The sequence below is a fragment of the Lissotriton helveticus genome, chromosome 2_1, assembly GCF_964261635.1.
Source record: "Lissotriton helveticus chromosome 2_1, aLisHel1.1, whole genome shotgun sequence".
NCBI classification, from domain to species: domain Eukaryota; kingdom Metazoa; phylum Chordata; class Amphibia; order Caudata; family Salamandridae; genus Lissotriton; species Lissotriton helveticus.
In genome coordinates, this window is record NC_136059.1 from 1,985,943,184 (window position 1) to 1,986,087,362 (window position 144,179).

Sequence of the window (144,179 nt, forward strand, 5' to 3'; positions counted from 1 at the left end):
ATACGTAGAGGATTCTAGGGAGGATCGACATTTTAACCGCGTTAAGGCGTCCCAGCCAGGATATCATCAGGGGTTTCCAGTTCCGAAGGTCCTCCAGCACCGCTTTGCGACACTCCGTCCAGTTCACCGAGGACCAGGAGTCTAAGTGGGGGGTAAGGGCAAGGCCCAAGTATCTGATGTGGTTCTCCGCCCATTGGTAGGGCACAACCTTCTTCAGAGAGAGAACGTCCTCCACAGGCACAGTGAGGTTGAGCGCCCAAGATTTAGTATGGTTTCTTTTGAGACCCGACGCCCGTTCGTATAGACAGAGTACCTCGTGGACCGCTGGCAGGGATTCGCGAGGGTGCGTGAGGGTGAGGATCAGGTCGTCCGCGAAGAGCGCCACCTTATTGTCCCTCCCCCCATGGGCTATTCCACGTATTCTGGGGTCGCGCCTTATCAGCGCCGCAAGGGGCTCCACTGCCACGGCGAACAGGAGTGGCGAAAGTGGACACCCCTGCCTCGTGCCTCGATGTATCGCCAGCGGTGGTGTTAACTGGCCATTTACCCTGATCCTGGCCCGCGGTCCTATGTATGGGGCCATGATACTCGCTATCATTCTGGGGCCCAGGCCTAGCTTCTGGAGGACCTCCTTCAGGAAGGCCCAGTCCACCCGGTCGAAGGCCTTCTCCGCGTCAAGTGAGAGAAGGCAAGCCGGGATGTCCCAATGTCGCACTTTGCCCACCAGGTGAGCCAGTCTGCGCACGTTATCAGCCCCTTGCCGGTCTCGGATGAACCCCACTTGATCTGGATTCACCAGCCCTGGCATGTATGGATCTAGCCGCTTAGCCAGAATCTTGGTATAAATCTTCAGGTCGGTGTTCAGGAGGGCGATGGGGCGGTAGGAGGCACATAGCGCAGGATCCTTCCCTGGTTTCGGTATCAATGCGATCTCCGCCATCCCCATGTCAGGGGACGGGCCCGCCGTGCCCGAGAAGGAGTGAAACAGCCTCAGCAACTGAGGGCGAAGCTGGGTCTGAAAGACTCGGTAGAAGGACAACGGTAAGCCATCAGGCCCCGGGGTTTTCCTCGTGGGGAGATCTTTAAGAGCCGCAGAGATCTCGTCTTCTAGTATGGGCTCTTCCAGCTCCGCTGCACAGGTCGGTGACAGTGGAGTCCCTTCAAAGTCAGCGAGGACAGCTGCCCGCGCCTCCTCTGTTGTAGGTTCCTCCGCATATAGGGAAGTATAATAGGCCACAAAGGCATCCTGTTTGGCTCGCTCGGTGACAGCACGAGTACCATCCTGATGCTGTAGATTAGCGATATGGGCTCTAGCTGCCCTTGCCCGCAGCCGTCCTGCCAACTGTCTTCCCACCTTGTCCCCCCCTTCGTAGTATTTTTGTTTCAGTGCTAAAAGGGATTCCTCTGCCTTGTTGGTGCGTAGGAGGCGAAGTTGTCCCCTGAGGTTCGCCAACTTCCTCCTGGACGCCAGTGAGGGCCGGTCTCTGTCCTTCGCCTCCGCCTGTTTGATCTCGCTTGCTAGGTCAGCCTCCAGTTTATAGGCCGCCCTTCTTCTCGCTATCGCCAGGGAAGTGATGTGACCCCGTATGGTGGCCTTGAAGGCATCCCACACCACCGGGAATGGCGTTTCCGAGATATCATTGATAACGAAGTACGAGTCTATGGCTTCCCGGATGCTGACAACGTCCTCCGGGTCTCGGAGGACGCTCGGTGGGAGAGTCCATCGTCGCTCCCGGGGGGCGTGCGCTAGTGGGTCTTGCAGCAGCAGTTCCACATGCGCGTGGTCCGATAGCGAGATGTCCGATATGGCGACTTTCAGCGTGTCCCGCGCCAGGTCTAGAGAAGTGAAGAGGTGGTCAATGCGCGAGTACGTTCGGTGAGAGTGCGAGTAGAAGGTAAAGTCACGGACCCCTGGATTATGGTAGCGCCACGCATCGACGAGCCCTAGGTCCGTAATCTGCTCCTTTAGCGTGGCCGACATTGCGCCCGTGCCGCTAAACGCATTGTCCCCGCGATCTATGTCTGGGTCCCACACTAGGTTGAAGTCCCCGCCTAGGATTGTGTGCGATTCGCCGGTCTGAAACTGTTCCCGTAGGAGTGACTGGAGATATTTATCTTGCGACTGGTTAGGTGCATATACATTGCCTAGAGTGAACTGCGTCCCTCCCATCTGTACCGTGACCCGAAGGAAGCGTCCGTCTCCACTCTTGTAGGGTTTTGTGGATCCCCGCCTAAAGCCAGCTCTGCATAAAATGGCCACCCCCGCCGTTTTAGTGTCAGCCGACGCCCAGAATTGTGTGGGGTACCTGGGATGCGCCATGCGTCTAGTGTCCCCCCGCAAGAGGTGTGTCTCCTGAAGGAAGACAATGTCAGGGGAGTGATGAAGGAGGTAGCGCCATACCTGATTCCGCTTGTTGGGGGAGTTGAGCCCTTTGACATTAAGGGTCAGGATTTTGAGGGGTTTAGGAATATTCACCGCCATGACATTAAGGGGGTTGGAGCCGCCTTATCACCCAGCATCCCCACCCCGTGAAGCAAAGGGGACTAGCCGCCCCCGCCCACCGCGGTCGCGCAGGCACTACCAATAGTCTCCGGGCCACCACACTACACAAAGGTAAAGAGAACAAGGTAAAGGGAAAGCTCAAGTGGGAAGTAGGAGCAATAGAACAGGCAGGAAGAGAGAAAGCACATAGAAAGTACATAACCACAACAGGCCAACGTGGCCGTAGTACAATGTCCCAGGTTCCGGGCATCCTCTACCCGAGGGTTTGGATGAGCTCAGGAATGTCGCTTCCTAGGGGACAAAGAGTGGGGTGTCTTGTCAAAAAGATGAGCCTCAGTTGCCCCGAGGCCCGTCCGCCCCTCTGCCCAGGGTGGATTCGGGGGTAATTAACACAAATTCAGCGCAAAGAGAGGCGCGTCTTAGCGGCCGGCTCAGCAGCGTCAGGTCCCAACGGTGAAGAGGCCATCCCTGAACTGACTGGCCGCTGGATTCGACCCTCATGAGCATCCGCCAGAGAGTAGCTGTACCCCATTGCGTTCCAGAGCAGTCCCTCTCTCATTGTTGCCTCGTCAGGGCCATCTCCAGCGTCAGGCTGATCCCACTCGTTGACGCGGCGGGATCCGATTTTAGGGGTGCACTCAGCCTACGATGTCTGGGTACGTAGTCTCAGAGGGGCCGCAGATGTGTAGGGGTCGTCTAGTCGCCCTGTAGGGGCCTCAAAGTCTCGAGAGTTGTCTAGTGTATCAGTAGGGAACGTGGCAACGATCTCCTCGTTGGTCTTGGAGCGCCGAGGGTCCGGTGTCGGTTTGTTGCAGTTCACGGAGTGCGGGGCTTCAAGGGCTGCCCCTCGCGGTCGTCTTCAAGGGAGCGGATGTGTTCTATGATGTCCTGTTTGGCCTGAGACATGGAGCCTACATCCTTCGGGGGAGATCGGCGGTGTCGGGTCACCGTGGTCCAGTCAGGTCGGGCCGGGAGTCTTTCCGGGCGTTTGGAGCGGGTGGGGCTGTGCCTTGGGGATTCCGAGAGTCTAAGCAACTGTGCCGCCTCATTGTAGGAGCGAATGACTCTGCGCTTGTCTTCCCAACTGAAGATGAGGGCAAAGGGGTGTCCCCACTGGTAGGGTATTTCGAGGGCCCGCAGCTTCTCCGTCACCGGGCGGAAGACTTTCCTTCTGTGCAACGTGTTGGGGGCCAAGTCTTGGAATATTTGGATCTTGTGACCTCTGTAACATAGGTCCTGCTTGTCCCTCGCCGCCTTCAAAATGGCCTCCTTCTCCGTGAAGTAGTGCACTCGGGTTATAATGTCTGGGAGGAGACCCGTCTTGCCTCCCGCACCGAAGATTCGATGAGCACGGTCCAAGAGCGGTGGGGGGGTTTCCTCCTTGCCCCACACCTCGTGTAGGAGCTGCGCCACATAGGCCATGGCGTCCGTCCCTTCCTCCCCGAGCGGCACACCCCGTATGCGGAGGTTGTTGCGGCGCCCCCTATTTTCAAGGTCCTCCTGTTTGATCTGGAGCTTGATATTTTGCTCTTCCAGGGTCGCCACCCTCTGCCACAGCTGCTCCATATCCTCAGTGCTTGTGTCCACCAGTTTCTCGAGTCCGTCAACCCTATCCCCCAGCTCCGTCACATCCTTACGCAGTTCTTTGACGCACGATTGCACCTCCGATCTCAAGGATCCTATCTCAGACTTCAGGTCTGCCATGAAAGAGGACATGAAGGCTTGAGTCACCGGGGGGGAGTCGGCAACCGGTGGCGGCACTTCTTCAGGTGGCGCTGACACTCCTGCTTTGCCCCACATGGCAACCACCGAAGTGCCCTTGGAAGCCGCCGCCTGGTCCGCCCTGCCCCCTCTTCCACGGGTCATAGTCCGTCCGGAACGCAGCGCCCAGGTACCCGATGCGTCGCCCGTCACTGTAGGTGCAAGTCCCCTCTAGCGCTGTAGCAGTGCGGTGACAGGTCAGGACACCACCAGTGGTCTTCCCCCTTCTCGAGCGCCTCCTCCCGCGCAATCTTGTGACGCCCAGAGTGTGGTGGTTAGGCCCGTATCTTCAGGGAGTCTTAGGATGGCACCAGGATTTGGAAGAGCCGCTATGGGGATCAGCCCTCACCCCGAGTCAGGGACGCTGTGCCGTTCGCCCCCGCAGCATGTGACGGCGCCTCTCAGGGGTGGCTGGGGCGCAACCCGCTGCCCCACCTCTGTCGCTTCTCCTGGGGGCCAGCTGGGCAGCGCGCAGGACCCCCCAGGTCCCCTGAATAAATGGAGGGGTACTCACGCTTCTGCAGGGTCCTCTCTCCCCCGCCTCAGGCTGGTCCACTAGGCCGCGAGGGTATAGGCACCAACAGGCGGAGCGGATCGCCCAGCCAGCCTCTCGCAAAGTCTTCTCCAGCTAGGGGAACCGGGCCACACACCTCCCGCAGCACTGGTCCGGTGATCGGGCCCCGACCAGCCCGCCAGCGAGGGGAGAAGCGCTCGAGCCGCCCCCTCAGCCTCCCAGGCAGCGGTGAGCGCTCCAAAACGCGGGGAGCGGGGATGCAGGTCCAGCGTGGGTGCTCTTGTAGGATCCGCGGGGCTGGACACTCACCAGGGGTCCCCACTGACAGCAAGGTCGGGCGCTCTGGATGCAGGTGCCGCTAGAAGAAGCCAAGATGGCGGATGAGGCCCCGTCCGGGAGCACAAAATGGCGGGCAATACCTCCAGTGCGCCCAGTCCTGGCGCAGTAACTCAGGGCGCTGCCGAGACACCAGTCGGCAGGTCGGAGGGGGGTCCGCTGAGGACAGTTCACCGGGACAGCCCCTCGGCAGTCAGCAGTCCCGCAGCAGGGCAGCCAGCAGCTGCCTCGCGGCTAGCGCGGCCTCGCGGCTACATCAAAGCCGGGTCCTTGCGTAAGGCCAGCAGCCAGGCGACCCCTATACCCCTGCCCGGGGGTCTCCCCGACGTCGGCAGGTCCGTCGCCGCCGTCCGCTGGTCCCGCAGTGCGCTGTCCACAGCCGGGGTCCGCCGCAGGGGATCCGGCAGCGCTTCCGATCCTCCCCCAGTGCTGTGCGCCGCCCGCCGAGGAAGCGAGGGCAAGGCGCGGTGGGAAGATGGCGGCGGTGCACCGACAGCCGGGCGTCCAAGTCTTTGTGTGCCCCCGGCAGAGACTCCTGCACCGGAGCGGTCGCTGCGAGGATCACCTCTCTTTCAGGGGCCTGACAGGAGGTAGGGTCCCTCAAGAAGCCCCCCGAACAATGCTTAGGAATGCTTAATCAGGCAACGGGGCGACGGAGCTCACTCGAGGTGCGCCCGCTTACATTGCCGCCTGTTAGAACCCGGGGTCTCTGATTGGCAGAGGTAAGTACCTTAGACCAAGTAGGGACCCTAGCTTCCAGTCAGGGTGACGGAATAACCCTCTGAGATAACCCCTGCTCACCCTCTAGGTAGCATGGCGCGAGCAGTCTAGGCTAAACAGAGGCAATGTGGATAACATTTGCACTTAACACAACAATAATCCCCAATCCACCACAAACTGAGACCACACAGGTAAGTATATTTTATAAAAATATATAACTTTATCTAGTTTCAGCAAGTAATTAAAGCAGTTGCATGATAAACACTTCTTTAGAAAGGTGTTGCATTTTATCTTCACGGGTTGCACTCAATCTTAATAATGTTGCTTGTAAATAGAAAGTTCTTATGCAAAAACATGTATAGTCTCAAGTCCCTTAAATCAGTAGGGAAAAATATGGCCACTGATTCCTAATCAAGCGCCCTCCAAACGAGCAAGGAACCCTCTGCCCGCGCGTGCTCTTATGCGTGGGCTTCATGCGCTGCAAATGCGCTCCTTGCGCAAGGCCCGGGGACTCTTTCTTTCCCCCGGGACAGGCTCACGCTCTTCTATGTGCCCCCAGGCGCCCTGCGCCGACCAGAACTCACTCGTCCACGGCCCCGGCCGGTCCCTCCTGCTCCCCCCGCCTGCTCTCGACAATCCAACGAGCGGAGGGGAGCGGGCCAGGCGCTTAAAGGCTGGGACGGCAGGCCGGGGCGGAAGACACTCGGGGGAATCCCTCGGAGAGGGCAGGTCGCTTCTTCCCGGGCCCGGCGGTGATCACGCAGCACTTCCCTGGGTCCTGAGGACGGGGACCAATCCGGTCGCGGCGTCTGGACGAGCCTCTGGTGCACCCGGGAGTCAGCCAATGGCAGAGCGGCTCCCGGGACAGTCAAGCCGTGACGCTCTGCGACTTCGGCCAATCACGGCCCACCACCACTGATGACGCTGCGCCGCACGGGCCAATCCAGTCGCGGCGTTAGTGAGGGGGCTCGGCTCCCTCCACCAATGAGAGCGCGGCGCCTTCGTTCTTTGGCGCTTCAGCTCCCCAACGATCGGCGATCTTGGGGGGGGGGGGTATTCCTGGCCCCCGGGCCGCGGTGGTGACACAGCTCACAGTCGTTTTCAGTGCGCCTAGCACTGGGAAGGCCCACAAGTCTCCGGGCTGCCACACACACACGCGTGTCGATGAACACGCCGATCTTGGCCCCTCAGCAGGCTGGGTCAGCGCGGCGCTCTCAAGCAGATGAGAGAGCAGCCCACGCACTGATCGGGCAACCTACAGGATTTCACGATCTCCTCGCCACACAGCAGCTTCAGGGGGCACAGCAGGGTCTTGTGGTCCTTGGGCAACCTTTATGTTCCTGGGTTGCAGACAGGGGGCCAGCTCTTCTCAGGCCCTTGAAGATTCAAGATTGTAGACACAGCACACAGCAAAGTCTTGGCAGTTGCAAGCAGGCAGGGTCACAGCACACAGCAAAGTCCCTTTCTCCTCCTCAGCTTCCAGGTAGGCAGTAGAACAGGTCAGCCCTTAGAGCACACAGCAAGGCAAACTTCCTTTGGTTCTCTAGCCGTCCTCCTTCCAGCCGAGGTTCCTTCATGCTTGTAGAATTTCAGAATCGAAACTTCTGTAGTCAGGGGTCCTGTCCTTATACCCCTCAATGTCTTTGAAGTCCTTTGAAGTCTTTGTGCATGGAGGCCCTGGGTCCAGTCTAAACCAGTTCTTGGGGTTGCGGAGCACTGAGGTGTCTCTGGTTTTCTTCTCCCTGTCAGCTTCAGGGCCAGAGGTGTCAGTTGACCATCAGGAGGGAGCTAGCATGGGGGAGGTGGCCGGCACAGCCCAGTACTTATCAGGCATTCCTTCCTCCCACCTCCCAGGCAGGCAGATGTGCCCTTTCATCCCCGGGCTGGCTCCGACCCTCTCCTCCGGGGGCTCTGCAGCCCCCCTGTCACACCCAAGCATTCCACAAACCCAGGCACACAGAAAGGTTTAGACAAGAGAACAGCCACTTTCTAAAAGTGCTATTCTCCAACACAGGATTTAAAATCACCCTTCACTAAAAGATGTGTCATTAAATTCGGAGTTCAGGGATATCTTTCACTTATGTCCCATCTTGTTCCTATGGGAAGATAGGCTGGCATCACATGGGCCCAGCCTCCTCCATGTTACTCTATGGAGCAAGATAGCCTTACAGCAGTGAGCACATAAAATGGCTGCCGCCCACTACCAGAGCATGTGACCTGCACTAGTACATGCTCTACCTTAGCAATACACTGCACCCTGCCCAGGGGGGTACCTTAAGCTTTCCATAGGGGTGGCTGATGTGCACAGACAGGGAAGGGTTAGGCCCAGCCAGTGGAGACACTGGCCAGGGGGACAGGGCAGTCCACTGACTGCACACAGGCCCTGCGCTGGCAGGCCTGAGTCACTATTTTAAAGCTACTCATGTGGGTGGCGCAATCTGCGCTGCAGGCCCACTAGTAGCATCTGTCATCACCAGCCCTGGCACACACAGTGCACTTTACTAGGGACTTCGTGGTGATACAAATATGCCAATCAGGTATATTCAATCAATATCACAATTCACAGAGGGAGCACTTACACTCTGGCACTGATCAGCAGTGGCAGAGTGTCCAAAGCATCTAAATCAGCAAAAACGAAATCCAGCACAGCATCAAAACACATGAGTCAGAGGCAAAAAGATGGGGGAAGAACCACGCCAAAAGGTGTCAGGTCTAACACGTGTCCCCTCCAGCTGAAAGTGGGGAGAACTACCCAACCTTTAGGGAGTCCTCATCACTAAGGCGGAAGAATCTGGACAGACCGTCAGCATTGGCGTGTTCTGTACCAGGGCGGTGCTCCACCGTAAAGTCCATCCCCTGTAGGGAAATGGACCACCTCAACAATTTTGGATTCTCACCCCTCATCTGCATTAACCATCGGAGGGACCTGTGGTCGGTCTGAACACGGAAGTGAGTCCCAAACAGGTAGGGCCTCAGCTTCTTCAGAGCCCAGACCACGGCGAAAGCTTCTCTTTCAATGGCACTCCATTTCTGTTCTCTGGGGATTAGCCTCCGGCTAATGAAAGCCACTGGTTGATCTCCTCCCTCCTCATTGATCTGTGAGAGCACTGCTCCCACGCCTTGCTCTGAAGCGTCAGTTTGCACAATGAACTCACTGGAAAAGTCAGGTGCCTTAAGCACCGGTGCTGTGCACATGGCAGTTTTGAGGGTGTCAAAAGCAGTTTGACAGGCCTCCGTCCAATTCACTTTCCTGGGCTGATTTCTAGATGTCAGCTCAGTCAAAGGGGCCACGATGGTGCCATAGCCTTTGACAAACCGTCTGTAATACCCTGTGAGACCTAAAAAGGCTCTCACCTCAGTCTGGGTCTTGGGGGGTTCCCAAGACAGAATGGTATCAATTTTTGCCTGTAGGGGCGCCACCTTGCCGCTCCCCACCTGGTGTCCCAAGTACACCACCGATCCCTGCCCTATCTGGCATTTACTGGCCATGATAGTGAGGCCTGCCTTCTGCAGAGCCTTCAACACTTCAGTGAGGTGTTGCAGGTGTTCCTCCCAAGTGGAGCTGAACACAGCAATGTCATCCAGGTAGGCTGCGCTGAATTGCTCCAGCCCTGCCAGTACCTGGTTGACCAATCTCTGAAATGTGGCGGGGGCATTTTTCAACCCGAAGGGCATGACATGGAACTGGAAGTGCCCCTCGGGTGTTGAAAATGCTGACCTCTCCTTTGCCCCGTCAGTTAAGGCAATCTGCCAGTACCCTGAAGTCAAATCAAAAGTACTCAGGTACTGGGCCGCTCCTAACCGATCCACCAGCTCATCAGCTCTGGGGATGGGGTGCGCGTCAGTCTTCGTGACCGCATTGAGCCCACGGTAGTCCACGCAGAACCGAAGTTCTGGGGTGCCACCGGGGGTAGCAGCTTTCTTAGGCACTAAGACCACTGGGCTAGCCCAGGGGCTGCTGGAGGGCTCAATAACCCCTAGCGTCAACATCTTGGAAACCTCTTCCTTGATGCTGGCTCTGACCTTGTCAGCCACTCTGTAAAACTTCTGTTTCACAGGCAGACTGTCTCCAGTGTCCACGTCGTGGACGCACCACTTGGTGACACCTGGGGTCAGGGAGAACCGGGAGGCGAACTGACCCAAGACTTGGCGACAGTCCTCCTGCTGCTCTGGAGTCAGGGTGGGGGAGAGGACCACACCATCCACTGACCCATCTTGCTCCTTGACTGCCAGGAGGTCAGGGAGAGGATCACTATCCTCCTCCCCTCCAGCATCTGTAGCCATGAGCATAGTCACTTCCGTCCTCTCAAAGTGGGGTTTGAGGCGGTTCACATGCAGCACTCTCAGGGGCTGCCTGGGAGTCTTCAGGTTAACCAAATAGGTAACCTCGCTTTTGCGCTCCACCACCTCATATGGCCCAGACCACTTGTCACGGAGCGCACAAGGCTCCACTGGCGCCATCACCCACACTTTCTGACCAGGTTGGAACTCAACCAGAGAAGTGTTCTGGTCATACCACCTCTTCATTTCCTCCTGGCTAGCCTCCAGGTTCTCTTGAGCGAGCTTCCTGAAGCGCTTGGTCTGGTTGCGAATGGCCAGCACATAGCTGAACACATCCTGAGGGGTTTTCCCACGGGATTTCTCCCACCCCTCTTTCACCAGAGTCAGAGGCCCTCTGACAGGGTGGCCATACAGCAACTCAAAGGGACTGAACCCTAAGGATTTCTGAGGCACCTCCCTGTAGGCAAACAACAGGCATGGCAACAAGACATCCCATTTCTGCCTCATGGGCTCTTCCAGGCCCATAATCATGCCCTTCAATGTGCGGTTTAATCTCTCAACCAAACCATTTCCTTGAGGGTGGTAAGGAGTGGTGAATTTGTATGTCACCCCACACTCACTCCACAGGGACTTCATATACTTAGAAATGAAGTTTGTCCCGCGGTCTGAGACGACCTCCCTGGGAAATCCCACCCGGGAAAAGATCCCCATCAGGGCACGGCCCACCACTGGGGCGGTGACTGTCCTGAGCGGGAGGGCTTCCGGGTACCGAGTGGCATGGTCCACCAAGACCAGGATAAACCTGTTGCCTAGGGCTGTCTTGGGATCCAGGGGCCCCACGATGTCAATGCCCACCCGCTCGAAAGGGGTGCTCACCACGGGAAAGGGTTGGAGGGGGGCCACGCGCTTCCCTCCACTCTTGCCACTGGCCTGACAAGTCTGGCAAGATTTACAAAAGGCAGAGACGTGTGTCTTCATCTGGGGCCAGTAGAAATGGGTGACAAGCCTGTGATAGGTCTTGTCTTGCCCCAGATGTCCTGCGAGAGGCACGTCATGAGCCAGACCCAGTAGGAAGTTCCTGAAGCGCTCCGGTACCACCAGCACACGGGCTGCACCGGGCTCAGCGAACTTAGGCTTACTATAAAGTAAGTCATCCTCCCAGTAGATCAAATGCTCCTTGGACCCCAGGCCTGCGGCCTGGTCTGCAGCCTGCTGCCGCACACCAATGAGAGAAGGGCACTCCTTCTGAGCCTGGCAGAATTCCTCCCTGGAGGGACCACCCTCTTGCTGCCACTGGGACAGCTCAGGCAATTCCCCTAGTTCGGCCACCTGCTCCCCTGTAGGTTCCAGGGCATCCCCTTCCGGGTCTGCCTCCTCCTGGACCGTGGGAACAGTGGGGGCCGGTTTCCCGCGCCCTCTACCCCTTCCTCTCTTGGCAGGTTCCTGGGCCACTGTTCCAGGCTCCAGCTCTGCTAGACCGCCCTCTCTGGCTGTCATTGCACGGGTGGACACACAGATCCACGCAGGCAAACCCAACATCTCCAAGTGAGTCCTGTGCTCCACCTCTTTCCATGGGGAGCTCTCCAGGTCATTACCTAATAGACAATCTACAGGCAAGGCATCACTTACAACAATCTCCAGAATACCGGAGACTCCTCCCCATTCTAATGGAACTTTCGCCAACTTGCAGTAGCGCACTGAACTGTCAGCTGCCACCACAGGCCGGAGTACCTCGGGAACAATTTGCTCTTCAGACACCCACCGACACCTAACAGATGTCACGCTGGCCCCTGTGTCTCTCAGAGCCTCCACCACCTGTCCATTGATGGTCACCTTCTGCCCGTATTTCTTAGTATTTTGGGGCAGCAAGGTTTCCTGGGCCATCTCTTGATCTCCTAGAGAGACAAGGGTCATCAATGCTAACCCCTCCTCCCCACTAGAAATCAAATCCCCTCCCAAAGCTACACTGGCCAACGCCGGAGCTGGAGCTGGAGCACCAGTGGGTGCTGATTTCTTCTTTGGACAGTTTGGAGCAATATGCCCCACCTCCCTGCATGAATAGCAAGTAAGGGTCTTTTTGTCCTGCGGGCCCTTATGGGGCCAGGACTTCTTAGGCTTGGGGGGTTGAGACACCTTCTCCTGGGAACTCCTTTGGGGCCCTTTAGAAGACTCCTTTTGATTACCCGTGTCCCCCCCACTCTTCTGCTGGGGACCCTGTCCACCTTTGGCTGGGGTACTTACCACCCCCTTGTGGACCCTGGTGCTCGTCCACTGGTCCGCCTCTTTAGCAAGCTCACTGGGATCAGTTAACTTGCTATCCAAAAGATGCTGGCGCAGCTCTGGGACACATAAACTACTTAAGTGCTCCCTACTAATCAAGTGACACAACCCCACATAATCAGTAACTTTGCTGCCCTTCATCCAACCTTCCAGTGCACGCGTGTACATACTCACACACTCCACCCAAGTACTTGAATCAAGCTTCTTGAAGTTCCTAAACTTCTGGCGGTACTGTTCAGCAGTGAGCCCATACCTGAGGCACAAAGCCTCCTTCATGGCGGAGTAGGACAAAGCATCCTTTGCTTCTAAGGGTGCCAAAACATCCCTCCCAGAGGCCTCAAAATGCTTCCACAATCCTGCTCCCCAATTCTTCTCAGGCACCTCATTCATCTTTAAGGCAAGTTCATACGCTCTGAACCACGCATAAATATCCTCACCCCTCTGATAATTCTGTACCAGATCCTTTGGTATGTATACCTTACCCGCCTGTACTGGTTGTGCGCTGCCACAATTAGAACTGGACACCCTCTCTTTATATTTGAAGTCCAACTCCTTCATGCTCCTCTCATGAGCCAATTGGAGCTTCTTTTCCTCCAAAGCGAGAGTATGTCTTCTCTCCTCCGCCTCTTTCTCAACTTCCAGGCGCAGTCTCTTCTCATCGGCTTCCGCTCTGAGCTTCAAAAGCTCAATCTCATGGGCCCTAACTCGCTGATTCTCCTCTATTTCCTCTGGAGACATAACCCTACTGGAGTGGTCGCTGCCGGTCCTAGACCCTGGCTTCCTCACTGGCAATTCACTGGGCAAAAACCTATTCTCCTGTGTGTCTCCCTCTCCAGTAGTAACCTCTGGGTCACCATGTTTGGCCTCCCACCAGGCCCTCAGAGCTGTCCGTAGCTCTTCCTTATTTGCGCCGCCCCTTACTGGGCATTCAAGCTGTCTGCAGACTTTTCTCAGTTGCTCCTTGTTATAGGTTAACAACTCCTGGATTTCAAATTCCACTTCCACGTCTCCATTCACGCTTGGCGCTTTCCGAGACATGATGCTTCCTAACCTTTTCAACTAAAAAGGTTTCACCAAAAAGAAAAAAAAAAATCTTGTGCAACCTGTGCCGCTAAACTAGACTAGTGATGTACAAGAGATCACTGCCGGTCAAGTGCAATTATTAGTTCAAAAATCCGCACCGCGAGCCACCAATGTTAGAACCCGGGGTCTCTGATTGGCAGAGGTAAGTACCTTAGACCAAGTAGGGACCCTAGCTTCCAGTCAGGGTGACGGAATAACCCTCTGAGATAACCCCTGCTCACCCTCTAGGTAGCATGGCGCGAGCAGTCTAGGCTAAACAGAGGCAATGTGGATAACATTTGCACTTAACACAACAATAATCCCCAATCCACCACAAACTGAGACCACACAGGTAAGTATATTTTATAAAAATATATAACTTTATCTAGTTTCAGCAAGTAATTAAAGCAGTTGCATGATAAACACTTCTTTAGAAAGCTGTTGCATTTTATCTTTACGGGTTGCACTCAATCTTAATAATGTTGCTTGTAAATAGGAAGTTCTTATGCAAAAACATGTATAGTCTCAAGTCCCTTAAATCAGTAGGGAAAAATATGGCCACTGATTCCTAATCAAGCGCTCTCCAAACGAGCAAGGAACCCTCTGCCCACGCGTGCTCTTATGCGTGGGCTTCATGCGCTGCAAATGCGCTCCTTGCGCGAGGCGCGAGGCCCGGGGACTCTTTCTTTCCCCCGGGACAGGCTCACGCTCTTCTGTGTGCCCCCAGGCGCCCTGCGCCGACCAGAACTCACTCGTCCACGGCCCCGGCCGGTCCCTCCTGCTCCCCCCGCCTGCTCTCGACAATCCAACGAGCGGCGGGGAGCGGGCCAGGCGCTTAAAGGCTGGGACGGCAGGCCGGGGCGGAAGACACTCGGGGGAATCCCTCGGAGAGGGCAGGTCGCTTCTTCCCGGGCCCGGCGGTGATCACGCAGCACTTCCCTGGGTCCTGAGGACGGGGACCAATCCGGTCGCGGTCGTCTGGACGAGCCTCTGGTGCACCCGGGAGTCAGCCAATGGCAGAGCGGCTCCCGGGACAGTCAAGCCGTGACGCTCCGCGACTTCGGCCAATCACGGCCCACCACCACTGATGACGCTGCGCCGCACGGGCCAATCCCGTCGCGGCGTTAGTGAGGGGGCTCGGCTCCCTCCACCAATGGGAGCCCGGCGCCTTTGTTCTTTGGTGCTTCAGCTCCCCAACGATCGGCGATCTTGGGGGGGGGTATTCCTGGCCCCCGGGCCGCGGTGGTGACACAGCTCACAGTTGTTTTCAGTGCGCCTAGCACTGGGAAGGCCCACAAGTCTCCGGGCTGCCACACACACACACGTGTCGATGAACACGCCGATCTTGGCCCCTCAGCAGGCTGGGTCAGCGCGGCGCTCTCAAGCAGATGAGAGAGCAGCCCACGCACTGATCGGGCAACCTACAGGATTTCACGATCTCCTCGCCACACAGCAGCTTCAGGGGGCACAGCAGGGTCTTGTGGTCCTTGGGCAACCTTTATGTTCCTGGGTTGCAGACAGGGGGCCAGCTCTTCTCAGGCCCTTGGAGATTCAAGATTGTAGACACAGCACACAGCAAAGTCTTGGCAGTTGCAAGCAGGCAGGGTCACAGCACACAGCAAAGTCCCTTTCTCCTCCTCAGCTTCCAGGTAGGCAGTAGAACAGGTCAGCCCTTAGAGCACACAGCAAGGCAATCTTCCTTTGGTTCTCTAGCCGTCCTCCTTCCAGGCGAGGTTCCTTCTTGCTTGTAGAATTTCAGAATCTAAACTTCTGTAGTCAGGGGTCCTTTCCTTATACCCTTCAATGTCTTTGAAGTCCTTTGAAGTCTTTGTGCATGGAGGCCCTGGGTCCAGTCTAAACCAGTTCTGGGGGTTGCGGAGCACTGAGGTGTCTCTGGTTTTCCTCTCCCTGTCAGCTTCAGGGCCAGAGGTGTCAGTTGACCATCAGGAGGGAGCTAGCATGGGGGAGGTGGCTGGCACAGCCCAGTACTTATCAGGCATTCCTTCCTCCCACCTCCCAGGCAGGCAGATGTGCCCTTTCATCCCCGGGCTGGCTCCGACCCTCTCCTCCGGGGGCTCTGCAGCCCCCCTGTCACACCCAAGCATTCCACAAACCCAGGCACACAGAAAGGTTTAGACAAGAGAACAGCCACTTTCTAAAAGTGCTATTCTCCAACACAGGATTTAAAAACACCCTTCACTAAAAGATGTGTCATTAAATTCTGAGTTCAGGGATATCTTTCACTTATGTCCCATCTTGTTCCTATGGGAAGATAGGCTGGCATCACATGGGCCCAGCCTCCTCCATGTTACTCTATGGAGCAAGATAGCCTTACAGCAGTGAGCACATAAAATGGCTGCCGCCCACTACCAGAGCATGTGACCTGCACTAGTACATGCTCTACCTTAGCTATACACTGCACCCTGCCCAGGGGGGTACCTTAAGCTTTCCATAGGGGTGGCTGATGTGCACAGACAGGGAAGGGTTAGGCCCAGCCAGTGGAGACACTGGCCAGGGGGACAGGGCAGTCCACTGACTGCACACAGGCCCTGCGCTGGCAGGCCTGAGTCACTATTTTAAAGCTACTCATGTGGGTGGCGCAATCTGCGCTGCAGGCCCACTAGTAGCATCTGTCATCACCAGCCCTGGCACACACAGTGCACTTTACTAGGGACTTCGTGGTGATACAAATATGCCAATCAGGTATATTCAATCAATATCACAATTCACAGAGGGAGCACTTACACTCTGGCACTGATCAGCAGTGGCAGAGTGTCCAAAGCATCTAAATCAGCAAAAACGAAATCCAGCACAGCATCAAAACACATGAGTCAGAGGCAAAAAGATGGGGGAAGAACACGCCAAAAGGTGTCAGGTCTAACACCGCCTTAGCCACGCCCCTTCAACTAATGTCATTTTAAGCTATAGTTGACCATTTACTCCTCTGGTCTGCCGACGCGTTTCGAAGCCAGGAAACCAGTTCCTGGATTCTCATCAGGGCATTTTTCTTTTGTCTATATAGTATGAAAAACAATAAAGTTTTAATTACAGAATGTGATGCTTTTTCCCTTTATAATTACACCTAGATGTTTGTAAACTCATTTAGCTATGACTACTTCTACCTACCAAGTTTTTATGAGGCAAGAAGCTTTGTACAGTGCTTTCCTTAATCTCAAAGACTTCTGTTATTAGGTTCAACTTGGCGTGCAATTGCTTCTTACTGTGTGCTTCACACACAACTCTACCAAAGAGAATGGCAAATGTTAGTCATTTCCATCTTCGTGCTATCCAAAGCATGGGGAGGGGGGAGGCCAGTATCAAGACATACCTTTCTTGTGGTCTTTATCTCTTAATGTTGTAGGAGTCTTATTTTCAATTTATGCAGCAGTCAAAAATCGGTTCGCCCGACATGTTTTTTGAAAGCGGCCTCCTTTCTTTGTAATTAACTCACGGACGTGCGCAAACCCTACAGGGACAATAACGAGTATTTTAGGTGTTTATTTTCAGGCGAATATATATCTACACAGTCAAAAACAGATCATTATACAAGGCACGTTTTATTACCTTACAAACAAGTGTTTTCGCTAACACCAGTGTTGGCGTTTTTCTCTAATTCTGTGCGTAGCCGCGTGTGTTCTAAGATGAGCGCAAGCCCTGAAAAAACAGTAGCCAATATTTAGATGTTTCAACACCCAAACATTTACATAATGCCAGATGGATTATCTACTTAGAGCGTGCTCTGTTATCTGTTGCCACAGTGTATCCGCCGAGAAGATCTCGAAACGAATCAAAATGGCGGCCCGCTATTTTTCGCTTGTTTTATTCCCGATGTCTAAACAAGGATTGTGGGACATGTAGTCACACATCCTGTGTGCACAACCTAATTAGCTGTATCAGTACGTCTACGCTTTCAACTTGAAGTGGGCAATTTCGTGAGTTAACATTCTAAAAGCATGATCGGACCCTCTGACCTCTTGGCTTACAAAAATCTTGACTATGCAAAGGAGATTTAATGAAACGAAGATGGAAAGAAATTCAAAGGTGGAAAAAATCCCTGTCTTTCTAGTGAAAACAGTTCTACACATAAATAAGTGTCTATGTACCGACTGCCAAGTCATCCCAATCAAAAACAGCTCAATCATCTGACAAGTCGCGGAATTCGAAAGCAAGGTTTCTGATTCAAGTAGCGGACATTGCATTAAAAAATAATTATTTCACCTTTAATGGTGAATTCTTTATGCAAGTGAAGGGGACTGCCATGGGGTGTCCTTATGCCCCAGAAATGGCAGTCCTCTTCATGGCGCAGTATGAAGAAATTTTTTTGGAGACCAATAACCCGTACAAAAAACACATCTCCCAGTGGTATCGCTATATAGATGACGTCTGGCTTCTGTGGCAGGGGAGCCAGACTGATTTGTTGGCCTTCCACGAATGGCTTAATGCCAGGTATGGAGATATAAAGTTCTCCATTGAACATAGTAACATCAAAATGAAATTCCTAGATGTACAGCTGACATGCACTAAAGGACAATTAAAGACATCACTATTCAAAAAGGCCACTGATAGAAACACGATCTTGCACCATAAAAGTGCTCACCCAAGAAATTTAAAAGCAAATCTCCCATATGGTCAGCTATTACGAATAAGAAGAAATTGCTCAGATGTAAGGGATTATGAAGATCACGCCCAGAGATTCTGCAAAGATATGCAACAGAGAGGTTACCCCAAAAAACTCCTGAGACATTCTTTTAAAAGAGCACGCTTTACGCCTCGAGAATGCCTCCTCCAAGTAAAAAAGAGACCAGCACTGGAGAGATTGGTGTGTGTTACGACCTTTTGTCCTGACACACACAAATTGAGACAAGCTGTTCTGAAGAATTGGCATTTGTTAGAAGGACCAGAATGTCCCTTTCCAAAACCAATTTTTGCGTACAAAAAGAATCAGAGCATAGGGCAACAAATAATTAGAGCAGATGTTGCATTACCAAAAACAAAGAGCGACCTGCTATCACAGTGGAATATGAAACCCATTGAGGGCCACCACAAGTGTGGAAACTACGTGGCTTGCCCAAGTACCATTGATGGAAAAGAATTTTGTCATCTGGGCACTAAATGGAAACACTCAGAATTTTCAAACTGTAGAACTAAAAATGTGGTTTACGTGATACTGTGCCCTTGCAAAAGGATCTATATTGGTAAGACTAGTCAGCAGGCCAATTTGCGTATCAGCCAACATAAATCTCGGATAAAAAAGAAAGAGATGGCTGCCCCCATGGTGGAACATTTTGTCGAAAAAGGACATGATGAGAACTCCTTCAAATGGTCCATCTTATATACAATGAACCAGATGCATCGTCCTCTGGATGGAGAAAGAATGCTACTACAGAAAGAGGCTTATTTAATTTTGAAATTTAACAGCACTCAGACGGGGCTGAATAATCTGTCTGAAGTAGGAAGGCTGTAAACCTTTTTGAATCAGAAACCTTGCTTTCGAATTCCGTGACTTGTCAGATGATTGAGCTGTTTACGATTGGGATGACTTGGCAGTCGGTACATAGACACTTACTTATGTGTAGAACTGTTTTCAGTAGAATTTAAAGACAGGGATTTTTTACACCGTTGAATTTCTTTCCATCTTCGTTTCTTTAAATCTCCTTTGCATAGTCCAGATTTTTGTAAGCCAAGAGGTCAGAGGGTCCGATCATGCTTTTAGAATGTTAACTCACGAAATTGCCCACTCAAGTTGAAAGCGTAGACGTACTGATACAGCTAATTAGGTTGTGCACACACATGTGTGACTACATGTCCCACAATCCTTGTTTAGGCATCGGGAATAAAACTAGCGAAAAATAGCGGGCCGCCATCTTGATTCGTTTCGAGATCTCCTCGGCGGATACACTGTGGCAACAGGTAACAGAGCACGCTCTAAGTAGATAATCCATCTGGCATTATGTAAATGTTTGGGTGTTGAAACATCTAAATATTGGCTACTGTTTTTTCAGGGCTCGCGCTCATCTTAGAACACACGCGACTACGCACAGAATTAGAGAAAAACGCCCACGCTGGTGTTAGCGAAAACACTCGTTTGTAAGGTAATAAAACATGCCTTGTATAATGAGCTGGTTTTGACTGTGTAGAGATATATACGCCTGAAAATAAACACTTAAAATACTGGTTATTGTCCCTGTAGGGTTTGCGCACATCCGTGAGTTAATTACAAACAAAGGAGGCTGCTTTCAAAAAACATGTCGGGCGAACCGATTTTTGACTGCTGCATAAATTGAAAATAAGACTCCTACAACATTAAGAGATAAAGACCACAAGAAAGGTATGTCTTGATACTGGCGTCCTCCCTCCCCATGCTTTGGATAGCACGAAGATGGAAATGACTAACATTTGCCATTCTCTTTGGTAGAGTTGTGTGTGAAGCGCACAGTAAGAAGCCATTGCACGCCGAGTTGAACCTAATAACAGAAGTCTTTGAGATTAAGGAAAGCACTGTACAAAGCTTCTTGCCTCATAAAAACTTGGTAGGTAGAAGTAGTCAGAGCTAAATGAGTTTACAAACATGTAGGTGTAATTATAATGGGAAAAAGCATCACATTCTGTAATTATAACTTTATTGTTTTTCATACTATATAGACAAAAGAAAAAGGCCCTGATGAGAATCCAGGAACTGGTTTCCTGGCCTCGAAACGCGTCGGCAGACCAGAGGAGTAAATGGTAAACTATAGCTTAAAATAACATTAGTTTGTGTACAAATATCTACCAAGCTTCATCTACTGGTTATACTCCTCGTCCTTGTGATTTTGTCTTTCATTTATTGAAGTCAATTGTATATGAACTCATTATGTGTTGTCTTTGTTGAAAACATTTTCTTTGGGATGTATGATGTTATAAATCAACTTTAATGTATATATGTATTGTTCTATTAATGTGTATAAGTTGCAATATACAGTAATGTAAATATATAAATGTACACTTATTCCTTTTTTGTCATTTAAAGAAAAAAGTTTTTGAAAGAAAAAGAAAAATTTAATGGTATAAAATAAATAATTTAGATAAACAACGAGGACTGGCCCACTGTGATGGAGTGATGGAATCTGGTTAGTATTCCATGTCACCTGTAAACGTAGCTGTGTCAGCTGGGCACAAGCAGTCTTTGTTTTAAAACCCCTCACACACCAACCTGGTTGGTGTCATGCTTCATCATCGGGGTCCAACCTGGCAGCCGAGTGCCGCCTGGTTGTGCTTCAACGCCTGACTACAGCGGAGCGGGTGTCGTGCGATAGTGTGAAGTGGATGAAGGTGGATGTTAAAATGCACCTCTGGGAATCCTTGCCTAGTAATTTATTCGTGGCGGCCCAGGGTGTAAAGATAATAAAAACTATGTGTTGCAACTAGCAGTAAAAAAAATTATGATTACTAAGTTGACTTAATGACGGTCTACATGTTTCAGTCCCTAAAGGGTCTAGGCGGGACTTTCTTCAGGACCAGGGTGAGTGAGTGGCAAAAGGAAAGGCCACGTGTTTAGGTCCTACACATGCGCTAAGGTGTGTGGAAAAAAGCGGTGGAAGGCGCGCCTGTGAGTTGCAGGCACCTTCAAGCAAGCGAAAAAATCCTGTTGGAGGAAAGAACAGACAATGCACACCAATGCGTTAGAAGGGCTGCTGTAAGCGAGCGTTCGCTTCATTACAATAGGTGTTTCATGGCGTGCATGGTGGTTACTGCTATCAAGAAGGCAGGTGACAGTGAGTAGAGCACAGTATGCCGTGAGTGCTATCATGCCTGTGCTGTGGGTTTATTAGGTGGCGCTGTGGAGCCTGGTGAGTGTGACTATGACCTAAGTGCCACCAGTGTCTTAGCCATGGTGATGCCGTTGCCTATGGCGGCCGGCCTTGCGTCACCAAAGGAGTAGAGTACATGCCGCGTTGGCTCATGTGTTCAAATGCGCAACCAGTACGCTAGTAAGTTTACTGTTACAGTGAGACTCACATACATTTAAAAATTACGTAGTGACAAACATACATATAAAGGTTATATGGTGAAACACACATACAATTAAAAGATACATGTTGATAAAGCGCCAATATTTACATCGCTACTTGGGAAGGTCCAGAGAATCGGGGCCCAGGGGGGGAGTCACTCCAGTCACTATCTGGAGATAGAGGAGGGAAATAGTGATGAGTACCCCTAAAGTAAGGAGAAAATAAAGCTGTCGCCGTGATGGCGAGAATTGAGGAAATCGCTGTGGTCGTGGCGAATACTGCGAGGGAGGCAAGGCCTTACTTGTGAAAGTAGAATGCTCCACTGGCAACCTACGCAGTAGTCCTCCGTGGCCCGGCTGGTAAGAGGCAGCGGGCAGTGTCCGGTTAAGAAGCGGCCATCACCGGAGGCTCGGGGGAGGCGCAAGTGTCGCGCATGCGCAATGGCGCCCGGAGTTAGTGGGCATGCGTGCCAGGAGACGCTTATCCTTGGATTGTGCTCAATGCTCATGCTGGCGTCCCTGACTAGTGTGGCAGGGCGCCGGTTCTCGTCTGCAGAGTGCCGAGAATAATGAGGGCAGAAAAAGGAAATTGGACCTTAAAAGAATAAAATTAAAATTGAAATAGATAAATGCAAGGACGAGATCAAAGTGAGATCTTATCTGTTAGAACAGTTTGGGAAAGTATGTCACGTCTGAAAAGGAATACCAAATATAAGCACCATAATGCTAGCCCCTCAGCAGGGAGGGAAGCAGTGAAAAGTACTTGTGCATCTACTGCATCTACTACATGGACATGAGGGTTCTGAGAGGGGCAGTACTGGTAGGCACCACTGGTCTAGTAATCTGTGAGTGGGACGATGGTTAATTGTGACTCAGACTGTTCCATGGTATATTGTCAATCAACCCAACTTGATGGGTGGATAGGCGATAGACCCAATGTTGCTCTTTATTTAGCAGTTTCTCTTGGACGTTGGGGATGTTAGGGTCAACGCTCTCAATCACAACCCATCGTATGTCATTTGTAGTGTGGCCCATTTCCAGGAAGTGGTTGGTGAGTTTGGTAGTGTTTTTCTTACACCGGATGGTGCTGCGATGCTCACAGATTCGGGTTTTAGTTTTCCTGCTGGTCATGCCTATATACCACAAGTTGCACGGACAGGTGATGCGATAGATCACATGGGTGCTGTTGCAGTTGGTGTGACTGCGCAGCTCCCACTGTTTCCCTGGTTCAAGAGATAGGGTTTTTGTGGTGTGGGTGAGGTGGCAGACACTACAGTCCCCACATGCATAGTGGCCTGTGACACTGGGGAGACCCCATATGTTAGTGATGGTGGATTTGGGTGGCGGTAAGCGTCTAGGTCTTGTTGACACGATTGTGTCCTTTATAGACCTTGCTTTTTTGTGTGAGATCAGAGGGGGGTCCCATTGTAATTTGCCGGTGTTTATGATGTCCCAGTGTTTCCGTATGATTTTGGATACATGGGTGGACACTGTATTAAATGTGGTCACGCAGGGGAGAGGTAGTGGTGTAGTTTCCTTGGTACAGGTTTCGATCAGCCTCTCACGATTTTGGTTCTTAGCACGCTTATGAGCCTTCTCCGTGATTCTTTTAGGGTACCCTCGTTGTCCAAGCTTTGTGCTAAGGTCCTTGGCCTGTTCTTTGAAATCTGCGGTTTCGCTACAGTTACGTCTTAGTCGTAGAAATTGGCCATAGGGAAGATTTTCCCTCAGTGGCCGGGGATGGAAGCTGGAAAAATGTAGTAATGAGTTACGAGCTGTTGGCTTGAAATGTGTTTTGCTTTTGAGTAGGCCTCTGGATGCTTCTATGTCTAGGTCCAGGAAAGTGGTTTTTTCTGCATTGAAACTATAGGTAAATTATAAATTGCGGTCACAAGTGTTGAGCCATTGGCAGAAGTTGGATAGTGATTCTGTATTCCCTTCCCAGATCATGAGGATATCGTCTATATACCTCTTGTAGAACAGGATCTCCGGAAATTTTGGCTCGTTGTTATTAAACAGGTGTACAGATTCAAAATGGTGTACATATAATCCTGCTATGCTTGGGGCAAAAACACTCCCCATGGAGGTACCATAGGTTTGTAAGTACAGCCTGTTTTCGAATTCAAAGACATTTTCTTTGAGGGCTAGTTTGGCGCAGTCCCATATGAATTTGGGAGAAGTGCGATATGGCCAAACGATGTTAGCTAGGGCAGTTTCCAGTACTGTAAGGGTGTCATCCTGTGGTAAGCTGGTGTAGAGGCTTTCCACGTCTAGGCTGACCAGCAAAGATGTGGTGGGGTTGTAACTCAGTCCATCCAAAAGCTTAAGGAGATCCTTGGTGTCTTGTAGGTAGGTGTTGGTGGATTTCACTATCGGCTGAAGGAAAAAGTCACAGTAGCGTGAAAGTGGTTCTAAGAGTGAACCAGTTCCGGAGACGATGGGTCTGCCGGGTGGGGGGGGGTCTGGTTTTTGTGTGTTTTCGAAACAATGTAGAAATAAGGAATTTTCCCTTCTGTGGTTGTGAGGAATTTTGCTTCACTAGGTGTTATGAGGTCCGCAGCTTCGGCTTCCTCGACTAGGCTGGCAATCGTTTCCCTGAGCTTGGTGCTCAGATCCTCTGTTAGTCTTTTGTAGTTCTTGGTATCATTCAGTAACCTGTTGCATTCTTTTCTATAGTCTTCTTTATTCAGTATTACCGTGCCTCCGCCTTTATCGGCAGGCTTGATGACGATGGCTTCATTATCCCTTAGGGAATTGAGGGAACTCCGCTCTTTGTTGCTAATGTTGTGGAAAGGGTGACCCTCTTCTAGTTCCTCAATATCCTTGAACACAGTTTGTTCGTAAACAGAGATTTCTGCTGGGATAGCGCTCGGAGGTGGTATGAAAGTCGATTTTGTTCTGAAGGTGGTGTCTCCTTCGGCATCATTGGGTGTCTCAAAAGTAGTGTTTTCGAAGAAGGCCTTGAGCTTCAATTTCTAAAAAATGCGGCCAGTTCACAATGTAGCTGGAATTTGTCCAGTGGTGTTGTTGGGACAAAGCCCAGGCCTTTTTCTAACACTGCTTGTTCATCAGGAGTGATCACGTGGTCTGATAGGTTGGTGACCAAGCTTACTTCGTGCTGGGGCCTGGTTGTTGGTCTTTCGCTTTGCTACTGGTTACTGCCCCGTCGTTCTGGTCTTCCCAGTGTACCTGGTTGCCTCGGCGTCTCTTGCCTTTGTTGCGTTGGCCTCCTCCTAAAAAAGGAAATCTTTGGTTGTGGTTTCCAAAAGTCTGAGGCGGTGGTGGTCCATAGGGCATGCCCCATCCATACGCATAGGACGGGTGCATTGGTGGGTATTGTCCTGGAAAGTGGCCCTGAGGGCCCGGTGGGACAGGATTCCATGGTGATTGCCAGTTGGGGTTTCTTCCTCTGCCGTACTGCTTTTTCTTGTAGCTATTGGTGCTGGAGGTACTGCTTCCTGATGAGTCCTCCTCGAATGTTGCTCCAGACGCGTCGTTCTTCTGAGACGGTTTATAGTCAGGCTCCGAGTATGGATATGTCTTGGCATAGGAGAATTTTTTGAGGTCCTTTTGAAATTTGTTGATCTTGCTCTGTGTTAGTGTCTCTTTGTATTCGTTGATCTCTTTATTGGTCTCATCTATTCGCTTTTTGAAGGATGTGAGGGTCGCCTTGAAATGTGCCTCAGTGGTTTGGATCTCCACTTTGACCACATTTAATACAGTGTCCACCCATGTATCCAAAATCATACGGAAACACTGGAACATCATAAACACCGGCAAATTACAATGGGACCCCCCTCTGATCTCACACAAAAAAGCAAGGTCTATAAAGGACACAATCGTGTCAACAAGACCTAGACGCTTACCGCCACCCAAATCCACCATCACCAACATATGGGGTCTCCCCAGTGTCACAGGCCACTATGCATGTGGGGACTGTAGTGTCTGCCACCTCACCCACACCACAAAAACCCTATCTCTTGAACCAGGGAAACAGTGGGAGCTACGCAGTCACACCAACTGCAACAGCACACATGTGATCTATCGCATCACCTGTCCGTGCAACTTGTGGTATATAGGCATGACCAGCAGGAAAATTAAAACCCGAATCTGTGAGCATCGCAGCACCATCCGGTGTAAGAAAAACACTACCAAACTCACCAACCACTTCCTGGAAATGGGCCACACTACAAATGACATACGATGGGTTGTGATTGAGAGCGTTGACCCTAACATCCCCAACGTCCAAGAGAAACTGCTAAATAAAGAGCAACGTTGGGTCTATCGCCTATCCACCCATCAAGTTGGGTTGAATGACAATATACCATGGAACAGTCTGAGTCACAATTAACCATCGTCCCACTCACAGATTACTAGACCAGTGGTGCCTACCAGTACTGCCCCTCTCAAAACCCTCATGTCCATGTAGTAGATGCAGTAGATGCACAAGTACTTTTCACTGCTTCCCTCCCTGCTGAGGGGCTAGCATTATGGTGCTTATATTTGGTATTCCTTTTCAGACGTGACATACTTTCCCAAACTGTTCTAACAGATAAGATCTCACTTTGATCTCGTCCTTGCATTTATCTATTTCAATTTTAATTTTATTCTTTTAAGGTCCAATTTCCTTTTTCTGCCCTCATTATTCTCGGCACTCTGCAGACGAGAACCGGCGCCCTGCCACACTAGTCAGGGACGCCAGCATGAGCATTGAGCACAATCCAAGGATAAACGTCTCCTGGCGCGCATGCCCACTAACTCCGGGCGCCATTGCGCATGCGCGACACTCGCGCCTCCCCCGAGCCTCCGGCGATGGCCGCTTCTTAACTGGACACTGCCCGCTGCCTTTTACCAGCCGGGCCACGGAGGACTACCGCATAGGTTGCCAGTGGAGCATTCTACTTTCACAAGTAAGGCCTTGCCTCCATCGCAGTATTCGCCGCGACCACGGCGATTTCCTCAATTCTCGCCAGCTTTATTTTCTCCTTACTTTAGGGGTACTCATCACTATTTCCCTCCTCTATCTCCAGATAGTGACTGGAGTGACTCCCCCCTGTGCCCTGATTCTCTGGACCTTCCCAAGTAGCGATGTAAATATTGGCGCTTTATCAACATGTATCTTTTAATTGTATGTGTGTTTCACCATATAACCTTTATATGTATGTTTGTCACTACGTAATTTTTAAATGTATGTGAGTCTCACTGTAACAGTAAACTTACTAGCGTACTTGTTGCGCATTTGAACACATGAGCCAATGCGGCTTGTACTCTACTCCTTTGGTGACGCAAGGCCGGCCGCCATAGGCAACGGCACCACCATGGCTAAGACACTGGTGGCACTTAGGTCATAGTCACACTCACCAGGCTCCACAGCGCCACCTAATAAACCCACAGCACAGGCATGATAGCACTCACGGCATACTGTGCTCTACTCACTGTCACCTGCCTTCTTGATGGCAGTAACCACCATGCACGCCATGAAACACCTATTGTAATGAAGCGAACGCTCGCTTACAGCAGCCCTTCTAACGCATTGGTGTCCATTGTCTGTTCTTTCCTCCAACAGGATTTTTTCGTTTGCTTGAAGGTGCCTGCAACTCACAGGCGCGCCTTCCACCGCTTTTTTCCACGCACCTTAGCGCGTGTGTAGGACCTAAACACGTGGCCTTTCCTTTTGCCACTCACTCACCCTGGTCCTGAAGAAAGTCCCGCCTAGACCTTTCAGGAACTGAAACATGTAGACCGTCATTAAGTCAACTTAGTAATCATTATTTTTTTTACTACTAGTTGCACCACATAGTTTTTATTATCTTTACACCCTGGGCCGCCACGAATAAATTACTAGGCAAGGATTCCCAGAGGTGCATTTTAACATCCACCTTCATCCACTTCACACTATCGCACGACACCCGCTCCGCTGTAGTCAGGCGTTGAAGCACAACCAGGCGGCACTCGGCTGCCTGGTTGGACCCCGATGATGAAGCATGACACCAACCAGGTTGGTGTGTGAGGGGTTTTAAAACAAAGACTGCTTGTGCCCAGCTGACACAGCTACGGTTTACAGGTGACATGGAATACTAACCAGATTCCATCACTCCATCACAGTGGGCCAGTCCTCGTTGTTTATCTAAATTTACCACAGGGGTAGGGACTCGCCCCTCACAACCCTTGCTCTCCATTTTGGTTACTCTACTCATAAAATAAAAAATACCTGGTCAAACTATAAAAGTGATTGTTTGGCCTCTATAAGTGGATGTATGACGGTACAACGCGTACCGTTTCAACGCGTGCCTTTACAACGCGTCTTTAACTAAGCAAGTCGTTACAATGACTTGCGTTGTTGGGCGCGGATAGTGAATAGTATAATTTACTATTCTAACACCAGTCCCCGTGGATAGTAGGGAAGGTGTTGGATTAGTAAATGTACTATTCTTTATCCTTTAGCGCCCTCCAGCGCAAGTCGTGGTTACGACTTGCGTTGTAAAGGACGCGTCGTAAAAGCACTGCGGGGTAACATCCGCGTTGAAAAGGATGTTCCCCTCTATAAGTAGGATTGTATAAAAGTAAGGGTGGTGTAAGCACATTTCTGTGGTTTAGGGCTAGCAGAAGTGACATCACATGCCCTTTGACCTTCTGTTTCACTCACACACACATGCTTATACATACAAATATTGACATCAACTCCCCATCAGGGGTAACAAGCTATAAATACAACCTGTTTTCCTCTTCTTTCATTCTGCTATCCTTCCGAATCCAAATAACTGACTAACCTATCCACCACTTAAAATTTGCTTGCATGTTTCACTATACTAATTCCACACTAATCCTCTACAGGTCCCGGAGTAGCGTGTTACTCGCTGAAAAAAGTGCTTTGATGCCTAGTCAGGGGTAGTAAGCGCTAAACAAATGCAATTACAATATTACTATACAATACATATACACAAAGAGGCTTTTTTATGAGCATTACTTTTTTGATGTTCTCGTAGCGCAAGCCTCTCAATCATATCTATGATGCCATGCAAAGCTGAGTACTCTGCACCAGGGAGTCATTCCATAGGTATTGCAGTGGGTGTTTCCACGGAACACCCATTTATTTTGATGCAGCCCCAGATTTACTTAATCACATACACCTGGGGCAGTGCCAAAACCTTACACCTCCCCATATGCTGTCCCATATGTGCTGCATGCTGCAGCACATACAGGAAGAGGTAAACACCTCTTGGATTATTTCTGTGCAAGAAGGTGCCCCTTCCTGCACAAAAATAATCCTGCATGCAACACAGACACCCCTGCACCATTGTGCAAGGGTGCCTCTGTTGACGCTAGACAGCAAATTGTGCACCAGCGCGGGGGAAAAGACAGGGATGCACTGTGTTTCACAAATACGATGGATTCCTGCCCTCTCTCATTTGCATAGGGCAGCACAGCAAGAAGACTTGCCGCTGTGCCCAACGTCTATTTCACGTAAACGAGGGCCATGCTCTCTCTGACATAAAGCACACACAGCATACATTTAAAAGTTTTTTTTACTTACTTCAGCTGCCAGGGAGGGTCATATTCAGATAATTGTACTCCATTTTTAACTGCACTAATAGTGAATAATATAGTATTTTTTAAGTGTAATGAATAACTGACAAAATACAAGGAAATACAAAAAACGTTTATAAGGACGAGCTGCCACTGTGATCTTGTCATTTGCTTTGGGAACCCTAAGGCCAGGGGTCGCAAAGGCAGTGTTAGAAGTCGCAAAGGGCAAGTCAGGGGTCACAGCTGCGACCCCTAAAAGAGTTCATCTGCCTCACAGTGCTTAGAAGAAACGGGCAAGTCGGTATCAACAGAGAGGTGCTATCGCTAATTTTGTGCCTCATTATAGTTTCCAACTTCCCGCACTGCAATGCTCAAATGAAACTATGACTAAAGATATCTAGCGACGGGCCCCAGAACTCACAACACACCGATTATATTTGTTTATAATTGTAGGTAGCGGCCATTTTTTCTGGTCACTACGAAAGAAGTAGAGCATATGGAATGTTCCCGGATTCATTTCTGCCCTATTTTAGGAATGAAACAACAGGACTTTGTTGCACTACTATTTTTCAAGTAGTAAAACTGTTCTGAAATTGTGCCTATTATAACATATGCCTACATTATTTATATCTAATGTTATGAGGTTAACTTTAGCTTACACACTGAAACCCACCGGATTACAGTTCCTATCAGTTGAAATGGACATCTCCTTTAAGAAGCAACACATTCAAGAAGCGCTTATTGGAATACCACCCTGTTATCTCAAATTTCTTGCTCCGTCTTGTTTTCTACCTGAAGTTGTTTATTTGCTTTTTGTTAAGCTGAGCAACGCTTGCATTTTCAAGCAGGCAAATATGGAAAGGCTTTGGACTGCCTTGTTTACCTCACTGACAGTGAGACAGGATTAGTTCATATTTTCTCAATCTTTACATCTAGGGTTGCGACATGAATGCATCTTGAAAGAAAACGTAACACAATATTATAACCTCCCCTGACAACGCAATGCATTGAGGTAAAGGTTTGGTGCTGGTGTTTTCGAATCCCGGCAGGGCTGGGCACTCTTCTCACCCTTAAGAAGAATAGATTGAGTTACATGAATATGTTTATATTCACAGGAGCTTTTCTTTTAAATGGCAAAACTGCCGTGCATATTAATATAATCCATTTTTTCGCTTAGGAATAGCTTGAATCTATGTGAACACGTAGAGGGGTGGGGAGGACTAAACCCAACAAAGACGAAAGAAAAGGCTATGACAAAATTATAAGTTTTGAAAAACTGCCCTCACTCACACACAAATGTGTGTGACATGCTTCATCATCGGGTCTGCTTACAAAACGGCCCTGCGTAGCCACGCAGGGGGCAGAGCATAGGGAGGGGGAAACACAAAACACAAAAAAAGAACAAGGACAAACACAAATGTGACTGACAGTGATCACAATAAAGTGTGTTACCCTTCAAGACTGGGTAAGTGATAGACGAAAAGTGCAGTTAGGTAGTGCTCATTAAAACTGGCTCGTGGATACCTGTTAGCCCTTTATTCATAGGTTCCACGGTCAGGGTTAAAATGTGTGAAGGATGGAAAGTGTTTCGGCAGGAAATCAAGATCGTGAAACACTCCTCCTTAGACTGCGGTGGTCAACATGTTTCGACCGTGTTAAGGTGCCCTCTTTATAATGGGTCACGTCGGTCTTCTTCAGGACAGTCTATCTGTCCCAGTCATTGATTTCCTCTTACCTCAGTTTGGCAAATTAGAGGAAACCCACGTGGAGGGAACTTCCACCAACATGGAGTATCATTACGAGTCTATTATCTCATAAGGCTCATACTGGCGTCAGGTGGGAGGAGTTCAGAAGAACACAACTGTTCCGATGGTAACTCCAGCAACACTGGTGCCCGCTATCTGATCCGCTGTGAAGACGCTTATAAGAAGTATTTTGATTTCATAATAATTTGTATTAGGTTTTCCAGAGCTATGGTTATAAGAAGTATTGATGTCGACATCAACTGGGTGAGTTCAGTCTTCATTGCCCGGAAGCAGTTCTGTGGGCCTTTGGCAGTATTAAACCAGTTGCCAGTGGAGAAACTGATGTGCACGCTTATGCTGTGCATACCAGCGGGAAAGGTCTGCACCATACGTTTACATGATCTTTGGGACATATTTACAGGGGTATTGCGCCACTGGAACTTCACTCTTTGCGACCCTCCAGCGGCTCTGTGCCCTGCTCCATATTTACACGGCAGCGCTAGGCCACTTTGCATGGCTTAACGCCGCTTTGTAAATATGGTAGTCCTCGATGCAGTTTTCTGCGGCAAGGGGCATTCAATGTGTGTTGCGGTGGCCGTTCCCACACAACGCCGATTGCTTTTTGACACTGCTCCAGGTTTTCAAGGATCTGTAAATCTGAGGTAGGCCCACAGAGAGAAATACTTTTATTTCTCTTAGTTTTTGCTCTTTCTTTGTATGCAGGAACATAGAAGGAACAAAATACCATTCATGATTGTTTTTGTGCAAGAAGGTGTCCCTTCCTGCACAACAACAATCCTCACTGCAACACAGGCATCTTTGCACAAGGTTGCAAGGGTGCCTGCGTTGGCACAAGGCTACTGTTTTAGTGCCAATGCTGGGTAGAGCACGAGGGTGCATCCCTGCATTTTTTAAATGATGCAGCTCAGCGCAGCATAATTGCTTGTGGTGCTGTGCTGCACCATTTCATTGTAAATATGCCCCTTAATCTTCTGGTATACTCCTAACCAAGCCTTGAGGTGATCATGCATTAGAAAAGGGAGCAAATTGGAGGAGGAACTCTAAATATTATTTGTTCATAATCATGGGAGTCAGCGGAAGCATTTGAGAAGAACTGCCTCTCTCCTGTTTTCAAAAATTGATAAAGAGACGTTAGTTATATTAACGGAATAACAACTTTATTATCTTTGCTTACCCTTAATTACTTATACCTTTATAACACTTCATTTGCATTTTTTTAATTTATTTTTATTAGTAATACATTAACTTACAGGCTACTCTATGATAATGAAGAAGCAGACAGCATAGCAGTGTCTGTGCACTATGGTTTTCTTACATTTACGGTGAACCAACACATTTGAGATCTTTCCAGGTCAAAGATGTCCTGTAGACTGAGTCCAACTTGAAACACAACCTGCAGTACTCACAATGAAGTAAAACAATTAAAAAAAATTCTACAACCCTTCACAGTATCCCATGGCCCATCAAAATTCTGAACGGCATTCATTTGTTTCCCCATTTTAAAGAACAATATCAAGAGGATTTGTTCTAATTGTCAAGTAATAAAATGTGTTTCTTATTCGTAAGTGTAAAATATTTGAGTTCAACATTCATGACTCTCCCCTCAACCAACATCCATCAACTTCAGACATATGAAGACATAGGATTCCAGGTGGTGTGGCTAACAGGGCCAAGATGGTGGATACACTCAAAGAAGGCTCCACGCTACTACTCCATTATCCTGCAATTATCCTTCATACCGATTGACATTGCTGACTGTACAATTTTGCCCACTCAGCCATTTTACCTCAACTGTCGCCTTTATTGAGTTGGCTGGTGGCTGGCAGGGGAAGTTATGGTAAGGGCCTCGTCGTGGCCCACACAGGCGTGAGGATGGGCTGGGGTGGCTGCTGTGATTGCACAGGCACAGCAGCCTATGAGCCCCAACAATTTCCTGGCCTGACTAGGGGGGCAGCTCCACTAGCTTGTGCCAGATGTTGTGTAGAGGCGGTGTCAGTGTGGGGTGCTCAGCGGTGCCCCTGGCATGAGGAGGCTCCTGTTTCCAAGACCTGTATTGCCCAACACTCATGGTGGGTGCACAAGAGATGCTGCTCATCCCTGCTCTTGCCTGTCGGGTCACCGGACAGCGATTGAGTGAGAGCAGCTGCGGTGCCGCCATACCATTGGCCCCACCTACTGAAGAGGAGTGGCTGAGAGGAGCCTGGTGGCCTTCTCAGGTCTAGAACAGGCGACAGAAGGTGGCACCACCTGGCGTCACACTGCTCTGCAGGTGAGTGGGGATGGCCGTGGTGCCACCGTGCGGCCGCCTCCCCCTTGGACTGCAGTGGCTGGAGGGTGATCGGAGGCCTCTTTGGCACTGGATGGAGGATGGGCCCGGGAGTGGGAGCCGTCACGAAACGAGTGTTGCAACTCTGGATACTTGTGGCCTTGCTGGATCCCCCGATGGGGTCTGATACATTTGCCATGCATGTAAAGACTGCGCTGCAGCCACGGTCTTAATCACAACTGGTGCTGCAACTCTAAGCAAGGCTTGGTGACTGCACAGTGTCTGGGCCCTGCTGAGGATGCCCACAGTACTATCTGGGTGGGGACCCTGGCTGGGGACAAGGGCACTGGCTCTGCCCGGCTGTTTTTGCCTGGACTTGCCCCTCCTGCTTGCTGGTACTGTGCCTTGTCGGAGTGTGTGAGGCATGGGGGTCAGATCGGGCCTAGGCCCCCACCGCTATTACTGGTGGCATTGGTGTGCTCTCCTGGAAGAAGTGGCTGCCCACAGATAAGCAATAGATGCATCCTTCTGTGCACTGTGATCTACCTCTTGAACACATGGGAAGCAGACTGCACCCTGGTCTGAATAACACAACCACCCGCTGAGTGCTGATACACGCCCATCTCGTATCAGGGCACCGCACAGTCCTTTCACTCATGCCTGCACTTCTTTGTTGGCACAGGCTTGATTGGTTGTTCAACCCATTGCCTTATTGCCCATTCTTGCATTGTGCTTTGTGGAGCCGGCCCCTCTCTTTCCCTCCAGGCACTTGTTGATGGCACTGCAGCCTAACTGGAAGCTTTCCCCCCTTCTTCTTCCTCACATTGCTCTGGAGATCGCCTTTACACTTCAAGACTTGGCCTTGTAGCGGGGTAGACACATGTATCACATCGGCTGCATGCCACCTTGCCTCTGAGGTCGGGGACTGGAGATATAGGGCTGCAGGCACTGCAGGGCTGCTCGTGATGGGACACACTGATGCATGCAAAGGTGTCTGAAAGCGGGCCCATGTGGAGGTCAACAATAACAGTATACAGTCGCTGAGCCCCACATCAATCAATGAGATACTGCATGACCAGTGCAGTCAACCAGATGCTGGGGGCTGTTCATGCTGCAGCACCACAACATTGCCCCTAGTGCACGCAAGCGGACCCCACTTTGCACTGCTCTTCCTGCAGTCATTGACTGGCATGCCAGCCTAGTGCCTCCCTGGGCTGCTCATGCTGCGGCGCCCCATCACACGCTAAGGCGCATACAAATGGACCTTTCTTGATGGCACTTCTACATGGGTTCTGACAACCTTGGTGGGCACTATTTCTTTGTGCTGATCTCGTTCCCGGGTGGGCCTTACACCTCGTATTGCTGACGCACCCGCTGCCCATTGGGTAATACAGCTGGTCTGAGTGCCAGGAACACTAAGCACATCCCACCAAGCTATGATCCCCAATGGTTAACCCACACTATGTGGTAAATAAATAAATAATACCCTATTTTTGAATGTATAAATGAATAACAGATAGCTCAATAAATAAGAGTCAAAATTCGAGGTAGTAGGAGTTTCGCAGGTTTATTACAGCATAAAGGACAGGAACAGGACAACCTGCATAGGAATAGGATGGCAGGGCCCAGCAGCGCTGCTGGTGTCAGGATCGGGACAAGGGGAACGGATGACTTTTTTTAATAACAGTGCATGAGCATATATACATAACGCAAACACATAGCATTACATTGCAGTAGGCGTAGCAGTGGGTGGAGCAGAAGGTGTGACGCGTAGCAGTCGCGAAAGATAAGGGTGAAAAGAGGTGTAACGGGGCGTATACATAGACATGTGATGCAAACGTAACAGAATATGTCATGAATGGGGCGGAAACCATGGAGGGGGCTACCTAAGGAGTCGGGACCTCTAACCTGATGGTGCGCGCAAACTAGCAATGACGTATCACTAGGAGAAGCTGGGGGCTATGAACTCTGTGCTAGGAGCAGAGACTGAAGTCTGGAGAGTCAGGGCGACATGTACCTAAACAGTATCTAGTATCTGATGTTTAGAGAACATGTTGATATAAACTAGAAGTTAGGAGGGGAAAGGCTGACTTGATTCTAAGACTGGACCATGCATTATTCTACATGTAGTACGTGATGAAGAATATTAAATGACCATTAAATGCAGTATTTCTCTAACGTGGAGACGTGAAGGCTAGACAATGACGGAAACTATTGATGCAGTTCAGTAGCTTAGGAATGCAGAGAAGGAGGACTGAACTGATAACTGGAATCATAACATATTCTTGGCAGACTCAGAGGCTGAGCCGGGCACTGCGAGGCAGGAAGTAAGTGAAGGGTCGAGGATACAGGTGGGGGCTGGATGGCTCCTCAGCGAGGCTTCAGGAGACAGGAGCTGAATCTGGTGTCCAGGCCCTTTTGAGGCCTAGAAACGGGGACTTTATAATGGAATAACGTGCACACTGAGAAACGTGGCAACGTAGCTTTACATAGGCCTGATATTCGTAGTATTCACGAGAACTGGAAACTGGCATACTAGAGGTGGACACAACTATAATTGCGTCATTAATCGAACATGGGGAATGCATATGCATATTTAATCATGCACACATAACATATGATGGATGACACGTAGGGACACAGAACATGGCAAAATTTACTTTTCCACATTCCCTCCTTGTCACTACGTTTCCATCAGGAAACATCAATATTCATGATACCATCTATCATTTCATACAGTATCATTTGCTCGTCTCGAATTATCCTGGAACGGGATTTAGAACGGGGCTTGGGACTAGGAATACAAGAGGTAGCACAAATGCCGCAAATCGCAGGGCCACATTGTATACAGAGGCAGCAGCTGAATATGATCGCTACTGCAATACCTAGGAAGGACAATATTTTCCATCCCCATGCGGAAATTATATTCCAGAACCAACCGGACCATGTCCAGGTGCCTGGATCTTGGTGTAACAGATGGGCAATTTTATGGAGTCTGGTTATAGCTGAATAAACAGACGGCGCGTTATTTGGAATGAAAATGCAGCAACTAGATCCGATGACTCTACAGGCCCCGCCCCTATCGGCCAGTATGACGTCAAGGACGAGACGATTCTGTAAAACGACAAATCTCATAGCAGATTGCTCTTCTGTTAAGTTACCTAGAGCAGAGGCAGTCTCATTTACTACAGCTTCGAGGGTTCTGGTTAACCTACGGATTAGCTTACTATTCTGGATAGGTCCTATAAAGAAGAAGAAACCTCTGTTGAAATCTGTATACTGTTCTAGAGCAGTTTCAGTATAATCGACAATTGGGGACTCCCTTCTATGTCTAATGTGTACTAGATGTGTATTTCTATGATAATCAGGTGGGGCTAGGAAAACTGGTGGCAGTAGGAAGGCAATGTAACAGGTTCCCTCCCAATCGAGGGGCAGACGAACATATGCAGTTTGACCACAAATAAAATAAGAATGACGTGAAGCTTTGAAGATAGATTTCCCACTGTCACTATACTTGACAATAGTAGTACAATCACTATGTCCTACATGTACGGAACCATAATTTCGGACACATAATTCGCCTTTGACTGGTAGCACTGAAATAGCAGGTAAGTCTGGAGTAGTATCAGACTGAACATTCAAGACCATGAAATTCGACGAGTAATTACCTAAATTATACACTTCATTTTCTAGATCTAACCCTGTTCTGTGGGGGAGACCTTGCTTGTCTGGAAAACATGTACTGTTAAGAAAAGACATATCTATTGAGGATGACGTTAACGTGGACCATGCTCCACACGAACCATTATGTGAGAATGGATAAGGAAAAAGTGGCAGAGCTCCCTTCGGTATCTGGAAAGGGGGGAGTCGACCACACACCCAACAATTAGTAGCATTGCTGGTCTGATGTGAGTAATGTAACATGCGGATGAATGAGTTATTTCGCATAGCGAGGCGGTAAGAGAGTTCATGAGGAGGCAGATCACTAAACGTGTGTTCTACTGTAGCATTAGCAGACTTCTTTACATGAAGAACTGGGAAATACAAGAAAAATGCATAACTGGTGCAGGAAATCATAATGCTGAGAAATAATATGAAACATAGAAAAACGATACATCGGATTGAGTTTTGACTAACTCTCTCACTATGGGGGTCTATTTTATACATGTCAGAAACAGTCTAACCGTTTCACCTAGGGGAGGACTTAGACAATCAAACTGACTGACTTATTTTACTAGACCGGAGTTTTAGTTTATACTCCTGTTGCGGAGTTTTCTCTAACAGGGGAGGGTTTGTAGCAATGTCTTTTGCGGGACAGTCCTTGAGAACAATATTTTGGCAATCCTTCAAATCCTGGGAAATGTTCTTTAAGACGGGTTTCAGTCCATTAAATTGTTTTACATGAGAAAGGTGCACCCAGCCTTTGCGACCTTCCAACTTCACGGCTGTACGGGTGGTGAGGAGGACCTGTCGGGGCTCTTTCCAGCGAGGCTCCAGCGGACTTGATCTGTCAAAATTCCTCACCATCACCATGGATCCTGGAACGATTTCATGCGGTGCCACCTCGGTATTGTCTGGAAATGCGGCGGCAACCTGTGAACGACATGAGTTGAGGGCAGACATCAAGGAAGCTAGGTAATCTGTCAGCATATTACTTGAAACATCGGTAATACTTCGGGGTCTAGGAGTACCCCACATATTTGGGGGGCGGCCGAAAACGACCTCATACGGGGACAGACCTGATCTGGAATGTGCGACCATGCGCATATAAAATAAAGCGACTGGCAGAGCTACTAGCCAGTCCACACCTTTCTCTTTGCATACTTTGGCGATACGGATTTTCAGAGTCTGATTATGTCTCTCTACGAGACCGGCTGCTTCAGGATGGCGTACACAATGAAACTTCCACTGGTACCCTAACAAAAGGGAAACATGCTTCATGAGTTCAGATGAGAATGGCTGGCCGTTATCAGAATATACGACTCTAGGGAGTCCATAACGAGGGAAAAACTCACGAACCAACTGCTTGGCAGTGGTCGCGGCTGTGTAATCTGGGACTGGATATGCTTCTGTCCACCTGGACAAAGCGCATACAACTACAAGGACATACTTGAAACCTCAACATCGCTCCATCTGAATATAATCCATCTGGAGGACTTCAAAAGGGTGGTCAGGGGGCTGGAATCCACCTTGTTCCACCGGAACACTTTTACCTGGATTAAACTGACAACATATCATACAGGTACGGACTTTCTGCTTGGCTGCAGCTCGTAAATGCTTGTTGAACCAAATATTCTGGATACTGTCTAACATAGCTTTTTCTCCTAAATGTGCTGGACTATGTGCGGTATTAATAATGACTTGAACCATAGAGTCGGGGAGAAACCATGTGGCTCTACCCTTCGTTAACCATCCTTGATCTGTCTGGACCCCTCCTTGTTCGGACCATTTCTTGATTTCTTCGGGAGTAGCATGTAACTGGATATCTATGACATCTTGTGTAGGGTCCTTAACTGTCATACATGTAGTCGGATCTGGAGTATGTGTCTGTGTCGGATTAACTTGAATGTCTGGAGTCTGTGCTGTAAGCTTGGCTGTGCGATCTGCTAGATCATTACCTTGGGAAATAATGTCAGTAACTTTCGTATGTGCTTTGCATTTCATGATAGCAATGGATGTCGGTAAATGTATTGCGTCTAACAGAGCTTGAATAAGGAGACCATGCTGAATCTTGGTTCCATGAGAAGTCATGAAACCTCTCTCCTGCCAGAGCACTCCGAAGTCGTGTACAACTCCAAATGCGTAGCGTGAATCTGTGTAAACATTAACTTTCAAGTTCTTGGCGTGTATGCAGGCTTGTGTCAGAGCAACTAGCTCTGCTGCTTGAGCGGACAGGGTGTCAATACGATGTGTTTCAATAACTTCGGTGTCAGTAGTCACTGCATACGCGGCGACTAGTTCTCCTGTACTTGTTCTCATACATGAACCGTCCACATAAAGTGTCAGGTCGGGGTCTGGTAACGGAGTGTCCGTCAGATCTTGTCTTGGCTTTGTCGTAATGTTAACTACTTCCACACAGTCATGTGTGGCAGAATTCGAAGTAACTGATGGTAATAATGTAGCAGGATTCAGGATGTTGCAGCGTCTGATTTCTATGTGTGGCTGGAACAGTGTCAATTCATAACCTGTTAAACGTGCAATTGTCAAGTGCTGAGTTTGTGTTCGGTTTAAAAGAACTTCCACAGAGTGTGGAACTTGTACTGTCAAGGTATGTCCTAAGACTATGGAATCACTTTGTCTGATAGCTAGTGCTGTGGCTGCAACTGACTTGAGGCACGCAGGCAGAGCCTGGGCTACAGGATCTAATGTGCTCGAAAAATAAGCACAGGGCTTGTATTGTCCTGCTTGATCTTGTGTGAGAACAGATAATGCTGTACCTTCACGTTCAGTGGCGAAAAGTGTAAAAGGCTTACTGTAGTTCGGTGTCGCTAGAACTGGAGCTTGGCATAGGGCTTTCTTTAACTCATTGAAACTAAGTGTATGTTCAGATGTCCAAGGGAGGACAGTCGATACGGCTGCCTCCTGTGTCGTTAACTGTATCAGTGGCTTGGCTAGAAATGCATACTGAGGAATCCATTGTCTGCAGTAAGAAGTGAGGCCGATAAAGGCACGTACCTCCTTCTGGGTCTTGGGCTGAGGAAGACTCGCTATTAACTGGATACGGTCTGGTGTCAACTGCCTACCCCTCTTGGACAGCAAGTGTCCTAAGTAGACCACTTGCTGGACACAGAATTGAAGCTTAGAAGGGGACACCTTGTGCCCCATCTCGGCTAGGAAATACAAGACTGTAAGGGATGCTTGCTCGCAAGCACGTTCAGAACGGGCTGTGATCAGTAGATCATCGACATACTGGAGCAGGGCAGTGTCAGTTGGCATGTGAATGTTGTCTAGTTGTCTTTTGAGTGCTTGACTGTAAATACTAGGACTTTCTGTGAAACCTTGAGGAGCGCGTGTGAACATATAGCTCCTTCCATTTAAACAAAATCCGAAAAGGAACTGGCTGTCTGGATGAATAGGAACACTGAAAAATGCGTTCTTGAGGTCTATGACAGTGAAGAACGTGGCTTCGGAATCAATGGCCGTCAATAGGGAAGAGATATCTGGGACAACTGGGTACTGCGGAATAATACACTTATTAAGCTCTCGTAGGTCAATCACTAATCGATATACTGGGGGTGCATTTGGATCAGTACGTTTCATGACTGGAATGATCGGAGAATTACATACATTGGAGTCAGTTTCTACAACCACTCCTTGAGCAATAAGCTCGTCAATAATTTTGGATAAGGCTGCTACAGCCTCAGGTGGCAATCTGTACTGTCTGATTCGTGGTAACACTACACCTGGCTTGAGAGTCACACGATAGGGTGTGATTTGCATGTAACCTACATCAGTTGGACCTTGCGCCCATAAGTGCTGCGGAACATTAGACAGTCTTGAATCAAAATCTCGTAATACATAGTGACCCTTGAAGTCACGTAGGAACAATCGTATTCCCTCTGGGGAACAGCATATAACTGCACCCAACTCTTTCAGTGTTTTAATGCCTAATAGATTTTCTGGACATGACTTAGTAAGTAACAGATCAGTAGTGCGGGACAATGGACCTACTTCTAGAGTAACTGGCTTTGATATTTCATTTACAATAGGTTTTCCTGAAAATCCAAGGGAAACATTTCTTGAGCCTGAGAGCGGAGCCCCTGGAACTTCGGCGTGACTAATTGTGGTCCTACTTGCCCCTGTATCGATCAAAAACTTTCTGTCTTTCCCTAATACTTGACTATGAACATAGGGACCTTCCTGATCTACAGGTATCTCGATGAGAGGCAAGCCTACCTCCCTCTCTAGGCTGTTTCATGAATACTGCTGGTACTCTGGATACTCAGACTGTGCATACTGGTACATCTGCTGTGTGACGTGCTGTGTTGCAGCGATAGGCTGCGGTGCGGTAACTGTCTGTGGTGCATTCTGTGGCTGAGGAATCTGTGAAACTTGTTCTTATCTAGGCGGACGTGGTCTTTCTTTAGTCTTACCAGTAGCTATGTTGTGTTTCAGAACTGCACACTCATTTATGAAATGACCTGGCTGTTTACAATAATTGCAATTCCCTTTAACGGGAGCTGCAGGATGACTGGCTTGATTCGGACCCCTCTTCTGACTGTCTTGAGGAACAGATTGTGCAACTAGTACTTTCATCTTCGTGTCTTTCATACGTTTTCTTTCGTGTTCTTGTTCTTCTCTGATTCTATTCTGGTGGTATTGAAGCATCTGCAACATCTGGGACGGGGTATTAGCTTGCCAGGTACTTTCGACTTTCAGAACTCGATTTTTAATTTGTGGGCTTGAATTCTCGACTAATTTAGTAACAAAAAGGTGAGGGTATGATTCACTACTGGTCTTGAGGCCACTGTTGATGCTGAAACATTTTTCAAATCTAGAATAAAAATCACTAATATCCTCATCTTGCTTCTGTTTACAGGCTGAGATTGCATCCCAGTCTTCTTTTCTAGTTGTCAATAATCTGGGTAAAACTTGTATTAATAATTCTGGTAATTCTTTACATTTATCTCCAAGACCGGTACCTGGTACTCGTGCCTTGTCTTCAGCTTCTAGAACTGCCCAATCGATCTTTTTCTCTCCCACCTCCCATTCTTTTTCCTTGAGCTTTTCATACACCCCTGCGGGCAGCAGAACCTTTAACATTTTAATTATATCTGGATACGTGTATTCTCCCATACGGAGTATATCTTTTAATTCTCTATGGAACCCTGCTGGATCTTTGTCATGACAGGGAATTAATTTCTTCATCTCGAGGAGTTCCATCTTTGTAATCGGAGTGTAAACAAACACTCGTTCTAGTTCGCCACCCGTTCCTCTGACTGGGTGGACTTCTCGTAACGGATTCTGTCTCTCCATGTAAAATGGTTTACTTTCTGGGGGTGAGACATGAACAAAATGCGGGTTCAGAAACGTTCTATATTTGTGACGCTGTTCTAGAATGACACTAATTAAGTCGGTACCTAAACCTTTCCATCTATACTGGAGTAACTCGTTCAGGACATCGTGTAACGGACCTGGATCAGAGTGTTGACCCTCATACAAAGTAATGAGGTGCTGAATCAAATACATACCCACCAGTCGTTGTTCGGCTGGGGGCATTTTCAGAAACATCTGTGCCACTATTTCGTCTGGAAAAGTGGTAGAATCAGTAATCCATCGGACTGCTGATCGGGCTAGTTCTTGTTCATGCATGGTACTTAACTCACTGTAACCGATTCGTGATTTCAGAATGTGATCGGTAGCTTGGAATACTTGTTCTAGAGAACCTTGTTCTGGTGCTGGAGAATGAAAAATAGACTTGTGTTCTAGGCGTAAATGGCGATCTGGAAATCTAGATTTTCCTACATACGCTATTCTGGCGGGATTCTCGTCCTCTACCTCTTCAGTATCAGAGTTACTTTCTTTCTCGCTTACTTGTGCTGCTTTACGTTGTTCGTGTATCTTTATTATTTCTCTACGGATTTTCTTGTACATACTCTCCATAGCACCGACGGTCTTGTGCTTACCCTCGGCTATATTATCACTCCACCTTGTCAGGATCTTCATTTCGGCCGGATCTTTAGACGGGTAATCTTGTTCTCTTATTAGACAATTGATCAGAAACTTTAATATCATGAGCTGGATCTCGGCTTTCCTTTGAGACATGGCCTCGCTAATACTTTCTGGATCATCCCCTGTACGGATGAAACGATATATTCTGTCTAGATCTTCTTTCATATTCGGTAAGGTGACTAGATACTCGGCCACCTTTCTTACGCGGAATGAATATAAAACCATATTATCCTCGCCTGGGACTGGATCATAGCCGCATTCGGCAAGGGATTTTCTTATTTCTGCTACAGTCTGATGTCTGGGCGTACGCTGTGACGCTTGTGCATGTAATTCGGCTGTCGTTAAACGCTTGTGTGGCGGCGGGGTTTGAGGAGTACCTCCCCCTGCGGCCCCTAAACTAGAGTCGTCTACTGAGGCTCTTCGTCCTGGCAGAGTGGGAAATGGAAATGCAGGCTGGACTTGTATGGCGGGCTGGACCGGGGGTACCGTAACAGGTACTCTGGTGTCTGGAGGAGCGGGAAGTGCCTGATTTACAGGGGCTGGCGGAGCGCGAACAGGATTTGCATATTCTGGGACTGTGTCATCCAAATAGGACGAAATAAAAATATCAGCTGCGGTCTGTTTGTGACGTAGCTTGGTCGGAACTAATGGTGGCGGGAAATTACTGGATGCCTCTGGGGTCGCTTTTGGCAAGCCCTCGGCAAGAAGAGGATACATACCCCTAATAAGGGCATGCCTCTGTCTGTCTGACTGTTCGGCTTTGACTTGTTCACCTATCTCGATTAGTTCTTTTTCTTGTGCTCGTTCTAAGGATTCTCTACTTAATTCTGACTTTCTGATTTCCTTTTCAGTTCTTTTATGAGCTTCTTTGCGCCATAACTCGATGGCATCTTTCTGTGACTGTCTGGCTTTCTTTTTCCATAATGCCTCTTCTACTCGCATGATGCATTCGGCATCCCATGTACCCGATACGGGCCATCTATACTTTTCTTCTAACCGTTTGGTATACTCTACCCATAAATCTAGATACAATATGGCGCTTATGCCATGCTTCTGATACATAAAATGACCTGGACTGTCCCTAGGCGGAACTGGAACTGCTGCTTCCAGCAGACCCTTTCTAGTTTTTAACTGACGTAATTTCGAAAAGAGCGGCATGACTGAACTATAATCTAGACACAATACAATACACAATAAACACGATACTTATTCCCCATTCATACCACGACATTAAAATACATGAAGAACATTTAAAAATAACAGTTCGAACAGAATACTACCTGGAGTACGGAACACAGAATACATGAATTTTCTCGAGAACAGAACTGACTAGAACAGGAACTAGATGCACTGCTGAAACAGTACGAAACTTACCGGTCTCATACAGAGACACGTCAGGACCCGCATCCACCGAAGTGGACACTTCGTTTGTGGGTCTGTGTACCACCAACCCACGGACCAGAGTCAATTAGATTGACCCTGTCTAGATACCACCCCAGTAACGGTACTCACCGGGCAGCAAGAACGGAAGGCCTCGAACCGGACTGGACTGCTACGACGACGGACGACGAACTTCGGACTTCAGTTACGGGTGGGCCTCCGGATACCTCGGACCTTGCACTCTCGGCTTGGGCTCTGGTCGGGACTCGCCGCGTTCCTCCACCGTCTCGTTTGGATGCTGGACCGCCTCCTCCGTCTCCTCCGTGGGCCTGAGGGATACTTGGAGCAGAAATATCTGCCGGTGCGCAGAAGAGTTCCGTCACGACTGCAGAGGGTCAGGGGGTCGGCGTGGCTTCACCGACGCGTGGGGAAAGGGCAAGTCCCTGTTCGGGCGCCATTATGTGGTAAATAAATAAATAATACCCTATTTTTGAATGTATAAATGAATAACAGATAGCTCAATAAATAAGAGTCAAAATTCGAGGTAGTAGGAGTTTCGCAGGTTTATTACAGCATAAAGGACAGGAACAGGACAACCTGCATAGGAATAGGATGGCAGGGCCCAGCAGCGCTGCTGGTGTCAGGATCGGGACAAGGGGAACGGATGACTTTTTTTAATAACAGTGCATGAGCATATATACATAACGCAAACACATAGCATTACATTGCAGTAGGCGTAGCAGTGGGTGGAGCAGAAGGTGTGACGCGTAGCAGTCGCGAAAGATAAGGGTGAAAAGAGGTGTAACGGGGCGTATACATAGACATGTGATGCAAACGTAACAGAATATGTCATGAATGGGGCGGAAACCATGGAGGGGGCTACCTAAGGAGTCGGGACCTCTAACCTGATGGTGCGCGCAAACTAGCAATGACGTATCACTAGGAGAAGCTGGGGGCTATGAACTCTGTGCTAGGAGCAGAGACTGAAGTCTGGAGAGTCAGGGCAACATGTACCTAAACAGTATCTAGTATCTGATGTTTAGAGAACATGTTGATATAAACTAGAAGTTAGGAGGGGAAAGGCTGACTTGATTCTAAGACTGGACCATGCATTATTCTACATGTAGTACGTGATGAAGAATATTAAATGACCATTAAATGCAGTATTTCTCTAACGTGGAGACGTGAAGGCTAGACAATGACGGAAACTATTGATGCAGTTCAGTAGCTTAGGAATGCAGAGAAGGAGGACTGAACTGATAACTGGAATCATAACATATTCTTGGCAGACTCAGAGGCTGAGCCGGGCACTGCGAGGCAGGAAGTAAGTGAAGGGTCGAGGATACAGGTGGGGGCTGGATGGCTCCTCAGCGAGGCTTCAGGAGACAGGAGCTGAATCTGGTGTCCAGGCCCTTTTGAGGCCTAGAAACGGGGACTTTATAATGGAATAACGTGCACACTGAGAAACGTGGCAACGTAGCTTTACATAGGCCTGATATTCGTAGTATTCACGAGAACTGGAAACTGGCATACTAGAGGTGGACACAACTATAATTGGGTCATTAATCGAACATGGGGAATGCATATGCATATTTAATCATGCACACATAACATATGATGGATGACACGTAGGGACACAGAACATGGCAAAATTTACTTTTCCACAACTAGCTGGCCATGGGATGCCTCCACTCGGGAGCCCAACCTGGAAGGCCATGCCAGGCATCAACTCTGGAGAAGCCAGGCAGAGACATTGAAGCTGCAGAGTCATCAAACACATCACTGTCCCTGGGAACCAAACTGGACAAGGTGCTGTGGGCTGTGGAAAAGATCGGGGCAGCACTTGAGCAAACACACGCATCACTTGAAAATAGAATTAATAAAGTAAGGTGGGGACGCACCCGCTGCCCATTGGGTAATACAGCTGGTCTGAGTGCCAGGAACACTAAGCACATCCCACCAAGCTATGATCCCCAATGGTTAACCCACACTAGCTGGCCATGGGATGCCTCCACTCGGGAGCCCAACCTGGAAGGCCATGCCAGGCATCAACTCTGGAGAAGCCAGGCAGAGACATTGAAGCTGCAGAGTCATCAAACACATCACTGTCCCTGGGAACCAAACTGGACAAGGTGCTGTGGGCTGTGGAAAAGATCGGGGCAGCACTTGAGCAAACACACGCATCACTTGAAAATAGAATTAATAAAGTAAGGTGGGGACTTCACACTGCCACATGCCGACCACCGCAAATTGGCAGACAAAGTGCATAATGTTGAGCAGACATTGGCCGAAGTTTACACGGCAACTCGTGAATTGGACTCCTTACTGCAGGCCCTGGTTGACCGTGTACACACTCTGGAGTGGAGGGCGGAGGACACAGAGGGCCACTTCAAGAGGAACAATATTCATGTTGTTGGCCTTCTGGAAGGTGTTGAGGGCCAGGACGCGGTGACTTATGCCAAAAACTGAATCTGCACTCTGCTACCTGATGTGCCATTGCCTCCCTTCTCTGTTGAATTTACCCACCATGTGCCAGCCCACAGGCCCCCTCCAGGTAGCAATCCCAGGCCATTTTTGTTCCATCTACTGTCGCAGGGATTCCGTTCTCATACAGAACTGTGCATAGAGACTTGGAACCTCAGTGAATTAGGGTGTGCCAAAACTCACCTTAGTACCCAAAATTCCCTACCAGACTAGCTACAGTGTCTCATTGGTTATTAAAACTCCCAATGTTTAGACAAACCAGACCATGGACTTAGAACACCTCAGGTAACGTGGAACACATGAACACTCTTTCGTTATACAATCATTTCAATCCAGAACAAGGAGTAAATGAGGACGCGTGCACATTTGAAATGTTTATTTTCTAATGCAGTGTTCTCAATCGCAGCATCTTAGCTAATACAAGCAAACATATTATAAGAAACAAAGTAATCAGCATAGTTACTAGTCCATAGAATACAAAGGGCGAAAGCATGTTAAAATGCTAGAGGGAAGAAGGCTAAAAGATACCTAATTCTCACCCTCCCTTGCTAGTATATTTATATTATATCTAAGAAGGTCTCTTTGGGTTTTAACAGGGCGGCCCCATACCTCAGATCCTAGTGGTAAGGGATCACATCATCTTCCACCAGCTCTCTGCATGCGAAGCACCATCAAGTGTGTGTGTGTGTGCTCTGTGTAATGCAATATAAAACGCGCCTAAAGCCAGAATTTGGCCGCAGCTGCATGTATGTTATGTCTAGGAACGTGCGAAGATCAGACCTCATAACAACCACTGTGCAGAGATATTCTTGAAGGCTTCAGCACTCACTGTACAGACACAGCTCACCAAGCAAAGCTGATATGAGAGCAATAACATATTATTCTCGTGTGAAGCAAAGCATTCTACAAGGCTCAAAGCTAAAGTAACAATTATGTGTCATGTGCAGAAGCAGCAGAAAGGTAAAATGGCGTTTAAACTCCTAATAAGCTCATGCTAACTTAACACAGTGTGTAGGCAAAACATATCTATATGACACCCTCCCTTGATCCGAGCATGGATAAGATAAGATAAGATAAGATAAGATAAGATAAGATAAGATAAGATAAGATAAGAGGCACAATTTTGAAATGCAGAGTTCAAGAACGATAGTCAGTTCAAATTTGAGTAAGTGAGAAAAAACATTTTTGTCACCCAAAAAAACAATATCTCATAATCATGACAGTTTAGTGTTCGCCGGAATCTAAGTCAATAGGTCTGAGGCTCAAAAAGTTTTCCATAGCTCCAAAAAAAAATAATGAAAAATGTTCAAAGTCAATAAAGGCATCAACAGACCTCAGCCTAGCACTGAATATGCAAAATAAGCAGCAACAGCTTCCAAGAGGAAGTCACTGTTCTCATCCAAAAATAATTCAGCCATCCAATTCAATAGTGGGAAAGAACGTACATGCTCTTCAATTACCGGATCCTCTAGCACCATCAGAGGACAACTCGGTGGGTTCTCGATGAAGCTGTGTGCCAAGAAATCTTGCGCCGCTGCGAATATATTCCAACGACCCAGCATTCCATGCATCGCTGCAAAGGCCATAATCCCTCCGTCAGAACAAAGCAATTCATGAGCAACTAAGGGGCTCATGAGCTGGTTATAATCCACCTCGGGAGACACCGTATTACAGAGACACAAATCCAGGGCCCAGTCGAAATCGAAATTCAGGCAATGAAAGACAGGCTGGACACATGTAAAATAGGAAAATCGAAACGATAATCCATAAGATGCACTTAAGGTGGCGAGTGGCAGCGCACCATAGTATTCAAGCATCCTGTTGCGAAACAATGCCAGCCGCGACAGCTCGTCTTGGTACACAGGATGTGCATCCATTTTGAATAAAACAAAACAGCAAAAGAACGCCTGCAGCCAGTGCCAGTAAAACGGGAAATCCACCAAATAAGCTAGAAAAGATCGAATGAAAGAAAGCAGGAATGACCCCAAATATATGTTGTAATGAAGTCACAAGACCGCTGCTAACTACTTTAAAAAAGTGCACCAGCCCCGTTGTGGAGGATGCATTAAAGATTGTGTGAATTAGTTCACCGAAAAGCAGTGGTAGGTCAGTATTTAATAAAGCATGCACCTCTGTGCGGGTGTTAGCTACGTGAAGGACAAATGTTTCACGAGCAGATGTGAGGGCAACTTCTTTTTGGGACAATAGAGTTCTTATGCGACTCATCTTATTGAACTCTGCTTTCAAGGTCGGAATCCTCGGCCAGATGAAAACATCCAGTTTCCCATGCGTGGGTGGATACATCACAGTTTTACAGCAAACCACACGCTCACTGACGGTAACGACATAAGCAATGCCTTTTATTAACCCACAGCAATCCTCATTGTTTAATAGTAAATAACTCCCAATTGCCAGTAATGTGAATGTGGGAACAGTAGCGGGCACGGGGGTACCTTTCAAAACACAGGCTAAATTAGGCTTGTTTTGATTACAAGAGCCGTGTAATTGGATATGTCTACACATTAATGAGTGATCCGGTGTTTCAGTGCATTCTTCACCTTTCAGATAAACTTCCTTGCCCTCCCTAAGGCATCTGTATGTAAAAGGAAGCGACCAGGCTTCATGGAGATAGGAGCTACCAAGAGGCTCGTATCTACCAATGGCAAAATACTTCACACAATTTTTAAATTCAAAAAGAGCAATCGGTAGAGTTATTAATCCGTGGATAAGCCACGTTGCAGTAGTGGCCTCTGCCACAGAAAATGGTAAAGATTCCAAACGTTCAATATGTAACATGGAAAAAGAAGCATCCTTCATTGAAAGTTAAAGTTCTTATCAGTCAAATTAAACAGGGCAAATAGAGAAGAGGTATTCATGTAATGCCATGGAACTTTCCCGGCCTTGAGTGTCTGCAGGGTCCAAGCAAACTGCATAACAGAACGCAATTTATTTTGACCATGGTATAACACAGACACTTCATCTTGCACAATATCAACAACAGATGACACAATATTGTCCAACGTGTAAATGCGGGAAGAAAGCGTGTTAATGCTATTATCTACCACTGCAAGCACTTTTTCCAAATTAGCTTGATCTATAGCCCTAAGGCGGGTAGCTGCCTCAATCTGGGATGTTTTCCAGAGTTCGTTATAAACAGCATATATCCATCTTTTAGATCTACCTTTAGCCGTACTTTTATGAAATCATTCAGATCAACATTGTCAGTCAGTTTAGACAAATGCAGTTTAACTGACGCCAAGGTAGAATGTTTGAGCCAATTCTGACATAATTTGCCTACTGAATAGGTAGTCACAGAATGGTCATTCTCAAAATGGGGATCGACTCTGACCTGTGTAAAGCCTTCTCCTAAACCCAGAAAACTATGTTGGCACGAGTCAGCACTTCTGTGCCAGAGCAACCAACCATTGTGATCCAAACTGGATATGTTAAAGGACGAATTTAGCAGCAGAGTTTGCAACTCTCTGATCGAAAATTTTGTATTATTACCCCAACCCGAATATTCTTCCAAATCAGGGAAGGAAGGGGTATTTAATTTTTTAGAAGTAGCCAATCCAAAGCATGTTGTCTGTGAAATGGTAGAATTAAAAAACAACATATGATTTGGGATGAGACATGCACGGTGCAAAGCCTCAGTGCCTTGTACCTGCCAACTTTTAGAACCCCAAACAGATTTAAGGTCAACTGTTTCCTTCCACAACTCGTAGCCTCCAACAGCTAGCTGGTCTAGAAAGGACTTCGAGTACAATAATTTAATATCGGTAAGTCTAACCTTGGACATGGACTTTTCTGTCATTTTAAAATAAAATCATGTGGGATTAGACTGATTAAAATCAGTAAAATAAGTGTACTTTTTCTAAAAGGTACTCGATCTGCCTTGTATAGGAGCCGGACAATGTTCCCATTGTGTATAATTCACAGTGCTCCTCCTGGAATTAGTTTTATGTAGGTAGTGGTTACCAAAATGTTGGTAACAAAATAAATCACTATAATTAGCAGATTCTAAATACAAATCTTCAGCATCAAAGGCAGCATAATATTTCAAATCAGAAAACAACACTTCTACGGCCTGAACATCCCAATCACCAGAAAGTATGTTTTGTTTAACTACATCCCCCATGTTAACTCTAAGCACATTAGGGACATTAATAACCTCAGTGGGGCCATGTATTTGAAATTTAACAGCATCCCATAAAATCCCATCCAGGACAGGCTAAGCAGTGATGTTCACAAAATCCAAGTCTCTCTTCAGTCTGTGTGCAGTGTGCGAGGAGGAATGGGGTGCCAATATTCCATTGAGATGTCGAATGCATGTTTTCTCTTCGACATAGTGTCCATTGACGATTCGGAAAAAACAAAACACAAACCAATTGACATAAAAAGGTAAATCGAAAAAAGCACCAGCCAAATATATGTCCAAGGGGGAATCAACATTTTTTTAAAAAATAAACTTGCATAGACTGTAATCCGTGAAGGCTGTCCTGATGTGTGCGACACAGTGTCAAATAAAAATCTGGATTCTGTGGCCAAACGAGTTTGTAAATCAGGCATCGATAAGTCAGTTGGGTAAGTGTAGTCAGTTTCATCAAGTTGAGTACCAGGCAATCTACTCAATAAAGGACTAGAAATTGAAGGCATCTCGAGGGCAACCTCAGGTTAAGGATTCGAAGTCGAGGCCAACACAGAATTTCTCACTATCGAAGGACATGAGACTGCCGGTGTCATACTAAGAAGAATCGGCCACTCTGTGTATCTTGACATTGTCAATGGAGATATACCTGTTTTCCTTACGACCTGGAAGTGGTGGTAAAATGACTGTTCTTGTTCACACCAAGCACTGGAACTGGAGCTCGATAAAAGGGACCAAACTTTTTCTTGTTTTCGATCTTCTCTCGAACCAATTCTCCAACTTGGGGTAGCCAGCCAACTACCGGGATCTGCAATGCATTATCCGAGGTGGAGGGCAAATGTTACTTTGCAAGACTGTCTCTCGTCTCTTGTAGATTCTGTAAAACATTGCAACGTTCATCTACGTCAAAGGAGGCAACTAAAGCCACCGAGTCTAGACCGTCAAGGTCCGGTACATACATCTTGATACCAAAGAGCATTTTGTATGGGGTCCGCCCACCCAGAGACCTTCTAGGGAGATGATTAAGTGCACGCTGCACGCCATTGAGGTGGCCCAGCCAGTTCCTGCCACTGCCTATAACTCGAGCTGTCAATGATTGCTTTAGGTCACAGTTCATGCGTTCCACAACACTATTACCCTCAGGTCTGTATGGAGACGAAAACTTGACTTGGACCCCCAATGAAGCCATGGCATCCTTATACGCCTTAGAGGCGAAAGCAGGACCCTGATCCGAATGGAAGGTACCACAGGCAAAAATCCCTACAAAGACACGCAAATCTCTTATGACAGTCCGTGAATCAGCGCTGCGGTAATTCCATAACCACCCAAAGCGTGTGCATGAATCAACTGCTACTAAGATGTACTTATACGCAGTATCTGAAGAAAAAGGACCGCAGTGATCTAGATAAACACACCCAAGTGGTTTATTAGAAATGAACAACTGTGTTTGGGGCGGACGCGCAGCAGTTGAAGGCTTAATCTGCTGGAAAATGTCACATTGAAGGACATATTCACGCGTCTGTTTGTACAGTCCCCGCCACCAAAAACGCTGTTGTAACTGAGCCACTGTGGCTGAAATGCCTGCATGCGCAGACGCAACCCCTTCATGGGCCGCTGTGATCAATGTATTTCTGTGATCCGAGTTGGGAACCAATCTCTCTCCAACGTCAGGTATTTTCACATAAGGAAACTTATCAGGACTTAAGTGGTATGAATACTTCGAAGGGAACCCCTTAGGATATTTACTTCCCTTCTCAGTCGCAGCCACAGCTGCCAAGATATCATCATAAATCTTACTTTTGTACCGTGTAACTACTGCAACTAAATATGTCGATACTGCTGATTTTGCTGCCTCATCGGCAAGCGAATTGCCAACAGCGTGGACTCCCACACGCTGATGACCAAGAGTATGAATTACAAACATGAGTGGCAACTGCTCTTTGAGCTCAGCCACTCAGACCAAGATCATTTTATGTTTTATTGTACTACCCTTGGAATCACGAAAATCATTCTGAATCCAAAAGAACAAGTTTTCATTGTAAGACTGGACACAGTAGTAAGAATCACTCACAATAAGAGTCGTCACAGTAGGATCAGCATACTCCAATGCAAGCATCAGAGCACGAAGCTCTGCCAATTGTGCGGTGCAGTCCCCTAGAGTCTGCGTGTGCACGACCCTGGACTTGAACTCACCGTTCACCATGGCACATACCACAATGGCGCAAGCGGAAGCATATGCGTGTTTAGACCCATGCTCAACCTGCGCCGAACCATCAGTGTATATGATGCAATGGAAATCCTCCAAAGGCCGCATAGCCAATAGGTGCAGGATGAACGAATTCATATTGCAAAAACTCCTGCGACTGTAAGGAGGCATCAAAAATAAACGTGTTATCCGGAGATGTCAATGATGCTGCCCATTGTATCCACCGTGGGTGCAAAGCTTTAGAATTTGGTACTCTGGCTTTCATCACTGCCTCTAATTCAGGAAACGGTGTAACAACCAACATGTGTTTTCCCTGTGACAGAGCACGTTCCTTAAGAATCGCCATCTGTACGGCTGTTAAAACCTTTTCCACAGTGGAAAATCTCATTTCAGCCGAAGTGTACAAGTGTGACTTGTAGGCAATAGGTACTGTGTCTCCTTCGTTAAAAGTAAGGTAAGTGAAACCCACCGCCCCAGGGATGATTCTTATCACCAGGTTGGTGTGGTTATCACGAGTCGGTAGGTATTTAGATTCGAGCAGATCAGCCTGCAAAGATTGCAGAATGGCTGAGTGTTCTGGCAGCCAGCATTATTTGGTAAAAGTAGGTTGTATCAAAGCATACAAAGGCTTGATACGCTGGGCATATTCAAGAATGTATGTCCTCCAGAAATTAAAAAATCCCTGCAAAGACTGTAATTTTTTCAGAGTTGTTGGAGCGTGCAGTTGTGCGCATTTCTCCAAGAAGTGAGGAGCCAATCCTCGGCCTTCATTGTTGAGCTCGTAGCCCAGGAACAACACTGTGTACTCTGCAATGTGTGACTTTGCAAAGTTGAATTTGTAACCAAAGTCCGCAAAGCTACAAATGATGCGGTCAACACGACACAGATGCTCCCAAAGTTCGTCGCCCGTGAGATAAATATCATCCACATACGAACAAGCATCTGGGTCCACTCTCTCCAAGAGAGAGACAATGCGAGCAGCAAATACCCCAGGACTATTCTTATAGCCCATCGGTAAACGTTTGAACTGTTTTTGTTCGCTGCCGCATGTAAAACTGGTCCATTGGGAACTTAGACCATCCAAATGGTTGGCATAAAAACCGTTGGATATGTCAAGCGTTGTTTTAAACCGCTTACGGACAAGACCATCCACTAAGGCAGAGCCGTGAGTATTCTGTATTGCACAGGTACGGCAATGCGAGTTCAAATGCCGGTAATCCAATACCAAACTATATGATCCGTCAGGCTTGGTCACAGTAAAAAGAGGGTCATTCATCGGTGACACACATGTTTCAATCACTCCTTGATATTCCAATTGTTCAAGGATTTCTGCAACGGAAGCCTTATCTCCGCGTCTAATGGGATATTGAGGTTGAGGTTGTGGCCTAGACCGCAAAGGAATCTCGTGGTGTGGGGAAAATGTATCCCAACCACAGTGCGTACGGTACAAAGCCGGCGCAAGGGCTTCAGACCACTCTTCTGCAAAATTCAGTGCATGCTCCTTCGAGACAGTGTGCGCGAAACTAGGGAGGATTACCTCCTCCCCTCTTGGAGCCGCGAGCACAAAAGGTGGGGCCAGTCAGCCTCCGCTAACAAAATGTCATAGGTAGTTGTAAGATTTTCCCAAAATACCCCTTTCATGGTACGTTGTATGTCACCTTCAATGAACAGGACTATTTCATAAAGTCTATCAGGGGGAGCTACTCTAGTGTCAGCTGTCTCCACAACAACATAACGGTCAGTCGCTGTCACCTTCAGTAGTGGACGCAGGACTTCTCGCACTATGGTAATCTCCGCCGCGCTGTCCAGCAAGGTCAGAGCCCATGTCTGATTCCGTAGCTGCGTTCTCACTATCTGTGGCATATCTCGCTGTTAATGCAGCGACTGTCTTTTTCTGAAACTAGGGTCTTTTCGGTGTAGATTCGTCCTGCTTGCCTTTACCGTCTTTCGGGCGGGGCTGGTCGCGTCCCTGCTGTCCACCCCGACCCCTGCCGCTACCTCCACCACCGGTCGATGAGGCCGATGAGGCCGATGAGTCCTGAAAAGAACGAGGAGAGCGTTGATCAGAAACCTGAAAATGATCAGGAGATTTTATCGTCGCGCGATCGCGCAAGTCATAAATATGTTCTGGGGGCGCAGGCAGTGGAGATGCAGAACGAGACTCCTGTCTCTGCTGTTGTTGTTTACCCTGTTTTTGTTTTTTCAGCCAATTTTGTTTTTTGGTCTTGGGCTGTTCGTCAGTTTCTGACTTCTGCCCTGGGGGTTGTGTTTTCCCTTTAGTTGAAAATGGTTTGAGACCCACGCTATTGCGACTCACGGTCTTATAAGCCGCCACAATAATCCTTGCTAGCTGTCGGGGTTTCTCGACATTGGGAATCGCCTCCAAAGCATTGGATACCTGAAAGTTCACCGCATCTCCCTTGACATTTGCAAGAATGAGATCGGAAACTACATCAAAGGAGCCCCATAGGCGCATACCCAATTCAACCGCAGCCTCAGGTCCATGCTCATCCTGAACATGTTTAAGGACCGTCGGCAGGACAGTCATAGACGGAGTGCCGTAGCACCTCGCATATACTGCCGCAAAGGTCTTACCCCATGTCTCACAGTCACCAATTTCTGGGGTCAAGTCTTTTGGCATGCATATTGTCAGAATCCTGTGTTTTTCACCAGGAGTCGTGTTAGGAAATACTGCTTCCAGCTGGTCAAACTTCTCGGCAAGCCAGAAAGAAAAGTCATCCTTATCCTGGGGCCGCCTGCCCATCACAGCATTGACCATTACAGGACTAAGCTTCATTCCGCCTTGTCCGACAGGAAGCACCGCACCACCTGGGGCCCCGCCCAGGAGATTACGGGTTATGTATTGCACTAACGACCTAATCACGCTAATTGCGACTACGTGTAGTCGTCTTAACTCAACAATGGCACACGCCCCGTGCTGAGGATGAGGTGTAAATCCAGCCAAAACAGGCCAATTTGTGCCCGAAATGGACAAAGGACCTAACCTCCGAGCTGTCAAAGAGTGGGGTAGGGCGCCATCAAACCAATCGCGGTGCTGCCAAGCATCAATAGGAACTTCCTGTGCCCTATACGGAGCATATTCCTGTGGCACAGCAGTGGGAGTGTACGTGTTGAACACAGTAGTATTTGCGTTCACAGCTGGGAAGGTCACCCACGAGTAAAACATTTCGTACGGGTAAGCCACCTCTGCACTCACCACCATTATTACGGCCATGCCATTCATGGGGACAATATAAGTCTGCAAATGATTGCGTACCACAATGCGACTATGTTGCGGAATGTTCACCGCGGCTATAGTAACACAGAAGGAAAGAGGTACAAAGTAAACTCTGTAGCACAACTGGGTAATAATTCAAGGAAACCGTTTTGAAAGAATCAAGCTTGAAAAGACCTATGTAAATATAGGTAGGTTTGTCCGACACCACTGTTAACCGGAAACAATAGTGAAGGGGTTAAGGACTGAGGGCTAGATGTAGGTAACTCTAATTTACCGACTCATAAATACCGAATTTTACCGATTCGGTATTTATGAATCAGTAAATTAGACGGAGGGAGATGTAGGTAATTTAACATTTTAAATTACCGAATCGGTAACATTCGGTATTTACCGAATCTGTAAATACCGATTCGGTATTGCCCATTGATTCCTATGGTCCTTGAAGCCCATAGGAATCAATGGGCAATACCGATTCGGTATTTACCGATTCGGTAAATACCGAATCCTGCAAGGGTGCAGGGGGTGTCACTTTGACACCCTCTAGCACCCCAAGTTAAGGCTTGTGTGACATGTGGCACACATACATGCCCTAAGGGCATGTCTGTGTGTCACATTGCACAGGTGTGCATGCACAGATGTGCATGCACACCTGAATTCGGTATTTTACCACCCAATAGGATTGGGTGGTAAAATACCGACTCTTAAGTGCCTGTGGCACTCTTAGGAGTGTCTCCCACATATGGATTTACCGAATCGGTAAATATACCGATTCGGTATTTTACCGATTCTGTAAATTTGCCGATTCAGTAAATTTACAGAATCGGTAAAATATAGGCCCCCTACATCAGAAAACCCTAATACCGGTCGGTAACGGCCGAATTCGGCCGTTACCGACCGGTATTAGGGCTCTTACATCTGGCCCTGAATGTTGCACTACTCAAGTGTCATGTAATAGGACCACCAACGGTTGGGTGCCATGTCGCAGGGATTCCGTTCTCATACAGAACTGTGCATAGAGACTTGGAACCTCAGTGAATTAGGGTGTGCCAAAACTCACCTTAGTACCCAAAATCCCCTACCAGACTAGCTACAGTGTCTCACTGGTTATTACAAACTCCCAATGTTTAGACAAACCAGAACATGGACTTAGAACACCTCAGATAACGTGGAACACATTAACCCTCTTTCGTTATACAATCATTTCAATCCAGAACCAAGGAGTAAATGAGGACGCGTGCACATTTGAAATGTTTATTTTCTAATGCAGTTTTCTCAAGCGCAGCATCTTAGCTAATACAAGCAAACATATTATAAGAAACAAAGTAATCAGCATAGTTACTAGACCATAGAATACAAAGGGTGAAAGCCTGTTAAAATGCTAGAGGGAAGAAGGCTAAAAGACACCTAATTCTCACCCTCCCTTGCTAGTATATTTATATTATATTTAAGAAGGTCTCTTTGGGTTTTAGCAGGGCGGCCCCATACCTCAGATCCTAGTGGTAAGAGATCACATCATCTTCCACCAGCTCTCTGCATGCGAAGCACCATCAAGTGTGTGTGTGTGCTCTGTGTAATGCAATATAAAACGCGCCTAAAGCCAGAATTTGGCCACAGCTGCATGTATGTTATGTCTAGGAACGCGCGAAGATCAGACCTCATAACAACCACTGTGTCGAGATATCCTTGAAGGCTTCAGCACTCACTGTACAGACACAGCTCACCAAGCAAAGCTGATATCAGAGCAATAACTTATTATTCTCGTGTGAAGCAAAGCATTCTACTAGGCTCAAAGCTAAAGTAACAATTATGTGTCGTGTGCAGAAGCAGCAGAAAGGTAAAATGGCGTTTAAACTCCTAATAAGCTCATTCTAACTTAACACAGTGTGTAGGCAAAGCATATCTATATGACACTACTAAATTACAGGTATCGTGATGCTATCTTGTGCGAGGTGTGCAAGCTTCAAGAAATCAAGGTGGATAATGCCTAGGTTATGATCTTTTCTGACTATATCATGGCGGTGCAGTGGCAGAGGAATTCCTCCTGACTGATAAGCGTTGACTACATGAAATGGACACTTGTTATTGTCTCCTTTTCCAGGCTCATCTTTGCGTGGTTGCTGAGGGTGCCACACACTTCATTGACTCATCTGAGGAAGCATGGGACTGAATGGAATCCCCTGGACTCACAACTTTACACCCCTGGCCATCTAACCCAGAGTGTTCACAGAGCGCAAACGGGGGCCGCTGCCTTGGGCGCCATTGACATTTGCTTCGACCTTCAAAACCTGGCACTGCTCCAAACCTGAAGCAAGTCATTTTGAAGAGGCACCAAGCCTTACATGCCCTCTACAGAGTGGGACTATCTGCTTCCTGCCTTCCTGAGTCCCTGTGTCAGGTTTTGCTCATCTCCTTACCCAAACCAGACATATATCCCACCACTCTGGGCTCCGACCGACCCTTGGCCCTACACAATACCGACCACAAAATACTGGCCAAGGTTCTAGCAGACCATCTGCCACCCTTGGTCCCATCATTAGTCTACCCTGACCAGAATGGGTTCATTCTGGCTCGCAATACCTTCTTAAGCTTGCAGCGCTTCTTTCGTGTCCTTCAATATGCTGTGCATTGATGGCCACACTCTGGGTGCCTGGTACTGGATCTGGAAAAAGCATTAAATTCCCTGGAATCAACATTTTTATTTGCCACCCTGCCTCAATACAATATCAGGAATCGCTTTCTCTGCCTTATCTGGCTGCTCTACATGCAACCGCTCACTAGAGTCAGAACAGTCTCCTTTATATCAGACCCAATCCCGATACTCAGGGGCACCCATTAAGTATGCCTACTCTCCCCATCCTTTGCTATTGAACCACTTGCTGCAGCTATCTGAACCCAGGATGAGGTCTGGGGTATCCCAATGGGGTACGTCACCCATGTGATTTCCCTTATACTGATGATCTTCTCCTGTACATTGGAGACATGTGCTCGGTTCCTGATGCTTTAACCTACATGCTCAATGGCTTTGATGCTCTTTCTGGTTTGAGGGTTAATTGGGCTAAATCATGCCAGTTCCCCTTCATCCCGCATACCAAGACCCATCCTTTGTCCTTAGTGGAGTTCCCATAACTTGGGAGCATGACACATTTCGATATTTGGAAGTCAGGGTCTATCATCAGCTAGTCCACTTGCTTGACGGTAACCTTGTGAGTCCTACAACAGCCATCAGGTCCCAGGTGTCCTTCTGGCGCACAATCATGCTGTCTGTCATGGGCTGCATAGCCCTTCCCAAAATGGTGGACTTACCCCGGTCACTCTCTCATGTCATCAACTTTCCTGTCTTCACCGCACCCCCCTTCTTTCACTGTTTTGGGGGAATTATTAGTGAGTTCATATGGAGTGACTCGCATTACAGAATGGCCTTGTCAAAACTCTATTTACCTACTAACCGGGACGTCTTGCAGTGACGAACCTGGAACAGTATTATCGTGCCTCACAACCCCGACGAGTGGCTGGGTGGTTGGCGTGTTTACAGTTGTCTGACACTGCCACGCTGTCGCGGCCTGGAATTTCTCTGCGATCCTTCAACTCTATCACCCCTGCATCTGTGGGAATGGCCAGAATCACTGCTTATCAATGTCACATATCAATTTTGTAGTTGGAGTTTGTATCCCACTCGAGGCTTGATTCTATACACACTGGTGTTACCTCTGCTAGGTACGCCTAAATGTCGTGCCACCACCACGACTGCGGAGCTCTCCGCCTGGCTGGAGGCTGGCTTGTACACCCTGAGCGATCCATAACTGGATGGTGTCCTTGCGCCCTATCAAACACTAGTCGGGGAAGAGGGCCTACCCCCAGCCACTTTCTTCTGACCAACTCGCTACTTGCTGCTTTAGGAGCTAAATGGGGTGACATGATGCAGGTACATTCAATGCACCTTACTATACCATACTTACATGCAATGAGGACAGGCAGGTACCTCACACGCTGGTTTGCAGACTCGCTGTGCCACTACAATGCAACACCATATTTACTTTTGTAATGCCACTGGGAAGAGGATCTGACTTGCCTACGTACGGACAAACTGTGGGCTACAGTATTTGAGAGCCTGGTCCGGGTCCATCTCAATGCTTGCTTCTGCCACATTCAGTATTACATTGTCCAAAAGGCTTACCTCACTCCTGCCAAAATTAACTATTACTTTCAACGCACTGACTCTGAGTGACAGACAACGACTCAGCAATGCGGTGAGTGCAAGGCAAGTGGTTTTATTTATTTTATTATCCCTATTCCATCATCTGTCACTCCCCCCACCTCACCGCGCTTACCTGCAACAGCCGCGGCTGCCCTTACCTTTGTTTAATATTTATTAAAAGAGATTCGAACAAGATAAGAAGGACAGAGGAGTCTAAAGGGTGGTGCTCGAGGTAAAATCAACTAATATCCTAGTATCAAAGCCCTCACAGGCATTGATGTCCCTACTAACAAGAATATTCTTCACCCACTGAAACAAGCCAATGACAAACCATCAGCAAACTACCAAGAAACAATTGAATTAGTGACCAGTCTTGTTACATTTTCCACTCCAGGAACATCATGGATGTGAAAGTTATGGCAGAATCAAGAAAACATGGAACTTGTCCAGGAGCACAAGTCAGGGTTCAGACACTTGAGGGACGCTGAATCTGTTCTGGCCATTTCCAGGGAAGAGTTTATTTTCTCCATGAACAAATATAATATTACTTTGTGTCTTTGTCACCTATGACATGGACCTCCATGTAATGCTGCTGGAAGGGTTGGAAATTGGAGCAGTTGTTTCTGGGCCTCCCGTGACTTGGATCTAATATTTTATCCACAACCATTGACCAAAGAAACAGATCGGCTTGATGCATTCATCCTCATTAGTGATTTAGCTCTACCTGTGATACCCAATACCCATACCAGCCTTCCTGTTAGTCCTTTCACCATTCCTTCACCTTCTCTTGACCATTCGAAAATGTGTTTTGATTTCACTGTCAATTACAGTGAAATCATATTGTATGCCTCCCTAGATCCACAATGCTACCAGAACTGTTATTTTATCATGCCCCATCTGCCAAATTATTTCTGCTCTGATCCTTTTTTCTCCTCTTTCAACACTAACACCCAAGCAACCCCTTTTTTCAATACTCAGTTCACTTCCTCACACCTTCATTCCTTTATTCCTGTTTTTCTTACAAAAAAGCCTTTTTTCAGGAAGAAAGTCAAGACCTGGCTCTTTAGGTCAGATTAACGGGTCCGAGGCCTTGCTTCTTGGTTCTCCATTTGTATACTGTCGATCGCTTAGCGCCGGGACACCTCTGTTTGAGGTAGCTGTCGCGCTTTACAAGTGTCTGTATTATTATTAATATTATTATTATCCCCCTCTCTTTATGTACACACATTTTATTCATCATATACCTTCTGACATTCATCTAATTTTCTTCGAAACAACAGATGAGTACAGCTCTCACACTCTCTGACCCACCTCACAATGAACCTCACCATAACTGTTTGCTTTGACGTTAGTCTGGACATTCTCTCTATGCTATCAATAGTCACAAACATCCTAAACAACAGCATAAAATATCTAACCAGAGAGCTTAACTCACTAAGAACCAAGTTCTCCAAACAAGATTCCCTTGTAACCAGGATCGAAACTCCCTTTATCTGTCCCGGACCACACCACCTGCCTCGCACACAAAGAACAACTCAGTCTCTCAGCTCTAAGGTAAGTGATTCTTCAGTAGCAGAATGCCAGAACTAATAAAACCCCTCATTCATAGACTATTCCTGTTCGGATGGGTCTCCCTGGCTCTAGATACCCCACCACAGAGACAAGTTACAACAATCTCATGAAATTCCTTTATTATCCATTTCGTATATTTTATTATCCACTAACAGTCTTCAATGTATGAGCCACAATTGCTGATCAGCAGTTCAACTCATGCTCAAGATTGCTGACTTCATCATCAACATGTCCTAATTTTTCTGATACAAACATGGCCTAATGAAACCTCTCAGCCTATCTTGGACTTTCTGATTCCCTCTAATTATGGTATTATACACCCTGGCACAGTAGTCAAGACAGGAGATGGAGTTAGTTTGATTTACGAATATCTGATCATTACTGGGAAAGATGTAATATTTGCCTCAAACCCCACTCCTGTTGACTCATGTGATCACTAATAAATTATTTTTGAACTATCCTTCTTCATATCAGTAACACATGGTGAACCAAAAAAACACGAAATCCTGATAAGAAAGACAGATAAAATCAACCTAGATATTCTAGAAACATGTCTGACACACAAACCTCTGCACTCTATCATATATCAGGACATACATGTCACATCCAGCCATTTCAAAAACATACTAATGGCTATCTTGGATGATGTAGCTCCCCTTAAAAGATGTGAGTCATAAGCAAAGGTTCACATTCTAGGTATACTAAATATCTTAATGATGAAAGACAGGAAGACGTGACAATACGCTTCTTTCCGGACTTTACCTTGCAGGTCCAAAAGATGCGGCACAATTTTGAGGAGGTATAAAGAGAAATGTGGAAAAAGGACATAAAATACATGATGCTGTATCCAGCTAGACTGAAAATAATCTCAGAAGGGAAATCCTGGCTCTTCGCCACTCCGGAAGAGATCAGGGAGTGGCTGGAGGGATGGAGAGGGTTGGGGGATGATAAGTTAAGGGAGATTGATGGCCATGTTGGCCAAGGTTATTTTTTAGTTAATTTGTTTGTGCTCGGACATCTACATGGCAGGTCCACATGGGAGAACACTACAGTGGGCCATGGACTTTGCAGTTGGCCTGGAACAACCGTCACTCGGCAGAACACCTATGATTGGTGGGGGTGGTGCATGAGGGAAGCAATGGGCGGCCATGGGTATAAAGTCCCGGAACTTAACAAGATATGGCCTTAGAAATGTTAACGTTGAATGTCAATGGGCTGGGTAGTAAGATTAAAAGAACGCTTGTGTTACAGTATCTGAGGCGCCATAACCCAGACATTGTGTTACTCCAGGAGACACACCTGCGGGGAAATCATTGTAAGGCATTAGATAGAGGAGGGTAGAAGCTCATGGCACACACGGGATACACCTCAAGCTCTAGGGGGGTTGGGAAACTGATCAAAATGGAATTCCCATTCATACCGGGCAAGAGTTGGTGTGAGAGCCAGGGAAGATGTGTAGCATTAACTGGGACTTTGAAGGGCAGGACGCTCAACATATGCTCGGTGTACATGCCCCCAAGACTACATACGGACACCCTGACTGTCGATCCCTAGGTCATAGACCTAGAGATTGACAGACTATCGAGGGCAGCCGGACCAGGAGGTAAAGAGCCCCTAGAGGGATTTGCTGTAGCATTGGGACTGACAGACCCATGGAGGGCTCATAATCCTCAGATACGCCAATACAAAAACTCCTCGGCAGCGCATAACAGTCAATCCCGGATAGACTACTTATTCATACTCCAGACGCAGGTGGGCCAGTTTAGGGGAGCAGTCCATAAGGCACAATGGAGCTCAGATCATTCTCCGGTGGAGGTCTAAATGCAGGGGCGTAATAAGAATGATGTTTTGCCCCCAAGATTGAGCCCATGGTACTTCAGGGACAAACAGAACAAGGAGGAATTACTGGAATGCACAACACAATATTTTCAAGGGAATGAAGGATCGGTGGATGAGGCATCCACATTATGGGAGGCATACACAACTGTGATTAGGGGACATGTGCAGGCACAAATAGCTATACAGAAGAAAAAACACAATGGTAAGTACGAGGCGCTCAAAAGAGAGATAAGCGAACTTGAAAAGGGTACCGGTGAAAGCAGAGAACTAAACTCAGAGGTAACACGTAGGCCCAGGCATAAACAGCAAGAACATAAACACTTAAGTGAGCATAGGGCACGCGTACATATTGTTGAGACACAGCGGACGGTGTATGATATGGGCAACAAAGTGAATAAAATGTTAGCCCGGCTAGAAAAGAGAGACCGGGAATGGAACTGGGTACTCAAGATTCATTCCACTGAGGAAGGCACTCATAACATGGAGGCAGACATAGCGGAGGTCTTCGCAAAATGTTACAAAGCACTGTATACCCCATCGTCGACTAGAACGGCTGAGGACTGTGCAGAATTACTTAGAGAAATAAACATGCCCGCATTGACCACAGAAGACAGAGATACATTGGATCAGGACTTGACGATTGAAGAAATAACGAATGCCCTCGCGGACTTACAATCCAGGAAGGCAGCGGGCCCGAATGGTTCACCAGTAGAAATGTAGAAATGCGTAGAGAGTAAGATAGCACCACACATACTCAATATGTATCAGGAGTCAAGAGAAAAAGGATGAACTGCCGAAAGATGTTCGGGAAGCCACAATAGTGGCCATACCAAAGAAAGGGAAAGCACCAACGGACTGTGGGTCTTACAGGCCAATGTCACTACTAAATGTTGAGGCGAAGGTTTTAGCGAGGGCGTTGGCAACCAGGCTATAGATGGTGATTTCAGATTTGGTACACCCAGTGCAGTCAGGGTTCATCCCTCAAAGAAGCACAAGGCTTAATCTGAGGAGATTGTATGGGTGTTGTACCAGTCCAAGGAGGTACAGAAGGTAGAGGCAGTTATATTATCATTACATGCAAAAATGGCATTTGATAGTGTGGAATGGGAATACATTTTCGAAATGCTACACAGATTGGGCATTGGTCCTAAGTTTTGTGAGTGGGTAAAACTTTTATACCAAGATCCAATAGCCAAAGTAAGAGTAAATGGGGTAGTCTCACGTTCCTTCCCAGTAAGAAAAGGTACACGACCGGGCAGTCCGCTGTCGCTAATAATTTTTGCACTGGCTCTGAAACCGTTGGCAGGTTGGGTCAGGAATGACCCAATCCTATCTGAAATCAAGGGAGGAGGTGGCTGGGAGGATAGAATATCTCTGTACACAGACGATGTACTGCTGTATCTGACCAACCCGTATAGATCAGTACACAGGGTATTACAAATTTTCCAGCTGTTCGGCAGCTACTCTGGGTACACGATCAACTGGAACAAGTCCTTGATATTTCTGTTAAAGGGAAACATCCCCCGAAGACTGACTGGAAAGATACTGCTTACTCCCAAACTTAAATTTACATACCTTGGCATATGAATATCACAGAACGAAGGAGAATTCCTGGAAGACAACTTACATCCCCAGCTAAAGTGACTAAAGAGTGACGTAGATAGTTGGAGGAAACTGCCCATATCACTAATGGGAAGGGCTGCAATTTTTAAAATGATGTTGTTGCCCATGATGCTAAACATCTTGCAAAATAGCCCCTACAAAATACCTAAGAATGTGTTCCAGGGTGTAGATAGTGAGCTCCACAGGCTGCTGTGGGACGGTGGTTGCGCAAGAGTGGCACTGTGTAAGCTACAAAGAGGGGTCTATGAGGGCGGCCTTGCAGTCCCAGACATCAGAAAATATTACTGGCAGCGCAACTGACGGTGATAAACGACTGGGCATTTACAGATCGTAACAACCCGGCTTTCAGGGGAGACCATTGGGCAATGGGGCAGAGAGGGAACTAAGAAGCACTCTATTGCAGAAGACGGGAGGAGCAACTTCCACCACACACACAGTCGGTGGTACGGGCCAGGCAGGAAACCTCCAAATGTCTAAGAAGGGAAGGGAGTTTGACGAGGAGGACTCCCTTATGGGGCCACGACATGCTACGGGAGGTCAAAGACCTCTCTGGCTTCAAGGAATGGGAACTACTGGAGATAGAAAAACTAGGTAACATCTGGAGAGGACAGGAACAAATACCATTGGAATCACTACAAACTGAGTATGAGCTGCCGAGCTCGGAAAGATACAAATATCTTCAACTGACACATGCACCGAGTCGACATATCAGAAAAGGGGAAGTGCCTCCGGAATACTCACCACTAGAAGATAGATTATTGATCGCACCATAAGAGCTAAGGCAACCTCCCTAACATATCAAAAACATTCTACATAACTCACTCAATCCAGTGGACCCCTTGAGGGGAGCGTGGGAGGTGAATGTGGGAATCCTAGAGGACGACGACTATGAGGAAGACTTTCCAAAGCCCAAGGGAGGTTTCGATAAGGGCCCGTTTTAGACTTATCCAACTGCGTATCCTACACAGATCATATGCATCCAGAACAAAATTGCACAACATGGGTATATCCAGATACTGTGCAAGGGAATATGGGGAGATTGGTTCCTTCTTTCAAATAATTGGTGAATGCAGGAAAGTACATAACTACTGGATGGAAGTAACGCGCATTATGTCACGAGTCACAAGTCTAGAGATCCCAGTGGAGCCACGCTGGTTGCTTTTGTGTGTGACGGTCGAAGACAAATGGGTGAAATGTACATTAAAATGGCTCAAAATAGCAGTATAGTGGCCAAAAGAAATATAGCTCAACTATTGAAAAGCAATTTGTATTGCGCAACTAAAACCCAAAGGTATCAAGGCGACTATGGGGGTCCAATCGGGCACCAGGGAAAAAGACATGGACTGGTGCTCCTCGGGAGCAGAAAAAGCAATATACCTAAAAATGGAACAAAGTATGGGGACCCTGGCAAAAATACCAGGGATACTATGCTATTGAGCAGGTGGGGAGGGAGTACCACACAAGTAGAATGATCCAGAAATAGAAATGAGATTTCGGTATTTAAATGACCATCCACCTTAATTGAGTATGTATCGATCTTGCTATTGTTAAGGATGTTCAAGTCATGCTATGATGTAATGAGCACTGGTTAATAAAAAGATTTATAATTAAAATAAAATGATGTAAGATAGTGTGCCTTTAATTTATCTAACGTTCCTGACACCAAAATACTTCTAGGAGAAATCTTGAACTCTTTCGTACCTGTAGAGAAGCAAACATAAACGTGTCTCCAAAGCCAAGTACAAGTCTATAAGGTCTGAGATTGACTTCGCCGAAGGTAAACCCAAAAGGTTTTTGAGTTCATCAAAGCTTGGATCAAGCCCAGGACTTTCCTGGAAACACCTGATCCAGGCAATTAGTGTGAATACTTTTCCAGGTTCATTGACATCAAATTCAAACATTTTGTATCCTTGCTTCTCATGCCACCCACCAATTTTTGCAATATCTCCACCATGAAATCACTCAATAATTGGTCAATGTTCATGGATATCTCTTACCCTGAACTCTGTAACATCATCTCCTAATATAATCCCTAAATCCACTCCCTAGACTCTCTCCCAACCGACCTTATTAAAGAGATATGCAACATTGTTATGCTTCACTGAGTCAGCCTCATTAGCCTGTCTCCACAAGGGAGTATTTTTCCTGACTGCTTGAAAATTTGTCAGGTCTCTCCACTTTAAAAACAAAACTCTGCAGATTCGAATTACCTTAACAACTACCATCCAGTCTCAGGTCTCCCTTTTCTAACCCACATCCTAGACAGCTGTGTAAATGTGCAGCTAAACCAATTCATTAAGGACAATAATCTTCTTGCATATCATACACCCAATACCCCAATCACACCAAGCTTTAGATGAACGCTTTATCTCCACTGACATATCTCTTTTAGCCACAACTCTGAACAAAATTCAATCCTGTATGACAGCCAAGATATTCAAGTTCAATCCACAATAGGAAATTAAGAAAAAGAAAGAACACTTACCTTGGCCGCCCGGCTGCCACCTCTCCTCTGTCCTCTTCTTCCTGTCGCCGCCGGCAGCAGGAAGCAACAGGAAGCACCCGTTCCCAATAGCCAATCACACGCTGCAATGTAGCACTGTGATTGGTCTGAGCACCAAACCACAGAGCTCAGAGAGGGACTGGGAGGCTTTGCATGTTCCTCACAAGGCTCTGTAAAGCAAGCCTGGTGGGGTAGATACAAAGTGCACAGGACTGTATGGCCGTTCCTGAGAGAGCCAGCCAGGCAGTCATGCACACTTAAGGAGTGCAAACCACTCCTCACCCTGCGCTGCCCAGCCCCACAAGCCACTGACTCAACAGGAAAAAATGCAATAATAATAACATAACATACAAATATTCCGGCACTCAAAAGTAAGGACTCTGTTCGTGTTTATATATAACCAAAACAAACTACATTGAATAGTATTAAAATATCACTGGCACCAGACAGATTTGGATTCATACAAAAAATATTATTATTTAATATAGAAAAACATTATGTGAGACATCACAGTTTTCAAACAAGACCAAGAAAGAACCAATGTCCCTACAATAAATGTAACATTGAAGAGACTGTTCATGAAAAGATGGTTGTGGCTTTATGATCTTGATCCGAATGCGCAACAGCCGACACGTGTTTTGTCACGTCAAGTGACTTCCTCAAGGCTTTTTCAAATTTTAAAGGTTTCCGTGTAAATCACACTTTGACATGTAATAGTGCTCACTGGGTAGAGCTTATATAGCGCATAGCTCAGAAATACCATATAGATGGATGGCACGCAGCTCCCAAGAGCATTGTAAGTAGTTTAAAACACATGCAAGCATCGAACAGAACGCTCTGGACAGACCTTGCATACACCCCACATAGCGCAGATATACTATATTGCTGGCTGCAATGTGGCCCAGAAGGGCACTTTTCAATAGCATGGAACATACAAACTTCCAACACAACACATTAAATAGAACATTTTGCTTACATATAACTAAGCAGACATGGCATTTGGGCCGTGGGCCATATTTTCCATAGAATGCAGTATATAAACATAAATAACGTAACATAACATGGATTTTCTACCCCTATAGTCGTGTAGCTCTATCTATAGCTTGGTCATCAGAATGTGCTACAACAAAGACGATGGTGCGAGGCTGGTAAACAGGAGAGAGGGCCAACCCATCTTCACTATTGAGAGGGGCATCATTTAATTTATGAGGCAGGCCGCCTGGCCGCAGTACTGATATGAGGCAACTGGTGCACCCATGCTGCAGCTGCGTGCTACAACTACTGCGCTGATGGCCCAAACTCTATGCCACTCTACTGTACTCTATGCCACTGCACTTTTTGGGTAGAGGTGCATCAGTGAGTGAGGTGCCCCAGTACTGGGCTAGAAGTGCCAGCTGCAGATCAGAAATGATTGGGGACATATGCACCTCTGAGGTGGATCGCTGTACTGAAATTGCAGAAGGGGGCTGTCCCACAGGTCAGACACATGGTGGAAGCGTGGCCAACTAGATGCTGAGCACAGGAGTCATCCCCAGAGTGCAAGTGTCATGGCCCAGGCACATGCACAACGTTTTGACTTTGGTCCTCACGGTGCTGGATTGTGTGCGTGAGTTGACAATATATCAGCGGGCTTCAAGGACAGGTCCTCATACCAGTTAAAAGCTGTTTTTAGTGTTTAAAAGTGCTGTTTTTTTTCCCCAAATGTTTTAGTCCACAAATATTCACTTTGGTCCTATGTATGACATTCGAGGCTTCCCAAGTGGACTAGCAGTCTGGAACAAAAAATACACAATTGATAGAAGCCATAGCATGAAAGAGAGGAGTTACAGGCAAAGGAACTGAGGGGCATATCAGCAACAAGTAGCGATAGACATCGCTAAGCGCGCTTAGCGCTTTTCAACTTAATGCTGGCTGTCGTTGGATTCTATCGCAGAGATAGCGCACTATCAGCAACCGCCTATCTCCAATGTGATAGGAAATCCAGCAATTGCAGCGAAAGTTTGCGATTATCGCTGGAAACCCAGCGAGAACAGCAGGGGATGATCAGAACCTTGTTGATAGGGCAGGGCGGACTCATCACTACAATCCACCTCCCATTGGATGTAATGGGTAAGTCAGTTCTGAAGCAGGCGTTAACAAATCTGCGATAAGCGCGGTTGGCAATATTATTACTGATGCTACGCGGGCTTGTGCCCTGCTTGCTGATAGGAGTAGCTCATGTTAGCGACTTTTCTCGGGTTATTTTAGTGTGGAACGCCTACTATGCATCTCATCAGCGGTGAGATGCTGGGCATTGAGGAAACAGGCGCTGAGGCATGGATTCACGCAATAGCGTGACCATGCTGATCATGCGATAAAATTATAGCCGCTTTACCCCGAAAACAGACGCTAAAGCGGCAATAATGTTATCTCGGTGCCTTGTTTATATGCCCCTGAGAGTGGTGAAGGGAACCCCTGGGTGCAGAGGGAGTGAAGTGTGGAATCACTTGGATACTGCAAAGCCGAAGGATCCCAGGCTTGGCAAAAGATATTTTGGGACCTGGGTAAAAAAAAAAACTAGAGATAGGGCCCTCTTTCCTTCATTTATGCCAGGTGGCACAGGAATCAGAATCAAAGTATTGAAAAAAAGGTGCTCGACCGAAGTAGAACAGGTATTATACATGATCTGATGCCATCTATTGCCAATTCAATGTAAGCTGCCTCATCATTAATATTAAAAGAAATGTCAGGCTTGCTTTATAAATCTGTACATCGACTAGAATCAGGAGAGTGTGGCCCTGCAAAAATGCAGGACCTGGGGTGTAATAGGGCAGTGAAATGTGTGGCCCTCAAGAATATGGAAGTGTGGGGTCCCTGTGGGGAGGGAGACCGTGAAAGTTGTGATAGCTGCATGATGGGGCAGAAGAGTGTGAAATCATAGAAGCATCAGGATGCTGTGGAGTCTGGGCTCACTGAAGGGGGCAGAACATTTAAGGAGCCTGGTGGGATAGATGGTGCCGTTGGGGCAAAATCCCTGTGGCCAGTGGTGCATAGAATACTAGATCTCCTTGCATAGAGCTGCGAAGCATATAGGATTCAATGGGACGCTATACTCATGGATAACTTGTCTCCACTCCTAAGCATTCATTTACTCCATTAGTGGATTCTGGAAATTGCAGTCATAAAGATAGTGAGTTTTTAAGGGAAAGCTCACGCTGGAAAAGAGGTATTCTTGTGACATTGGGTCACATAACAGAACATGGAGAATGAGCAGTGGCGTTTGGGATCCCCGGGGTAGAGGAGCAATCAGTGGAGTGGAGGCCACTGGAGTTGGGGGGAGGAACTGGTGAGTAGATTACAAAGTTAGTGTATGATCCCTGCAAGGTGGATCTAGGGGGGTAGAAATGATTTCCGTGGGTGTTGGGGGGTAGAGAGTGGGGGTGGAGAGTGTGGATACCACGGGTGCGATGACTGTGAATGGCTGTTTAGTGTGGGGTGCCCTGAGTGCCTGACGCATAGAGTCTGAGAATCTGTAGGGGTGAGGGCCTTGGAGTGAATTATGCGCTCTTTGAGGGCAGTGGATTTTTTGGGACTGCCCTGGGGAGAGGTGGGATGCACAGAGTAAACAAGGCAACACCCTCACTCGCCATGAATGATATGATATGATTGGATCCCTTCCCACACTTAATTAACCCGGGCCCATCCCCGTCTCCTGTGGTAGCGAGTTAATGGCTGATTGCAGTAGCATTAATGTAGCCCCAGCCGTGCTCCTGGCTTATCCCCAAGTCACCACTGCCTCCAACTGAGACATGCCACAAAATGGCACACTGCTCTAGGTTTTGGTCATTGAGAAGTGCTCCCAATTTAAACAGCTATAGGTAGTTAAGCAAACGGAGAGGACGTAATTGCAAAGTGTTAGCATGGTAAAACCGGGGTTACGACCAATGGTTCTTAGAATAACATTCAAATACCTCTACAGCGACCACTTCTCCTCCCCTGAAAATCCCTACTAACATTACTATTGGGTCCAATCCTGAAATTCCATTAAGTAGAAACACAAAGACAAGTTTCCTTTTGCGGCGGTACTTTTAAAAACATGCTCCTGTTTGGTCAAGTTATTTCCCAACGCTTCGGTATGCGGCCTGTTAAAGAATGTCTACGTTTGAAAGCCATGGGAAGCGAATAATAGGTAAAGGCATTTTATTCAGGATCACAACGTGGCAAAGTGGGTAAGCTGGGCTTGCAACCCATGCTTCCCTGATGTGCAGAGTGCTATTGAACTACTGGCCTGCACCTCCTCCCAAGGATGTTCCAAAATGCACCTCCTTAAAACTACAGAAGGTTGAAACACATTTATTTTACACTGCAGCATATATTTTGACACTTTCTATAAAAAGAACAGTTATTTACAGAGAGATGACACTGGTCACGCTATTGGGTTAAAACTGTGATACTTTGTAGGGCCAAACAAAGCACAGGTAAATTAACACCCAGTTCAGCTTTGCCCGTACTACGAAAACCAATCCATCTCCCTACACTGACAGTTCACATTACACAGCCAGGCTTTAGGAGTCAGCAATGTATCGGCTGGTCCACAGGCACATTAGACTAGCTGTTAGAAAACCAGCAATATAAACACGATAACACACAACTCATAGTAACAGCACAAACGTATCCAAAAAAGAACCAACTTATTGACCAATCTAATACAATAACTGTGGTAATGTATGTGCTTAAAATCCATGTGAAACACAAGGGCATAAAACAATCACTGAAGCGCACCCCGATCTGTGCTCAAGAACACATGTGTCAGCCACTCACCTGCTGTTGTCCCTGCCAACTCCCCAGACTCACATGCTCATGATGGGCAGCGACTGAAGAAGGCTTCGGTCCATGGGGTCCACCAGGTTGAGGCTTGAGCATGACATTCTCCAAATAATTAAATTAAGGCCGCATCAGTCCGTTCTGGGCCGCACGGTCCCTCTCAGCCGCCTCACCTCACGCGCACCATTTAATTTATGATGAGTCGGCTGCACTTCCAACTACGGCAAGCGTAACGTAAGTTACGTAACTCCCAGCATCCGAGAAGGATCGGATGTGTGGAGTTTTAAGTGGTTGTTGGCTGTGCGGCCGCGGAGGGGGCCCCTGGAGCGCTCGGCCCCCTGCACTGCGGGGCCTGCAGGGGCCTGTGTTAAGCCCATGGCGGAACTTTGGCATAGGGCTGGAGCCGGGGAAGCAGGTTCGAATCCTGGCCTCGATACAAAATACTGTTATTCTAGGCAAATCACAGGATCTCCTGTGCCTAGAGTCAGTGCAAGCTTCTGTCACACCTAGAACATGCACACCATGGTACCTGTTCTGAGTTCCTTCAGATACCAAATGTGTACAGCATGGGCAAGAGAGGTTAGCAAAGGTAGTAGCAGTAAACTTCCATCAAATGACTGAATACGAGCTCTTCTACTCATGCCTGCACAAGATGTTGGGCCAACAATATTGCAAGAAGAAATATATTCTCTTACGGGTGATCAATACAAGGGAAAAGGGCAGAATGACTAAATTTTATATTGGGGTCATTACATTGACGACTGCATTATGATTTGGATGGGTAAGACAGATAAACTGCATCAATTCTGTGACCATCTCAACAAAAATGAGACTAACAATAAATTCACATACCCATATAGCAAAGAAAAGATTGTGTTATTAGGTGTGGAACTCTATATACTAAAGAATGAGATTCATAGTAGATTACACCACAAATCCACATCATGCAATGCAATTCGGCACCTCAACACACATCCCAGGCACCAAATCAGGGCCATACCATATAGGGAAATAATATGACCTAGTCCTGACTGCAGTCGTGACCTGGAATTCCATGAATGCATAAAAGATATGAACACCTGATTTGTCAGAACAGGAAATCCACAGCAACCTAATCAAGAGCTAAAAACACAATCACAAAAATATAGAGTCAGGACACCTTAAGAGAGACATTTAGAAAACAAGAGAAAACAGAGAAGGTTTGCCTTATTAATGATTACACGAACATATCAAACAGATTAATACGAAGTATGCGAAAGCACTGGCATATGTTTTGTGAAAGCAAGACACTAGATGAATTTACTTCTTCTAGGCTTGATGTTAATAACATCGAAAAGGAAAATCTCTTAGAAATGTACTATGTCCCAGTTATCCATCACCAGGCCCATATGACCACTGAATGAAAGATTACACAAGGTTTTTTTTTTCAAATGTGGGCATTGCGAATGTGCATATGGGCCTACAATAAGAAGAAAGAATTTGAGAGTTGTACAACCAAGAAATTTGAGATACGTTCCAACGTAAATTGTAACACCAAATATATGTGGTTTATACTTTAGAATATAAATGTAAACGTAGATATGTGGGTAATACTATCAGGTCCCTTAAAGATGGGATCAGTGAGCACATGAGAGCTGTAAACAAGGAGACATGAGATACCCCATAGCTGCACATATAGCTGAACGTGGGGCACAAGATACACAGAGAACGTTTAGATTTTATGGCATGGATCAAGTACAGAGAGATCCCCGAGGAGGCAATAGGGAACTCACCCTACGATGAAGAAAGGCAATATGGATCTTGCATTTGAGGAGTGTGGAAAAAGGTCTCAACACAGACCATGAACTACAATATTTTTGGGGGGAATGTGTTGAAGAAAATAGACAATTGACATGTTAGGTCTAAACTTATGACATGGAACTTTGAATGCCTGTTAGATTATACGACCCAGTTAATATGACAAATAAGTGCATGATTGGAAATATGTAATAAGATTCCTGAGGTTTGAATTTTGAGTACTATTGGATAACATTAGTGCTTGACTTGTGGTACTGAAATTCTGGACCCGTGTCATAAACATCGTCGTATCATGACGATTTTGGTATCAGCAGACCGAGAATGACGAGTATACTATATACAAGTCTTTTCATCATATTTGAGTAACAAGATCATCCTGAAATCAAGGATTCCGTTCTGAACCCTCAGGTTCCATTTTGGGTACGGCAGCCATTTTGTGGTTGCCCTCACATAGGCCGATGACTAAGGCCGAGCGAGTCCCTGGACACGTACACCTTTTGCTGACTCCTGTGTGACCTGGGCAAGTTGACTCCGTCGCCTAAAGCCAAACCTGCTCAGCCTGTTTTTTTCCCAGTGGCCGAACGAGATTAGGGATCAAGCCACAACATGCCATAAACTCTTTATTATACACAACTATGTCTAATCTTACACACACCTGTCTCTGTTCCTTTGCTTATGGCTGCTTTACGATGAGGAGGTGCCCGTTTTTATTAGGGGTCCGTCCGATATCTGATGAAAAGTGTTGGGCCTTGCCGGGTAATTGATTGTGGGCTGGACAAACTGAAATATGGGCTTGTCATCATGATTCTGCTTTTTCTTTGTCGTGAAAATATGTGAATGGTCAACTGTAAATAAGGAATGTTTGCCTGAAGCATAATATTTGGTATAAAAGGGATGACCATCTTTGTAAAGTAGAACAGTCTCCTGAGAACATACACCGTGTTGTACTTCTAGGATGCCTGTTACTGGCTGCAGCCAATAAACACGATCTTTGACATCACCAAGAAGACTCTGTGTTTCTGTAGTCTGAGACAGGAGAACTCGAAGTCTTTGGGTGTGTCCCCTGGCACTGCTGGGTTCTTAAAAACCCGGTACTTCATTTGGCGCCCAATGTTGGGCGATTTCAGCGGTACCGGTCCAAGCCAGAGGTTCGTGAGGAGCTTCATGTGAAAATTCTGGAGGAAGGCCAACCACTTCATCGACCCCTGTATTTCGTCGTGGTCCGAAAGTCTTTGCTGCGAGGTTCCCCGCTTTCCGACAGCTACGAAGGACTGCTGCCCTGACTATCGCCCTGTCTTGGACCCTTTGATGATTTGTAGAGCGAGACGAAAGACGAGTCTTCTGGTGACGTCATCGATACCTCAGTTAAGTATGAGTGGAGCGTCTCCCAGTCCTTAGTTTTGGTTCTTAGTTTTTGGGTATCCCCTTGGGATCTTTGATTTGGAACTTGCAAGTACCAAAGCCGAGACTATCGTATTCGATATTCCCTTGAAGTTTGAAGCTAGACTAGTGAGCGAAGATGCCTGGTCTTAGCAGACTTGGAAGTTTGTTTTGTTGTGGTCGAAATAGGGATTCCCGATTGGAGGACTCGTGTCCGGTTCCTCCGATTGGAACTCCAACCTATGAACTCTATGTGAAACATGGCGTGGGCCCCATCACATATAATGCAGTGTGGATCCGATACACGAGGAAGGACGGTGTCCTCAAATGGCCCCAATATGGTAGTTTTGACATGGAAATCTTAGACAATCTAGAGATTAGACTTTTTAAGAAGAAAGCCCGGCCGGCGATGTTTGACTCTTTCCGTCTATGGCGAAAGGAAGCCAAACAGAAAGAAATTAAATTAGCAAAGAAAAATAAAAGAGAAAAGGGTATCTCGATAATGCAAGCTGCTATACAGTTTAAAGATAATGAAGAAGAACAAGCGAGTGAACAGTTGCACAGGCAACGTAAAATGGCGATCGATAAATGCTACCCAGTTTTGCCACCACTTCAGCAAGATGTAGCAAAAGAACTTGAGAAAGACCCTTTAATGTCTCACTTTTTGAGTTCGCCACCCCCCTATGCACAGAGTGCTACAGCACCTCCGCAACCTTTAGTTGTGCAACCTCCGGTTGTTGTGCCTCAGGTTCTTCCACAGCCGCCAGCTGCTCTTCAGTTGGCTCCTACTGATAGGGCGCAGCCTCATCAAGGGCCGCCGACTTTGCTACCTGCTCCGCCTTTACTTCCTACGACTTTACCTACTGTATCGATTACCTCTTCTGATATTCCTTCTGATACTGCCTCTGCGTCTGCCTCTGCGTCTGCCTTGCCTCACTCTGTTTTTCCTCCTGTTCATTCATCGACTTCTCCTTCTGTTCATCAGAGAATGACTGATACTGTTGCTAGTCTCCTATCTCCTCTCTTTGGGACAGCAAGTATGACCCCTGTTTCAACGCGCAAACAGTTGCGTAGTCAACTACCCGACTCTAGAGAGCGGGAAACATTGGATTATTTGGCACATAAATGGGTTACTGACCCCACAAGATATGAGCTAGAGTCTGTTATGGATGTCTTCCATCAGTGGGAAGCACCAAAGCAGAGATATGTTTTCGAGAAAATGTGTGCTTTTCTTTGTGAGGATTTGGAGGATAATGGTTTGGAGCCCAATCCACCTGAGCTGTGCCGTGTACGGTTCGAGTTCGCGAAAGGCACGATTGTGGGTTCCGATGTTGAGAGAGCAGTTGCGACATTGTTGTCATTTAGGAGTGAGGCTATCTCTCGGTCGTTGTTTGAACCTGATCCCTCTGCTGCTAGGAGAAAAGCACGACAATATCCGATGAGAGAAGTTCCCCCAGTTTGGAAAGAAGGGGACCTAGCAGCTAACCCACCTGTCCAGCCTCATTTTCAGCGTGTTTGGGTACATGTTCCGTGGAAACGTGCTGAAGTTTTGGCCCTGAAGCAGACTTTACCTGACCCTCGTAAAAATCCTGCAGGGTACTATAAGGAGTTATCACAGACTGCAGACTCATGTGTTATGAATCTAGCTGATATAGACTTGTTGTTTGGAAATGTTGTTCCACAGCCTTTATGGGGTTTAATTCGTCATACAGATCATGCACAAGAGTTAGGTGATACCTGGGTTAATATTGTTACTGCAGATGGCCGACAAGTTGGTGGTGCTAAACCTGAGCCTTTAGTAGCAGAACTCCCTGGTAAGATCGTTACTTACATGAAGACTTTAATGCCTGCGATGCGTGTAAATTGGGATAAATTGTCTGCATGTAAGCAGAAGAAGGAGGAAACCGTGTCTTATTTCTTCACTAGGTTTGTAGAAACGTTTATCGACCACAGTGGTCAAGACATGAGTACAGAAGGTGGTCAACGGTTGTTCGTTGACAAGTTTGTGCACAATTTGCTTCCTGAGTTGTGTAAGAAATTGAAAGATTCAGAGAGTTCTTGGGCCGTTTCCTCATCAGCACAGATATTGGCTACTGCGCAGTATTACGAAAAATAGAGATAAAGATGAGAAGGATAGAGCAGACAAGAAAACTAAAGAGTTAAAGACGAAGGTTCTTTTACAGCAAGCATATCCGCCTCGTAATGGTCAGCGTGATTATCAGCAACCTCCGCAGTTTCAGAGGAACTCGCAAAGGTTCGAGTTTTCTCAACCACGTTTTCCCGTAGGTCCTAATCAGTGTGCATATTGCAAAGAAGAGGGTCATTTTAAAAGTAGCTGCCCTGCTTTGTTACAGCGTATGAATGGTGTTTCTAGCGCAAGAGGTTGAGGTGTTCCACAAACTCTTAGAGGTAGAGGGCGTGGAGGATCCTCCCAGAACGCACGTCTATTTCCTCCTCAAAATTCAATGAATAGTTTTGATCAACAGAATAACGCATCTGGTAGGACGACTCAGTACTATGCTGACGACTACTATACAGAAGGTGAGAATACGGAAGGTGATGATTGCTAGGACAGACATAGACAAAGAGAGGGAGTTGTTTCAGTTCCAGTAGATCAGAGTGGACCTTATGTTGAGGTGATTACATCAGGTGTGTCAGAGCCTTTTCTGTTGGATACTGGTGCTACAAAGAGTTCTATTATGCACTCTAAACTCCCTGGCGCACCTTTGTCTGGCGAAATGAATGTTTCAGTAGGTTTTTCTGGCGCCCCGGTTAGGAACCCGATTTCTAGTCCTATGTCTCTGTCTGTTGGACCTTGTGAATTCGAAGCACCCCTTATTCCGACGACAGGTTGTGGTGAGAATTTGTTAGGATTGGATCTGTTAAAAAGATTGTACGCGACATTGTATTGTTCTCCTTCCGGAGTACAACTCACATTGGGTAAGAAAGCGGTCTCCCCGATGTATTTATCGAAGGATAAACTTCCGGCAGAATTGTTTTCTCTTCCTGATACTATTTGGGCTACTGGTACTAATGATGTGGGTCTTTTGGAGATACCGCCATATGTTGTGACATTGAAAGCGAATGTTAAAATGCCACGTATTCCCCAATACAAGATCTCTAGTGAAGGTGAAAAGGCGTTGCTAGCGATCATTCATGACTTGATTGAAAAAGATGTCATTGAAGAAACAAGAGGTAATGTTTGCAATAGCCCTGTTCTGCCTGTTCTGAAACGAACGGACTCTTCCCAGCCACCTGTTTACAGGTTTGTGATTGATCTTAGGGAGGTGAATAAAATAGTTGTGCCACAATTTCCAGTTGTTCTTGATATCACTGCCTTATTAACGATGATTCCAGCTTCCGCCACTTGGTTCTCGGTAATTGACCTGAAAAATGCCCTTTTCAGCATCCCGATTGCCGAGAAGAGTAGGGATATTATCGGCTTCTGTTTAGGAGGACGAAGCTTCCGGTTCAAGCGCGCTCCCCAAGGCTATTGTGAGAGTCCATCAATATATAGTCAAGCGTTAAGAACACAGCTTGATATGATTGTTTTACCTGATGGTGCTGCTCTTATTCAGTACGTCGACAATTTACTAGTCGCTGCAGATACTGAGGAGATTTGTAGAGAAGCCACCTTGTCGTTGTTGCGTCATTTGTCTGATCTGCATCATAAAGTGTCTCTTTCTAAATTACAGTATTGTCGACAAGAAGTGACCTACTTAGGTCATCTCTTATCGAAGGAGGGAAGAAGATTGACCCCAGAAAGAATTCAGGCAATTGCAAAAATGAGTGTGCCAATTACACAGAGAGAAGTGCGTGCTTTCCTGGGTATCACGTCATATTGCAGACAATGGATACCGAATTTTTCCCTGCTGGCCAAACCTTTAGTGGCATTGACCTGTAAAGATACGCCTAATCCCCTTCCGTGGTCTGAAGATTGTCAGAAAAGTTTTTCCGAATTGCGTAATGCGTTGTGTTCGGCTCCTGTGTTGGGTACCCCCGACTACAGTAAGCCCTTTACACTGTATGTCCATGAGAAAGAAGGTTGTGCGTTGTCAGTGCTGACACAGTCTTTTGGGGACAAGCAGCGTCCATGTGCGTATTTTTCGTCAACTTTAGATCCGGTGGCTATAGCGTTGCCGAGTTGCTTGAGAGCGACGGCAGCAGCAGCTGTTTCTATTCGACAGTCCGCTGGTTTAATTATGAATAATATGTTGATTGTAATGGTTCCACATGCAGTGGACACTTTGTTAAACAGGACCAAGACACAGCACTTAACTAGTGCTCGATTGTCAGGTTATGATTTAACACTTTTAGCGAGTCATGTGCACATAAAGAGATGCAACACTTGAATCCAGCTACGTTGTTGCCGATTGTAGCAGAGACAGATGATTTTGAACAGCATGATTGCATTGTTAGGACAGAAGAAGAAACGAAAGGGAGAGTAGATCTTAGGGACACTCCTCTTGTGAAGTGTGATGGTACCTTATGGGTGGTTGGTTCATGCTTCAAGCTTCCGAATGGTGATACAACTGCGGCATATGCCGTTACGACTTTGCATACGATTGTTGAAGCTGCACACATCCCACATAATTCAGCTCAAGCAGCAGAGTTGATTGCACTTACGAGAGCGTGTGTGTTGTCGAAAGGAATGAAAGTGACCATATATACTGACAGCCAGTATGAATTTGGTGTGGCTCACAGTTTTGGACGATTGTGGAAGGAACGTGGGTTCCTCACGTCTCATGGAACTAAGATACAGCCTGGTCAGCTGGTGAATGAGCTCCTTGAGTCACTTACTTTGCCGTTGCAAGTCGCGATTGTGAAATGCAGTGCACATAAGAAGATTACAGATGATGTTGGTCGCGGTAATGCGTTTGCTGACGAAGTTGCAAAAGAAACGGCAAGAGATGTGATGAGTCGAATGTATGTTGCAGACCCTGCAAGATGGATTGGTGACGTTGGAACGTGTGAAGATACGATAGAGAGTGTGAAGTCCATTCAAGCTGAAGCTACAGAGAAAGAGTTGAGTGTGTGGAGAGAGAGTACGGGTAAATTAGACTCGAATGGTTGTTGGGTTGAATTGTCAGAGCATCAGCGATGGTTGCTACCCGATGCATACGTGCTTGCAGTGGTTACAATGGCGCATGGAATGGCTTACATCAGTGTGAAAGGGATCTGTAAGTTGTTGGCTCCAGCATGGCAAAATGCTGGAATTCCTAAGTGGGCAGAGAATGTGGTCAAGAATTGTATGGTTTGTCTGAAATACAATCCTGGTAGGGGAACTCCAACTCCAGCTGGTCATTTTGCACCTCCAACGTATCCGTTCGAGGTTTTGCAGCTAGATTTCATCCACATGGAGAGGTGCAACAACTTGAAATACGTACTCGTTGTTGTTTGTGCCTTTTCGAGATGGGTAGAAGCATATCCCCTGAAAGACAATACTGCCTTATCCACAGCTAAAGCCCTTGTCAAATAATTTTTCCCAAGATTTAGTTTGCCCAGAATGGTCTGGAGTGATAATGGGACTGAATTTGCGGGTCGAGTGATGAAGAGAGTATGTGAAGGGCTAGGTATACGCCAAAAGTTTCACGCTGCAAATCACCCCCAATCAGCTGGACTAGTAGAGTGCTATAATGGCACGTTAAAAATGAAATTGGCCAAGATACAAGCAAGCGCTGGTCTTAAATGGCCTGATGCTTTGCCCCTAGCACTTCTATCTACAAGAATGACTGTGCATTCACGAGGGGGACTTAGTCCTTATGAAATAGTGTTCGGTCGCCCGGCCAACATATGGGGAGTGCCGAGACCGACAAAATTCAGTGAGATTGAACACCCTGTACTGCTTGATTACTTATATGATTTGACGGCTAAATTGCGTGTTTTACACCAACAGGTTCAAGATACTTTGCCTCAGGTTTCTGAACACCCAGGACACATCATCGATCCTGGATCGTGGGTCCTAATTAAAAACTTCCAGCGGACAAAGAATGACCAGCCCCGTTTGATCGGCCCCTACCTAGTCCTGTTGTCAACGAGATTGGCAGTGCGAGTGCAAGGAAAGAAGAACTGGATCCACGGCGTACACTGCAAGAGGTCCCTTTGCCTCTGCCGTACGACCGGTGGGTCCAGGAGGGTATTGCTGACTCTGAGACTGAGACTGTACCTCGTTTTCTGCCTTTCAGCAATGCACGTTTAATTGGGACAAATTCTGAGCGTGAAAGTGACGATCTTTTGCAAGACGCCGTGCCATCTTCAGTTCGATTGGACACTACCGAGCCTGAACTCTTGTTCCAAGAACAGACGTTACCTGGTAAAAGCCGCTATAATCTGAGGCCAAGAACTGTGGACAAATAAACAAATTCCTTTTCTTTGCTATTTTTGAAAAGTGCAGCTCTCTCATCTGAGAAACTTTTTTGATTTTTGTTTTTCGAACCACCATCCGGGTTCAGCTGTAGGGTCGCGGGCGACAAGTCTTTGGAGTGCAAGCCGAAGACACAAGGTCGACGGTTCTGGTTGGTCCTTGGGAGTTCCCTGGACTGACAGGCGCATTCCTTAGCACGGAACACCCTACCTCCGCGAGCAGCAAGGTTAGAGGATGGAGTTTTTCGAGATGGAGAGACCTGCCAAAGAGATGAACTTTAGAGCCAAAATGTGTACAATGATGACTAGAAAACGTTTTCTGATACTATGCATTTTCATGTTGTTTAGCGTAATGATGTTTTTAATAGGATATGTTTTATTCTCTTTTCGAGTGACGTTTTGACCACTGCACAGCCTATGCCATCTTCTACTGTTTCCTCACATTCTTTTTATCCTCTGCCTGAACATGAATCCTTTAAAAGATTGGAATTCGTTAATAACTCTTTCATTCAGCTTCTGCACCAACACCAATTAGTAGTGAACACAACTAACTGTTGGGTGTGTGGTCTTATGCCTCATACTACTGATAAAGGTATTCCCTACCTGGTCCTGCCATTCAGCTACAATGGTTCTGTATGGGCATACAGAACGATGTTCATCTATGCTCGTGAAATCCACCCCTACGTTCTGTAAAAGATAATCCAAGGAATAGTGCTCTAGTTAAGGGCATAGTAGATATGATTAGGGAAGCTACTTCCTATGAGACTATCCCGAGAGATGAGACACTAGCGTATATTGGATGGAACGTAACCAGATATGGAGCTAGTCTGAGTGAGAACCAGCGAGCAAAAAGATCCTCCCCGATTTGGGTTGTACCCCATCAGGGTCACTACTGTCTGCAAGGTGATGGTAAGAATCCCCGAGCTCAGCTAGGGAGGAGTATCTGCAATGAGACATATGTCTTTGCATCCCAGACTTCCCCTTCGTTCCTAGCAGCTAAGGGTACCTATTTCATCTGTTATGATAGAGCATACACATGGTTGCCCCCTGACTTCTCGGGCACATGTTTTGTTTCGTTCCTGTTGCCTCCCACTTACACAGTTGCGGCAGATTACCACAAGACAAGGGTAGTTAGAGGTGTCTTCAGTGAGGAAGATACCGCAGGACAAGAATTGGGAGATTTTTTGAAGGGTTTTCTGCCGTTTTAGGGACCTATGGTTAACAGCAGGAACATAAGGCAATTGACGAGGGTGGTTGAGTCCACCGTAGTTGAAACTGCCGGCAAACTCTGCTTAATTAGTGTTTAAAATCAGAGTTTGCCGTTTCTGTGAGAGACCTTGACAATAGATTTACATTCTAACCCGCCTTCCATAGTAGAACATACAAGCTTGAGGGGTGAGCAATATTAAAGCGATATGTAGTGTGTCACAGAAGTTAACATGATCCTTATGTGAGTAAATATTTGTTGCTTTGGTATATCTACTGCAGAGAACGTGCATAAAGCTGGAATTTCATCTCAAGAAAATTGGTCTCTTCAAAACTAGTTTCAGATAAACATAACACTGCCCTTGACACATCCATCGCTCAAAGTCCCTCTGACCAACATTCCATGTAACTAATGCCAAACTACAGTAAACTCTTTCATGGAATCTGGAGCACCAATAATGTCAGTGGCAATAGCAGAAAGACACATACTGATTCATTCATATCCAGTACACACAACTACACCACTCCACTAGATGATTCTATGTATAGCTTTATTCCGTTTTTTATAAAGGGCACATTAGGCCTAGAGCATAAAAGCAAAGTATAAATAACTACAAAATGGATACAAAAGCAATCAAACTGAAGGAAAAGCAGGAGAACAACAAGCAAGAGAGGAAACATTTGAAAATACACTGAAGGGATAAAGATTCGACATGTTACAGGATAAAAATACATAAACCATTGGCAAGTGAAATCAAACATGGAAACTAGAGGAAATGGATGGCGTCAAAAAGGAAGATAACTGAAGTAACAATAGATGTTAAGCAGACGAGTGAGAAGGGTAGAGCAGAAGGCAAACAAAACAGTAGAGGTCGAGATGAATGGTAAAATATTTCCAGCACTATTTATGCATCTGAGCTTCCCTCAGAATTAGGTGGTAGTGAAATTTGGAAAGAATTTCAGCAAGAGATAGCCTTTCAGATGTTTTAGAAAGTTCGATGTGAGGGTGAAATACCTGTTTTTATTATTCTATGTTTTGCACACATGACGATATTAACATTTAGCACACAAATGTCTCTGCACATGTTTTCCCATTTAATTTGCGGTAGTTAACATAGGTCACCTGACAAAAAAGCCGATGTTAAGTTGCATGTTTTTTTTTTCTTTGTCGAGTATCTACTTTCTCTTGTAAGGGGAATCGCTGTATCGGCAACTTCAGGCAATGTATCACTTATTTTGTTTTCCCATGTGAATGTTTATTTTAAACAGTTGTTACAGTACATGTTAATACGCACCTGCGAAACTACAGTTCAAGCCAAATATATCTTATGTGCAGATAGCTGGAGTCTGAAAAACATGTAAAAGGAGTGCATTATGTTTATGCTTGTGAAACTACTGAAATGTTCTTTCTCTCTGTTCCTAAAACCTGATTGGCGGTTGTCACTGGGTATAGTTAGGTCAACGTTTTCATAGAAAATGGTTTCTTTTGTGTTGCTAATAACTTTGGGGCCGATTCACAGAACTAACTTAAGACAAAATTATAAAACTTACTACTTTTGGTGTTCACAGAAGGCATTTAATAGTAGTAAAGTTAGGATTTTGTCCTAACTTTGTCTTAAGACAAACTTAAGACAGTCTTAAGACAAACTTAAGACAAACTTAAGACAGACTTAAGACAGACTTAAGACAAACGTAAGACAAAATCCTGACTTAAGTTTGTCTTAAGTCTGTCTTAAGTCTGTTTTAAGTCTGTCTAAAGTTTGTCTTAAGTTTGTCTTAAGTCAAACTTAAGACAAAATCCTAACTTTACTACTACTAAATGCCTTCTGTGAATACCAAAAGTAGTAAGTTTAGGATTTTGTCTTAAGTTAGTTCTGTGAATCGGGCCCAGTGGCACTGTTTGACGAATCTCCACGAAACTGTCCTAACAAAGTACTCTTTTTTGCCTACTTTGTGAATTGAAAGTTTTGGGGTGGTCCATCAAGCAGGGCCTGTGAAAAATGGGAAACATCCTTTACAACGCAACTTTTACAACGCACTACCATTACGACGCAACTATTACAACGCAAGTCGACTTGCGCTGGAGGGCGCTCTAGGATAGGGATTAGTTTAATTACTATCCAACACCTTCCCAACTATCCACGGGGACTGGAGTTGGAATAGTAAATTAAACTATTCACTATCCAGCGCCCCCCAGCGCAAGTCGTTGTAACGACTTACGTTGTAAAAGTTGCGTCGTAATGGCATGCGTTGTAAAAGCATGCGTTGTAATGTCATACATCCGTGAAAAACTTGGGATCACAAAACACAAAGGGTCAGGTGTAAGGCCATTTTTGCATGTGCAAACGGGTTTGCGCTGTTAGGAAGGGGCGTTCCCTTTGTAATAGCGAGTGCAACCCTATGTACAAATATTTTGTGACCGCAATTGCGGTTGCAAAACTCTTGCAAATTACCACCTTCTTCAAAAGGGTGGTAATGGGATCGCAAAAGGGAAGGGGTCCCAAGGGGACCCCTTCCCCTTTGCAAACGCAGGGCAAAATATTATTTAAGGACAGGCAGTGGTAAAAAAATGAATTGAAAACATCAATTTTTTTTTTAAATGCAACCCATTTTCCTTTAAGAAAAACGGGCTGCATTTTTAAAAAACTGCGGGCCAAATTATCAAGAAAGGGCGATACATTATCGCCGCATTTATTGGCAGGAAATTGCCGCTAAAGAGGCGATAATGGGCTTGATAATATGCCCTTGTGAATTCCCATAGAAGCCCAGGTTCTGGTGTTAACCTGGGCTTCTATGGGAATTCACAAGGGCATATTATCAAGCCCATTATCGCCGCTTTAGCGGCAGTTTCCTGCCGATAAAAGCAGCGATAATGTATTGCCTTTCTTGATAATATGGTCCTGCTTTATTTAAAAGCAGTCCCAGACATGGTGGTCTGCTGAGCCCAGCAGACTACCATACCTGGTAGGGCCTGCCATTCCCAATGGAGTCGCAAATTGTGAGATGCTCATTAATATTCATGAGCCTCTCTATTTGCGACCCCATTGGGAATCGCTAACAGTGAGAAAAACACTGTTGTCCATAGTAAATTGCGACTCGCAAAAGAGTCACAAATTGCAAGGTGCAATCTACTTAGTCGTACATCCGCCCCAAAATCCCCCTTGCATTTTCCATAGACTTCTTTGAGAAGCGCTACAGCAAAATCAACATTCATTTTCCATAGACCCCTTCCCCTGAGGCCAGATTTAATAAATATAGGGAGGGGGCACACGCCCCCCTCTACAAGCTGTATTTGGCCCTGGGGACCTCATCTTCTATGATGACATGTACCACAGGGAACCCACCTCCCGGACTCAACAGTTTCCCTGCTCTACCGGCAATTTGTGTTTTCTCTGGCCTTGCAGAAGGATTTTTAAAACTCCTGCAAATGGGAGGAAACGGGGGCGTGGCTAAGGCGGCGATGTGACCGGGCGCACCTCGAGTGAGCTCCGCTGCCCCGCTGCCTAAATAAGCCTTCTTAAGCGACATTCAGGGGGCTACTTGGGGGACCCCGTCTCCTATCTGAGCCCTGGACGTGAGGCGACCCTCGGAGCGGCCACTTTGGTGCGAGAGACCCAGCTGAGGGCACCTGGAGACCTTGACGCTCTGCTGCCGGTGCACCGCCGCCATTTCTTCACCGCGTCTGGCGGCCGGAGCCTTGGCCTCGCTTCCCCTGTGGGCGGCGCACAACGCTGAGGGGTTGATCGGAACCACCAGCGGACCTTCAGAGGTGAATCCCTGTATGCGGACTGAGTGTTGCGAGACCAGCGGACCGAGGAGACGGAGCTGCCGGCGTCGGGGCGACCCCCGGGCAGGGGTGTGGGGGTCGCTCGGCTGCCGGCCCTAAGAGAGGACCCGGCTTTGGCGGAGGCGCAAGGCCGCGCTAGACGCGGGAAAGCCGCCGGCTGGCCCACTGTCTGGGGACCCTTCCACGGGACCACGGGCTGCCGCGGGGGTGCCCTAGTGACCTGTCCCAACTGCCACCCCCTTCTGCCTACCGCCTGATGCCTCGGCTGCACCCTGGGCTACTGCGCCATGACTAGGCCCACTACAAGTGCTGTCCGCCATCTCGCGCCTCCGGACTGAGTCACAGCCGCCATCTTGACTACTCCTACTGGCGCCTCTGGCCCGGGTGCCCGACCCAGCTGCCCGTCGGGGCTCCCGGTGAGTGCGACGGGGCCCTGCCTTGAGGGGCGCTCACTGGCCTCGGCCCTGCGCCGCTATTCAGCCCCGCTGCCCTTGCCTGGGCGCCCACGCTGGACCGGATCCTCCACCCCCCGCCTCAGAGAGTACCTCGGAGGAGACGACGCTGCCTGGGTGGCTGCAGAGGCGGCTCGCGTGCTTCTCCCCTCACCGGCGGGTCGGACTGGGCCTGCCTACTGGACGGGTGCTGCGGGAGGAGTGAGGCCCGGCCCCTCTGCCTGGAGAGAACTTTGCTGTCGGCTGGCTGGGCGGGCCGCTTCATCCGCTGGTGCCTGCACCCCCGCGGCCTGGCTGGCCGGCCTGGGACGAGGAGGAGAAATGACTGCAGCCGCATGAGTACCCCTCCATTTGCACTGGGGCCCTGGGGTGTTCTGTGCGCTGCTCCTTTGCCCCCCGTGAGGAATGACAGTGGTAGGGGAGCGGAGTACACCTCGGCTACCCCCGTGAGGGACCGTCACGTGCCGCGGGGGTGAGTGGTGCAGCGTTCTTGGCTCGAGGAGGGGGCTGGCCCCCATAGCGGTCCACTCACGCATTGGTGCAACCTTATGGCCTTTTGAGGGCACAGGCCTCACCCCATCTCCTGGGCAAAGCGGGCCTGCATGTGAGTAGGTGCTCGAGAGGGGAGAAGACTACTGGTGATGTGCTGAACTGCCCCCACGCTACTTCAGCACCATCGAGGATTCGCGCCCACGGAGACGGGCGACGCTTCGGGTGGCTGGGCACTGCACTCCGGACTGACAATGACCCGCGGCAGAGGGGGCAGGGCGGACCCGGCGGCGGCGTCCAAGGACACATCGGTGGTTGCCATGTGGTGCAAAGCAGGAGCGTCAGCGCCAACGGAGGAGGTGCCGCCACCTGTTACTGCCTCCCCTCCGGTGACCCAGGCCTTCATGTCATCTTTCATGGCAGACCTGAAATCGGAGATAGGCTCCCTAAGATCGGAGGTGCACTTGTGCGTCAAAGAGCTGCGCAAGGAAGTGACCGAGCTGGGAGACAGGGTTGACGGACTCGAGAAAACTGTTGATACGCGCACGGAAGATATGGAGCAGCTGTGACAGAGAGTGGCGGCCCTGGAGGAGCAAAACATCGAGCTCCAGGTCAAGCAGGAGGACCTTGAAAATAGGGGGCGCCGCAACAACCTCCGTATACGGGGTGTGCCACTCGGGGAAGAAGGGACTGACACCATGGCCTATGTGGCCCTACTCCTACACGAGGTATGGGGCAACGAATAAGCCCCCCCACCACTCTTGGACCGTGCCCTTCGGATCTTCGGTGCGGGAGGCAAGACGGGTCTCCTCCCAGACATTATAACCCGAGTGCACTACTTCACGGAGAAAGAGGCCATACTGAAAGCGGCGAGGGACAAGCAGGACCTACGCTACGGAGGGCACAAGATCCAAATCTTCCAAGACTTGGCCCCCAACACGCTGCATAGAAGGAAGGTCTTACGCCCGGTGACAGAGAAGCTGCGGGCTCTCGACATACCCTACCAGTGGGGACATCCCTTTGCCCTCATCTTTTGCTGGGAAGACAAGCGCAGAGTCATCCGCTCCTACCGCGAGGCGGCACAATTGCTTGGACTCTCGGAATCCCCGGAGCGCAGCCCCTCCCGCCCCAAGCGCCAAGAGAGACTCCCAGCCCGACCGGACTGGACCACGGTGACTCGACGTCACCGAACACCCCCAATGGATGCCTGCTCCACATCCCAGGCCAAGCGGGATATCATAGAACACATTCGCTCCCTTGAAGATGACCACGAGGGGCACCTCACGAAGCCCCGCACTCCGTGAAATGCAGAAGACCGGCTCCCGACCTTAGGTAGTCAACGGCCAGCGAGGAGAACACCGCCCCAATCCCTGATATTGTAATGGACAACTCTCGCGGCTTGGCGCCCCCTGCAAGGCGATAGGACGACCCCTACACTTCTGCGGCCCCTATGAGACTACGTTCCGAGACATCGTAGGCGGAGTGCGCCCCTGGAATTGAACCCGCCACCCCAACGAGTGGGGACAGCTGGGCACTGGAGGCGGTCCTGATGAGTCACCAGCGAGAAAAGGGGAAGAGTAGGAGCGACGTGGGGTGCAGCTGCTCTCCTAAAGGGGACCATGCGAGTCGGTCCCTGCGGTCCTACAGTCCAGGAGTGGTCTCCTCACCGTTGGGGCCTGGCGCTTCTGAGCCGATTGACGAGACACACCCACCTTTGCGCTGAACTTGTGTTAACGACCCCCGAATCCGCCCTGGGCAGCGTGGCAGACGGGCCTCGGGGCAACTGAGACCCACCTTTCTAGCAGAACACCCCCCTCTTTGTCCCTTAGGAAGTGACATTCCAGAGACCATCCAAACCCTCGGGTAGAGGATGCCCGGAACCTGGGACAATATACTACGGCCATGTTGGCCTGTTGTGGTTATATACCCTCTATGTACTTTCTTTTTTCCTACTTGTACCATTCTTCTTACTTCTCATCTGAGCCTTTCCTGTACTAGGCCTCTTCTCCCTTGGTGTAGAGTGGTGGTTCGGAGATTGTCGGAGATGCCTGCGCGACTGCGGTGGCTGGGGGAGGCTGACCCCCTTCGCTCCACAGGGTGGGGGATGTTGGGTGATGAGGCGGCTCTAACCCCCTTAGTGTCATGGCGGTGAACGTTCCTAAACCCCTAAAGGTCCTGACGCTTAATGTCAAAGGCCTTAACTCCCCCAATAAGCGGAATCAGGTATGGCGCTACCTTCTCCATCATTCCCCTGACATTGTCTTCCTTCAGGAGACACATCTTTTGCGGGGGACACTAGACGCATGGCGCATCCCAGATACCCCACACAATTCTGGGCATCGGCTGACACTAAAACGGCGGGGGTGGCAATTCTGTGCAGAGCTGGCTTTAGGGGGGGATCCACAAAACCCTACAAGAGTGGAGATGGACGCTTCCTTCGGGCCACGGTACAGGTGGGAGGGATGCAGTTCACTCTAGGTAATGTATATGCACCCAACCAGTCGCAAGATAAATATCTCCAGTCGCTCCTATGGGAACAGTTTCAGATCGGCGAACCGCGCACAATACTAGGTGGGGATTTCAATCTAGTATGGGACCCAGACATAGACCGCGGGGAAAACCCGTTTAGCGGCACGGGCGCGATGTCAGCCACGCTAAGGGAGCAGATTACGGACCTAGGACTCGTCGATGCGTGGCGCTATCATAACCCGGGGATTCGCGACTACACTTTTTACTCGCACTCCCACCGCACTTACTCGCGCATCGACCACTTCTTTACCTCTCTAGACCTGATACGGGACACGCTGAAGGTTGCCATATCGGATATCTCGCTGTCGGACCACACGCATGTAGAACTGACACTGCAGGATCCACTGGCGCACACTCCCCGGGAACGAAGATGGACCCTCCCACCGAGCGTCCTTCGGGACCCGGAGGATGTTAACAGCATCCGGGAAGCCATAGACTCGTACTTCGCTATCAACGATATCTCGGAAACGCCATTCCCGGTAGTGTGGGATGTCTTTAAGGCCACCATACGGGGTCACATTACCTCCCTGGCGATAGCGAGACGACGGGCGGCCTATAAACTGGAGGCTGACCTAACGGGTGCGATCAAACAGGCGGAGGCGCAGGACAAGGACCGGCCTTCCCTGGTGTCCAGGAGGAAGTTAGCGAACCTCAGGGGACAACTTCGCCTCCTACGCACCAACAAGGCGGAACACTCCCTACTAGCACTAAAACAAAAATACTATGAGGGGGGGGACAAGGTGGGACGCCTGCTGGCAGGAAGGCTGAGGGCGAGAGCAGCCAGAGCCCATATTGCTAATGTACAACGCCAGGATGGTACTAGTGCCGTCACTGAAAGAGCCAAACAGGATGCCTTTGTAGCCTACTATACCTCCCTGTATGCGGGGGAATCCACATCAGTGGAGGCGCTAGCGGCAGTCCTCGCTGAATACGAGGGGACTCCGTTACCGCCGGTATGCGCGATGGAGCTGGAAGAGCCCATACTGGAGGATGAGGTCTCTGCGGCTCTTAAAGATCTCCCCGCGGGGAAAACTCCGGGGCCAGATGGCTTGCCACTGACCTTCTACCGAATCTTCCAGACTCAACTTCGCCCCCATTTGCTGAGGCTGTTCCGCTCGTTCTCAGACACATCTGGTCCGTCCCCTGATATGGGAATGGCGGAGATTGCGTTGATACCGAAGCCGGGGAAGGACCCTGCGCTATGTCCCTCCTACCGCCCCATCGCCCTCCTGAACACCGACCTGAAGATCTATACCAAGATACTGGCTAAGCGACTCGACCCTTACATGCCGGGACTGGTGAACCCGGACCAGGTGGGGTTCATCCGGGACCGGCAGGGGGCTGATAATGTCCGCAGACTGGCACACCTGGTGGGCAAGGTGCGGCATTGGGATATCCCGGCTTGTCTTCTCTCGCTTGACGCGGAGAAGGCCTGTGACCAGGTGGACTGGGCCTTCCTGAAAGAGGTCCTCCAGAAACTGGGTCTTGGCCCCAAAATGATAGAGAATATTATGGCCCCATACCTAGGGCCGCAGGCCAGAATCAGGGTAAATGGCCAATTGACGCCACCGCTGACTATACACAGAGGCACGAGGCAGGGGTGCCCACTTTCGCCGCTCTTGTTCGCCCTTGCAGTGGAACCCCTTGCGGCACTGATAAGGCGCGACCCTAGAATACATGGAATAGCTCATGGGGGGAGGGACAACAAGGTGGCGACCTGATCCTCACCCTTACGCACCCTCGTGAATCCCTACCAGCGGCCCACGAGGTGCTTTGTCTATTCGAACAAGCGTCGGGCCTTAAAATAAATCATACTAAATCTTGGGCACTCAACCTCACTGTGCCTGCAGAGGACATCCCATCCCTGAAGAAGGCTGTGCCCTATCAATGGGCGGAGAACCACATCAGGTACTTGGGCCTTACCCTTACCCCCCACTTAGACTCCTGATCCTCGGTAAACTGGACGGAGTGTCGCAAAGCGGTGTTAGAGGACCTTCGGAAGTGGAAGCCTCTGATGATCTCATGGCTGGGACACCTTAACGCGGTTAAGATGTCGATCCTTCCTAGAATTCTATACCTATTCCAATGTCTGCCCACCCCTATTCCGCTCCACTGCATTCGGAGCCTTCAACGCGAGATCACGTCCTTTATCTGGGGCGGGAAGCGCCCCCGATTCTCGCAGAAGGTTCTTATGGAGCCAAGGGATAGAGGCGGCCTGGCATGTCCCAACTTGGTGCACTATTACTGGGCCGCGCACCTCCGCTTCGTGGTGGAGTGGGGCTCACGTGAAAGCGACAAGCATTGGTTCCATATGGATCGAGCGGTCACAGGACGTACCATATGGGATCTGCCCTGGCTCCCGCGGGCGGCACGCTCCAGAAGTGCATACCTTGCAGTCCCCACAAAAACGGTTCTGGACATCTGGGATAGTGTAGCCGTGTCTCGAGGTCTCACCGCGTTCCCATCCCCGCACACCCCGATAGCGGGGAACCCGCAGTTCCCCCCGGCCCATCAGACTCGGGCGTTCGACAAATGGACACAAGGGGACTGCAGAGTTGTTGGAGACCTTTTCCTTGGGGGCTCGCCCAAGACTTGGAAGGACTGCAGGGAGGAATTTAGGGTGCCGAAGACGGCTGGCTTGCAGCACGCTCAGCTGCGCCACTGGACTGCGAGTGACGACATGTATCAAGCGGCCACCCGGGCGTATACGCCCTTCGAGAAGTTGGCACGCTCCCTTGGGGGGCTGAGGAGGCTAATCTCGCAAATATACTACATACTGCAGCACCCTACATCGATGCCTGCACACCCCTATCAGAGACAATGGCAATTGGCGTCGGAAAAAGACATTGACCTCCCCCAATGGAACAGACTGTGGTGGGATATACCCACAGTATCCCACAGAGGGAAAACGCCTATAAGCTGCTCACGCAATGGTACTACACCCCTCTACGTCTTAGCAAGATGTTTCCCACCGCCTCACCGACGTGCTGGAGATGTGGCTCTGCGACTGGTGACTTTGTGCATATATGGTGGACGTGTCCGACCCTGGCTGTTTTCTGGAAGGAGGTGCTTAGCCATATCAAAGGGGTGCTGGGGTTCCCCCTGCCTGAGGAAGTGAGCACGATCCTCCTCAGCATCCACCCTACCGCACTCAAGGCACTTACCCGCAGCGACTGGATCCTTACGCTCCAAATGCTGGGTACAGCTAAACAACTCATCGCCTTATACTGGAAGCGAACAGAGGCGCCGCCCATAGCTTCCTGGTTTCTGCGCCTTTGGCAGGTCCTGGCGATGGAGCTACTCACGGCAAGGTTGCAGGCGCGGGACACACGCTTCAAGGCGGTTTGGGAGCCCTTAGTGCGGCACCTCTGCTCTATAGAATATGCGCGACATATGCCCACTAGACTCCGCGCTCTGCACCTCTTCGAGGATGCAATTGTCCCCGCGGACCCGGCCAGGCTGTGTCCTTGATCACCATGCGCATTACAGATGCTATTGCTACCACACACACCCCCCTGCACTTTACTCACCAGCAGGCTGCGCGTACCCACCACCCTCCCTCTCTTTCTCTGCCTACCCTCAGGCTCTTTAGTTTCTCCTACCTCCTTTTCTCCTACTTGCCGCTCTGGCCCTCGTCTCTCTATGAGACAGTTGCGCCCTGTTGGGCAGTTTATGACAGTTGGGCTAGTTGCACGCCCCACGCCTTCCTCGCAAAAGCGGACATACTCTCGCATGTGACAAGTCTCTGCGCAATGCACCCCTAAGCCACGCGGCCGGCCCTCCTTGGAGGGTTGTAGGCAAGGCACTGTGTTAAAGCTCCTTCCCCGTCCAAGCTGGCACTGAATCACGAGAGTTATCACATACGCGGCCGGCCTCGGCACGAGGTTGTAGGCTTAACGCTGTGTTCAAAATAAAACAGATTTGAACTAAATGGGAGGAAACACAAATTCTGCTTCCAGCTGGCATGAACTTTAAAAAGGCCCCACCAGCTGGGAGCAGACTTCTGATCTGTTTCTCTGCCCGCACTAATGCAGGCAGGGAAACAGATCAAGAAATCAACAGATTGCTCCTCCCCAGAGGAGCAGCGTAAATAGCTGCTCCCTCTGAGCAGGAGCACTGCCGGCTACCACAGCATGTGGGGAGATGGCTGAGGCTGCAGGTCCCTGGAGCTCCCCCGAGGCCTCCGAAGTGTTGTTTGTGGGGGCCCCAGGTGGGCACCGGGGAACCCACCTTTGTTAAAGGTAGTCCCAGGTGATGGGATTCCGAGGACATAATAGGTTCGAGGAGAGTGGCCATGTGGCCTCCTCCCATTTTATATACAGTCCTGGGAATGGGGTACCCAGGACCTAATGAGGCTCAGGGAGGGATGGTGCGCAGTCCCTCTCTCCTTTAAATTATGGTCTGGGAGCAGAGTCCATGGATCCCCATTTTAATTGCTGCTGGGTATGCAAAGGGGCCACATCACCTCCAAGCTCTGCCCTTTTGGTCCTGTCCTGTACACATTAGTAGTATGCAATGGTGTTCCTCTCATTTTCCAGGCTGATGGACAGTGTGTTTTCTTTACAATTGCATGATGAAAAACAAATTGAAATCCTTGATGAGGGTTAATGCATTGTTCATTTATTGGAATGAAATATCTTCTGTAGTGTCTGTCTAAGACAAGTGGGTTATTTCTTGTTGTCTACCGGTCTTGTTTTACGGTTTCTACCAACCTAGTCAGACTGTGTACATTGTACCACAAAACTTCATAATACAGAGACTTAACATATAATTAACAATTTTAGTCCTATTTGGCTAGCTCACAGTTCTGCATCTAAACTCCTAAACCTACAGAGTTATGAATGTTGTCAGTAACCTAGTACATGACTCTCTGATTCCCAAGGAAAGCATGGAGACAGATCTAACCCTTTTGTTTGTCACTCATGCATGCCTAAAGTGTCACAAAGAAATGATACAGTATTGCATTTTCAAATGTTAATGGAAAAGCTCTCATCTTTGTAAATGTAACATGAACTGAGATTATGAAAAAGATGAGACACATCATTGCTTGAATGGTGAAAAACACAAACAAGTCAACCACTTTGTTTGCTCATAATGTTTCTAACACTACTCCTCTCTATACCTAATATCCCATACCATGGTATTGTATGTCAGGAAGCTGGCCTTAGTGCATTTTAGGAATACACTCTATCTCGAGTGTGCAAGCCTGCACCCTTCTTCTGCATTGCTATCTTCCTTCTCAGCGTGAATGTCAGGGTCAGCTGAAACTGCATCGCAGTCACAGGTCACAGCAGCCTTCCATGACGAGTCTTGCATGAAGTGAACCTCTCACCGACTTCAGTACGGACGCTGTTTTTATAATAAAATGGCAAGCTTATCACATTGTGCCAGAAGAGCAGAACATTTTAATTAAACTGCAGCAAAGAAGTTGTCTCCTACAAGCACAGAAAATAAAACAATTCCTTGTGAAAGGTGCTAATATTGCACCTTTCCTCATTTTAAAATTGAAATAGAAGCAAAACTATTTTTAACTGTTTAAATCCGCTACTTGCACTTTGCACCTTCTGTTCCACGCCCACACCTCGTTCCACTGCATGGTTTTCCTGATTGTTGTGGAGGGTACTGACATGTTGTTAGAGTGTTTCCTTGGTTGGTGGGGCTTGTGGGGGTGGGGCTTGGACGGCCAAGTGATTCAGAGGCTGCTGCCTTCATAAAGCTGATGCCTTCCTTCTTGTGCAGCGGACGTGCGCATCTACGTGAAAACTGGTGATTACTAGCTAAGTCCCAGTCTGCATACTTCAGTCCAGCGATAATTTTTACCCATTGTAATGCCAATATTGCACCTTTCCTCATTTTAAATTGAAATAGAAGCAAACTATTTTTACCTGTTTAAATCCGCTACTTGCACTTTGCACCTTCTGTTCTACGCCTATACCTCGTTTCACCGCAGGGTTTCCCCGATTGTTGTGGAGGGTGCTGGCGTGTTGTTAGAGTGTTTCCTTGGTTGGTGGGGCTTGTGGGGGCGGAGCTTGGATGGTCAAGTGACCCAAAGTCTGCTGCCTTCATAAAGCTGATGCCTTCCTTCACGTGCAGCGGGCAGCGGGCACGCCGCCGGAGTGCCAAAGGTGCACCAAAGGCAAGCCAGTCTGCACCGTCCGAGCCCGACCAGGGCCAGGGGCCACGACCCCTGGTCCAGACCCAACAGACAGACTTGTGGTTTCATCAAACCATTTATTGGCAAATCGCCCTCCCCATCTCCACGATTGCACCCTACTACAAATAGACATCTGGGACGGGAAATGTCTTTGCTGTGGTTTCTCTTTTGACATAACGCAGAGACTTGGAACCACTCAGAGGGGCATTAAATACAATACTTATCCTGATGCCCCAACCACTAAAGAATTCTCCTTCCTCAGTACAAACTGTCGCTCTCTCCCGAAGCATAAAGCAGACATTTTTTACCTCTTGAGCAACGATCAACCGGACGCATTATTTCTGACGGAGACATGGTTGCATGAGAGCTCAGGCCCTGATGTTGCGGCCGCTCTACCCCCTGATTACACCATAGTAAGGAAGGATAGGGGCCCAAAATTTGGTGGGGGTATAGCCATCGTTTTTAAAAAGTGCTTAGGGTGTAAAGTCGAACCACTAGCTATGACAAATTGTGGAGCAGCACTTTTCAAACTGACATTGACCCTGAATTTTACTCTTTCTGGAATACTGGTATATCGTCCCCCCGGGCCCCCTGCTTCCTGGGGTTCATCCTACCCCAGTCATATTACCCATCTGCTTATGAGTACTGCCAATTTTTCAATTCTGGGCAATTTAAATATACACCTGGATGATCAAACAAAAAAAACCAGTACAAATGTTGTTTCTGACGTGGCAGCCATAAACATAAACCTCCATTATTCTCACACAATGCAGGCCACCTACTCGATCCTATCTTTTCCAGCCTATCCGACATCCACTGCTCCCCTGCACTATCACTCTGCTGGTCTGACCGCTTTCTCACCAGGTTCAGTCTAATACCCCCTGGCAACTGTATGTCCTTCCTTCCTACTCTAAGGATATTAAAAAGAGACTGGAAAAAAATCGACTTTACTGTCCTAAATAACATCTTGTGTTCCAACATACCCATTTCCGAACAAAGAGTGAATATGCTCTCGGACACTGTAAAAAACTGGCTTCTCAATGCCATAGACATTTATCTTTCTCTCTCAAATAAAAAAATATGAATCACCGTCCGCCTGCCCCCTGGTACACAAACACTATAAAAACAGAGAAATCCAAGTGCCAAGCGCTAGAACGGAAACGGAGAAGCGATTACGCTCTTGAACCCAAAAGTTTATATTGAAAGGCCAAAAAATTATATCATAATCTCTGTAAATCAGCACGTGCTAAATATGTAGCAACTACCATCTCTGAGGCTCTGACCTGCTCCAGAGCACTTTTTGGGATAGTCAAGGAGCTTGCTGGCTCAGAGACCCTATCTAGGCCTCCACCACTCAATAAATGTCAGTGTGATGACCTCGCTTCCTTCTTTGTCCAGAAAGTTGAGAAAATCTATTTGGATATTGTCAGCACACAATTTGATAACCCCCCTCCTTTGCTACCTGCCAAATCCCCTCAACAAGTATTTATATCACACATAGTGGACTTTACCCTCTGTGACCAGGACAAAGTGCTTGATACTCCCTCAAATAACCTGGACACATGGCCCCTACTCACTGCAGGCTCCCTCCACAAAGATATCATTACATCTGGATCACCCAAGGATCCCCTACCCATTTCTGTGCTCAAGCAGCTTGAGCCACCATCTTTGAATGCCATTATGAACCTTCTAAATGTTTCCTACTTGAAGCTACAGTTCCACCTTACTGGAAGCACGCAATGGTGACCCCTCTCATAAAAAAGCCCAATGCCAACCCTGATTTGCCCTCCAACTATCGGCCCATCCCCTTGCTGCCGGCCTTTTCAAACATTTTGGAGAAACACATCCACTCCCAGTGCTCTAAATTTGTCGAAACCAACAAAATCCTCCATCCTTACAATCTGGTTTCAGAGCAGGTTTTTCAATGGAAACAACTCTTTGGGGGTTACGGAAAGGCTACGTCGCCATCTGGTTGCAGGAGATACTGTTGCCCTTATTTTACTAGATCCAAGCGCAGCATTCGATACAGTATCTCACACCACACTAATCAACACGCTGAGATCACTAGGCATTTGCGGCTCAGCCCTACAATGGCTCGTCTCTTTCCTGGCTAACCGCACATTCCAAATCTTTTCCCCAATAGCCAGCTCCAACATCCATCCCTCCCCCTATGGGGTGCCTCAAGGCTCCATCCTTAGACCACTACTCTTGAACTTATATGAAAAACCCTTAGCCGACATCGCAGACGAAGTTGGGCTGACCCTGTTTCCTATGCAGATGACTCCCAAATCATCTTCTCTCTCTCCATGGAAAGTACAGATCGACCATCTCCCCTTCAGCTAGGCCTAAGGAAAATTGCATCATGGATGAATATTAATCATCTAAAACTAAACGGGGAGAAAACTGAGGTTGTGATCCTTGGCAAAAACAAAGATCTCTGGGGCCCACAACATTGGCCCTGTGAATTGGAAGCACTTCACCCGTCCGTCCAGTCAAGTCCACAATCTAGGAGTAACTATCGATGAGTCACTTACTATGCACCATCAAACAGTCAAGGTAACCGCCACCTGCTTCACATTTTGAAGTGGCTCAAAAAGATCATATGGATGCTACCTGATTTCACCCAGAGGACAGTACTTCAAGCACTTATCACCTCAAGACTGGACTACGGAAACATTCTCTATCTTGGATCCAACAAGGCAGTGACTCACAGGCTGCAGGCGGTACAAAACTCTGCTATAAGATTACTTTGCAGGGTTCCAAGAGCTACCTCCATCACTAACCATTTAAGGGACTTGCATTGGCTCAGGGTTGAGAACCGCATCAAGTTCAAAGCCCTGAGCTCCATGTTCAAAATCAAAATAGGCACAGCTCCTCAGTACTTACAACCTCTAGTCAGCCCCTACTTGCCTACCCGCTGTCTTCGCTCCTCCACTCAAGGGAATTTCTCGGTACCTAGAATCAAACTATCTCAGATGGGAGGTAGATCATTTGCCTACCTTGGTCCCTCACTATGGAACTCTCTGCCTTTAGCCCTCAGTAACGAAACGGTCTTCGCCCTTTTTCAAAATCTTTGAAAACCTGACTTTTTAACCAGTAAGCTCACAAACCTACTACACACTCTTTGGCCTGCTTGGGGCTGGGAAACCCTTTTTGGGTAGCTGGCAGCGCCTTACAAATTTAATAAATAAATAAAATTGTGAATTGTACGACCCAGGAACAAAATGTGCAGAGTACGCAGTCAATGTTGGTCTATCCGAAATGCATGCTAAGGACATTTTAACTATAGGAAAAAGCATATGCAAACCACCAGAAAAAAATGATGCTAAGTTAAAAACAAGCATGTGAAATGCAATAAGTCTGGCAATTCTGAAATATTGAGCTATAGGCACTGCTAGCATAACTTTCCTACATTATAGGTAGTAACCTCAATTGAGCGATGTGACAGAATATACCAGGGGTCTGGCCAGCTTTCTATAAACCCTTTTAAAGAGTTTAATAAATGGGCATTGCAGCTGTTGGTATCAATGGACCAAGATAACCACCCACCTGAACTAGAAAATGAGGAAGTGTAAGTCCCATTTTGCACCATCTCATTGAACTGTTATTCTGTGAAATTAATAAACTGTTGCCAATTATCAAACGTTGCAACAAAATTAATGCTATCCGTATTCACATTTTTTGCATTACTCAACCCATGTCATGTAGTCTATTGTACTGTTTAATTTAAATAGATCATTTGGTGAGGGAGCAGACAGGCCCTAAATAAAGCATCAATGCCCTGTACCTGCCAGTGTCTTGTACCCCAAACAGATTTGGGCTCAATATTGTCCTTCCAATGTTCAAAATCCTGTAGGGCTAGTTGTGAATTAAATGAATTGTAATAAATCATTATTGTTTGTGAGAGCATATTTTTCTTTGCTGGGGAAGTTGTATGTTTTTAAAAATACAAAACAGAATCTGTAGGGACATGACCAGCAAAAATAATGGAACTTCTTTAAGTATGATTTAGAACTACCCATAAGTGGTGTCAGACAGTGTTCCCACTGTGCATAATTAAAAACAGCATGTGGAGAACTAACTTTGTGTAAATAGTGATGTTCATAATGATGATAACAAAACATTTCACCATAATTTACAGAATTCAAATACAAATCCTCAATCTCAAATGCAGTGTACAATTCTAGTTCAGATAGCATAGCATATTAGAAACAGTCATAACATCCTAGTCAACGAGAAATGGAACCTGTGGTCAGGCCATAGCAACTTTAAAAACATATAGAATTTGCAATGTTTTTGTTGGGCCAAAAATATTATAGGAACCTTTATCCCAAACAATACCATCATGGACTAAGATTGCAGTAATTTTCACCAGGAACAAGTATTTTTCGGACTTATGTTATGAATAATGGGGCGTAAGTACCTCAACTATAGTTTCTGCTGAAGTACGATCTGGGAGATAGTGTCCATTCAATATTAGAAAGAAGACTGTAATAAGTCCAATCCAGAGGAGGAGAAAACACAAGGAAGGTAAACTCCAATAGTAGGACCACAGAGGAATCAGGTAAATCTGTTTCAGCCAAAGGAAAAGTGCACGCACATCATGCAGGGAAGTATCAGAAAGAAAATCATCAATGTTGACAAAATAACCGGAGGCATTCTGAGTAACAGGGACCTCATCGGGCAAAGGAGAACTGGCAGGCACATCCAAAGGTGGTTGACAGTAAATAACTTTGTTGCAGGGAGAAACAGTGGAAAATTGCAAACTCACTTCAGAATGCATTCCGCATTCTCAGCTTAATCTGATACTTTGACATTTTCTGCATCTGAAGACCCCAGCTGGGGTGTGGAAAGATTTGGGCTGCTTAGGGTATGTAGAGGGATTTCATGCAGGGTACGGAGAGATGTGAAGGAACTGCCCAGTAACAATTGTGGCCTACTATGAAGAACTGGCCACAAGGTGCAACTTTATCAAATCAATGAAAACCAGTAGATTATATTTACAACCAGCAGGTGGTGGCAAAATCACAATTTGAGTCCCTTTAACAACAAGGACAGGCCCAGGTGCACAGTTGAATGGTCAAAACTCTTTTTTATCTGCAATCTTCTCTTGGACTAGATCGCCAACATTTGGAATTGAGCCAGATACTGCTGATCGTTTCTTCATGTTGTCAGTGCCAGAATGTTTAAAGTTCACATTGGAGTGCTCATCTCGGAAGTCTTGTAATTCCTGTAAGACAGTGAAATGTTCATTAATGTCAAGGCAAGTATCTCCAGCCACTGTGCCAGAGTTATAAAGCTCTGGAAAATACATCTGGACCCCAGAGATATCTTCATATGGAGGCTGGTCACCCAAAAACCATCTAGGCAGATTATTTAATGCTCTCCGGACTCCATACAGGTGATGGATCAAACTATGACCTGAACCTAACACTCTAAAGGACTGCTTTAAGTCATGGTTCTTCATTCCCACTATTAAATTTCCTGCAGTATGATAGGGAGTGGAATAATGGACAAAAAGGGAGGATGCCCATAGTATCCTGATATGCCTTAGAAGCGAAAGCCAGGCCCTGGTCCATGAAGAATGCAGCTACTGCACATGTGCCAATAAAGACTTGCAAATCTTTAATAGCAGTTTGAGCATCAGCTGTTCGCTGTAGCCAGACACACAAAAATCAAGAACAAGAATCAATAGTCACTTAGATAAATTTATACGCACCATCCGAATGGAGTGGTCCTCAATTATTTGAATGAACACAATGTATTAGTTTGTTGGAAACTAAAAGAGGTGTCTGTAGTGGGCGTTCATCAGTGGAACATTTACTTTGTTGAAAAATGTCACAGTTAAGGACAAAGTTTTTAGTCTGTTTACAAAGACCCTCCCACCAGTAGTTTTTCCTGTAGTAAAGAAACCGTAGCCGCCAAACAAGCATGGTCAGATACTAATCCCTTATGAGCTGATAATATAAACCCTGAACTGCCATCCCGTCGGGCATCCCTCGATCATCTATACCAGGAATGCGGGCTAAGGGGTTATTTTGAAAAGTCAAAAGATAGGATAGCCTTTAGGCAAGGGCTCACCAGCAGCCAAAGCAGTGACCGCAGCCATTATGTCTTCATCTATTCTCATATGTGAATGAGCAATCACAGCTACGGAAACTGTTTGAACTGCTGCCTTGGCAGCTTCATCAGAAAATGAATCCCCTGCAACATGTACACTAACACGTTGATGACTCAATATATGGATAACATGAGCCTGTGGCAAAGCATCGTTTAATTCCGCCACCTTTCCCAAAGCAATTTATGCTTAATGACCTTTCCTTTAGAATCAGTGACTCTATTCAAGCGCCAAAAAGGTAAAGTGTCATTAAAGGCCTGGACACAGTAATATGAATCACACACTATGAGTGTGGGGAATTAGGGATCAGTAAATGCAAAATGCATTTCAGCATAAGAATATAAATATGAATTATATGCAATTGCCACTGTTTCACATAGATTTAACAAAACATATGTGAAACCAGTCGAACCTGCAATTATGTGGATCACTAAATTGGTAGTGTTAACATAAGTATGTTCGCGTTTAGACAAACGTCTGTTTATAGGTTTCTGAGAATGGAAAAAAGGTTCATCAGTCCAATGTTTATTGGAATAATTACAATCAGCTGATTAACCAGTTGTGCATAATAAGTGTGTTCTAGCAACATTTAGGAAGTCAAAAAGTGATTGGAGCAATTTCAGGGTATTTGATGGCTGTAAGAGAACACATTTCTCTACGAAATGTGGTACTAGGCTTTTTCCTTTATTTGATAACTTATATCCGGAACAGGACACTAAAAAAGGGCAATTTTAGATTTTGGAAAATTGACTTTATAGTAGGGCTGGGCGTAGTTCGCGAAGTAATCCTACTCGAGCTATGCGTAGCACTACGCGAACTGCGTAGTACCCTGTTCGCACTGTGCAAGATGCCGTTTTCGATGATTGCACAGTGCGGACAAGCATTGAAAACGGCATCTTGCACAGTGCGAGCCGTAGTTTTCTGCCGCTCTAGTAGATTTTTACTCGACCAGCATCTTTCTCAACGCGGTCTGTAGTTTCTCATCGCAAGCGGTCGCCAACATACGCGACCACTTGCAATGACAAACCCGACCTCCCCGTGTTGAGAATCTCACCGGGAGGTTTATTTTCCACGCTCGCGATCGGCAACTTGATGTTGCTGATCGCAAATGAGGAAAAAGTCTCGCCAGGATGTCATTTTGCTTTCTCGCGGTCGCCAACTTGACGCTGAGGACCGCGAGCAAGCTAAAAATGACCACTGCACTACGCTACGCATGTCTGCGCTGTACTACATGCAGTTCGCGTAGTACGAAGTAGTGCAAACTTCGCAAACTACGCGAACGTAGCGTAGTGCTTTGCCCAGGGTTAATTTATAGCCTTGTTCAGCGAATCCTGGAATTATGGGATCCACTCTGGCCAAATGTGTGTTTAGATAATCGCCAGTGAAGTAAATGTCATCAACGTATGACAACGCATTGGTGTCAATTTCTTGCAAAATTTAACTTACACAGGCAGCAAACAGACTGTTTTTATACCCTTGTGGGAGCCTACAGAACCTTCTTTGAGCCCGAGCGCTGTAAAGGCAGTTAAATAGCGGCTTTCAGGTGGTATATTTTGACAGAAAAAAACATTGGAAATGTCAAATGTATTTTTGCATTTTTTACGAACAATGTTATTTATCAAGCCTGTGCTGTGAGAGTTTTGTACTGCAAAAGAGCGTGTTTGACTGTTTAATTGTCTATAGTCCAAGACTATGTGATAGGAATGATCTGGTATAATCACAGGAAACAATGGATTGTTCATAGGGGAGACAATTACAACTTGATATTCTAATTGTTCTAGAACCTCCCTTACAAGGCATTTAGCTCCATGTTTAACAGGGTATTGTGCTTGCACCTGCGGGCTGAACCTTAGAGTTATAACATGATACGGTGAGTCTTTATTTTAGAAAGCAGATCACATCTACATTTTGGTCTTGGCAACAACCCTTTAGAATAAAGTGAAACTACTACATTTGCTTTTTATATTATAATAACTTCAAGTAAAATATTTCATCTCCTGTTTGTCACTTGGATACGAAGTGGGGTCTATGAGAATGGGGCGGTCCTGATGAAGGCATTTCATGCTGAAACGCACATTTATACTATTGTTATAAGCCACAGTAAAAGAGAATGTGAAGAACAGAGTTGTGTCATGTCTAATAAGAAAAATGTGAAAATGCTGTAATTTTCAAATGAATAATGTTAATGGCTGTATTATATGAATATACAGAGCTATAACAATATCGAGACAGTACAAAGACCCTTTTCTGTTGTGAATATGAAAAACGTTTAGATAAATGTCTGATTGGAGGAATGAGTGAATATGTGTTATGTGAGCTAGAGAACTTTATTTATTTATTTATTTATTTTTAGAGTTTTCTATAGCGCTAGCCAGACCCAAGGTAGGGTATCAGAGCGCTTTACATAATGAACAAAATATTAGATATCACAAATAGTGCACACGTGGCATACAAAAACCATGACTTAACAGTGATCAATACAGCATAACTTAGTTCAAAGAAAAAGCAGAAAAGAGAGTAATTCTTAGTGATAAAAGTCAGTTTGAGATTGTGCAAGTCTTAGCATCTAACTATCTGTGGATGGAGAGTGTAGTCAAGTGTTGAGGTTGCGAGTTAGAGTGGTGATTGTCCAGATTTAGGTGAGGAATTTGTTCATCAGGAATAGTTTTGCTTCCTTTTTGAAGAGATGTATTGGGACGATTTTTCTGATTGATGGCGGAAGTGAGTTCCAGATTATTGGTGCCTGTCTCGAAAGTGCTCTGTTGGAGGTTTTAATCTTGTTGAACCGCTAGGGTTTCAGGAGTAGATTGTCTGCACTTCTAAAGTGTTTGCTGATGTCATGGGGATCGTAAAGTTTGAAATTAGACCAGTGAGAGTTATTCTTGAGTAGGGTTAGCTCATGTTGTACCGGATTGAAGTCTAGGGTGATCTTTGGGGAGGCTGAGTTGCTTGCCGCCATACTTAGTTCGAGTAGGAGGGAATTTGTTTTTGCTGTGAAGATTGAGGAAAATTCTTCACTACTCGGCTGTGAGGTAGATGTTACGAGTGCGGATTTAGCCAATTTGTTTGATTGTTGTTTCAGAATTTTGAAGAGTTTTTTTGGTCTATTTTTGGCGTTCTCTAGTTCTGATTTGAAGAAGTCTCTTTTTGAGTGTAGAATACTTTTATTGTATGAGTTTCTGGCTTTCCTGAGTAGTTTAAGATAGAGGGGGGAAGGATGTTGCTTCCATTTTTGTTCCATTGATCTGAGTTTGCGTCTCTCTTCATTTAGGGCTCCGCTGAACCATGGATTTTTATCTTTGTCAGGAATTCTTTTGAGTTTTGGTGGAGCGGCTTGGTCGAATACTTTGGTCATCGTGGAGTTATAGTGAGCAGTGAGGGCATTAACGTCTGATATGTTATTGGGGGGGTAAGAGCCTCCTCACAGGGGGCGGCAAGGTTGTTCCAGTTGATGTTCTTTGTATCTCTTATCCATTTTTTTTCCGGCTTGATTTGCTGCAAGCAAATTTTCGTGTTGTTAGAGGGAATTTGGAAGGTGATAATGTGATGGTCTGACCAGTCACAAGGGATGATCGAGATCGATTCAATTGTACTTTGTTTAGAGATGAGCCAGGCGAGAGTGGCACCCTTTATATGAGTAGGATCTGAGATAGCTTGGATCAGGGAGTGGTCTGCAAGAAAGGTTTTGAGGGCGTTAATCTGTTTGTCCCATGGGTTCTCCCAGTGGAGATTGAAATCTCCGAGGAATATGTAATTGGAATTAGAATGAGTTAGGTGATTTTCTTTATATATTTTTTACAACATATTTTATTAGCATTTCCAATCAACATTTGTTCAATATATCAAATCTTAACATTACATGTTGTATAGTTCAAAAGTCCCATCAATTCACATTCTAGCTATTTGTAACACAAGTAGATTACATCTTCCAGTCATATAATAGCCAATGTGAGGAAGGGGGCACTTAGGGGAAACAATCCAGATTATATAATTCAACATGTAACTGTTTATTAACAAGTGTTCTGTGCAGGGTGGTGTCTAAAAATGAGGGTCTGTCAGGAAAAAGGAAGGGAAAGGACCCATGCTGTCAATTCAAATATCATGTTACTATCAAAACCCATATGTATTTTCTGTCTGGTAATCAGTCAGGCCAGTGATACCTGCTCTCTGTCTGAGAGTGGACCCTCGTTTTCCTCCTCCATCTCATCACTAAAGCCATCTCAAAGCCCCCGGGATTTTCCCAATTTGTAAGGATTTCTCTCCAGGGTTCCGCCATGGTGTGGCACCTCAGACTTACTTACTCAGACCGCGGGTTATGGCACCTCCGCTGGACTGGTGCAGTTGCGTCCGGCCTGCCGCTTCTTGCCGTGGGCTGTCTGGGAGCCCACCACATCCCAGCCACCAGGATGCTTTCTCCGGCGTGTGATCCGGCAATCTCCTGATGGTCGCTGCCTTCCTAGGCCAGCCAGAGGATTGGATTCTACTCTGTCTCAGATCGATTTAGGCAAGCGGCTCAAGGCTCCTATGTAAGAACAACCATTGTAAGAATCCCAACTCAAATGAGAGGGAATTATTTTCTCTCCAAAAATCCACAACCATAGACATGCGCTTTTTCCTAAGAAATACACACAGATCTGACTTTCCCAGAACCTTCAGCGTCTTCAAGCAAAAAGATCTAACATATTTTTATGACTCTAATTTTATGACATATCAATATGATCCAACACTACTAATTCACCTATATATGTACTGAAATTGGATGCTAAAAATTTAGCAGTGCCTAACAAATGTTATAAATGTTCCTGGATCCCACAATAAAGTACCAGCTTAAGCTGATTAATACATGTGACTGCTAAAGATACAAGGCAGACTCTGGAAGACCTTTTGGATGTGAAAGAATTGCTAGCATGAGAATCATGAGATAAAATAAAAAACAAATACGGTAACAAGAAGTGTAAAGTTAATTTACAAGTTGGGCAGAGTGGAATTAAAGCATGATTTCATGTGATAATTTCACTCAGGATTATTACAATCGTTATAACATAACATGTGCTACCCCCAAATTAAGATATTTTTACAGTGTAAAGAACTAAAGACATGTGGTACAAGAAAGGGAATAATATTAAAACATGTCAAACTCCAACACCAGCCTTAATTCAACACATTGAAACAGAAGCCACAAGTTAACACCATGAACTACTGCCTCTTATAATCCAATCTGACTCATTAAGTGATTTAGCAAGATTTGACTAATACTGCTGATCAGCAGTGCACACTGATATACCACTGGCATTGGGATGTTCCCAGGTTGTTTTTCACAATATTGAGGTCAAGATATCAACCTACAAAAACATGGCATCCACGATATCGACTTCAATAAGAATAAATATACATACAGCTGCTTAAATTGACAACTCAGTGGTTGTTGATAACACAGATTCAATATTTTTCCAGGATCATATTTTGACCACTGTTCTGGGGTATGGCATCATCCGAGGAAACGAAGGTCATGACCAAAAACTGGCAGTTGCGAAGTTGACCAAAAAAGCATCCCACTCAACTCGGTCACTCACATCTAACAAAAGGTCCATGTCTACTGTAAGAAATTGTCTTATTAGTTGAGAAGCGTGAAAGCCCCACTCAAAATATAACACAATCCTTGTCAGGGTGAACCACAAAAATCACTAAATAAACCTGTGCTTAATCCTCTAGTAGCTTGACCCAAAGGCAGTCAGGCTTAACTTAGACAATGTGTAAAGTATTTATGTGGCACTCATACGGTAATAAATTAAAAACACAACACATGAAAAATCTAAAACCAATTATAGAACAATAGAGTACATTTTAATAGTTAAAGTGATACCAAAATGACAAAAATCCAAAAAGTAGAACTTAAGTCATAAGTTTTTTTAAGTTTTAGGCCAAAAAACACAAAGAGCCACTCACAAGTACCTATTCACATTGGAAGTCAGAAGTTCAGGCCAGCCTGTAATTGGGCCTGTGTCAGATACAGCGACCAGGTTCACCCTGGTGAAGAGTTTACCTTCTCTGAATCCAAGTCCACCCGAGGAGTCTCAGCTGGAACTTTGCTTTAGTGAGGGCCACGACGAGATTATTGTCGGTGAGAGGACCAGGTTGTTGCTGGATCTTAGCATTGGTAGGAGATACGTGTGGTTGATGTTTAGCACAAAGAGCCATTGGAACTTCACATTGGCAGGAGATGTGGTAGTCTCTGCTGAAGCAAGGAGCCCGCTCGCAGATGCAGAGAGCCCCAAACATCTGGATTTTCCACTGTAGTTTAGTTTTTAAGTCGGAGGAGTACACTCTGATGCCACATGCCACGGGTCTAGGCCTGGGGCCCCTCTTGGGGATCAGGACGTACTGTAGCAGAGGCTAGCAGTAGTACTCAGGAAGGTCCAGTTGGTTCTGGTCAGCTGTACAGTTGCACAGAAGGCCCCTGGAGGCGTGTTGTTTCCTTTTAGCTCAAACAGGATGTCAGCCATCTGACTCTTGGGGTCACTTCTGTGGATCCTGCGTTCAATTCAAGCAAGTCCAGTCATCCTTTTTCAGACAACTGACAGTCCTTCTTCTGAATATTCCACAGGTCAAGGAGTGTTCTCATCAGAGGTTCTGAGGATGCTATTCTTATAACCAGTGCCAACCTGTAGGTAAGGGATGCCCCCTTTGTCTAACTTTCCCACTTTCCTGGATTTTGCTCTACTCTGTACAGAGGGACAAAGATAAGCAGGCCTAAATGTGATCTGCCTTTGCCAGTGGCAGGGAAGGCAACCTTAGATGTTAGGAAGGTGGTGGCCACAGCCCTCAGGCTACCATTTGAAGCTCAATAAGGATTGAGCGATGACTAGTGAATAGGTGCAAAACAATACATAACATGTGCAATGCCACAGAAATTACTGCAGGTAGTAGAGCATCTTTATGTCACCCAATAACAATGTCAATGCCACATTAATGCATATATACCACTACAAATAAATCTACCTAAACCTTTCAGCTGCCCTAGTCTACCTCCGACCTAGACCCCACCTAACTCTGATCCACGGCAACTATATCCTATCCCGATCCACTTCTCACCTAACCTCTAAACTGTATCTCCTACAGGTAAACCTACTTACATCTAGTTGCCCTATTCTATCTTCTATCCAGACCCTCACCAAACTTGGTCCCTGGCAACTGCATCCTATCCCGACCTCCCCAACTCACCCATAAATTAGAGCTCCTACAAATAAACCTAAGTAACCACTCGCTGTCCTATCTTACTTCCTACCCAGACCACAACTTCCCCTGATCTCTTGCAGCTATGTCCCGAACTAACCCCGAACCTAGATCTAGTTCTCATCTACCACCACCATGGAACACTACACAGAACATTCCCCTAACCCAAACCTTTTATGCATATGTACATGTTGTCAGGTCATAACCCTCTTTTCTGGCCTCATGGCCTAGGCAGAATGGACAGAGCGACTGTGAGGCCTAATGAGGGAGACCTGCTGGGATGACTGGAAAGGGTGGAAGTGGCAGGTGAGATTGGCAGATGGTACTGCCTGTATATTGCTGTCCAGGCTACTGGGTGGTAGATATATGTTCGATTTTACCTTCGGTAAAACATGGATTTATCCCCCAACTGCACCCACCCTGGGAGCATGCCCCTCTGTCACATGACTGGTAAAAACAAATAACCATAAAGGCATGCATCATGCTCTGAGTTGCCCTCCTTTTCAACCACTTCTCTTCGAAGTGCAACACAGGATGCCTTAAGTCACATATTCTGTCCCACTGCTGTGGGATCCTATGTTAATCTGCTCAACAGAACTATTGCTGTTGGATCCATACCAGTTCTGAGATGTTACCAAATAAGGACCCCAGGGACTCACGATCTGCCATGCCAGCCAAAGTGAATTCCCCTGAAATCTCCTGGAGAGTGGTGCGCTGGGAAATTGGCGTGCTTTGCCTTCATGGCAGCTCCACTCTCCCCGAGCTGCAGTACATACTTGCTGTGCTGGTTATGTTTGCTCCTTCTGCAAGGCTCGCTGTAGGAACCTGGAATATCTCTCCAGCTTCGAAAAACCAGTGCCGGCCCTAGTGCCAAGCCTGGGACCTCCTCCTCTCTTCACTTCATGTGGAGATATTTTGCAGGTTCTATTAATTGAGCCGCCAAAACAGATGTGGTAATGGTACCTGTGACTGACAATCAGGCCACAATGGCAGCAGATGTTGTTTGAGAGAAGGTAGGGCAGTAGTTGTTACATTAACAGGGACTTGCCACAATCACAACCCAAATAGCTCTCCCTTGTCCTTTGGCAAGCACAGGTATGTACCAACTCCACCAGCCTGAGTGGGGAGATGAGGCAAGCTGCAACGAGCCTCGAGAAAATGGGTGTGAGGCAGGGCCAGAGACTGTCAGGCATTTTAATTTATTGTTGTGAGTTCCTGGCGACTTTCCACCCCAGGTGCTCACACACAAGAAATGCACAATGTTATTTTTAAGACTTTATTTTAAGCCAATTTTAGCGCAGAATAAATGCAGGAGTATAATCATAGATATCAAAAGGATTGTAGCAAGTGCATAGATTGTGAAACAAATTACGAAAACAGACTGCAAAGTACGTGGTACATTTGAGGATGTTTATATGCCAAATCTTAGTATCAAACATATGCCATTCTTTTTCTTTGAGCGTTCCTTATTTCGGTTTTGTCATCACACGTTTATCTGAACTTAATTTATGTTCCAGCAGTCCCTGACGGCCTATCTTTGAGACAATGCTGAATTGTTTCTCTGAAGACAAATTATTAAGAGACAATTGATCTTGGTGCAGATTAAGTTCTGTTTATCCTGTGATCCGAAATCCCACTTTCTCCTCGAGGAAGCTCAAAATCAATGTATATTAGCCAATCCATTTCTTTTGAGAAAAATCAGGTCTGTGATTCATGAAGTCAGGTGGGAAGAAGCTCATAAGAAGATAGTAACAATTAACTTGTATATTTATGTTAAAGTCTACAATCACTGTGCCTTCTCCTAAGCATTAACTATTCAAATGAATACACGAGCTAGAAGCATGCCATCAGAATGTATGATAAATATAAAAATATAACACACATTGTTGCATAGAAATACACCTAAATACATATGAGATAATAATGTATTGCAAACAAATAATGACTTCTATGACCTGAGTTCTCGATGACCAAATAAGCAAATGTGTGATATGTAGGGATCCTGAGAGACATATAAGAGAACATTTATGACATGGTTACTTGTATTACTATGGACATGGTAGATGATGGTCCCCTGGTAACAGAGCCAGTGGCATGCAGGCTGGGAGGGTGTCGTGGAAGTAGCAGGTTCTGCAGTGGTTACAGCAGAGCCGGATACATTTGAAGTGGTGCTTTTAGCGGGCTGAGTTATGACCACTGCTGTGGCTGAAGAGCTGGTGTATGTGTAGGAGGCACTGCTTGTGGATCTTCTTGTGGGGAAAAATAAGGGCCTCATTTATGAGGCCTCAGTGCCAGTGGGACATCACTTTTTGTGACGTCCGTGGCACAGGAGCCTACTCCATATTTATGAGGCAGCACTAAGCCACTATTTTTGGGTTAATGCTGCATTGTAAATGTTGTTCCCTTTAACCTCTTCCATGCTCATGACGAGCTGAACTCGTCATGAGGCACGGTTGAGCTGCACTCATGACGAGCTGAGCTCATCATGACCGTTGGAAGGTTCACACGCGGGGATAATTTCCCCGCTGTGCTGAACGTTCCAAAATGGGTTTGGCTGTGACGAGCTCCGCTCGTCATGAGTGCCGCTGCACTGTGCCTCATGACGAGCCGAGCTCGTCACAAGCACCGCGGCACCGCGCGCCCCCCCCCCGCCCGCACAGCGGGGGGGGGAAATGATGGAGCGAGATAGAAAACAAAATTTTGTTTAAACTCGTGAAGTCACATTTCCATAACATGAATAATAATATTAATGATTTGTGATATGTCGTGCTAATACAACTTAGATTAAACTTTACACATGGGGGGGACTAACTTGTGTGCTCATAAACGTGCATAATTGTTGCATCTTTTTGTTCGTGCAAAATAATAAAATAATTTATTGTTTTCGTTTTTGTCATTACTAACTGCTGCAAACTTAAAAGAAGCATGTGCTTGTTTTGCTTTTCCTTGTCTGTGTGATGTCATTTCTACTATTCTAGGTGCATATAAGTCTCATGGAATAACGGAGACTGGTAGATATAAACGCTGCTTTATTTGTTTGCAATGGCTAGGTAACATTTTTGATTAATCGGGTGGGTTAATTAATTAGTAAATCTTGGGGTGGATACAGAATCTACATTATTTCTTACATTAATACTTTTCTTGTGTTTGTTTTATATTAGAAAACATAAGTTGTCTGCTTTTGGGCCTTGTCTGCCCGAGCTACAATATGCTGAATTTTACTTCTGCAAAAGTGCTGAGACGCCCATTCTGAAATAAATTGTTCGTCAAAAGCTGCGTTCACAAAGCAAAAACTGACGTGCTATCATCTTTCTGTCGGACATGACCAAGGTCGAAAAAGAACATTTTGTCAGTCCTTAACTTGGCATCCGCGGAAGTCAATTGGAAGTCAATGGACGCTGCGAGAATGACTTTATACAAATGTTGCAATCCTAGGAAGCTCCTGGTTGCACTCGGAAGGGACAATGGTCTCTAAGAAAAGTGACTTAATGGAAGTTTTGAAAAGTGGGTGACATGTCACTTGTCACTCTCAGCCAATGGGACGTCGAAGATTTCTGAAAACTTTCCTTTGCGTAGTTTAGTTAGCGTAGAAAGGTATAAAAAGTCATGCCCCTAGGGATGGGCTGGCTGCTGCTTTCTGACTTTCCGATGAGGGTGAAGTGCTGTCGGACTTTGCGTGGAGCACGTAAGAATCCTCAAAGAACTTTACTTTAAATTCTATCTATTTAGCTCAGTTAGGAAATTAGGTTTTAGAAATGCTAAACTTTATATATTTACTTTAATTTTGATTCACTTGCTTAAATTGTATTTTACTTACGTTTCTTTACAAACATGCTTGCTTTATTGCTAATAAAATTCATTTATAAAACTATCAACTTATATACCATAATTTGGTAAATAAAATCTTACTTTTGACAAACAAGCTGGTCTTGGTTATTCAGGAGTGTAGGTTACTATTAGCTAGATCACGTCGCCAATGGTGGTCGTTTAAATGATAAAGTTTTATTCTAATGACAATATTCTTTCCGCAGATGTATAAAAATGTATATAGTTTGTAGATAATGTGTATATAGATTTAATCTGACCACCTGATTCAGTAGGCCCAAAATATGTCAGGTTTATAAATGGGTCCAAAATTTAATATAGAATATTGTTTATAGGTTATGAAGTTGGGTAGCGTTGTTTATGATATATTTTCTATAGGCCGCTGGATCAATTCTCTGGTAGCAGAAATTGATGGTTGCTAAGAGTAACCAAGGTAATATAGTGGTTGCTAAGGGTTACTAAAGTATTATGGTATGGAAATAGGATCGATGTTTTAACACATGTTGAGTTCGTTTTTCGTGCTATCTGTAAGCTATACCGGTATAGATTGTGTGGCGAGAAATTAGTCACGCAAGCCATCTGTTCTGTTTGTAGTGATATCGCCGAGTATCACAAGAGGTATCGCCGTGTACCATAGTGTTGTCGCCGAGCAGCACAGTTTTAGGGCCAGGTCTGAATCTTGTAAAGTGAGGGTTTTCTAAGAAATTAAAGCAGCATGAGAATAGGGACAAAGCGCCTTCCATAAAACTCACTGTGATGAGAGTATTAGTTATATCCGAGCTTGAGTGAAGGGTAAATTAGCGTCGGTGCATGATTATCTATAAACAGGTTAGAGTCCTGTACGGGTACATGTTTCATATCTATAAACAGGTGAGAGCCCTGTACGGATAACGTCGTTATTTTGCTAACGGTGCATGATCTCTATAAACAGGTGAGAGTCCTGTACGGATTTCATGTGTGTTCGAAGTTAGGGAAATTTCAGTGTGAAAGTGCGAGTTTGAATTGTATTTTATGTTCAAGTGGAACTCTTAGAACTTTCACTTCGCGGTGGGTTCAGAGCAAAGCGAGTTCATAATTATACGTGCTAGAAGGGTGGGGTAAGGTTACTCTACTAACAATTGAATATTATCCTTAGTGTGAATAGCGCCGTCTATTCCGAAGTGTGGATACTTGAATGTATGTAAACTATCCTAAATAGTGAAACGAACAGATGTTGTCCTTATAGTCATTGTTAAGAATTAATTTACACTGAAAAGTGTCCTTAAAATGGCGCTGTGAAAAGATTTTGTGAAGGAGGGGTAAGCGCCAGTAGTGAGAAACGAGAAACCGCAGCTGCTGTGTACGTCACAGAGCCGCGCTGGGATTGGGTGACCTACGTCACAAGCTATATTCTGATTGGCTCTTGAGTCTCTGACGACCTGTGAGCTGATTGGTCCTTCGGAAAAACTCCAAATTTATTGGTTGAGCAGAAAAGTGACGTAGCTCAACTGTCATTGGCTTGTTGGTGTGTTTCGCGCACGGATTGGTTGTTTTATGGGACATCCCGGAAATATTTTACGAACGATTTTGTGAATTAGATTTAACTCTTAAAAATGAGTTATCATTTTAAACATGTTGAGAAAAAGCCAACATTATTTCAGAAATTTAAGAATTTATTTTCACCTGACAAGAAAATCGAAACGCGAGGTGGTAAATTACTTCATAAGTATAAAACACCTGCAGCGTATATGGAAGGTGAATATGGATATCATACTGTCTTATGGTTCGATAGTTGGAAACGCTATACTAAGAACGACGGTGTTTTAACTTGGCCTGATGATGGTTCATTTAATGTAAAAGTCTTGAGAAATTTACGAGAGAAAATGAATGCTCTTGTTCCGAAACCGAGACCAACTCAATTTGAAGCTTTAGTTGAGTGGGAAGACGAGATGTATCAATTACAAAGAGAAGCTAGTGGAATTAAAAGACCTTCTAAAAATCCACCTTGGAGAAGAGAAACTCATGAAGATAGATTGCGAATGTGGAGACAGGGAAACATGAGTGAAGGATTGTATTTAATTCATGAAATGGTAATGGGTACTCCTACAGGGAAATCTATGGAAAGTGAATCTGAGGATGCAGTTATGGAAGAAATATATACAACTGCTAGAAAGAATCAGCCTTTAAGACCTCCTAGATCATGGTCTACTCCGGTGGTTTCTACTGAAACTTCACCGAGTGCACCTCCAATTAATGAAGCTCCTAAACTTTATCCAAATAATTGTGAAATCATTGAAACTCCTAGAAGACCAGAATTCGAGAATGCTCGAAATGAAGGTAGACATTTTACAATGGCTCCAAGAGCAAGAGAACCTCCAAAAGATTATACAAGAGAGACAAGAAATGTTGAAGATGTTGATTATAATGAATATTTAAGATCAAAAGAAGAATTAATAAAAAGAATGACAAAAGGCATGGAAGCTGTGACAGTTCCAGTAACGATTGGTCCTGTTCAGCCCATATTTGACCAAAAGGAAACTAACAAAACAGGATTAACTATTCCTTTAAATACAGAAATTCAAAAGGCTGCTGAAAAATTTTATTCAGACTTATCTGAAATAAACTCTTCTAAATCGAGAATGCCTGATTTAACCTTTAATGAGGATTTATCTCCAAAAACACCAATGGGTGCTATATCAGATATAGGGAGTCCTGAAGTCAGGGTAACCACACCAAAACTTGATGTGGCCAAATTAAAAGCGAATATCGAAGAATTAATAATTGGAACAATTGGTCCTGATAGTTTAAATTACTATCGAGATGATGAACTACTGTTCATTTGTAAAAGCATTCAGTGGAAAACAAAAAATAAATATGATCAACTAGAGGATCTAGCAGCAGAACTTGAAATCGATGTGAGTAAACAAAAGAATTTTGCGAAACATTACAGATTAGACTTTTCAGAAAGTGACATTGAGAGTTTGAACTCAATGGGAAGAATAGTACATATAAAAGATTTGATTGTATATATCAAAAAGCTAGGAGAACTGAATAAATGGAGAGTAAAATGGACGAAAAAGAAGGAAGATGAAAGATTGGAAAAATTGTCAAAACAATTTCCAATGAGAGAAATTGCAGGTGGAGGATATGTTCATGTCCCTTGGTCGAGACAGGACATTCTATTATTTACAAATGACTTTCCGAAATTGAGGGAAAAACCAGTTGAGTGGTACAGGCAAGTTGATAGATTTATCAAAGTGTCAAAAGTTCTGTGGATTGATTTAGATGGATTTTTTGATATTGTAGTTCCATCAGATCTTTGGACAGAATGCAAAATATCGATTAGTTGGCCAAAAACAGAACCTGAGCGAATCAAAGAAACAGGTGCTCCAAATCCACTTGTAATGGATTTTTATGAAAAAGTAATTGTTTGGATGAAAAACAAAATTCCACCCAAAGAAGTCGATTGGGTTAAAATAGAAAGAACAGAACAGGAAACAAAAGAATCAGTTCATTCTTTTTATGAAAGACTACTGTTAATCTTTAAACAATACAGTGGTTATGAAAAATTAGATGAAAAAGACATGAGCCATTTTGTCTATAGATTTGTTTATGGACTAAAACCTGAAATTGGAGAAATGATCAGAAATAGTATTGTCGGATGGCAATCACTATCTGTAGATGATATTCTAAGAAAAGCTAAGTATTGCAGTGATGAAATAGAAGTAAAACAGAAGAAGCTCAAGGAGAAAGCCATGTGGGCTCAGGTAAAGGTGGCTGAGCAACAGATTGCCAGCATGGGTAATAAGAACACTAATTTTGTTCAAACTGGAAATACAAACCAGATACAAGGAAAGTTTAAAAATAATAATTTCCCAAAGAAATTTAGCCCAAAGATTGAGGAGTTGAAACAAAGATTACCTTGTTTTAATTGTGGCGAAATTGGACATTGGAGAGACGAGTGTCCTCATCCTCCTAAAAACTTAAAGAATCCCTTATTGAATCCACAGATGCAGAATGGTGTTGACCTGCAGCGACAGCTACAGATACAACAGGGGTTAAACGAATTAAATATTCAACGACAGTTACAGCAACAACAACAACAACAGGTGAATAATCGCCAAGACCAATTGCCACAACCACCTTTTCCGAATTGTGGGGGAGTTCAAAAATATAATCCAAACGTGGGATTTCAGGGAAGTGAACAGGTAATAAAACCACAAAAACAGCAAAAGCAGCAAAGAGTTCAAATGCAAAATGCTTCACAACAGTTTTTATTAACAGAAAGTCAAGACAGCGATTCTGATGATTATTGCTGACGGTGCCCGAGAGAGGAGGAAGAGTGTGTTGTTGGAGCCACTCTTGAGGTTGACCAGTCTGGTCCTTTTGTAAACGGGAAAGTTAATGATGTAGACATCACTTTTCTAGTGGACACTGGTGCTACCCGTTCTACTGTTAGATCAGTGGAAATTGAAAACCTACCTCTCTCTGGGGATACCATCCAAGTTGTCGGAGTAAGTAATCAGCAAATTAAAACTGACTTAACTGATCCAGTACCAGTTGAAATTGGAAACTACAGAGACAAACACAGATTTGTGGTTTGTAATAGTAGTCCAGTGAATTTATTAGGCAGAGACATCCTATGTAAAATGAATTGTAGAATATATTGTTCTCCTGATGGAGTTGAGTTACAAACAATGGAGGAAGATGGTTTATACAGAATGACAATGATGATGATGGAAGCAGAAGAAACAAAATTGTTTCCTGCATTTGAAGAAAAAGATTTACCTGAAGAACTCAAAGAAACAGTGAAATCTGAAATATGGGATTTTACTGGAAATGAGATGGGTCTGATGAAAAACGTAGATCCAGTAAAAATTACATTGAAACAGGGAATAGAATTTCCAAACACTCCACAATATAAAATGAAAACAGAAACAATTGAAGGTATTACACCTATAATTGAAAAATTAATCAAGCAAGGTGTATTAAAAGAAATGGAGAGTAGTTCTTGTAATTCACCAATTATGGGAGTTAAAAAGTCTAACGGAACATTTAGAATCGTACAAGATTTGAGAAAAGTTAATCAAATTGTCGTTCCATGTTGTCCTGTGGTTCCAAATCCAGCAGTAATTCTATTTCAGATTCCACATGATGCTGAATGGTATACAGTCATTGACCTTTGCAATGCATTCTTTACTGTTCCCTTACATCCAGACAGTTATGAAATCTTTGCTTTCAGATTCCAAGGTAAGACCCTCGGATGGTCAAGAATCCCTCAGGGCTATACAGAAAGTCCTTCAATCTTTAACGAACTGTTAAAAAGATCATTAGAAGACCTAGACTTACCTGGTAGGTCTACGCTAGTGCAGTATATTGATGATTTGTTAATAGCTGCAAAGACAAGAGAAAATTGTGTAACAGACACAATAATTCTGTTAAATCGCCTTGCAGAAGAAGGACATAAAGTGTCCCCAGCAAAACTACAGTTTTGCAAACAAGAAGTAAAATATCTTGGTCACAGAATTGCAAAGGGAAAAAGACAAGTAACAATAGAGAGAATAAAAATGATTCAAGCAATGTTACCACCAAGAACACAAAGACAGGTCAGAATGTTCTTGGGAATGGTTGGTTACTGTCGACAATGGATAAGTGGATTTTCAGTAATTGCAAAACCACTACAAAGACTGACAAAGTCAGATGTAAAAGATCCAATTATTCTCAATGATGCTGAGATGGATTCTTTTGAGAACCTGAAAAAGAGCTTATGTCAAGCTCCTGCTTTAGGTATGCCAAATTATGAGAAAGATTTCGAACTGTATTGCAGTGAGAGAGAAGGATGTGCATTATCTGTGTTAATTCAGAGACATGGAAATCTAAAGAAACCTATTGCATACTTCTCTGCAGTTCTTGATCCAATTGCTAAAGCATTACCAGGTTGTTTGAAGGCAGTTGCAGCTACAAGTATCAGCCTCGAACAAAGTGAGGGGATCATTATGGGATTTCCTGTGAAAGTTTTTGTGCCTCATTCAGTTGAAATATTGCTGACAAGAGGTAAGACTCAACATTTAACAAGTAGCAGATTGACAAAGTATGAGAAAATCATACTAGGAGCAGATAATGTTTCGATTTCAAGATGTTTAAATCTGAATCCTTCTACATTACTGCCTGATTCTGAAATTGTTGATGACATTGAAATAGAACATGAATGTTTAGATGTCATGGAATTCTGCACAAAACCAAGAAAAGACATCAAAGACAGACCTTTGTCTGAATCGGATTTTGTCTACTTTGTAGATGGGTCATGCTTAAGATCCGAAGGAGGTGTCTTGAAAGCTTCATATTCAGTTTGTACAGTCGTAGATGTTGAAGAAGCATCATGTCTTGAAGGAGTTCGTTCAGCACAGGTGGCTGAATTAATTGCTTTAATTCGTGCATGTGAAATATCAAAGGATATAAGAGTTACCATCATTACTGATAGTCAGTATGGGTACGGAGTTGTGCATGATTATGAACAACTCTGGTCACAGAGAGGATACATGACATCAGCAGGATCACCAATTAAAAATGCAGTTTTCATTAGGAGATTAATTGAAGCAATACAATTGCCAAAAGAAATCGCCATTGTTAAGTGTGCAGCGCACACTAGAGGAACTGATTATATTTCCAAGGGAAATGCCTTCGCAGATGAAACAGCTAAATACTGCGCAAGGAAAAATTATTCATACAATCGGGAGAGGAGTAAAGAGACTGATTCAAATTCATTAATGCTAACAACTGTTGTAGAAACATGGCATGAGATTAGAGATTTACAAAATGAAGCAGAAGATGAAGAAAAAGACTTGTGGTTAAGATCAGATTGTAGACCACGTGAAGAAGATGGAGTGTGGGTTTACAAAGATGGCAGAGTAGTCTTACCAAATTGTTTGATTGCTGACATGGCCAGATTATATCATGGTCCAGCACATCTGGGAAGAGATTCTATGGTTAGACTTTTCAGAGAAACATGGTTCAATACCAAGTTTAGAACTATTGCAGAATCTTTTTGTCAAAGGTGTTTGTCATGCCAACAAATGAATCCAAACAGAAAATCAGTGGTGGGGACAGGAATAATTGGTCGAGAGGGTGGTCCCTTTACCAGGTTACAAATGGATTTCATTGAAATGCCCTTACACAATTGTTTGAAATATGTGCTTGTAATTGTATGCTTATTTTCAAGATGGGTAGAGGCTTTCCCTACACGACATTGTGATTCAATTACAGTGGCAAAACTAATGCTCAGAGAAATCATCCCAAGGTACGGTTTTCCAGTCACTATTGAGAGTGATGGAGGAAGCCATTTTGATAACAAACTGATGAAGTTAATTTGCGAAGCTTTGAGCATTGAGCAGAAAATACACTGTGCATACAGACCAGAGGCATCAGGAGTGGTTGAACAAATAAATGGAACAATTAAAAACAGAATTGGAAAAATGTGTCTTGAAACAGGTGTAAAGTGGACTGATGCTCTTCCACTTGTTTTGATGTCATTAAGAAGTACACCAGATAAAAAGACAGGTTTGAGTCCTCATGAAATTTTAATGGGAAGAGTTATGAGGCAAGCTTTTGTACCTGTAGGTAAACTGTTGAGCATAAATGACAGTGCTATTTTGGATTACTGTAAAAGGTTATCTGATATGGTAACTTCTGTGTCTAATCAGGTGGGAACTGAAGCTCAATCAGATGAAAAGGTTTTGACACATGATCTGAGACCTGGCGATTGGGTCAGAACGAAAGTACATCGGAGAAGGAATTGTCTAGCTCCTAGATGGCAGAAACCTAGGCAGATAATTTTGATCACTACTAATGCTGTAAAGTGCAGAGGATTGAAACGTTGGATTCATCCTAGTCATACTATTCCAGTACCAACTCCTGAGAGTTCTGATGTTGAAAGTGATACCACAGACGATTCTGATTCTGAAGCAGAAGGCGAAACAGAAGGTGAAATAATTCCAGATTCTGAAGATCGACAAGAAAGTCGACATCTGGAAACTGTGCCAGTGAATGGAAATTTGACAAGAAAAGACTTGGAAATAATTGAAATAGATTCTGAAGGTGAAGAGAATCTGTTAAAAGGAAAGATAACTGAGGATTCGGTTGTCTCCATTGAAGACAAAGAAGCAAAACAAAAAGAAGTTTCAGACCAGGAGAGTATCGAAAGGCAGAGAAAAAACTCTGAAGTAAGGAACAGAAATCCGAAATCTGGGAAGTTGGGGGTAATTGAGGAAGAGGAGGAAGACGAATTACCGAGTACCAGTGATGGAAGACAAAGTGAAGTTCCTGAAGGAGTGAAATTGCCGAATAGAGAAGTTCCTGAGTCAATTGAAATTTCAGACTACGAAACTGAAGAAAGTGACGTGGAAGGTGAAAGTGAAAACAGGAAGAAAAGGACTTGGAAGTCAGAATCAAATAATTCTGAACCAAAGAAGAAGTACGTGAGAAAAGCAGACTACTGGCCAGGTGGAAGATTGAGAGTCAGATTGATCAAGAAGCCAAAAGAACAAGTTGAAGAAATCAGTAGTCAAAAGAGTCCTGGAAAAGAAGTTGGAGTTGGAAGAAAAATTGAAGTGATATCGAGAAAAGGGAAGAGAATAATAAGACCAAACCAAAAATACAAGTCTCCTGAGTGGACTTACTTAGTAATTCCACCTGTTATTGACATATATGATAGTAGTGAAGAAGAAAACGAAATCCAAGAAATTAGTGACAATGATTGAAGTATAGAAATATTAAATTGGCAAAAGGCTGAAGAAAATTTGTTAGTTGACACAAGGTCGAAGAAAAACTGTTTAGTTGAAGAAAACTTATGTATGACATAAGGTCGAAGAAATCTTGTCTAGGGTTTTAAAAAAAAAAAAAAAAAAAAAAAAAAAATCTTTTAAAAGGGGGGTGTAAATATAAATTTAGAATTTAAATTTTTTTTTTTTTTTTTTGAGGCTAAAATTAACCAAGAATGCCTTATGTTAAGGAGAGCACTTCAAAGTGTTCTGTTTTTAAAAGATGCTGTAAGATGACTCTGGTGTGTCTGCTCATTTTAATTCTGCTCTGGTTGGTTCTAGCTGTGATTATCCCTTTGGAGATGAATAGGGAATTACACAAAATTAACATAACAAGCAAAGCTCTGGTTAGCCAAACTAAACATAGTGCGTCTGCAAAAGTTATTGATCATCAGCCTAACATTCATCAAGATAAATCAATTGGTGATTTCTCAAGTAATACATTCACAAAGTTATTGAGTGAATATGTTAAGGTAATGGATGCAAAAGACTGCTACGTCTGCGTTAAGTTACCTGCTTCTGTTTCTGAGGGAGTAACATATAATATGCTTCCTCTCACTTATGCTGTAACATGTAGTGTATTAACTAGTTTATTTTATCAAACTGGACGTTTAGAATATTACTATTCAAATTATGATGAAATTTTTGCAAATATTAAGATTGATAATGCTTTAAATAAGCATAAGAAAGCAAAACAAATGAGAGAATTTTTCCTTGTTACTAACGAACTTACTTATGAGTATGCTTATAAAAATAATCTAACTTGCAAATTAAGTGCTGAAGGAAAGAAATTTTTGAACATGGTTGAAGAGAGAAGAGCAATTTATAAGAGGAATGAATTAGTCAAGCAGACTAAGTCAAGTTTCTGGCAGAAAGAGGATGAGAAGTTAAATGGCAAAATGCTTGAAAATATTGCAATTCACATAGACAAACCAGTTAGTGGAAAACTTTGCATTAGAAGAGATAATACACTTTTTGATAATTACTTTGTAGGTGCAAGTAACTGTGAAGATACTTATCAGATTTTGGGAGGTTGGGGATTTAAAGGTGGAAAAGATCCTATCTTTCCTGGGATTTATTTTGTTTGTGGTGACAAAGCCTACTACAACCTTCCAGACCACTGGTATGGAACTTGTTATGTGGGAATTGTTTTTCCTAAAGTGTTTCATGTTGACAGAGATTCAGAAGGATTGTTTAAAATTCATAATTATGTAAATAGAGTTAAAAGAGAAACTTTTACTGAAGTTCTGGGAGATATTTTTCAAGCTGTAATACCTTTTGTTGGTATAACCCTAAATGCAGGGAGAATCAGAAAATTGTCCACTATAGTTGATAGATTATCAACTGACACAGCTGATGGGTTTCAATTAGTGAATGTTGAAGTTATTGCAATTAGATCTATGGTAATTCAAGACCGCCTTGCTTTAGACATACTCCTAGCAAAAGAGGGAGGAGTCTGTGGCATTTTACATGTACAACATTGTTGTACATATATACCTGACGAAAGTAAGAATATTGAAATGTATATTAAGAATATTACACAAATGCATTCAGAGATAATTCCTTTAGAAGAAGATGATTTTACAGGGAAACTTTCAAAAAGGTTTCAAGCAATTAAAAACTGGTTTCATGATATCGGAAGTTCAATTCTTGGCAAGATTCTGGCACCTTTGATTATAATAGTATTCATTTTTATTTTGACCAAAATAGGTTGTTTGTTACATAAAAGAAAGAAACAGTTGAAAGAAAAGAAAAGAATCTATAAACTCAGAAAAGAAGAAGAAAGAGAGATCGAATTACAGGAGTTACATAGAGAGCGTTATGCTAATTCCAAAGATTATGCAGAAACAGACTTTTAGGTTTACTGATACAAATGAATTTGAATCGATTTCTTAGAAATTTAAATTATCAAAATTTTGAGTGCTGGTGTGGTGATTTGTTAATCACCAGATGAGGGAGTTGATGGAGCGAGATAGAAAACAAAATTTTGTTTAAACTCGTGAAGTCACATTTCCATAACATGAATAATAATATTAATGATTTGTGATATGTCGTGCTAATACAACTTAGATTAAACTTTACACATGGGGGGGACTAACTTGTGTGCTCATAAACGTGCATAATTGTTGCATCTTTTTGTTCGTGCAAAATAATAAAATAATTTATTGTTTTCGTTTTTGTCATTACTAACTGCTGCAAACTTAAAAGAAGCATGTGCTTGTTTTGCTTTTCCTTGTCTGTGTGATGTCATTTCTACTATTCTAGGTGCATATAAGTCTCATGGAATAACGGAGACTGGTAGATATAAACGCTGCTTTATTTGTTTGCAATGGCTAGGTAACATTTTTGATTAATCGGGTGGATTAATTAATTAGTAAATCTTGGGGTGGATACAGAATCTACATTATTTCTTACATTAATACTTTTCTTGTGTTTGTTTTATATTAGAAAACATAAGTTGTCTGCTTTTGGGCCTTGTCTGCCCGAGCTACAATATGCTGAATTTTACTTCTGCAAAAGTGCTGAGACGCCCATTCTGAAATAAATTGTTCGTCAAAAGCTGCGTTCACAAAGCAAAAACTGACGTGCTATCATCTTTCTGTCGGACATGACCAAGGTCGAAAAAGAACATTTTGTCAGTCCTTAACTTGGCATCCGCGGAAGTCAATTGGAAGTCAATGGACGCTGCGAGAATGACTTTATACAAATGTTGCAATCCTAGGAAGCTCCTGGTTGCACTCGGAAGGGACAATGGTCTCTAAGAAAAGTGACTTAATGGAAGTTTTGAAAAGTGGGTGACATGTCACTTGTCACTCTCAGCCAATGGGACGTCGAAGATTTCTGAAAACTTTCCTTTGCGTAGTTTAGTTAGCGTAGAAAGGTATAAAAAGTCATGCCCCTAGGGATGGGCTGGCTGCTGCTTTCTGACTTTCCGATGAGGGTGAAGTGCTGTCGGACTTTGCGTGGAGCACGTAAGAATCCTCAAAGAACTTTACTTTAAATTCTATCTATTTAGCTCAGTTAGGAAATTAGGTTTTAGAAATGCTAAACTTTATATATTTACTTTAATTTTGATTCACTTGCGTAAATTGTATTTTACTTACGTTTCTTTACAAACATGCTTGCTTTATTGCTAATAAAATTCATTTATAAAACTATCAACTTATATACCATAATTTGGTAAATAAAATCTTACTTTTGACAAACAAGCTGGTCTTGGTTATTCAGGAGTGTAGGTTACTATTAGCTAGATCACGTCGCCAATGGTGGTCGTTTAAATGATAAAGTTTTATTCTAATGACAATATTCTTTCCGCAGATGTATAAAAATGTATATAGTTTGTAGATAATGTGTATATAGATTTAATCTGACCACCTGATTCAGTAGGCCCAAAATATGTCAGGTTTATAAATGGGTCCAAAATTTAATATAGAATTTTGTTTATAGGTTATGAAGTTGGGTAGCGTTGTCTATGATATATTTTCTATAGGCCGCTGGATCAGAAACACCCCACAGTGAAGGGGTTAACACACTTTTCTGCATTGAAGGGGCGTGGAATGGGTGTTGCTGGGGGCGTTCCCAGCAACTTCCATGGATTTTTGACACTGACCCAGATTTACAAGAAATCATAAATCTGAGGCAGTGCCAAAAACATGCACAATGAGGAGAAATATCTTTATTCCTCTTTGTTTTTACATTTTCTATGTGTGCTGCATTCTGCTGCACACATAGAAAGAGGAAAAAGCCTCTTGTGATTGTTTTTGTGCAGGAACGTTTCCCTTCCTGCACAAAAATAATCATCCCTTCAACACAGGCACCCTTGCACCATGGTGCAAAGGTGCCTGCGTTGGCGCACAGCAGCCTATTGTACGCCGATGCAGGGGAAAAGGACAGGAATGTACCGTATCTGATAGATACGGTGCTGCATTCCTGCCCTTTTCTTTTGCCATAGGGCAGAGCAGCAGGAAGGCCTCCGGCACTGCCCTACATCAAAACCTCATAAATGTGTCCCAAGTTTCTTTATCATTGATTATATTTCTTAGTGATGCACTGTCTCTGTGCATGCATGGCACTACCGAGTGCAGTGATACCCCTCTGTAACACCAGCTGCAAAATGTAGTTCCTGTAACAGTGGATGCGGCATCGCACCCCGGAATTCTGATATCTCCTGGCCTTCTAAAGAAAAGCATGTAGTTATGGATACCACACATGGATTTACTAGTTGTCATTGGTAGCACATAGATTCGGTGATCATGTCCCTTGTAGATTGATTGATTATGTGCCTCTGGTTTAGAAGAAAGCACCTAAGAAGTAAAGACAAATCACTAAGAATAAAGTTAATACGAAGTCCTGGGGCCAGATGTACAATCGGTTTTTTAAAGTCGCAAAAGGGAAATCAACTTATTGGCAACCGCAAAAAAATGGTGGTGGTATCTAGAGACGCTATTTTGCAAGTAACTGACTTGAAAAATAGCATTTGCGACTTGATATTGTGAAGAGGCTTGCCAAGGGCGTCCTTTCCGAATAGCGAGTCCAAATGGCATGTACCATTGTTTTGCAACTGTATTTGCGGTCGCAAAACACTACAGTTTACCACCTGCTTCACGTAGATGGTAAACCACTCGCAAACCAGGAGGGGTCCCCAGGGGGCCCCTTCCCCTTTGTGAGTGTTTGCGAAAATATTTTTTAAGAGCAGGCAGTGGTCGCAGGGGCCACTGCCTGCCCTTTAAAAATGAAACTGAAAAGTTTCATTTTTTTTTAATGCAGTCCGTTTTCTTTTAAGAAAAACGGGCTGCATTTAAAAAATAAAAATAAATACTGCTTTATTTAAAAAGCAGTCACAGACATAGTGATCTGCTGACCCCAGCAGGCCACCATCCCTGGGAGTGCTAACCATTCACTATGGGGTCCCAAATTGCGCTTGCCATATGAATACTGATGAGGTATGCAATTTGCGACCCCATTGGGAATCGCAAACAGTATCTAAGACACTGTTGTACATTCACTTTAGCGAGTCGCAAATTACGAGTCGCAATTCTGCACAATTTGCAACTTGCTAAATTGAATAGTCGTACATCTGGCCCCAAATGTCTAATTTTAGTCAGTTGTCAAATCATTTTCATACCCACAGAACATGATCATACCTTTTCGGTATGGTACCAAAATAACATGGTAAGAACGTTCTTTGAGGTAACTTGTGTCCTAAATATTGTTTACAAAAAAATCACTTCATTGATGTCAACAATACAAAATCTACATTCAATGGGATGATATTCTTGTCAAAAATATTTATGTAAGACTATATTTTTGTATACAATATGCTGACATACAACCTAGGCTTCAGATTAGTAAATCAGACTAGAGCATAGACATTCAAGATATGTCAGCATTAAGAAGCCATTTAGTAAATATAAATTCCTTTATGAACCTCCATGCATACATTTTACCCTGTATTGTAAACTATATACTCTTATGATATGCAAAACCGTTCTCCACTGTTTTAATATTTGTGCACATTTCAGTACTGCGCACTATCAGAATGTGATTATTCATAATGTTCCTATTAAATATTAATTCCTACATAAAAGAATACAAGTAGAATAGACAGTGCAAAATAAAATACTTAAACATCTCGATCTAATATCCTTGGTGTGTGAAATAATGGTACCTCCAATGAATATTATACCATTCATATTGAAATAATTCTAAGAGATTGCCCTTTAGCAGGAAGTGACAGGAAATGAAAGAGGGGAGGGACAATATGTGTAATACGTTTATTTAAACTGCAAGTCTAATTATACATAGGGACCAGGATACAATTGTAAAACTTCAAGCTTACAATTCATTACATAAAAGGTTTTACAGTGAATAGAAAGTTCATACAGTATCAAGTTTAAAACAGAAATACAGTAGCCATGCAATGTCGTATTTGCTCTTTGCATATAAAGTGATAGACTTATTCAAATCTGATCTATGCAGGGGCGCAACTAGATCTTAATTTCGGGGGGGCTAACATGGCAAATGAAGGGGCGTGGCTAATGTTAATCAATGGGGCGGAGCTAAAATGGCAGATAATCAAGATCGGTTAATGCTCAGGTCAAGTTGAGAAAAAATGTGGTGATTTTTGTTAATTTGATGCATTTATATGCTATTGTCTTATGAAAAAGGAACAGAATGTACTGAATTAAAAGGCCAATTTAATATATTTTACTACAAAGCACTTTAGGAACACAATATAACCAATTTCCACAGAAAAAATATTTAATTTATTAACTTCATACAGACTTATATTAGCATAGGCAGACAGTAACCGTTTACATGCTTTACACACTACTCAACTGATACACATGTGTATTCATACATTTGTATCCAGCATTTTGAAAGCCTCACAGCTGCCATCTTGGGCTCTGGGGCCATACCCTTAGTATGCAGGAACAACTGCGTACAATACTGAGGCCAAGCTGCCGATATTTCTATGTGGTATACACTTTACCTCCTATGCTCATACAGTATCACATACTATGGACATCGCTTACAAATCCATTGCGTCATTCCATGCCATTGGTAGGAGGAACGCCTTAAGTATAGAAGCTTAACAACAACACAATATGATACATAGCAAACAATCAGCATTGGCATTTGAATCATTATAAGCGTGCGTGCACATCGCATCTGACAAGAGCAATCTAACACGCACCTCTTGCCTCTGTGAGGGGGAAACCATTCCAGCAGTGGTGCCATACCTACACTCTATGGTTCAGTATAAGTGAATTACACAGATCCACAGTCTACGGTCTATGCTGGTGTGTGGCTACACAAATATTCTTCTAGCGGGTTCCAAATATCACAGGGTCACGACTGCACTGGCACAAGTTCCCATTAGCTCGTAAGCTGCTCCTGGCAATAGCAGCATACTTAAGCCGTCTGTCGCCCGGGGCAGGGTGCTCAGCCCCCACTTCATGGCCACCCTTATAGCTAGCAACAACACGAGCGCAGCCAGTTTGCGCATGTCCAGGGGTATCCCCTTCACAAAGGCCAGCAGTGCCGCCAGGGGTGAACACTCAAGCGGAAGTCCCAATATGTCACACAGTCAAACAAAAATCTCCACCCAATATGAGGCAAAGCCCGGGAATGTCAAGACGAGGTACAGAAAATCTGCGGCTAGAGCAGAGCACCTGCCATATCTAGAGTCGTCTCCCAGCCCCATTTTGTCCACCCCAACCGGGGTGCAGTACATGTGATGTAAAAAGTTTACATGTAAGAGTCTAAGTCGGTAGTTTGGGGATTGTGCCCATGACTGTGTGTAGCAGTACTACCATTAATCCTCTGTTAACAGACGTGACTGCTTTACTGTTAGGTATGCGTACTGGCTCGTGGTAAATCGGTGCGGCGAGGGAGTCTTGAAAAACATTTCTAATACCTGAAACGTCGGGGGCATTCGGAAACTTTGCATTTCATGTACGCATAGCATTGTGCACTTGGCAATATGTGTAGGTCCCTGGCACCCCAAAACCCATACCCACCCCAAACCCTAAAATTACCTCCCTGGAGCCCCAAAACCCATACCTGAGCTGATCCCTAAAATTACACCCTTGCCCCCCAAAACCTGTACCCACCCTGAACCTTAAAATTACCCCAGGCACCCCATAACCCATACCCACCCTGATCCCTAAAATAGACCCCTGACACCCCAAAACCCACACCTGCCCTGAACTCTAAAATTACCCCTGGCACACCAAACACATACCCACGCTGAACACTAAAATTAACCCTGTGGCACCCCAAAACCCATACCCACCCTGAACCTTAAAATTACCCCTGGCACCCCAAAACCCATACCCATGCTGAACCATAATTTCCCCTCTGGTACCCCAAAACAGATACCCACTCAGAACCCTAAAACTACCCCCTGACACCCCAATTCGTAACCCACCCTGAACCCTAAAATGTCTCCCTGGCACACTAAAACCCACACCCACCCTGAACCCTAAAGTTACCCACTAGCACCCCAAAAAATTAACACTACATTTGCATATTCGGAGGGGACTGTCCTCTGACGTTTCCATGTGTGGGTGCTCTTGGATGCAAAAATTGAAAGATCCATGGCCCTGTTCACCATTCATCTAGTGAGCAGTGCAGTGGATGTGAATTCCATCCAAGTGCACAGACAGCAGGGGCAAAGGGATGGCAGTGCAGGTGACGCTTTTCCATTGTAAATTAATTTCTGCTGGCGTCATAGCCCAGGGTTAGCTGTCTGTCACTTGTATGGAATACACTTCTATACAAGTGCACAGACAGCACACCCTGGGCTATGATGCCAGCAGAAATTCCTTTACAAAGGAAAAGCGTCGCCTGCAATGGCCAGCCATTTCCCCCTGCTGTGCACTTCACACCCCATGCTCAAGTGCTTAGGTGAAATCCCTGCCTTCAGGCAAGGATTTCACCTCAGTGCCACTCTAAAGGAAAACAAGAGGTGGGGGCAGGGGGGTTCACTCGCTGAAACTGTTCAGAGGCTGGCTGTCTGGCTGGGGCTGCCGGGCCTCTCAGAAAGGATAGAAAAAATCACATTCTCGGATCGGATGCGTTCGTGAATCATTTCAGTGCATCTCATCTTAGCCCGGGCAGAGGAGGTGACGGGGGGGCTGAAGCCCGCGAGCCCAATGGGTTTTGCGCGCCTGGATCTATGTCTGTGTCATAACACACTAGCAGAATTTCTGTAACAATGTTACCTTTTAAATATTCCAGTCCCTAAATATTTTCGGACAGCTTGAAGGGAAACAGGGCGGTTTCACTACAAATGTTTTAGGTTGTAACGGGCATTTAAAGGGCAGAAACATTTTCCAGTGTGATTTTAACGCGTCTAGGAAACAAATCTCGATTTCAGGTGAGCGGAAACCGTAGCGTACTTTGACAAATTAAAGGGTTAGTTCCTTCCAGTTGCATTACATGCTTCCCAGAAATTTCGAGAATTTTCTTCTTTCACCAAATAAACCCACACTTTTTTCTTCCAGTAAGAGAAAAGTCACATGGACGACACATATTGTATGTGCACAGAGTGGTCTTTTTGAATTATTTAAAAAAAAAAATTTTTTTGCAGTTTTGTATAACAATAACTTGGCCAGGGTCCATTGAAGCGCTTTACCTGAGCTTCATATTACATTACAAAAGGTCAGGTTAATTTCTTAAATCACAGAGAGACAGACATAGGGACTGATTACCAGTCAGTCGATGCGACCCGTGCTGAAATTAGGAGTTGGAGGTATTTGTCCCAGTCTGCTACATAGCCATGTAGGACTTGACACATAGGACAGCCTACTGTAAACTCAGACTCAACCAAGTCAAAATATAAGGAATTTGTTATTATTATAGCTTGTGGAGCATTACTTCATAGATTACATACTCCCGCCCTCCCGTCTCAGGCTTTTGAATTGAGTGTTAGAAGTCCTTTGCCTGTTCCACGGAGTGAAAGATTTCCCTTATAGAGAACCTTCAACTTGGATTGCTGAACAATCCCTGCCTGGCCCCTTGATTCTGGGAGTTGTTGATCAAGCTTTTGAACTCCTTGCGCCTCCGCGTGTCACAGAGACGGCTCCACTACTAGGGCAGAGGAGCATCACCCCACTGCTTTCTTGCAGTGCAAGAAGCAGAAACATAAAATGGTAATAATTTTAAGTTTTTACCATTTTATGTTTGGTTGAGGGCAGGTGGGTGGGGCTGCTCTGCAAGCAGGCAGGAGAGGAGTGGTGTGCCTGCTCACTCCTGAGTGCACAAAGACTGTTTGGTCGTCCCCCAGCGGCCGGTCAAACCAGTCATGTGCACTCTGCCCTTCTCCATGTAGGCTGCATTGCAGTCTGCATGGAGAAGATGGCCTCCCCATAAGCTGCTGGCTGGGCAGCGTCCCGACCAATCACAACGCTGCTTGCAGCGTTGTAATTGGCTTAGGGGAGGGAGCCTTTCTGCCTGCTTCTGCTTCCTGGTCCTGTGAGCAGAAGCAGAGAAGATGCGGGACCCGGCCGGCGGAAAGGTACGTTTAATTTAAAATATATATATATATATTAAATTAACCCCCGAGCGACCACCCCTCGGGACCCCCGCCCCCACAACCCTCGAGCCATGACAGCCATGACTGGCGCAACCGATAGAGACATATCTCCAAAAATTGTAAAGGAGCAAGTTTCTGGAGTGTAGTACACTCTGTCTCTAATTGCATTGGACAGAATTCTCTCTTTCACACAGAAATCACTGAAATTCACCAAAATAGTTTATGGGTATTTAGCTTTGGATGGCTGAAATGCACCTGAGAGATTGTAAAATCTAAATCCTTGACTGCTGTTTCTGGGCACACATGCTTGTTGATGAATTCCGTAATTAATTTGATGACTGCCTGGCCATTTTTGTGGTTCTCAGGGATTCCAACGCACCACAGGTTGGAATGGCAAGATCTATTTGTGGCCGCGTCGAGTTTCAATTGTAACTCAGCCAAATCTCATTGAATGTTTTAGGGTTGTGGAATCTTTTTTGGGCTTAAAGTCCTCTAGGTCAGGGATTATTTGCTCCAATTTAAGTAAACCTCAAGGTAAGCAGAATATTGCATTGATCTGGCTCAACTGGTAATTCGTTTTGTATGGGTTTCCTTTTGAGAGACCTTCACTTCCCGAATTTCACCGATTATTTGATGCACAATTCCCTCGAATGAAGGTACCTGAGCCCAGTACATCAAAGACATTTGGACTGTCGTCACCGGTTGTGCCTGAGGGAAATTGAAATCTTCAACCAGGTTTCTATTTGTTCCTTGAAGGTTTTCAGATGTCTTTTGTGGAGCTGTACTCTGTGAAGAGCTTGCTGGGGCTGCTGAGACTTGATGTGTGCCAGGTGGGGCACAAGAAATACTGGGGCGCAGGAGGAGCCTTGGGGCGCAGGAAGCAGGCCGCATATGATCTCATACATCATAGGGTTGTTGTGCCACAGCCATCTCTTTCTTTTGTGGCATCCCAAAATCGAAATTACCCGACCCCCAAAACTCATACCCTCCATGAACCCTAAAATTACACCCCTGGCACCCCAAAACCCATACCCGCCCTGAACCCTAAAATTACCCCCCTGGCATCCAAAACCCATACCCGCCCTGAACCCTAAAATTTCCCCCCTTGCACCCCAAAACCCATACCCGCCCTGAACCCTAAAATTTCCCCCCTTGCACCCCAAAACCCGTACACGCCCTGAACCCTAAAATTACCCCCCTGGTACCCCAGAACCCATACTGACCCTGAACACTAAAATTATCACCCTGGAACTCCAAAAGCTGAACACTACATTCTGATTGAGTATTGCGCCGTCTCCCTGCTCAGGGAGGATCTGCTGGTCTGGATCGGCTTGCCCTGGTCTGGTTCTGCTCGCCCTTCTCTGGAACTGTTCTGCCTGCCCTGTCCCTTTTCCCGATCCACCGAGCCTGCCTCCGTGCACACTGCCTGGACCTACTCTGTCTGGCCTGGTTCTTTCTCATTTGGACCCGCTGTCTTCACTGGTGGAGTTAGGACACAGGTCTCACTTCTCTGAAGCTGCTCTCCCTCACTCAGACCCCCCCACTCCCTCTCCACTTGCTCTCTCATCTTCCTTCCTCCCAACTTCTCGGTCTCTCTTTCCCCACTGATTCTCTCTCTCATTCTCTCCCCCCTCTTCGTTCATTCTCACCCCCAGCTTATCCGTCTCCCCGACCCCACCAAGTCTTCCTCTGTCTCCCCTCTCTCTACCGCCTCCTCATGTCGGTGATAGGGAGCCCGGGGCCCTCTCTGAAAATGCGAGCTGAAGGTGACATTAAGTGTGAAATCACCAAGGTGTGAACCGAGAGAAGAGGCGGGGAAGGAGTGGGGGGCAGCTAGAGGGTCAAAGGGGGCACTGGCTCTCAGAGAGGTGAGAAGGGGTGGGAAGCAGCCTGAGGACAAAAAACAACACCAGAGCAAGAGGCAGACGCTCCGCGGGGAGCCTGGTGTAAACTGAAGAAACGTACACTTCTTAGCACGACAAAGCAGCCGAAGGGCGCCTTTCACTAGATCCAAGAACCTGACCCATCGCGAACAAACAGCAGCCACCGGAGATACCAGCGGTGTCATGAAAACAACAAAGGACAGAGTGACAGACGACTGCCGCCGAAACCTGGAAGTACAACTTACACCTTTACACCTTTAACAAAAGTCAATTACTGATGCAAGCACCACACGCCAGAACACTATAAATATATGAATCTCCCATCTTTACTTCGGGTACTGGACCAGTACCTGTGCTATCCTGGAAATCTTCCTGTCCTGAGGTTTGGGGTGTTAGTTACAACTTGTGGCGCCCCCTGCCTAGAAGGTCTATGTATGCAAAGGATCTAGGAATAGGGGTCCTCAATTATGCAAATCACAAAACCTCTACATTTAGGGGCAGATTTATGATGACTGGCGCATCCCCAGGGATGCGCCAGTCATCCTGCGCCGCTGCTCCGCCACCCATGGTGCGCCGCATTTACAATGCGGCGCACCATGGGGCAAAAACGGCACAGATGCATGACGCATCTGTGCCGTAAAGGTGGCGCACTGCTGGAGCTGCGTCGCAAGCGCGACGCAGCTCCAGCAAGGCTCGGGGGTGCCCCATCTCCACAATGCTGCGTCAAGACCTACGCCTGCTTCAAGCAGGCGCAGGGTTTTGGCGCAGCATTGTCCTGAAAGTGACTGAGTGAAATCTTATAGATTTCACTCAGCCACTTTTAGGAGGCGTTCCTGCGCAGGAACGCCCCCCCCCCTGCGCAGGAACGCCTTCTATGGCGCAGGGCTTTATAACGTGACGCATCTCCTAGATGCGTCACATTGTAAATAGGGCGCATTGTTTGCGCCGCCGTTGCGTCAAATAAAGTGACGCACCGGCGGCGCAAGGCCGTCATAAATCTGCCCCAGCGACCCTACATTCTTCTAAGCATCTACTGGCTATTTAGTTGGCTGCCTGTTTCAAATGATGCATAATTAAAAACACGTGTTATGGCCTTTTACAACGCTTTACTGTGATTAAGAACAACTGTGAACAGATGGACAGAAAAAGAGATTCAGCCCAAAGTTGAAAAAGGATGGAAGGAAGGCCTTTTTTGTCGCCTTACAAAGTACCTAATTATGGATTCTCGACCTTTTGTACTGTATTTTTGGTAATTAGGGAAGGGGATGATACATGAAAATGAAACGGATGTTTCTACAACCATTTTTATTCTATACATCACAAATTACATTTACCTCTTGTACTGGTGTTACTTAACTTGGTTACCTTTATCAAGCTCTAGCAGTCTTGGAGCACGTATTACAATTCTAAAATTAGGTCAGAGTGAAGTTCGAACTGCTTGGTCATCGCTGCCCCACTAACCCCTGGTTTGAGGCGGAGCGAATCTGGGGCCCGGCGGGAAGTGAATGGACCCAATATATACACTATTGGGGACGTTTCATTGATGATTGCCTGTTGATATGGACAGGCACAGTTGACTCATTGAAAGGTTTCTTTGAATACCTCAATGATAATGTATATAACTTGAAATTTACAACGTCCTATGACAAACAGAGCATTACTTTTTTGGATGTTGAATTGTTCGTTGAGGGTGACAGAATTAAGAGTAGGATGTTTAGGAAACCTACCAGCTGCAACGCAATACTTCATGCAGAAAGTAGTCATCCTAGCTGTCAGAAACGAGCCATACCCTATGGTGAATTTATTAGGGCTCGTCGCAATTGTGTGAACGACAATGATTTTGAGAGTAATTTGATGGACATGTCCAACAGATTTCGCCACAGAGGTTACAAGGAGGAGACAATCAGATCAGCTGTATCTAGGGCTAAGAAAATGAAAAGGGAATCCACCCTGAAGAGACAGAAGAAGGATGATAAAACTAGTGATCAGAAAGTGAGACTAATTACGAATTATGGTGTTGACAGTTCTAAACTATTTACAATTTTGAAGAAACACTGGCACCTTCTTGTTATGGATAATGATTTAAGACCACATTTATATGATAGGCCGAGCTTGACCTTCAGGAGAGGGACTACACTGAGGAACTTATTAAGTCCGAGTTACCCAAGCAGATTGAATAAAACTGATTGGCTCAATAGTTTTAAGGGCTTTTATAAATGTGGCCGTTGTGTTTCTTGCAGATGGGCTAAAAAGAAGGTACTAACTTTTGAATATAATAACTCTGGAATTTATACAATTGGAATGTTTATGAACTGCGACACTACATTTGTGGTTTATGTGATATCGTGCTCCTGTGGAAAGATTTATGTGGGGAGCACAATTAGGAGACTCGGGGACAGAATTGCAGAACACTTCAGAGCCTTAAAAAATGGTGATACACGCTATCCGATTGCATCCCACCTAGTACAAAATGATGCAAACAAAGATCAGCATTGTTTTACGTATCATGGTATCGACCATATTAGAGCAGACCCTCGTGGGGGGAACAGACTTCTGATGTTGAGAAGACGTGAAGTTCAATGGTTGATTAAACTGAAGGCCGTGGAAAGCGGTCTCAATGTTGATCATGAATATGAATTTTACCTGGGCAATTAAAGTTGAAGTATTATGTACATTGACATTATGAATGAAGAGCTTGAGCATGTCTTATTGACATGTTATGATATTGTTTGTCGCCTCTAGGACATACACAATATTCAATGTGCACAATGTATTACATAGAATTGTTGAGACTGTGTTGTTTCTATGCTAAATTGATGTTACTAATGTTTGTGCTAAATTTGATTTAATATGTTGGCGTTATGGATACATATCGTCCAGCTACCCCTCTATTTTGTGTAGGTGAATTGTGAGTTTGAAATGATACATATCGAGTTGTGCAACCCATGTGTATCGTGGACTGCTTGGTCAACGCATTGCATAAAGTATAAGTTAGACATTACACTATTGATATATACTAATATCAGATAATTGTTAAATAATATTATTGGTGGATCAGAATTACTGTTCTTGGTACTTAGATCCCAAGTTATGATTTTGGCGTGATTTTGAATACAGTTATTAATGATGGCGCTGCGAGTCAATCCTACCGTTATACTTTACTAATATAATTTCTATAGGTACAACATAGTACTTATATTTATTGTTATTGTTAAATATTATTTGGAGCACCTCTAAATAGAGGATTATACCTATTAAGACACCATGATGCGGATATATGATTGTTATTTAGGCGGACTTAACCATTACAAAATGGCGCTCCTTACATTGGTGTTTTTACGCGTTGTAAGTAACCTACATTTAGCCATTACAAGATGGCGCAGAAAGCGAATCCGACCGCTATAGTTTAAAATTTTCTTTTACGAGTATTATACAGTACTTAAATATACTAGCGATGATATACATAACTTACAGAACCTCCGTAGAGGGGACCACGTATCTCTAGTTAGTATTATGTTGATATCGATTAGAATTAGGGCGAATAACACCATTACAAAATGGCGCCCTTAGAATTGGTACTTTACGTGTTGGTCAGATATCTATATAAAGCCATTACAAGATGGCGCGGACGCTGAACGCCACGGAATACGCGACTCTGAAGATAAGGCTTGGTGAGTTTGGAACGGGGAGATTACTATGTGAGCAAGTATTATTACGGACATACTTATGAATGTATGTCTTGATTTTCAGATACGTACTCGTATGGAACAAAGAATTGGATAGTGAGAATTAGGATCACAGTGGGCATTCTTAACGCCTCACACAGTACATTAGGTGAGATTACTTTGTATACATGGGATATAAGGTGCCCAGTACCAACTTGTTACTTGACAGTTGGCTATTACTGATTTAGACATGCGACTCATTTATTGAATATATTATTTGTAGGTGTGTATACTCTCCACACTCGCCTGAGGATAACATAACTATTTTATACCTGGATCCAATGAAATTTATATGATTCAGATGTTGATTTTGAACGCGACAACCAGACATTGATTTGGTGAGTGTTTATCACCTCCTAGTGATTGATATATGAGGGACTACAATTTACCGTCTGATTTACTTATGTAGTTACTTTAATAAAATGGATTCACTTGTAGGTTGTTACATGTACAAACTTGAATTGGAATTGGACTGTTATTGATGCTGATGAGCTATTGGAGAAGTGCTACTTTCATTGACCTCAACATTAGAGATTTCATTTAGTGAATGGTGAGTTATTTATTTTAATCTAATAGATAGCATGCAATGCGTGATCCAGCAGGCCATGTATCGCATGGTGATCACAAACCATTTATTATGATGTAACTAGTATAAATAGTTAAGGTTAACGACTCCATGAACACAGAAGCACGAATTTGGCGAATATGTTTCTTCTTTCACAACTACACTGATAATTTGTGGACTAGAATTTGGTTTGAGGGTGTATCCCCTTTACTTTATTTAAAATTGCTTCTCTCATAGACGCATGTTGAAGCAAGTGTTGATATTTGGATATGTTACTGTACTTGGAATTGATTTCAATTGTTTTGGGTTGCAGCCCTGAAGAAGTCATTGTCTTACAGACTGACGAAACACGTGTTGGCTGCGCTTTTCAATAAATCGAATTTCTAAAGACACTTTAATTTGTTCTGGATTGAAGTTTGGATGATTATTGGTGATTGAAGACAACATTCGATAAAGACATTAACTCACAGAGTGCTCGGAGGATTACCTAACTATTGAACATCTTACATATGCCTGCTCGTTGCGCCTCCTCCCTGCTCTGGACTACAGTGGTGACTACACATGGACTCAGCCCCTCTCCTCTTAGCATTCACACTTCCTAACCCATCTGGATATCCCCCTCTGTACTGACTTATGTCTAACACTTCATTTCCATTCGTTTTCTGTTTGTGTTATCTTTCTTGATAAATGCAACTTATTAAATCAAAAATCATCCATTGATGTCCACCATTTTATGTCAGAGCGGTGCCTACGTTAAAATATACTATCTTATTCAAATGTGACTATTCTTTCTGCTTAGTACTTAACAGCAACTGATCTAGGCAGTCCATCACTATAATCCAATAATTATTTGAAAAGACTTTGCCTCAATCTTGTTATTGTGTCAGAGTGCGCTATAAAGTCCAAGGTCTCCTGGTGCTTCTAACTAAATTATAAGATGGAGGGGGGTGGGGGCAGAGGGTACTCAGAAGGATCTAGAAAAGAGCAGAGTCTCCAGGTGTTGTCGAGATGTGACGTGCGATGAGATGCACAGGAGTTCACCTAGAAGAGAGTGCCAAAGGGAGGGTGCAGGAAAATTAAGCCTGCGTCTTGTCCTACTGAGCCCTGGGACACAGAGGAGCTTCAGACTAGAACAGAGAGTGCAAGCTGGATAGGAACAGTGGCTGGAGCACCATGTGCAATGCATAGTGGCATGGGCGTCCGCAGGGGGCAGGGCCCACTTTAGCGCTGGTGGCACCCAGTGCGACAATGTAAGTTGGCGCCCCCAATGCCCACCTCCACCACGGATTCTCTCACTAGCACACTTTAACAGTGACCAAGTCTCCATAACCACTCTCTCTCAGATGTATTGAATTTGTTATATAGCGCTACTCATACCATTAAAGTATGTCCAAGCACATTGCATCACACACACATTACACAGACAATCAATCATACTTGTGTAAATCAGTGTATAGAAAATGTTACATAAGCCAAAGGACTAAAAGTGTAGGAGTCACATGCCATCCATACTGGTAGGCAGTATAGTTTAGGAGTGCTTGCTGTGGAGAAGCACAATCTCAGAGTCGAAAAAGAAACAGCATAGTTGGGAGTTTTCTTTAATAATAATAATCCATTTCTACCCAAATTAACCCATTTGGCAACATTAATCAATGTTCTATACTTAGCAGAATGTATGCACTTCTATGATGAAAGTTAATACCTTACTTTTCTATATTAGGACTTTAAGTTATAAATTGAAAGTAACAAAAGGATGGCTCTTTTAAAAGCAGTAACCTGCTGATCTATTTACATTAAATGCGCTCTGTAATCTACTTGGTACACGTTCTTTGCAGTAGGCATATTAACCCTCTGGACTACCTTCACATAAGTCAAAAACCTCAACTACACAAAACTCTGATCTCTGGCCAGGAAGAACATTAATCACAGGATTTATCTAATTGCAGGAGGAAAGGAACTGTGCAGCAGGTGCTTTTAAAATCATAATTAAGTTGTAAACACGGCACCCCAGAAAGCCAGCACCCGGTGCGATGGCACCGGTCGTACTGCCCTAGAGCAGGCCCTGTCAGAGGGGGGCAAGGAGGGGCGCTCCAGGGGGGCAAACGCCCCTCCTTGCACCCCCCTGCAGATGCCCATGATGGAGTTGTGTTCTCCATTTGCTCTTTCCTTTGGCTATCTATAGTATTTGGCTCTACGAGCAAGGGGCCAGGAGTTCAATAGCTATGAGTGAATAGCTAAGTACTGAAATTCTTCTTTTTTGGTTGTGATACAAAAGGAGATACGACTTTCTTCATGTTGCTCATTTGTTCACTGTTCTTGGGAACAGAATATATGGGAAGTTTGACGCTACCCTTTATTTGGATTAAGACACTGCTTACTTACTATTCATAATTTTTCCTTTTTTGTTGGATGTCTTCTCTTTACAGCTTGTGTGATCAGGAACCGGTATGTAAGGGGTTGCATGAAGTATTAGCATTTGTTGAGGTGTTGCCCTAGACAAATGGTTTAATATGTTGCTTTATGCATTGTAGAATTATGCTCATGACGGAAGAGAGATTCCCAATTGAATGCAGAATGAGAGGGTCTTCCATCATATGATTAATGTAGAGTGGATTACCTAGCAAGACCATATGAGAGTAGTCTTCATGTGTCCATGGGTTTATGGTATTCGTTCGTTAATCTTTATTTCGGCAATTTTGCCCAAAAAGATACAACATAAAATCAATACAGGTAAGAAATCAGACATCACTGCTACTTCAAAAGCGGGATAACACACAGGTGCAAGCTAGTGGTTCTCGAGGACAATACCCCCATAGACAATAATCTGAGGTGTTAAAACAGTCGAGTGGTTTAGAACTGGTTAGTTGTTTAAGAACAATCTATAATATTACGAATTATAAAAAATAAAAGCAGTTTAACATTACAGCTAAAAATCTTACATAAATAACATGTAAGTTGTTACACTGACTGGTGCATTGCCTGAATCAAGATTAGAGTGCCCTAGAAATTAAAAACAATCTTTTGTGCCAGACTGCTTCGAGGAATTTGGCCACTGCAAAGACGGTTGCACTTGAGAGGTCATTCTTGAGTATTCTGAAGGCCTCGGAGCAGTTGACAAACCCTAGATTTCTACAGAGTGGAATTATCCAAAACCTTCTAGCAGCAGTGTAGGCAGGACAGAAGAAAACTAAGTGCAAATCATCTTCAAGCCTACAATTGCAGCCGGGACAATTTTCCAGAGAGTGCTGTTTCCATTTACTGGTAAAGCCTCTTAGCGGAAGAGTGCCATACCGCCATTGCAAATATAATTTCCTGGCCAGATTCGGGAAAATATCGTCAAGAACTGTCTCAAACTTGTAGCAATCTTTGACTCCAAGAAAAGTTTTAGTTATAGAGTCTGGGCGTGTACCCTGCATGTGGGATGCTAGATTCCAAGCATGGAAGGTTGCCACCAGATGTTTGCGAGTCAGTCCCTGACATGCCACTTCAGGGTCACTCCACAGAGTCGAAAGGCCGAGTCGGGAAAACTCAGTTTTTAAGTATTTGAACCAGGGGATATTCTCTATAGTAGGGAGAGCAAGAATTTCCTGCAGTTCCTGCCTATAGTTGGCTAACTCAGGAGTGGACCACAATCTTCGCCAGAAGGTTAAGGGCCTTACTCCCAGTACTTCGTCCAGAGGTTTCAAACCCAAATCCAACCTAAGGGGCAAAAGGGGGGTGCTAGCCGCTAACTTTAAAAGTTGTCTAAGAAACTTATTTTCGGCAATTACTAGATCTTTTTTGCACACATGGCCCCAGAGTTCACTACCATAGAGGATCGCACCTCTAGCCTGGAGTCTAAAGATCTCCAACGGGGGCCTATTGGTCTAACAGCTGATTTGTTAGAGTTAACTAGCCTAATTATTCCCCCTGCTATTAGAACTAGTTTGAGCTGGGACCTAGCTTGGTGATCACCCCATTCCAGTTTGTCATTCATGGTTACACCCAGGTACTCAAACGTGAACACTCTTTCTAACCTGTTCAGGCCTATTGAGGGGTTGGGGCGTATTTTTTTGGGGGGGTTAAAAATCATATACTTGGTTTTGAGAGCATTTATTTCAAGACCATGCTCTCCACAGAATGCCTCAAAACCCTCCAAGATACGCTGAATCCCCATTGGGGATTTCGACAGCAGCAGGGTGTCATCCGCAAACATAATTGCGGGCACCCTGCTGCTGCCGAGCCTGGGTGCATCTATGTTGGGGACCTTATTTAGGTAATCGATTACCCCGTTGACGAAGAGGCAAAACAGGGTCGGTGCTAAGACATATCCCTGCCTTACCCCTCTGCCAACGGGAAATCTTTTTGAAAGACTGCCCATCCTCCCGCACCTAACCTGTGCATAGTTGTTTGTGTGCAGACGCACAATGATATCTAAAAGATCGGGGGGATACCCAGGTTGGAGAGTACCATCCATAGTTTACTCCGCGGAACCAAATCAAAGGCTGCGCGGAGGTCAACAAAGACGGTGTACAGCGTGCCACCCTCCACCCACACCGTCTTCCAGAAGAGGAGGGCCAGGCGAAAGATTTGGTCCGTGGTTGAAACCTTACTCCTGAACCCAGCCTGGAACGTACTTAGGATTGAATGATCTGTCATCCATTCCTCCAGGCGGTCAAGTATCAGCCTCGCAAAGACTTTTTGTGAAACGTCAATGAGGCTGATCGGCCTGTAATTGGCCGGGAGCAGAGGAGAGCCCTTCTTGAAGATTGGGACAGTCTCTGTCCCCAGCCAAGTACTAGGGACCGCCATTCCCCCAAGAATTGCATTAAAAACTTCCAAAAGGTAGGGTCCCCAAACCCTGGGTTGATGCTTAAATAGATCTCCCGGTATTTTATCTAACCCGGGAGCTTTACCCGATGGCAGCTTAGAAATTACATTCAAAACCTCCCCCAATGAAAATTGCATTGCCTCGGTGTGCTCCGTAGTGTTAGAGTGCGGGTTTGACCCATCAGAAAGTGGGAGGTGATCAGAAAGTGGGGGGTAATCAGTTGGTAACCCATCATGGGGGTTGACCAAACCAGGGATAACCTCTTCATAAAGGCTGCGAAAGTAGTCCTCCCACACCGCAGCCGCTATATTGGCCTCCAAGGCTAGAGTCGGCTCGGCAGACCCTGTGCTCACTATCTGCC